The 111,011-nt window shown below is 45.1% G+C and overlaps 2 protein-coding genes across 4 annotated transcripts; both read left to right on the top strand.

The window, feature by feature from the left end:
* The first annotated feature begins 8,044 nt into the window (after positions 1–8,044).
* Positions 8,045–54,932, top strand: Ret (ret proto-oncogene). The gene is made up of 20 exons (XM_005066076.4): positions 8,045–8,667; positions 22,136–22,399; positions 24,016–24,303; positions 25,859–26,100; positions 26,796–26,991; positions 27,651–27,850; positions 29,651–29,909; positions 30,229–30,354; positions 31,005–31,115; positions 32,281–32,400; positions 32,977–33,233; positions 37,558–37,705; positions 39,162–39,269; positions 40,273–40,487; positions 40,582–40,704; positions 42,351–42,421; positions 43,526–43,663; positions 45,417–45,516; positions 51,195–51,342; positions 52,689–54,932. Exons 1-20 carry the CDS (start codon positions 8,595–8,597, stop codon positions 52,844–52,846), a joined length of 3,345 nt encoding a protein of 1,114 aa, XP_005066133.1. The 5' UTR covers positions 8,045–8,594; the 3' UTR covers positions 52,847–54,932.
* Positions 54,933–66,260: 11,328 nt separating this feature from the next.
* Positions 66,261–99,813, top strand: Csgalnact2 (chondroitin sulfate N-acetylgalactosaminyltransferase 2). Of its 3 annotated transcripts, none has more exons than XM_040739147.1 (8): positions 66,261–66,340; positions 75,405–76,326; positions 78,822–79,038; positions 80,709–80,810; positions 83,899–84,077; positions 85,483–85,577; positions 94,857–94,938; positions 97,877–99,813. In XM_040739147.1, the coding sequence occupies exons 2-8, from the start codon at positions 75,666–75,668 to the stop codon at positions 98,167–98,169; spliced, it is 1,629 nt and encodes a 542-aa protein (XP_040595081.1). In that variant the 5' UTR covers positions 66,261–66,340; positions 75,405–75,665; the 3' UTR covers positions 98,170–99,813. The 3 variants fall into 3 exon arrangements, with proteins under 3 accessions (XP_040595081.1, XP_040595080.1, XP_040595082.1); XM_040739146.1 differs by having other exon boundaries at positions 66,280–66,382; XM_040739148.1 differs by lacking the exons at positions 94,857–94,938; positions 97,877–99,813 and adding an exon at positions 87,075–87,374 and having other exon boundaries at positions 66,284–66,382.
* The last annotated feature ends 11,198 nt before the right edge of the window (positions 99,814–111,011 follow it).

Genomic DNA, 111,011 nt, shown 5'->3' with positions numbered 1-111,011 from the left:
CGGCCCCTGTCTGTCTTGGAGGGGACTCAGAGAGCAGAATGACTTGGGAAGGTATACTCAGTTCCACACATGTCTCACCTAAACTGAGCAGGAGGCAGCTCAGGACCTGACGGAGACCAGGATGGGCAGGTAGAGACCCATGTCTAAGCCACAAGAGCAACTTCCAGACATGATTGCATCTGACCTTCTCCTTGAGTCTCCTGTCTCTGGCACAGGGCCCGTGGTGAGCTCAGTTCCTTCATACTTCAGGCTTCATTGTAAAGAATTTTGTAAAGTGTCCAATACACAGAAAATTGCCAACCTCTGGAATCATCGGGAGTACCCACATCCTTGTACAGTGTCCTTTTTGTCCCTGATGACCACATGTCCAGCCTCCTCTCTTGGGGATGCAGTAGGCTGAGGAGGGGCGCTCCCCTGAGCCAGCAGGATACTTCCAGCCTTCTAACTCAGGTTTCCAAGAGCCCTCCCAGCCTAGCACGACTGGCCCGAAGCACTGAAGCCTCCAGAACCTTCCTGAACTTTCCTCAGTTGAGCAATTGCAGCCCAAGCCAAATCCCAAAGGAACCTGGAAAGGGTGGGGCCCCTCCCCTCTCTGGGGTGGCTCAGAAAGTTTAAAGGGCCAAGGGAAAAGCATTCCTGAGCTTTTTAGAGTCTCCACAAAACACTTCCTGATGTTTGCCTGACACTAAAAACCTATTAAAGTCGTAAACTTCTCCTGCTAAACGCTTCTCAAAAATGTATTTATCTAAAGGGCATCTGTGTTTGGTCTCTAACACAAATGCTCCAAATGTCGGGCCCCAGGTGATTTATTTGGGGTGCTTTGTTCTCTCCCTGTTCAAGCCCTTTCAGCAGCAGACCCTGGTTGCTTGGCCTCATTCTCCTTCTGCTGATGTTTATGGATGGCTTCGATCTACTCTGAGGGCCAGCCCCGAGGCAGAGGGGGACAGGGGAGCGTGTGAGAATCCAATGGGAACTGCAGAGGGTGGGACAGAGGTTGCTGCTACAGCAGATTCCCACAGAGCCCACCTGCCAGCATGGTGACATTCCTCCTGCCTAGAATGACAGTCATATTCAGATGTGGGACCATTAGCTATGAGTCCTTACAACTACATGAGATGCTGGACATTTACCATCAACAAGCTACTGTCCCTACAATGGGCAAATTTAGGTTAGGGGGTGTGTACAGCAATTAGCAATTGTGGCACATAAAACATTGAGAACTAGGTGCCGGTGGCCATTCCAAGACTACCCTCTGGGATTAGAGGTCAGCTCAGCACATTCAGAAAAAGCTGCTCAAGGGACCTCATGCAGTCTCCATAAGACATCTGAGCAGAGGCTGACTGCTGAACAATGAACAGTCGGGCATTGAGGGGTCCAAGAACAGACGAATGGGGGGGTCAGTGCTGGGGAGCCCCAGAAAGTCTGTTCATTGGGAAGATTGGCAGACTTTCCTCAGAGTGGAGAAGTGCTAAGATCCCAGCTTTGGTGAGCAGGCCCTTAGGCCCCGAGGCTGTAGCACAGAGTCTCTTGAGAATCCTTCATTATAGCATCTTAATATGCATGAACTCATCAGCCCCTCTGCAAAGAGGCCCTAGAGAGCAGGCCCTACTGGGGATGCACTGTTTGCTGGCAGTGGGAGAGGTTTCCGAAGGCCTGGGAGGCTGGGGACTCTGCCTGGAGGGGAATATAGGTCTCCATGGGTGGGTGGATGCCCAGAGTGTACTCCTACAATGCTATCCGTCTCTCTGGGAGCTTGGCACCTTCGAGCCTTCAGAAAGTGAGTCCACGGAGCAGCTGGGGCAGACTGCTGGAGCCATCACAGCCCTGCCCAGTGCCACGCCTCTGCTTCTCTGCCACTCTGGCAGAGATGAGGCCAGAAGCCCATCTTCCCCTCCAAGAAGAGGGAGAGGCTGAGAAGGTGTTTGGGGGGTTTGGTTTGGTTTTAGATCCACTCTGTCAGATAAGTATACTAGCCACATGTGACTCTTTAATTTGCCATTCTTTTCAGTTCAGCACAATTGAAGGCTCCGTTCTTCTGCTACACCGTCACAATGCAAATGCCCAGAAAGCACAGAATGGAAGATAACCAGCATGGCAATGCCATGTTTCATTGGTCAGTGCTCTTCTGGCTACAGGACAGGCTGCCCACTCCTGGTGAGCAGGAAAGGGCAGCATCTGGCCAATGGGAGGAATCGGTGGCATGGTCAGAAGCCCTGAGCACACGCCTCCTTGCCAGCAGAGTTGGTGCTGAGAGGAAAGCTGTGAAGTGGGAGCTCCTGCAGTGCGTCTGTGGCTGGCTTCTGGGCTGAGTGGTGTAGGAACCTAGGGGTTCCCCCAAGGCAGCCGCTGGTTTTGTTCAACAGGGGGCTGAGTCACAGGGGGCTATGAATTGCTTGGGCTACACCCCCTTGCTCTGCACTCATGACCAGCTCACAACACTCCTGCCCCCAGCTCATGGCTGCTACCACGTGTGCAGCAAGCAGGCAGTGACCATGTCAGTACCCTCAGGCCTGAGCTGACTGCGGACAACATACCCTACACCTAGAACTGCTGCCCACAGAGATCCTGGGTGAGGTCCGCCTGCAGAGGCCATTACTGGGCATTAAGTCAGTGGGCTTTCTATTTGTCAGGGTTCCAAAAGCACAGCAGGTGTTTTTGACTCTGAAGGTAGAAACTCTCCTAGAGACCAAAAAAGAATGCTGGAGACTCCAGAGAGTGGGGACAAAAGCTGCAGAGGGGGAGGGTTCGTGTGTTCCTGTCCTTTCTAGGCAGTGTGGGAATTCCAAGCCATTCATGTCACACCTCCGGATATCTATAGGGCAGCACTGTATGCCCATTTCCAGCCTCTTTGCCCAAAGTCAGCTACCCCAGGTCCCTTGGCCTGAATGCCACTCTTCGGTGTCCCTTTACATACCAATGGACATGAGTCTTCCAGCACAGGGAATGTCCATGAGAAATATCGTAAACGGAGAATCTTCATCTCCTTCATTGTAGTGTCTCCGTTTTCTGGCACCTCAAATATTGTAAGCACCAGATAAATAGATGTTTTTTTTTTTAAACGTGAAGTGGTATGCAGACAGACTGGGTAACAGGTAGCTCCACACTGCCTGCAGAATGAACTGAGACCCCTGCTCCTGTTCACCCTGACAGACCTAGTCAGTGTTTCCATGTCTGGGCTACACTCCTGGACTCCTGGCCCCTGAAGACCCTGAGGGTCAGGTTCCTATTTCTGAACTGAGTTTTCTTGACATCTCTAGATGCTCCCACACCATGATCCCAGAGCATCCCATAATACCAGGTCTCGACTTTATCCCCAGTTTATCATTGCAGAGTTCATGATGGGATAAGGCAGCACTGAGAACATTAGCAACCAGGGTGGAACAATAGGGTTCCTGAATCTTACTGAATGACCTCTTCTTCTGCCGTAACTTCCTGCCACAGAGTAAGCATCTCTGGGTCCCCTGGATGTCCCTGCCTGCGTGTAGAACAGTACTACCCAGTCTCTCTCTGTCTCCCTCTCTCTCACACCACACACACACACACACACACACACACACATACACACACACACACACACACACACACACAGTAGACCAAATCTAGCAGCATCATCCATCCTACCTGACAGTTTAGTTATTTTAGCCTGAAACTTGAGAAGTTGGATAGGTTTTGTGATGATAACGGTAAGCTTAATTTTTCATTTCCCCTAGCTAACACCTGACTGAAAATAGGACCTCCTTTGCTTCCAGAAGCCAAGGGAAAGGAAAATGCTTCCTGGTGACAGGATAATTTGTCAGGAGTTATGAGTGAGTTCAGCAGAGCTGTATAGGAAGTGTATATTGAACAGTATGACACACTGGCTTCTAATTGCTTCTGTCTTTCTGATCAATAATACATGTTTTCAAAAAGCCTTCTGTTTGCATTTACACAATGGACGGTAACTACTGCAAAGGTCCATTAAGACCTATTTTAAAAAGTGCATTCTTAAAAAAGTTGTCTAATTCTGCATTACAAGGCAGATTATGAAACTGCCTTGGGAGACGTTTTTCTAAAAGGCATTCAGGCCGTTTCTGCCGGACTTGCCAACTGTGCTCGCTGCCCTCTCCATGGCTCGCTTGTGAGCCAGGAAGCTTCCTCCACCGCTCCAGATGATACACTGAGACACAGTCAAGCCTGAGGCCTCCATAGCAGCCAGCTATGCCCTCTACCAGGACACAGAATGAGCAAATGGTCCAGGAGCCCAGGTAAGCGTAGTCATGAATTCACCTACCACTCTTGAAATTCAGCTAGAGTGTGGAGTGGCAAGGGGTGGGTTCTGGAGTTCTGGGGCCCTTTCCTTCCAACAGACCTGTGGGTCAGAAGGCCTGGCGTCATTGACCAAGCCAGGAGGGTGGAGGACAGGAGTTAGCCAGAGGGAAGCAGGCAGTTTGGAGAAGGGACCACCAGGCTCCATACGCTACCTTAGCAATAGCCTCTGATATCTTTGACTTTCCACTTCTGTAGCTGATGAGAACACTCATAATAATAATAATAACAAGGGCTACTCATCGGGACTGTGGTGGGCTCTGACTGAGGGCTCGCTCTCAGGAAACTGGGGAGAAGGGGCTGCTTCTTGTGAGGCCCCAGGCTTGAGACAGAGAAAAGCCCAAAAGATGCAGCAAAGCGCCTGCTATCCACTGAGCCCATCTGTATGTCATTGTTTAAGTGCATATTAACACTGCTAGGCAGTTGTCTTGTTAGACCAGGGTTAAAGAAGAATTCTCTGGGGGATACTGAAGGATGCTGTCAACCTGCTTCTTACGCTGGGTAAAGAGAATGGGATGGGATTCCTCCAAGGGAAGGGAGGGGCCTGGGGGAAGAAGGAGGAGGGCAAGGGGAAAGAAGACACTTGGAAGACCCAGCAGGAGGAACATAGGGGAAGAAGTGAAGACAGTCATATGGAGGCGGGCTCTGTCCAGTGCCCAAGGGCCTCAGCTAGGCCGGGTTGCTTGCCTCCACGAGGCAGGGGCTCAGGTCTCAGGTGTCTAGGCAGGCCCCAAGAAGGTATAAGAGGAATGTCTTCTCACAGAAAGATTGAAGTCCCATCTACGAGGGTCTTCAGTGGGCACCAAGGCAGGCTGCCAGGCAGGATGTCCAGGAGCCAGGCAAAGTATACCCTTTGGCTACGTTATGCCATCCCAAGCCAGCCATCCTCTGAATACATTGACGATATAGCATATTTGACTAGGTACACCTACTTGCCTCCACTGTGGTGTCCTCAGAGGTAGCTGTTGAGCATGTTTTTCTTCTTGTGGCCGCCAGGAGGGCAGCCAAGAGCAGGCAGCGAGGCAAACTATGGAGAAGCAATAGGCCCACCTCCATCCACCTCAGTACCACTGAGTGGTAGGGAAGTGGAGAAAAGATGCTAAGTAGTACCCCCAACAGGGTCGCAGAATCTGTGCTCCCAACTAAGGTGTCACACGACCTGCAGGAGAAGTGTCCACATCCACTCTGGGGGACCTACCTTCCAGGGCTTCCCTGTCTGGGCTGTACGTGTGGACTTGTGACCCCTCTAAAGACCCTGAGGGCCACACTCCTGTCCCTGCCTTGAGCTTTCTTGCTGCCTCTAGACCCTGTGCCTCCCTGCTCCTATGTCTCCATACTCCCAGAGCAGCCTTCCCTGTCTCCCATCCAGAAAGGGCTCTTTCCTACTGAGGAATCCTGTGCTGCTGGGATCTCTGTCCATGCTGAACCTGGCCTCCACCCTCTTGTCCTTGGGTTGGGTTTTGGGGATGAAGCCTAGCGGCTCCAAGTGGGCCTCACATACCCAGGAGCCATGGCTGGATGACCTCTACATTCCCACTTTCTGCAAGGACACCATCAATTCCTCATAGCCATCTGTCAGCTCCCGCTGAGCGGATGACACAATGGACTCAGAGAGGTAGAACTGCAGAAGTGCCAAGATCCAAACTCAAATTAAATCGCTCAAAGCAGCAGCCTGCACCACAACCTCTTAGGGATATTTCACTTGGAACATGCATGAGTAGTGGCTCAGTGGTAGAGCATTCGTCTAGCATGCTCAAGGTTTTGGGTTCAATCCCCAGTATCTTTTTGTTCTTGTAAGAAAGGAAGGAGGGAGGGAGGGAAGAAGTGTCTCTGTGGACGAAGTTTAGTACCTACCAAACCATGCCCAATTCTAGCTCCTAGAGCACTTGTGGGGGGAGGGCAATGTCAAGGTCAGATACTAGGAAAACCTAGGCAAGACAATGGTTATGACTTACATACTCCCTTTTTTAAAATAGTAAGTCCTTTTTCTGAGAAGATGTTTATAGTTGGGGAAACTGAGGCTCAGAGAAAGTAGATTAGAAAGAGTCAGAAAGGGAAGTAGAGCCTCATGAAGATCCTCCCCTTCCCCCAGAAGGAAAAGTACGGGAGTAGAGGGCGGGGCTTCCTAGGTGAAGCGCAGGCTAAGAGCTTTGCCTTCTATGACAGCCTGGCCACAGACCTGCACAGTTCCCTCCTACTACGCTCACATTCTGATACTGAGTTAATGTCTTGGATCCAGAGCTAAGTTTGGACCTTCCACATGGTTCCCAATGCCAGCAGGTCCAGTTCTTCCCTCTGATCCTGACGCTGCTGCCTCTGCTCAGCTCCCCGGGCATGCACAAGGGAGGGAGGGATATGCACTCAGGTGCATAGGTGCCCAAACATGCATGTGTGTGTTTAGAGTTCACACAAGAGTCCACTCAAGATCTTCTCAGGACGAAGAAATGTCCCCACCATGGTATCTGGACACTCAAGGATGCAAAGGCTTGAGGAACCGTTAGGAGTGTATTCTTGCATGGGCCCTTAAAATGGCCACGGTTTATCCCAGTGTCAGTGAAGGAGGCATATGGAGGCTGGTTGGAAGAGTGAACCAAACCTTTCTTATTTTTTCTGCATTCTGTTGGAAAGCAGCACCGGAAGCTGTTTGTAGCCAAAAGGTACCTCCCTTCCACCCTCCTATTCAGGTCCCTTCCTTAGGCTCAGGCCCAAGTGATAACTCCAGAGGTCAGGTGTATTGGCACCCTGTGACGAAGTCCAGCTCCATAAACCCAAGGACCAGTGATCTCAGGGTGCCTCTTCTGGGCTGGTGGTCTGGATCCCCGCCCACCAGCATGCAAACCCTGAATAACATCTCAGCTGGCCCCGTCCCAAGTCAGCCTATGTCTTGGCAGCTTCTGCTCCTGCCTGTAAGGGTGACTTCACTTTGACTTCATATCTGCAGAGTGATGTACAGATTGCTTATTCAGCCCTGAGCTCAGCCAGGCAGGAGGGTGGGGCTAGGCATACCGCAGGAGAGGAGCAGCTGAGCCCCTCCCCAGGCTCAGGTTCCGGGACCTGTTTGTTCACTCCAAGGTCCTCCAGGAGTCTGTTTTCCTTTCCTTCCACTACTAAATAGGTGCAAGCCAGGCTTCAAAAAGCTGGGAGTGGGGAGAGCTGGGCTTTCCCACACAGAGGTCTAAAGCTCACATCTGACTTTCCATTTCCTGTGTAGAAGCGCCCATTATCAAGGGTAAACATACTTAGGCATAATTTCTTTGGGGAGGGGTAGATTCTTCTGGCAAATTTCCGTTTTCATCCCCCCAACAGGCACCCTTGTATTAGCCGCGATAGTCTGTCAGTTGACATCCAAAGAGCTCTTCTATTTGGTGGGATAAGAGCGTACAATTCCAAGCATTAGACTACAGCAGCGGGTCTCTTTGAAAGGTGTGCTGTACGGCAGTTTCTTGATCCTATTGGTTGTACCAGTCCTGGAAATTACAAATAAGTCCATCAGGACCCCCACCCTCTCCACCACAGGATATACTGGACATTGGAAACAGGCTCTCTGGCCCTCTTTCTCTTGGTCAGGGCTCCTCCCCTCTTCCCGCCTCTAGCCCCAGAAAAGGCTGCAGGCTCCAAACGCACTTCCCACTCCCGCCCCCCTGATAAATGGCGGAGGATGCTCTCCGAGTCCAGAGACTGGAGGGATATCTGTCTAGTGCCTGGGTCTCTTTGAAGAGTATAGGTAACAAGTCGGCTCAGACTCTGAATCTTCTGTGTTGCTCTTTCTGGGAGGCGGGAAAGGACAAACGCAGAAACAGCAAGCAGACGTACAGGGTGAGAAAGTGGCTGTGCCAGCAGATGATCACGAATCCAGGCTACCTATAGTCGACCAACACCCGCACCACAACCCAAAAGCACCCAGCTCCAACCTGCCCTCCGCCAGGAAGGAAATTGCAGTTCCCGCAGCAGTCGGGTGCCGCCCCACCTTGCCTCACGTAGTACCTGGGGCCCCGCCCCGCCCTTACACACACCCGCACCCCCTGGTCCCGCCCCTCCTACTGCCCCTCCCTCTGCGTCCTGCCCTGCCCCACTCTGCTGCCCGGGAGCAGCCAGCGCAGGTCTGCAACTGGAACCGGGCACGCAGCAGCGGACAGCGGCTCCGAGTCCGCACCTGGGAGTCGCGCCCGGACGCAACGCGCCCGCAGTGTCCGCTGAGCCCGGGCTGGCATGGGGAGACCCGGCTGAGCGCCGCACCCCGCCGCCGAGACCCGCCCGCTCTTCAACCGCGGCCCTCGCGCGCTCGGGCGATGGCGAAAGCGACGTCCGGCGCCCCAGGGATGGGGATGAAGCTGTTTTTGCTGCTGCCGCTGCTGGGCGAAGGTGAGTAAGTCCTACGGGTGGCTGGGACGGTAGCGACCAGGGTGAAGTTAGCGCTGTGCACCGAGCTGGGGAGGTGACGCGCGCATAAACGCGCTTACATTGGCTGGCATCGGCCGGCTGCACGGCTGGTGGCCTCCGGGCCTGGGAACCGGTGACTGCGGCTAGCGGCTGCTCCGAGAGCGCTCGGGCCGCCGGCTGGGCGGGGTTCGTATCGGTGCGGGTCGCTGGCCGGCCGGACAGCGTGGTGGGTGCTCAGCCAAAGCCGCAGCTGCTAACCCTAGGCTGGTCGCGCCTCCAGCAGCGGCCGCGTGCCCGGGGGAAGCGGACAGATCTTGTCGCGGTTCGGAAGCAGCTGCGAGCGGACAGGGTAGGCGGCCCTGGGAAGCCCGCGACTTGCGCCAGCGCTTGAAGACTGGTTTTCTTTTCGCGTTTCACTCCCGCACTTTCGGTAGCTCTTCTCTTCTGGCGGAAGGGTGCTGAGGCTCTTTAGTGGCGGATATTTTTCTCTTGTATGTTTTTTTGCCTTCCTGGTCTTTAAAAACCTAAAAGCCTGTGATTTCTGGCGTATCTTCCCCCTCGAGTATGGCAAGGTCTTAGCCCTGCCCGGTATTCGGCTGGAGCACCTGAAAGTGTGACTTTCGTAGGTGTAATAGGGTCCAGGACTGACATTTACCCCGCGCTTTGCGACCGTCCACTCGGGAGTCGAGTGTGGTGATGTGCTCGGCATCATTTGCACATAGGAGTCCTTTATTAGGTGTGGCTTTCAAAGGCTGGTCGCTGTCCTCATTCCTATACCCTGACCAAACGAACTCTAAGGATGCAGGATGTTGACCCCCGTGGCTGCACCTGCTAGTGTCCTTCCGACCTACCCTAACTTGGTTCCTCTCCGGAAATCAAGTTTCTCTCTGATACCAGAACGGAGCCCAGACCACCCTCGTCCCCGTCCTTACAAAGGGCTTTCTCTTTGCAGTCTTTGGAAACAGAAAAGGCCTTGATCACCTTGTCTGTAGCCCGGTGTCTTGCAGAGACTGGATTCATGACCAGCTCAGGGTTGCATTTGTGGGCCTCCCAACACCGCAGAGATGGATGCTAAGAGGGATGGGATAAAGATTTTATCGTCTCTGGAAAAAACTAGATTGGAGAGTCTGCTCCTAGATCTCGGGGTACTGGGGCTCAGTGCTGCGGGGTGCGGGGGTGGGATGTATGGAGGCAGGAGGCCGTCTAGCGGAAATGGAGATACAGAAGGCAACACTGTGGACCTCCTTTCGTCTCTGGATTTAAACTTCATAGTTTCAGGTGTGTAGTCAGGAATGAATTTAGGAAGACGTGTGCCAGGTAGCTTCCTCCAAACCCACCTAGCCATGATTTTAGCAAGGTCTCCAGGGGTTGCAGTGACCCAGCTCAAGGGTCTGACATATGGCATTTGGCTGGGATATAGGGAGCTTTCTGGGTGAGACCCCTGCCCCATAGAACCAGGTGGCCACAGTATGTTGTGTGGACTTCAGGGACTATGAGCCCCGTCTTAAACCCACTCCTTTCTGGATTGCTGAGAAACCACCATGGAGATCAGCAGCCTCATATCCAGGAAGAAATTATTAGGCTTTTGGAGGAGCCCTGTAGGCTGGACCATTGAGCAGCGATTGTGAGTCACTGATCTGCTCTGATCTGCTCCTGCCTGCCACAAGAGAGGTCGGGTGCGGTTCCTCAGTGTATTATAGGGAGCAGCTTGGCCTCCTGCGCTCTCTAGTGGACACAGTGTTCTAGTTGCTGGTCCTGTCCCCCAGGGTTTGGAGTAGGTCTGTGGAGGAGAAGGAACCTTGCTTAGCTCACACTTAACCCTCATTTCGGGTCATCATCCAGACATCCCCCCACCCTTTCTCATGAACTCATGCTCAAGAGACGGGCGGGTACATATGTACTCCCACAGCATGGCCTGGCTCCCTTCCGTCGTCCTCCGGAGACCCCACATGCCCACAGTTCTGTGCCCCCCATCTTCTCATTACTGTCAGTCCCAGTGTCTGAGATGGCAACCCCGTTCTCTAAGATTTTAGAATTTTCTGGATTTTTTTCACTGCTCAGTACAGATACAACTTGACTGTATGGATGAGGATACTAAATCGAAGCTTCTCCAGCTCCCATACATGTCCCAGGGAATCTTGGCTCCCCCCGCCCCACTCCACCTACTTGGCAAGACTCTTGTCCCTCATCTTCCTTGGCTTGGTTAACATCTCTAGCTGTAAGAACCAAAGGATCTGGCACTGTGTCATGGGAAGGTCCCTTGCTGGACAGCCCTTCCGTAAGTGTGAGTGAGGGATGTCTATCTGTATTCACCGACAACCTTGTGAGTAAGCATCTGAGGTCTGGGGCACACAGATTCACTCTTTGTTTCTTTTTCCCTCTCTTCCCTTACTGAGCCGGGGATCCCGGGGGTCCGCCCTGATTCTCCCAGGTCCAGGCTCAGCTGGGCCCTGCCTTGTCTCTTGCTTCCAGCTGCGGAGCCCCAGTGCCCATTCTCTGGGCTGGGCCAGTCAGGGAGATCCTGAGGGCGGGGCCTGAGAGCAGACAGCAAGTGGGGGAGTTACTGAGCCCGTTCACTAAATTGCCTTTATTTTGTAGAATTGCCGTAGGAATGGGCTAAGTAAATCACTGTTTCCTTGGTGGTGTGAAGAAAATGGGATGCGTTCACCTAATGGGGTGCTAATGGCCTTTTAGCCAGGGGAGGGGAAAACTAATTAAAAATTATGGTATCTGTTGAAATGGAGTCTGGGATAGGAAGGGGAAGGGAAGCTGGAAGCTGCTACCTCCCTCGAGATCCCTTCCTCTGCAGCCTGGCAGAGGACTCTGTTGATCCCATTTCTCGCTAACACCAGCGACAGCTACCCCTCTTATCTGGTTGACAGCCCTGTGAGGTTTGTCGTCTTCTTTTCCCATTTTACAGGTGAACAAACTGAGGCTCTCCCAATCTGTAGACTCTAGAACCCATAGCTAAGAACTCCCCCACTCTTGGCCTCTTGTTTTTAGCAAGTCCTATATCTGGGCTGGTAGAGCTTGGTTCCAGGAGTAGAGGTGCAGAGGGACCTGGGAGAAGAAAGTGTCCCTGCCTGTCATACCATAGCAAGTCACTCATGTTTGACAGCAAGTGATCCAGAGAAAGACTAGACCAGGTCTAGAGGTGACATGTGACATACAGCACCACCCGCAGACACGAGGCCTGAGCCTCTCTGGTCTGAGCAGAGTTCTAAGTGACGTTTGCTGCTCTTACTGCCTGGCTGACAGTAGGAGTCCCATGGGCTAGAAATGAACATTTGGCCTGTCTCTGTCAGAGCTGTCTTGGGAAGGGAGCCTGTGTGCTCCAGGCATGGCAAGAAGGTGTGTTTGCATGTGGCCAGAGGGCTGGTGGGGACAAGCCACTCAAGCATTGTCCTTTGTACACTGTCTCCTGAGACACCTGGTGCCTTAACCGCGGCGCTGTGCTAGGGGAGTGCTGCAACTGTGTGCCGTCATCCGGGAGGAATCCACTTCCCTAAGGCACTGGGGAAACTGACACGGGAAAACACCCGCTGCATGCCCAGGAAACGAGGGCAGAGTTGGCCGGGAGTCCAGCCTCCACTCGCTCAGTAGCTCTTTCCTTCTAGATGAGTGGCCATAATTGCACTGTGGAGGGGGTGTGTTGTGGGTGGGCGGGGCCTGCCTGGCTGCAGACCTCTCACCGCGATCTTCTTCCATCAAGGCTGTCTTCCTCCTTTTCCTCCTTCCCCGTTATTTTTCTGTGTGGATGGCTTGATGGCACTAATCAAAAAGAGTCCTGAGTGGTGTTTCACAAGGAGGAACTAACAGCAAAACACACACCTAGTAGCTTGGGAGAGGTATGGCTCAGATAGAGGTGAACAGCTAGCAGCAAGACAAGGTACCAAGGATGCTGGGCAACCCGGCAGGGAGGGAGCTCTGGGCATGGGACCCAGAGGAGGTGATGACAGCGGGCCTCAGTGTGTGAGGACTGTCGTCTGGGCTCTGGTATGATGTGTTTCATCCCAGGAAGCAGTGGTGTTGGTACAGCTGCCTCAGAGCTGCCCCTGTTCAGAGCATCAGCCAGGGCTTGGTGTCCTGGGATTTAGGAGAGTCCCGGGCTGTGCTGCCTGCAATGGGGCTCCAACAACTCTCAGAGGACTCTGGCACAGGCTCCGGGACCTGAAGAGGTCTGTGGACTGCGCCTTCTTCCTCCCTCTTTCCTCCCCAGCTATTCTGCCCCCTATCACCCACCTCCTTGTTTTCTGACACCACAGGGATGCCCTGAGCAGGCGCCACAGCTTTGTGATTTATTGTAGGGGGCTTCAGGGACCACCCCCCTCAGCCTGAGATCAGGGACCATCCCCCTCAGCCTGAGATCAGGGACCATCCCCCTCAGCCTGAGATCAGGGACCGTCCCCCTCAGCTGAGACTGGGATCTGTCGAGCCGGTAGGTCCCTGAGCCATCTATGAAACTCAGGTGGGGTGAGGAGCACAGCAGAGTGCTGTTGTACTCTGGCAGCTCCTTCTCAGGCTGGTGCCCCTTCGAAGACTGGCTGGTGAGCGCTGCTTCTGAGGCACCACCTGGGCTCTGAGGAGAGCAGGTGGCCAGCCACAAGCAAACATTTGTGTTTGCTTTTGCCTCACAGGTAGCTCCACTCAGCAGAGCAGCCCAGATGCTACCTCAGGTTAACTGCACCTGAACAGGTGTGCCCCTGCCTGGTGAGCTGGCCGTGTGGTCTCTTCTCTGCAGCAAGAGGTACCAGTGGCCCTGTGGCCCAGATCTTAGCGGATGGAGTCCCTTCTTCCAGACTCGGGAGTATCCGATGCCCCTCACTGTGGTCCCAGGTCTTCTTCCTCTGTGACCTGGGCTGCTGGGGTCTGAATTCTTCAGAGCTGTCTAAGGGACAGTGTGACCCTAGAGCAGGAGACAAGTGATTCCACTCCCTCACATGAACTTCACACTTGAATTCCAGGAAGGAAGGGGGTGCTTCTTAATATCTTGAAACCTAAGAAACCAGAAAAGCCGTGAGTGCCAGGACATAACTGGGGGGTCCTAGTAGAGCTTTGGGGCACACTGTGAATGGTAGGGGATTCACTGACTTTCTTAGACATTTTTGCCAATGTGACAGGAGATGGTGGGACCTGATTATGGGTGACTCGGGGGCTTTGTCTTCTCCAGTCTTCCTTTATGGTCCTCTACCCTTACCTGGGACATGAGCCGCAAGCACATGGAAGTCAGGAATCCATTTCTGTCCACCTGCAATCCAAGCAGCAAATGATTCTGGGAACCACCCTCCTCCCTGGCAAGATGGGCTTACAGTGCTTAGGACATAGGGGTGTTTTCTTTGCCCTCATGAGTCCTCTGCCTGGCTGTGACTCAGCACAGGTGGTCAACGATCAGAAGATTGATCCGGCAGGCGAACACCTGCAGAGCCCTAGAAAAGCTGGCCTGAGGTACATTTCGAACGTGTTCTTCCCTAGTCACCCCAGCCTGTATCTACAGTACTGGGTAACAGACACCCAGTCTAGTCTCCGTGGCTTAACACAGGTGCCCTACCTGTGTGACAGCCGGCATGTCCTCCACATCTATGAACGGTCTCTCCCATGAGAAGCAGCACCCCAGGGCCATATGCAACAGAACGATCCAGAGCTTGGTGGATCCAGACTTAGAATGGCCTTGTGACACTTTGCCTGTATTGTAAAAGTCAGAATCACAGCAAGGAGCCCCATCTCAGTGCAAGGTAGCCTGAGAGTTCAGAGAGAAGTGTTGGGGGGGGCGGCAAGCTGGGGTAACTCTGGGGATGATGGGGTCTCCAGACTTTGGACCCTCTTTAGTTTGGTTTCGGTTGTGATAAACAACACCATGACTGAAAGCAATGAAGTTAAGCAAAGGACTTATTTTATCTTACAGCTTGTAGTCGGTAGTGAAGAAAGTCAGGGCAGGACCTGAAGCAGAGACCTGAGAAGAATGACACTCATTGCCTTGCTTTCTATGGCTCAGCGTGCTTTTATTCATACAAACCAGACCATCTCTCTAGAGATGGCACTGCCCACAGTGGAATGGGCCTTCTCTTGTCAATCAAGAAAATTCCATCATAGACTTGCCTACAAGCCAATCCAACGGTGGCATTTTCTTAGTTGGGTTTTTCTCTTCCCAGATGACCCTAGCTTGTGCCAAGTTTTGACAAGCAAACAAATCTAACTGGATCAGACCACCAGGTTCACTGGCCTCTCCAAGTGGACCCCTCTGCCCATTTTCCTGAGTGGTGCAGCAAGGGCCTGTGCTGGGCCCAACCTCTGTGGGTGAGAGGTGACAGTTCATTGAAATTATCTTTTAAAAAATATTTTAAGTGAAACAAATGTAGCATAAAGGTAACCATTTTTAAGAGAATAGTGCAATGGCACGTAGGCTGGCCTAGTGTCCAGGTGTCTGTAATTCCATCATACCCTCATTATCCCCAAAGAATGCCATATATGCATTAAATAGTTGTTCCCATCCTTCATGCCTGCTTCTGTCTCTAATTTGCCTGTATGGGGCATGTCATGTGAATGGTACAATGTTTATGCTAGTTTGTATTTGCATTTGTCTTCATTGTAGCATGAGTCAGTATGCCGTTCTTCAAGGGTGAATAACATTCCTTTTGTTTGTAGACAGCCACACTTATGTATCCATTATTTCCTGATCCAGGGAGGTGTTCTTTCTTTTGTGAACAATGTTTCTAAGAGCATCCTCTGAGCCCTCCGTTTAGACTTGTTTTCAACTTTTCTAGGAGTGAAGCTGCTTAAGGCTTTGGTGCTTAGTCTTTGAGCAGCTCCTGAGCTGCCCTTCCCCAGAGGCGGGTCATTTTCAGCAACTGTGTGCAAAAGTTACTCTGCACCCACATCCTCTCTGGCACTCACTAGTTGCTGCTGTTGTTTGCTGGTCCATACTGTTGTTTGGACATTCTGGCCTTCCTAGTGGGCTCAGAGTGGCGTTTCATTGTACTTTTGGTTTGAGTTTCCCTAAAGATGAGTGACCTGGTCCTAAGACTAAATGAACTTCTGTTTACACACTCAATTGGCTGGTTATGCATATTATTGGACAAGAGTCTCTTGAGATCCCTGGACCATTGTTTTTATTAATTTTTCTCTATAAGTTTCATGCATGTCTATAGTGCATTCTGTCCACTAACCCACCACCCTCTGTTGTCTCCCACCCACCCGTCATCACAGTCCTCCACAGGTCCCTTCCCCATATCCTTGTCTGATTTGTTTGTTTGTGCTGCACTGATTTTAACCAGGATGGTCTGTGAGTCCATGCGCTTAGAACTATCCCTTGGAGTCTGGGCTTACCTCAGCAACTCTCCTTCCCTAAGAGTCTATCAGTAGCAAATAATTAAACAAGGAGGGTCTAAGACCCCCTTGAGCCCCTTCTGTGATTGACTGTTGACATGTAGACTTCTACTGTCTTGTCATAGACATGTGCGGCTGCAGTGAGAACATGTTTGCAATGGCAGTGTCACGTCCTAAGGATAAAATTTTGGGGGCTGTTCTCCTCTTTCAGCCCTTACATTCTTTTCTGTTCCCTCTTCAACAGTTTTCCCTGAGCCTTAGAACTCATGGTATAAATATCTTACTCAGGGCTGAACACCTTTGGCCATTTTTTAGTTGAGTGCCTTTGACCTGTCATCTCTGCCAGGCATGACTGAGACGCTACTTCATTCAGCAGTATCTCAGTTATGAGAAGTCTCCTCAGAAGACATTGATGTCCTTGGATGGGCACTGAGTCTCCACTGCCCACTGAGTGTCTGAGTTTCTCAGGACACCAGGACTCTTGCCACATTGAGCAAAATGTTCCAGAAACAATGGCATTACAGCTAATGCAGGAGAAAGCAGATGCCCTGGAACCTCCCCGAGGTTCCTGGAAACCAGAGACCCACCCCACACCCAACCAGGGAACTAGCAGCCTGGGAAGCCAGGACTGCCCTCTCTGCCTCTATCTAGACTAAAAATAACTGGGTAGATTGGTCTAAGTTGATTACGGTAATTGCTGCTGTGATGTCATGCTGCCAGCCAGAGCTGTGTAGCAGGGACAGCAGCCTGTGCGGAGGCACTGGCCTCTCTTCTGCCTTCCCACTCAGGGTTTGCCACCACAAACAACAAGGTCTAGGTACCAGTAATGGGCCTTCAGCAGTGGCCTGCCCTGCCATACCAGGGACCCCCAGGATTCCAGTGCAGAGGCAGAAACTGCTCCTGTGTGATCCCCGGCTTCCATTCCCCCACTCTCCAGAGTAGAAGCTTGGGGCTTCATTATCTACCACCTCCTTCCCAAGAAGTCCACTGCTTCTTCCCCAGACACTGAAGTGGCTTCCTGCTGCTGCTGCTGCTGCTGCTGCACCTCAGTCTTTGGTCAGGACACCCTGTACTGCCCCTGACTCTCCAGCTCCCCCTTCGCGCTGAGCAGATTCCTGCTGTCTGAGCACATGGAGCCACACCATGGGACTGTCACATGTGGGTACATCTTCCTTAGGAGCTGGGCCTCTGCACAAGTTATAGATTGCAGGCACGATACCCACACAGAAACGGGAATGGCTCTGTATTGAGTACAGCATCCACCTTCTGACGTGGTCAGTGGTGCCAGGACCTTCCAGCCATTAAAGGGTAGGACTCCACAATACTCAGTTGGTTCTCCTGTGTCCAGTGAGTCGGGCACATGAGGGCCTAACACTGGGTTCTGTAACTGTGGGTGCTTCCTCCATGCAGGAGCCTCTGGTGGGATGGCACACCCAAGCAAACTCCACCTGGTCTCACATCCCTGAGCCCTCACTTTGTTGTGGGGCTCCTGCCCTGACTCAATCTCACTGAAATATCAAAGGGCCAGTTCATAAGCACCGAAGAAACTTCAAGGGGCAACAGCCTTTTTGAGGGGAACCCGGGAAGACGTGGATGAATCCCCACGGTGGCGTTTTCAGCCTGCTGCTGCAGGCATGTAAATGGGTGGCCTCTGGTTCTCGATCTCTGTGACCTGGTTTCTCAAAAGCACTATATGAACAGCTGTCACTGAACAAAGGGGCCGGAACAGACTGGCTAAGTCCTAAATCACTGTGTGGCCTGGAGCCATTCTCTGTCTTGGTTTATTGCTCAGTGAGATGGGAATCCTAAAATCCATCATGTATTTGATGTGCTTAAAACAGCACTGTAGAAATCTCATTGGTGAATATTGGAGGTGATGCAAAGGGTCCTGGGATGGAGCTGAGGTATGTGGGCTGGCCACTCGGCATGTGGGCGTGTCCTGAGTCACGGTGCTCTCTCCGCTGGGTATGTGGGGAACGGCTGCACAGTCCAGAGTCATCAGGGTCAAAGTTCCCAGTGTCTTGGCCCAGTTGTAGCAGCAGTAGTTAAGGCCATGAAGTGCTAGAGAGAGCCGTGGAGCTAAGGAGCCTGGTCTCCCACACGCCACCAGCTATGGACCACTTGGGTGGCCAGGCCTTGCCCTAGGAAAGAAATTAATTGTAACCTAATTGGCAGTTTCCTTTGTATAGAAGCCGGAAGAAACTGCCAGCAAGACCCACGATTAAGTCGGTAGCAGCTGGGAAATGGCATTTGGGTGGGAGCATCCTTCATCTCAGTGAGGCGACTGCAGCTGGTCTGGGTGGCTGTGGAAATGCAGGTGGTAGCTGCAGCACACACTGGATAAAGCCTGGTGCCCCTGCTCCTTGGAGAAGAAGGCTGGCTCTGTGTGGAGGACAGCTCTGGGGTCTGGCTATCCCAATGACCAATTAGTCCCTAACCCCAGCAGTGTGGTACATGCCCTCCCCACCTGCAGCAGAGAACTATATGATGAAGTGAGACTTTGGAGGGCTGAGCCCTGGGGGCAATACTAACACAATTGGGAGAGATGATGTCCTACAACACCAGCTTGGGGTGGGACACGCGAGGACCGTACCTGGGTGAGCAGGGAGAGCAGAGGCCCCCAAACCAGGAGCAACCAGGTCGTGTTTGTCCTGCAGTTACCAGCCACACTACTCTGGAAGCCTAGTAAGACAGGTGTCCACAGAGATAACGCACATGAGTCCTCTCTTCTATACTAGTGGGGGTCCAGACTTCAAGGGATGATGTGGGGAGGACTTTGGGAGCTCTACTGTGTGTGGACTTTGAAGATGGGTCTGGAGGTGATGCTAATAGTTGAAGGGAAGATGGAAGTGATGGTTATGGTTGTGCAAGTGATTATGGTGCTGATGGCAGATATGGTGCGGGGATGGAGATGATGGGCATGGATGATGGAGATGATAGAGGTGCGGGGATGGAGATGATGGGCGTGGATGATGGAGATGATAGAGGTGCGGGGATGGAGATGATGGGTGTGGCAGCAGCCACTGTCATTAGAACTTCACATCCATCAACTAGAATTTGCTCCCAACAACCCTCTGAAGAGGAAGGGCTCTTTGGGAGCAGAAGGGAAAATAGTAAGACACAGAATGTATAGCCCTTGCCCAAGCCAGTGCCCCAACTCTACCAAATATGGTGCACTTTGTCACCCCAGATTCAGTTCATGGTCTTTGCTGGAATCCACAATCTGATACAACTCTGTTTCTGATAGGACTTCTGAGGTCATGATCTCCTAGGCCTGAGAAGCTAGACTTCCTGTTAGCATCTGCCACTCCCAGCTCTCTCCTTCCTGAATTTACATCTTCTTTAGTCCTCTCTCCCCCTCAAGCCAGGCTACCCCTGTCTTGGCTGACACTGTCTCCTGTTTCATGCTTCCTAGGCGAGTCCTACCTCCCTGGCCTCAATCTGTAGCTCCAGCCAAGTGATTTGGAATGAGCAGCTTATGTCTGGAAAGTTACTTTCTTGTTTCTGTGTCCAAGTGACTGACAAGAAACGACTCTTAACTGTTGAGCCATGTCTCCAACCCCTTGGTTGAATTTTGCAAAATGGCATTTGTCCTGCTTAGGGTTACTATTGCTGTGATGAAACACTGTGAATGAGTTAACAAGTTGGGGAAGAATGGGTTTATTTGGCTGACCCTTGCACATCGTAGTCCATCATCAAAGGAAGTCAGAGCAGGAAACCTAATGAAGGTAGGTTATGATGCAGAGGCCGTGGAGAAGAGTGCAGCTTGCTGGTTCGCTCCCCATGATTTGCCTTGCCTGCTTTCATATAGAACCCAGGACCACTAGGCCAGGGGCGGCGTCACTTACCATGGGCCGGGCCATCCCCAATCAATCATTGACTAAGACAATGCTCTCTCTAGGCTTGCCTACAGACTGATCTTATGGAGGCATTTTCTCAATTGTGAGTCCCTCTTCACAGATGACTCTAGCTTGTTCGAGTTGACATAAAACTAGCCAGAACAGTATCGGAATGTGTTTCATTTAAAACCAAGGCCGAATGATATGTGTACTGTGTACATTGTGCACCTATCCATAGGCACTCGAGCCGCATCTACCTTTGGCTGTTGGGATTAATACTGCTATGAAATTGATGTGTAAATCTCTTTGGGATGATACTCAGATGGAGTTGCTGGATCCTATGGGGAGTCTGCATTAACATAATTTGGGGGACCCCCATGTTTCCTATAGTACCCCATCATTTCAAGTTCTGACCATCAGCATGCACAAGGCTTCTAAAGAGCTCTTACTATTTGAAAACACCATCTGAAAGTTATTGGACATAAACAAAATCAGCAGTACAACACGAACCATAGCCAAGGTCAACATCCACAGCTCTCTCTGATTAGTACTTAAGTGAATCTTGCATTGCCTTGTGTTAGTTTCCATAGCTGTGACCAAAACAAGGCCCAGAAACAACTTAAAAGAGATAAACATGTTTTGGCCCAGGTCTTTGTGAAACCAAAACAGGAGCTGTGTTGTTGTTAAGGAGCCACATTGTTACACATTGTTATTAAGTCCCCACACGGTACAGGAATGTGTGTTTGCTGAGCCGAATGTAGCCTACAACCCATGTTTTTCTGTCAACACTGAATTTGTATCCCTATGATCATCCCTTTGCCTTGCTAAACTCCTAAACCTGTGAGGTGTGATTGCCTTTTGCCTTACAAAGATGTGTCTTCCAAAATACCTTGATGACTCCTCTCCTACATGATGAATTCTTGCACTTACCTACCCCACAGGCAGCCTTGAGCCCTGAGGCCCCCACTCTTCTGTCCAGGTGTAAATAACTAATTATCTTGACAGATGTTTTCTATCAAACCTGACCCTTCCCCATACAAGAGACCTCAAAAGCTAGTGATGGGCTGCTCTCCGAGGAGCCAGCTGGCCAGTTCTAAATACAATTTGCTTTAATCAGACAGTCATGGAATTGGTTCCCCTCCCCAGGTCTAACAGTTTTAAGTCCATTTTGGCTAGAAGGGTATGGTGGAGCTGCTTCCTCAGTGAGTAGGAAGCAGAAACAGATTCCTGGCTGTTTTTTTCTCTTACACCATCCAAATTCTCAGCCTTGGGAACAGGCAGCCCGCTTTCAGGGCGGATTCACCCCCCCTCCCCGTAGTTGATCCTTTCTGAAGATGCCCCACAGACGCACCCAGAGTGTATGTGTGCCTCACTAAGCTCTGAGGTACTTGTTAATTGAATCAAGTTGGCAATCAAGATTAGCCATCCCAGATTGAAAGGCATGCATCTTAGCCATGCAGTGTTAGGAACTAGATGATGTCCATGTGACATTCTGCATCAGGACATACAATATTTACATTCTCCCCAAGCCCCCTGTCTGCCACTCCCAGGCTATCAACACTATACCCACCTAATAGCCCCAATGATCATCTGAAACCTGCTGAGACTCCAACCACATGTGTTCATGAACCTGACTGTTTCAACTGGACAGGATGTCTGTGAGACCCACCCAGGTGAACATGTATAGCAGTGGTCCATCCGTTTTCATTGCTGCCCTAGGATTCTATGGCATGGACGCTTGCTGCTCCGAATACCCACTGAAGGGCATCTGTGTTTCCAGTTCTTCGTTGCCATGAGTAATTCTGCCATGTAGTATTAGGATACTTGATGGAGTTCTGGGTAAATGGCGTGGGCTTGCCGGGTCATCTCTAAGAGCAAATGTTGATAAAGATCAATTGCTTTCCTATACAGTGCTCTCTTTGTTTCTGGTGACTAATGCCTGCCTTGCTTGTCTGGCAATGCCTCATATCTTTGAAATCTCTTCTGGCTCCAGGTGGTTTGTTAAGAAGCTTATTGGATTCCTGGATCATGTATGATCCTGAGGCTTATCACACTGGGGTAGCTGAGAATTAATCTTACAATTGTTTTATACTTTCTCCCCCTTCTCCTTTTCTTTCTTTGCTCTATTGTGGTGTGATTATCAGTCATGTTTAGCTGTGTTCATGTTCTTTGGACTACAGGTGAGAAGTTCTTGCTAAGGTTAGAATTTAAAATTAATCATGTTTTTTTTTTTGTCCACGAAGAAGCTGTTTCCCTCACCCCTACTCACACTCTCCTGTCTCCTGCAGCTCCACTGGGTCTCTACTTCTCAAGGGATGCTTACTGGGAGAGGCTGTATGTGGACCAGCCAGCTGGCACACCTCTGCTCTACGTCCATGCCCTACGGGATGCTCCTGAAGAAGTGCCCAGCTTCCGCCTGGGCCAGCACCTCTATAGTGCCTACCGTACACGGCTGCATGAGAATGACTGGATTCGCATCCACGAGGACACTGGCCTTCTCTACCTCAATCAGAGCCTAGACCACAGTTCCTGGGAACAGCTCAGCATTCGCAGTAAGGGAACGACCCGGCGCCCCATTCCCCACTCCACCCTGGCCTCGCCCTCAAGCTGCCCTCATCTCAGCTGCCAGTCTGGCTAGAGATGACTTCCCTAAGGCTGCTGTGGGCAAGGATGTACCGTGTGGGGTGAAGGCAGCTGCTTTGTATCCAGCCTAATGAGGGACCCGCATGACTTTGGGAGCAGTGATTGCTCCTGGGCTTCCTGAGGCTATTGGGAGTTGGGAGAGCCATTCAAATGACTTGGCACTCTATATGGAGCTGAAGCTATTTGCCGTGGGGTGTTAGGGGTGTACGGGTTATAAGAGAGATTCCAAGAAGCTGGTAAAACCCCAGAGGTTTAGTTTAGCTGGTGACTTGGAATTGGCTGAAGAATACCAGATCCCAGGAAGCGTGGCTTCCCGTCTGCAGCAGGCTGGCAGGGTGCTCAGGAAGGAGGGCAGAGCGGATGGAAACCCAGACAGCAACACAAAGCTGAGGCTTGAGCTGCAGTCAGGGCCACATAGGATTCTAGCCCAGGTAGGGAGGAGGCGGGATCTGAGTGGCTGTGTGGCATAGGTGGTGATGGTATGAACCGGGTAACTCACACCTCCTGGCACTTCCCTGAGACATGGCCTCATTCATCTTTAAGCTCCTGTCTACAAGAGGCGGGGTAGAATACTATGAATACAGAGTGCGCTACATCCCCCAGGATGTGTAGGGGAACTGGCCTATTTGACAAATGGAGCCAGTATCGTAAGAGTGGAGGGCACTGAGATGGGCAGTTCACTGCCAGCATACGCTATACAACCTGTGGGTCACAACCCCCGCAGGACCGCCTAGACGTATTGACATTCTGATTCATAACAGTAGCCACATTACATTAAGCAGCAACAAGATAATTTTATGGCTGGGGGTCACCGCAGCTTGAGGAACTGTATTAAAGGTTTGCAGCATTAGGAAGTTTGAGAACCACTGCTTTAGACATTTCCTGGAGGAAGTGCTCGGAGGCCTGCCTCCGTCTTCTCCCGAGCCATAGTGGGAAACTGGAGAATGAGAGGCCCTTGGTGGAGGCCAGGGTTGAATGTGCTGAGAATCTACAGCTCCCTGAGGACCGCGCCACTCATGTTTGACCACTACCTTGTCCAGTCAGGAAAGAAGCACAGCAATTGGACAGTTTGTTCAAAGAATATTAACTGCAGTGGGATCGTAGGAATGCAATATATGTTAAGAGGAAGCAAACGGAACCCTGTAGCCACCAGCCAGGCGTAAGGTGGTCCAGGGAGATGTCTGCCTTAGCCAAGGCCTAGACCTCAACGACTGGGATGTGGTGCCTCAGTGGTAGAAGTGGACTGGAGATTCTTCCTCTAGGTGTTGATGGAGTATGTCTGTGGGGTGTGTCTGTGGAACAAGCGCTTGAAATTAATGCCAGGGAGTGCAGCTGGCCAGTCCATGCTTTAGGAGCCTGTGTGTAAGGTCCCCCACCTGAAGGTACCAGGGCTTCAGGCCTCGGCACTGTGCAGCAGAGGCAGGGAGTTGGCAACTGAGGCTCGTGGACCGTAGTGAAGCCTGCATCCCTGCCCCTGCTCTCCATTCCTCAGCTGAAAAGAGGCTGTCTTCTGTTCTTCCTACAGATGGTGGCTTCCCCTTGCTCACCATCTTCCTCCAAGTCTTCCTGGGGTCCACAACCCAGCGAGAGGGTGAATGCCATTGGCCGGGCTGTGCCCGAGTCTACTTCTCCTTCATCAATGACTCCTTCCCAGAGTGTAGCTTCCTCAAACCCCAGGACCTCTGCATCCCGGAGACGGGCCTGTCCTTCCGCATCAGGGAGAACAGGCCTCCTGGCACCTTCTACCAATTTCAGCTGTTGCCTGTGCAGTCCCTTTGCCAGAACGTCAGTGTGGTCTACAGGCTCTTGGAAGGTGAGTGTCAGCCTCAGGGGGCTATTTTTGTCCTGTTGGACAGCAGGCATAGTGGCATAAACCCTTCAGGTGAGCCACCTATCATTTTTGCTAGTGTTTAATGTTCCAGCAATATCTCATGAGTGTCTGTCGTGGGTCAATACTGTTGAAGGAGGTTATGATAGAACTGTAAACAAACAGGCTGCCATCTTGCCTGCCTGAAGCCTCTAGAGGATAGAACCCAGGATGTGTTGAGGAAACCGAGTGGTTTCTGGAAGGAGGAGTGAGGAGGAAAGAAAAGCCGAGAGGGACCGGAAGTGGTGGAGACTACATTTAATTGCTCAGGGCCAGGGCCACTAAACAAGGTGGGTTGGTGCCAGTTGCACATCTCAGACACAAGAGGGTGCTAAAGTGGGATCTTTTGTGGCTGGAGTACAGTCAGCCCCTGGAGGAGCAGAAGCCAGGGACAGGCTGGTTCTGTCAGGGACCGTTCAGGGCTTTGTTCCCTGGAGCGTGGAGAACCATGAAGGGTGGGAGCAGGGGCAGGGGGTCTATGAGACGTTCTCATTTGCATTTGAAAGACTAATTTGGACTCCTGCATTGGGTGTGGTTCAGGGTAGTATATGGTGGGATTATGGAGACCAGAGGTGCCAGGAGTCTAATTCTGGACCTCCTACATTGGGTGTGGTTCACGGTCAAGGTAGTATATGGTGGGATTATGGAGACAAGGTGTTAGGAGAGATCCCTGAGTGGGAGGATGGGCTGGCTGGAATTGGTATGAGAATCGGGGAGCATCCTGGCATGCTCTTACTGAGATCCAGATGGATTCTTCCTGAGCTAGATCTGGGATGTCCAGCCCAGTTCCAAGGCTTCTGCCAGTGTCAGCAAGCACAGCAGGCCTGCTTGGTGAGTTGCCCCTTTGGGCCAAGTGGACCTGCACCCTTCAAATCCTATCTGGTGGAGAAGAAATGAAGCCCCCAAGAGTCCAATCTCAGGCCACACACCCAGGAGAAGTACACAGCAGGAATGCAAATCTTGCATCCAGGAATATCTGTGTTTAATGTCAGTCATGCCCCAGATGTCCGCTATTTGTTTTCAAGTCATGGAACTGTGATGTTGTCTCACATTGTCTAAGATGAGCAAATACTACTTCTGCAATTTAAAAAATGGCTGACATTATCCTTAAACTAGCTAGTACCTGGAAGTGGCTCTCTGCCTACCCTCTGCCCTCCTGGACCCCACTACAGAGGCAGGAGGCCCTCTCTGGTCATCAGGGGAGACCTGACCCTGTGTGAACACTTGTTTGCCCATCTGCGTGAGTGAAGGTTCCAGTCACATAAAAAGGTAGCAAACACACACTTCAAGCAGCCTACATTCGACACAGTGAGTGCCTTCCCTCTGAGCTACAAAGGGACAACACAGTGAGTGCATCCTCTCCGAGCTACAAAGGGACAGGCAGCCGCTAGGGTGCTGGGGTTCTCCATCCTGTCATCCGCCCTGGGTAGAACCATAAGGAAAGGAAGGCAGTCCACACCCACTCTGTGGTCATGCAGGATTCCCTTCTGCTTTGCAACAGGGGAGAATCTGCCCTTCCACTTCGACCCAGACAGCCTTGAGGTGAGCACTCGCTGGGCTCTGGACCGGGAGCTTCAGGAGAAGTATGTGCTGGAGGCCGAGTGCATAGTGGGCACTGGTGACAACCAAGAGAAGGTGACTGTGTCCTTCCCAGTGACAGTGTACGATGAGGACGACTCAGCACCCACCTTCTCCGGAGGTGTCGACACCGCCAGTGCCGTGGTGGAGTTTAAGCGGAAGGAGGTTTGTCCACAGTTGCATTTGCTTGTCTGTCCGTCTGTCTTGTCCTATGCCCCCGTTGGCAGTTTACACCTTGCTCTGTTTAGCTGTTCCACCAGCCATCCAGTAATGTGGCTCTCTACCTGTCTCCTTTGTCTTGTCTGTTTGGCTGACTGCCAGCCAGATAGCCTGAAGTAAACCTGGGGTGCTTAGTTTGTGTCTAATCAGGCCAAGGGCCCCAGGGAGAGCATTCTGGCTTGTCTGACCTTGTAAGAAGGAGAATACTTGCTTCTGACAGCAGCTGGACAACCTGTCACAAGAGCCTCTAAAGCAGTCAGGAGTCAGGGTAATGCTGACCAGCCTAGGAGGCGTACTGCTGCCACCTGCTGAGCATCAGGCCGCTTGGCAGCCTGCTCCTGGGCTCAGTACCAAGGGGGAAAGTTGCTTCTCTGGGGAACCAACCAGGTGCAGGATTCCTAGGGAATGAGAGTAGGTATGGGGATGGGAGAGAATGTCTGGTTGGACAAGCTTAGGGTGACCCCAGTGGCCCTGTGGCTTTGCTTACTACTCTTACTGAGGCCAGGAGGACAAACATTCAATTCTGACCATCTGCCCCTGGGACTAGTTCTACTAAACAGACTTGGTAAATTCTGGGCTGGGCTGGGTCATGTGGTCTCCTGGCTATGCCTGCTCTGACTGGCACTCTCTGCTACCTGCAGGGCACTGTCGTGGCCACTCTGCATGTGTTTGATGCAGATGTGGTGCCAGCATCTGGGGAGCTGGTGAGACGGTACACAAGCACACTACTCTCAGGGGACTCCTGGGTCCAGCAGAACTTCCGGGTGGAGCACTCGCCCAATGAGACCCTGGCCCAGGCCAACAACAACTCCGTGCGGGCAACCATGCATGATTACAGTAAGGAGCCAATGGTGTGATGTCTTTCTAGAGCTTCAGGACACTCTGTACACACCACACAAATAAGCACACACCACATGAAAACACATATACCAAACACACCAAAACCACAAGAGTACATCCCTCCAATGCCACACATAATCTGTTGGAACACATGTTCTGTGTATGCACACACTATGTAAACACCCTATACACAAACCCATTTACACATGTTACTTTTACACACACTTACCATTAAATAAACATGACACATTTCATACCCACATAACACACTACACTCCCCCCAAAATATACACTTATACATATCAAATTACAGGACATAATACACCTTGTATATATATGTATATATGTACATATATAAATAAACACACACCACACACATACCATGCATACCTTTTGTCTCTCTGAAACACACATACACACATACATGCATACACACACACATACATACACCCCAGAGATCCAGCTCAGTAGAATGTCCGGCTTTTAAATACCAGTACTGTTGCAAGGCTGCCCACCAGGCCTATAATCTGGGCACATAAGTGAAAGGAACACGCATGTGCAGGGCTGTGTATTGAAGAGAAAGTGTAGTGTGTGGCATAGGGCATGATCTTGAAGCACAGTAACTGATTTTTGTCTCATTGTGTCCCCACCTACAGAGCTGGTTCTCAACAGGAGTCTCCCCATCTCAGAGAGCCGTGTCCTGCAGCTGGTGGTCCTGGTCAATGACTCAGACTTCCAGGGGCCTGAGACAGGTGTCCTCTTCCTACATTTCAACGTGTCTGTGCTGCCTGTCACCCTGAACCTACCCAGTGCCTACTCCTTCCCAGTGAATAGGAGGGCCCACCGTTACGCCCAGGTGAGCCCATGGCCCACTGCAGGGCTTGAGATTAGAGATTCCTAAGACTGCAGTCGGGGCTGTGGGTAGATGGCACCCCTTCCCTAGCCTGCCAGTGCAGAGTCAGCATAGGTGGAGCTATGGAAGGTTCCATGTGGATCCTTGAGCCCTGTTTGTACCTTTTCACCACAGAGGGCACCTAACTCTTTCTCAGCTCCTGGGGTAAGCCCCTCCATTTTTAGCTTCTCACTTTTTGGTGTCTTTAAAACATATTGTGTGCCAATACAAAAGCATCTCCTAGTAACCCTACATAAGCCTGCTTGGAAAGATGGTCCAGGTGTGCCAATTTGTAGAAAAAGTGGTTTGAGGAGCCATTGGCCTCTGGTGATGCCATCAGTGCAAAAGCAAGTTTTTTTGTTTGTTTGTTTGTTTTGGTTTTTCGAGACAGGGTTTCTCTGTATTGTTTTGGAGGCTGTCGGTCCAGCCTGGCCTCGAACTCACAAAGATCCGCCTACCTCTGCCTCCAGAGTGCTGGGATTAAAGGTGTGCGCCACCACCACCCAGCTCAAAAGCAAGTTTTTATTGGGGAGGATTTGAGCATGCAGCAGACTGTGGTTGGCAGTCATGCCCTGTGGGAAGAAGGCTTTGATAAGTTTATGTGCTAGAGAAATTACAATTTAATGTTCGTGTTTGTCTTTGGAAAAGTAATAATTGACATGGAAAAGTAAAAGATCAGGGCCGTGGTTCAGTGGAAGCAGGTGCAAAGTTCTGTCCCGAGCACCCATAACATAGTGACCCCTGAAAGAGTGGAAAATAAGCCTTGAGTGTTCCTTAAAGAAGATGGGAAAGGCGGGCTTGTCCCTCTCCCACCCATAGCTACCAGTGACAAGCATTTATGTCCTAGCTTGGTTTTTCTCAAGCACACTTGTGGTTTGTTTACAGTTTGAGTGTGTATGATCCTGGTGGTCTTCCCAATTCTTACAGTCAGCTCCAGACCCCCGTTACTCCTGTCACCAGCACACAAGGTAGATAAAACCCTTGGGCCTTCAGGGTGTTAACATCAGGTCAGGAGTGGAGATGGCAAAACTCGGGGCCTAAGGAGGAGCTAGAGGCATCAGATAGATACACTTACATTTAACAGACTGTAGAGTCCTAGTTATTGTCCTTGCAACCTACTGTCTCCATAGTTTTTAAGACCAAATTAAGGCCAGGGACCCTGGATAGTTCTAAGGATCCTCTGAGAAGGTGGAAATGAATTCTCTTCGTAGGGGAAACTGAACTGACGAGGACACTAGTTTGTTAGGGAGTCAGTGTGGCTTGGAGGGCACCTATCCCTGCTCTGGGCCTTACGAGGCTGGCCTCTAGGCTGTTCTGCACCTGTAGATAGGGCCCCACATCTAGGACCACTTCTGCAGCTCCTAGCCACCACAGCTCCCTGGAGTGACTGAGAGGTAAAGGTTCAGTGGCTGGCCCCAGTGTCAGGCATCCCCAGAAAGGACTCTCTTTCCAGACCTCAAGTGGGACAAGTGACGACGTCACAGTCACACAGCTAGGGTACAGTGCTCTAACAGTCCGGAGACACAGGCAGGGATTACGAGCCTTGCATCTGATTCCCAATGGTGTGGGCTATGTGGAGAGTTGATGTCCTTAAGCAGAAGGCTGGCCAGGCAGGTGGGCCTGGAGCTCCTGAGACTGTCAGACACATCATATTGAGGAAGGCTGTCATCCAGGCGCAGTTGGGGACCATCCTGGGACTCAGTCTACCCAAGAACCTCCCCAGTGACTGGCTAAGGGGTACTGGTGCCACCCTCCTCCCCCCAGATTGGGAAAGTCTGTGTGGAGAACTGCCAGGAGTTCAGCGGCATCTACATCCAGTACAAGCTACAGCCTTCCAGCACCAACTGCAGCGCTCTGGGCGTGGTCACCTCAACTGAGGACACCTCGGGGACCCTATTTGTAAATGACACGGAGGCCCTGCAGCGATCTGAATGTACCGAGCTTCAGTACACAGTGGTAGCCACTGACCGGCAGACCCGCCAGCAGGCCCAGGCTTCGCTGCTCGTTACAATGGAGGGGACATGTGAGTGCCAGGCTCCATGGAGGGTGGGACATTGTGGATGATCACAGCGAGCCAGCATTCATTGTTTCTCTGAAGCTCTGTGTGTTCTTTGCTGAGTCTGGTCACCCTCACATCCTTCCTGCCCTCATCTGCTCTCCAGACAGGACGATAGCAAGTGCCTCCCTCTGGTCTGGCGCCCTCATCCCCTCACTGACACTCTAGTTACCCTGGAGCCTCACTGCAGAGGCAGTGCAACCATTGTTACACTCTGTCCACAGTGGGTGAGGTCTGGACTGGGCCCACACCAGCCCCGTGACCTTGTTTTGTCTGTCACTGCCAGCCGTTGTTGAAGAAGTGGACTGCCCCAAGTCCTGTGCAGTCAACAAGAGACGATCTGAGTGTGAGGAATGCGGTGGCCTGGGCTCTCCAACAGGCAGATGCGAGTGGCGTCAGGGAGATGGCAAAGGTAGGCCTGGGAGCTAGCGGGAAGGGGGGGGGCAGGGGTGTCTGTGCTGGCTGCCACCAGAAGCGACGATGGCCGCTTGATAAGGGTTCCCACAGGCTCTGCCAGTCCCTGCAGTGAGCTTCCCCAGTCCTTGTCTTCTGAGCCGTGTCCCTCATGTGGAACCAGTGTCAGCAGAGAAGGCAGGGTATGGGGTTGCAAGGGCTCTGACGCCTTGAAACCAGAAGGTTCTCAGTTGGATTCACTCTGGCCTTGGAAGGGTCCAGACCAAAGCTGGGATGCAGGGATGGAGGGACATGTATGATGACAGAGTGGTTCTTCCAGAAGGTCCCAGCCAAACAGTGTTGCCTGCTTCGCTGTGAGTGTGCCTGGTGCTGTCAGGCTCCCACTGGCAGTATAGCTTTGACAGATCTTTGCCTTTAGTGCCCCCTTTAAAGGAAGGCTATCTGCAGTCCTGGGATCGCCCAGCACATCAGCCTTTGGTGGACCCCTCTGCCCCATTGTTCCTCAGCTGGTATCTGAAGTGTGTGTGGTTGTCACTCTCCTTGTTCCTCTGTCTCCCTAAAGAGGCGGGGTTAGTCGGGATGATGACAGTCAGACCATGGAAGCATATGCCCACGTGGGGTGACAGCCTGCTGTGTGTTCCATCACAGGGATCACCAGGAACTTCTCCACCTGCTCCCCCAGCACTAGGACCTGCCCCGATGGCCACTGTGATGCTGTGGAGAGCCGGGATATCAACATCTGTCCCCAGGACTGTCTCCGTAAGCCCACACTAGGCCCATGGTGATACATTTCATCAGTTTACAAGGAAGGACAGGGAAGCTTGGAAACGCCAGCCCCTACGCCCACACAGTCCGGAGCCACATTTGTCTGTTTGAGGCATCAGGCTGAACTGGGGCATAGCATCGTGGCTGTGCACCTGCTTATGTAAGGTCGTAGGCTCGTCCTTGGCACCAAAGAACAGAAGAGTGCAATAGTAGGTTCAACCAGGCAGGATGTTCAAGCCAGTCCTCCTACCATCTCACTTAAATGATTGCTATGCTCCCCAAGACTGGGCTTCTGAAGCCTGACCAATCTGTCCTTGGCTGACTCATGAGCTGTAGTCCCCACTGTGCTGGCTCAGGGCCTGCTTTCCCTGTGGTCTGTTTCCTACATCTTTACTGTTACTCGGGGATAGCCATGGATGATGCTTCTGGGACCTCAGCAATGACTCTGAACAGCCTGGGTTCCCGTCCCTCCCTCCCTTCCTCCCTCACTCCCTCTCTCTTTAATATTAGCCACAGTAATGTGTTTTATAGACTGGATATATATATATATATATTATTTAGGAAACAATCTTACTTTACATATCAGTCCTGCTGTTCCCTCTCCTTCCTATCCTCCCATGCCTCCCTCACTGACCTCCCTCAACCGCTCCCACCCACTCCCCAAGGGTAGTAAGACCTTCCATAGGGGATCATCAAAGTCTGTCACATCATTTTGGGGAGGTTTGGGGGGGCCTAGGCCCTCCTCTGTGTATCTGGGCTGAAGTAGTATCCCTCCATAGGGAATGGGCTCCCAAAGTCCATTTGGGTCCTAGGGATAAAGATTTATTTGTTATACACACAGTATTCTGCTTGCATGTATACCTGCACACCAGAAGAGGGCATCAGATCTCATCATAGATGGTTGTGAACTCACTGTGTGGTTGCTGGGAATTGAACTCAGGACCTCTGGAAGAGAAGCCAGTGCTCTTAACTGCTGAGCCCTCTCTCTAGCCCCTCCCCCTACTTCCATAGTCAGTGTAGGGGGACATTGTGTTAAATCCCTTACCCAGGTGAAAGAGCTTCTGAGCCTTCACCAGGCCTGAGTTACTGACACCAGGTTGAGGAGGCTGTCACAATCTGAAGACTCTGAAGAGACTGAACAGGCTGCGTATGTCCTCAGGTGGCAGCATTGTTGGGGGGCACGAGCCAGGGGAGCGCCGGGGGATTAAAGCCGGCTATGGCACCTGCTACTGCTTCCCTGATGAGAAGAAGTGCTTCTGTGAGCCAGAGGACAGCCAAGGTAAGGAGCACCCCACAACCTGGGACCTCCCCAGACCCTGAAGAGAGCTCTGAGCAACACGTGTGAGCTCACCAAGGGAAGAGACTAGGAAGGCCATTAGACCCCAGGAGGCTCCCTCCTTCCCTCTGGGCCTCAGTTACCCTTTGAAACCATGAACAGGGGTCAGGGTCCCTATAAAGCATCTTCTAGCCACAAGTTCTCAGTGAAGGACGATCAGAAAAGCAGTTCTTCAAAGTAACTTGGTCAGACTCCCTGTATAGGGCCTTGCTTGGCCTCTGGTACTATGAAGCTCTCCTGGTATTGGAGTCGCTTCAGGAGCCTCTGTCCAGAGCCTTGGATCCTTTCTTCCCCACTTGCTGCCATCCTATTATGACCAGACATTTGTGATGGGAAAACAGTCCAGCTGGTGTGCCTGGCACACTGCCCCTGCTGCCTGACCGGGACAGTGTGCTCAGGCTGCCGTGTTTGCCGTGAGAGGGCGAACAGAGATCTGGGCGAGCCAGCAGTAGTGGCTTCTCAGACCTTCACGGTGAGGTCCTCACCAGGCTGCTGAAGCCTGTCACTGCCCTGTCACAGGCCCGCTGTGTGATGAGCTGTGCCGTACAGTGATCACGGCTGCTGTGCTCTTCTCCTTCATCATCTCCGTCCTGCTGTCCACGGTCTGCATCCACCGCTACCACAAGCATGCGCACAAGCCACCTATTGCTTCAGCAGAAATGACCTTCTGCCGACCGGCCCAGGGCTTCCCAATCAGCTATTCCTCCTCAGGCACCCGCCGGCCCTCACTGGATTCCATGGAGAACCAGGTCTCTGTGGACTCCTTCAAGATCCCGGTAAGGCCCCAACAGGTTAGGTGGGCAGTGTCGGAGGACACTTGGCCACAGGGGCTTTCTTTACTACCTGGGGCACCCACAAGTGGTTGAAGTGGCATTGTCCACATCTCCTGCCAACAGCAGGTGGACCCCTGCCCTCATACAGTCACCTGAGCTGTGATGGCAGCTGTCTAGGAAGGATGTGACAGATACTGATTTAGATGGGCCTGACTGGCATCCGAGATGTGGGCCTTGAGGTCCCAGGGAGTGTGGCTTGGCCCTAGCAAGGGAGGTATGAGTAGAAACCCCAATGGATGGGAGCGCGCGCACACATGCATGCAAACACACACACACACACACACACACACACACACACACACACACACACTCTTTCTCACTCCCCACCACCAGCACCAGCACCAAGTGTTTTAGCTCAGAGTAGGAACAGTGGAAGAGGCCCATGTTTTATAGCATTTCAATAGGCTACTCTTTTGAGAAGTAGGGGATGGGGGCAGAGACTGTGAGGTTCAGAGTTCCAGGGCAGCAGCATGCAGGGTAAATACCCAGATGTGGGGGGGGTCACAGAGGGGAGCCCTGGCCACTCTGGAGATGGTGGTACCTTTCCATGGGTGCTGCTCAGATGGCTACCGCTCAAGTCTCCTAGTCCTGATCATGTCTTCTGTGGACCTGACACATGTGACTTCTGCCCTGACTTCAGGTAGACCCTGCCCCTTCAGCATCCTGCCCTCACTTATCCAGAATCTGGAAGCCAGGGGTGCCCTGGGAGCAGGCAGAGACAGTGCTATGAGACAAGGGCTATGAACAGAGTAAGCCACAGGTTTGGGTGGAAGAGGCTGTGATGTGGATACCCATGGGAGTCCCCGGTGGCCATGGGCCCTTGGAAGTTTCTGTTTCAGGTTGTGAAGTGGTCTTAGGTGTGTAGGAGATCCTCCCCCACCCCCGCAGGGCCTGTGTGAGTGACAGCCAACCCTTGGTTGGGGTCAAAGAAGGCCTTTCATAGTGTGCTGCTTCTCTCTCATCCTAGTGTGTGATCCCCGTTCCTGGCAGTGGCTGAGATCTATAGTAGGCTTCTGGAATGAGCCACCAGAGGTCTCCATAACCCAGATAGCACAATGTGGCTGCATAGCAAGGCCATACTGCTATTCCCAAGGGTAAACACATACCACTCTCACAAATCTGTTCCAGAGCTAGCCTGGCACCCTTATCAGTTCCAGACATAAGCCCCATGAATAAACCACTCAGTACGTTTTCTCTGACATAAAACAGGGAGAATTAAGCTGGGCGTTGGTGGCGCATGTCTTTAATCCCAGCACTCGGGAGGCAGAGGCAGGTGGATCTCTGCGAGTTCGAGGTCAGCCTGGTCTACAGAATGAGTTCCAGGACAGCCTCCAAAACAATACAGAGAAACCCTGCCTCAAAAAAACAAAAAACAAGACAAAACAAAACCCAGGGAGAATTGGGTCCTGTGGCCCCTCCCTATCACCTCAGCTCTTGGGAAAATCAAGAAGACCACAAGTTCAAGACCAGGCTTCACTGAAACAGGCAAACAAAACAGTGAGGCGCTGCTGTAGGGCCAGCCTTCAGCAGCTGCGGGATCGAGGGAGAGCCATGGAGTCAGTGGACTACTCACTCGGTTTGACTTTCTATCTAAGGGAGCAAAACGTAACTCTGGGACCAGTGAAAAAAGGGAGCACACACACACACACACACACACACACACACACACACACCTTCATGTATTCTTAATTTTCCCATTCAGCTTATATGCTCCAGCAAAATCTTTCAAGCAGCGTAAAAATTACAATGTGATTACATTCTGTTCTTAAGCAAATGATTACAATGAATAAACATTCTGTGTTTTATAGTTGAAAACAAATTATCCCCAAGAACCCACATATACATTCATGTCCAACTTGTCATAGATTAACAAAGTATAAGTAAGTAAGGTATTTTTTCTCAGCCAATTCTTTTGCTGGCTGGCTGCATTTTGTGGTTTCAAAGAAAGGATCAATCACTTTATTATGTATTTCAAAAGGTAATCTTACAGAAAATACTACAAAGAATCACAGATCTGAACTTTTATATGTGAAAAACAGTCAGTTCTAGTTTAAATCCTCAGGGTGCATACCCATTCATCAACAGTTTTATTTTTTACATTATCAGGAAGCTGAGGGCAGAAATGAGTACAAGGAATTAATCATCACCTTTGATTACCAGCCCATCCTAGCAAGAAAGGCATGTCAGACAGCAATGGCCAAGCTGCCATTGTTCTTTGTTCCCAGACCACAATTATTAAAAATATGCCTTTCTAAACTTTTAATTGTTCCCCAAGATTTTCTGTCTCAAAGCCATTAACAAAAGCATCTTAACCCAACCTTAAGTCATTATTTAAATCTTTGTTTTAGCTATGGAGAACAGCAAAATCTGTGAACACATCTCCCATCTCCCAGCATTAGGATTAAAAGAACTTGAGCTAGCCTAGCTTCTGGGACTCAGAATCATTAACCTAAGCTACATTCCATATGGCTCCTCAAGAGAAACTTGTAGTCCTAGCTGCATGACACTTTCTTGTCTTATTTTCTGTCCTCTGCAGCTCCTGCTTTATCAGGGGTAGGGACAACACTATATCCTGCCTTTACCTATATTAAGTTTCCCCACTAAACTAACCTCTATCGTTATAGATGATAGTCAATGCTATGGGAAAATAATGTATTTATTTACCAGAGAGAGTCGCACAAGCTAGGAGTTAGAAGTGTGGCTAGCTTCCAAGAGAAAGAGAGGGTTCTTTTCCTTTCACTTCCTTTTATATCTACCTATGCTAATTTACTTGTCTCCGCTCTCATGGGCGGATAGCTTTGTGGGGTTCACTACTACATATCATAATCCCTTACTATATTTATTTAAAAAGTAAAGTTCTATTTGAACCAACACTATTGTGTAAAAAGCTTCAGCTAAACAGTACAGCTTAAGAGGAAATCACCTTCATAATAATCCGCAGGTGAAAATGCCCAGTAGAATCAGACATTTCCGTGAGACAATCGCTAAACTAAAGGCAGTGGGGATTCCCTCCACACCCATTCACACCATGCCAGAGAGAAAAATGGCAGCAGCAAACATGTGAAAGCACAGCAATTGTACATTCTGGAGCCGAAGCTGTTGGCCTTGCCTAGCCGAGATTCACCTATCAGTGCTTTGCTTCCTGGTGGGTGGATTTCCGGAAGCTGCTGCTCTGGCATGACCACCCTCAGGAAGGATAGTGATTTTTCTTAAGTTTTTAAAGGAGCTAGTTTATACTATTTTTGCATACTTAGCATAGTCTCTGGTATGGCCCACACAGGTTTCTAATGCCTGTAATTGAGGGGTGGCGGTAGGGCTGTGTGACACTGGTGACATCCATGTTTTGCTCATACTCAGGAGGCTTCAGGAGCTACCAGGATCACTTGGGACCTTACTAGAATGTGTGACTGTGTACTGACACCAGTCTCTCCCCATACACCGTGTAGATCTGTGTGTCCTTGTTGGGCCAGCTTTGTACACAGAAACCCGAGGCCCACACTCGAGGACACGGGAGATGATGGGCATGCAGTGTGGTGCCAGTGCCTGTCACAGGGTGGGATTGTACGTGGCTGGCGGGAGCCTAGGAATGAATCCAGAGTGGTCATGACTAGGCCTGATAGGTGGGTGGGACCTGAATGGAATGCTGGGAAGGCAGCCTGCCAGCCAGAACTGAGCCTGGGGTACAGCAGAGTGGGGTACATAGGACAGACAGACCATGGGAGGAGCAGCAGCTGCCTCATACCTCAGGGTGGGAGTTTCCCCAGGGGCTCAGTGGTTGTTTGGCAGGCACCCACACGGGGAGGTTGCTCTGAATGTTTCCACTGTGGGGAAATTCAGGGCCGAGATGTGTCCCGGGCCATGGGTACCCACTCATCCCTCTAGGGGCCTTGTGTGGGGGTGTCAGGGAAAAACTTGGGTCTGGGTTGCTGTCTAGTTAGCAACAAGCACCTCTGGACCCATCTGGCCTTGAGTATAAGAACTTCAGCCTAACTGGTCCTGGGGTATTTGATGGATTGGAGGCAGGGTGAGTTAAGACATTGAGTCCAGGCCCTTCCCCTGGAGACTTACGATGTGTGGCCTCCCTGGCCTGGCCATGGCACCCTCAGTGGATGAGTTGTGAAATGGTGATGACAAGCTCTCTGCATGCTGGCCTTCATCCAGGCAAGCTTAGGGGTTAGTGTTTGATGGCCTTGCCTTCTTACTCAACTTTGTCCATCATACTTTTCTCTCTTCTCTGCTAATGGCCCCTGTCTCCACCCTAATGTAGGAGGATCCAAAGTGGGAATTTCCTCGGAAGAATTTGGTTCTTGGGAAAACGCTGGGAGAAGGAGAGTTTGGAAAAGTGGTCAAGGCGACAGCCTTCCGTCTGAAAGGCCGGGCAGGATACACCACGGTGGCTGTGAAAATGCTAAAAGGTACCATTCAGGAGCTGTGCCTCCTTCCGTGTGAGACCCCCTGCAGAGCCCCCATTGTTGTTCTGTGGTAGCTGCCATCTGAGCACCCCATGGCTATGTACCAGTGTTCTAAAGAGGCGAGGTGAGGACCTTACTTTAGTAGAAGATGCTGCTGTACGTACAGTTTCTATACCATGTCAGGGGAGAGCCAGCATTTTAAAAGTCTTCAGGCCTTTTGGAATTAGACTGATAGTTGCCGGCACCCCAGTCTGCCCCATTTATTCCTCTCATCCAAGAGGCCACTGGGGTCGTAGTGAAGAGACCCTGTCTGTAAGGACTGTCCCCCTCCCAGTGACCCTGTGGGTCTTCTTTGTTCCTGTGACCAATCAAGCCCTGGGTCTGGCTTTCGCTGTGCACATGTACCTCTCTTACAAAGGGCGTGTGACTCTGACCAGAGGCTGTGACTGCCTGGGTGGGTAGCCCTGGCTGTGGTCAGGTCTTCAGCCCTGTGGCAGCAGACTGCAGGGAAGAACTCATGTGGTGGGTGCACAGCTGAGTTCTAGTGCAGTGGTCAGGGACTTCAGCACAGAGAGCTCTGCACTTCTCCAGACCGTCACACCAGGTTCAGCCCTCAGATTCCTGGCCTCCCTAGACCTGTGCAAGCTGTCCTGGCACCCTGTCTCCCAGCTGTGTCTGTCCTTCATCCCAGACCAGTCTCAATGCCAGAGGTGACAGTGTGTCACTGGCTAGCCAGCCAGGGAGAGTACTTGGTTACATGTCTGACATTTTGGGCACCTTTGGATTCAAGTGCCTAGTGAGAACCAGAGTCAAGCCTGGCTGCCCTCAGGACATGGGTTTCATATGATTTTGGTGAAAACTGATCATCTGCACAGTGTGCCTGATATAGTTCAAAAGAAGCATGGCACTCCATCTCATCAGGAAAATGCAAGCCAGATAGGTAGTATACTGCAAGATGCTAATGCTGCCTTCACTCTGGTGCATTCCTACAGGACCTCACAGTAGCTGAGTGCAGGCGCCAAGCACACAGTGACAGCCTTAGAGAGGGCCACAGGACTCCAAGCTGATGTCAGACGGATCATAGAATGGGGGATCTGGGATGAGTGTAGGGTCCTTACCTTTCTCCAGCACCTGTCCCTATAAGTAGGTGTGTGGAGACATAGGCAAGACTTCTCCCCTTCTGGGGAGACTGACAAAAGGAGAGGGGTGTTCTCTGCAGGCTTTTCTCTGCTGACGATGGCAGCTAAAGAGACATGCTGCCATATACATAGGCAGTGGCCCTGGAGACTTTGGTGGGAAGGTCCTGCTTATGTGGAAGTTAGCTTTGTGGGCTCTTACACAGGGGTGTGTGAAGCCACTGTTGGCTGACATGGAGGACTGCAAGGAGCCCTAACTCAACGTGGTTACAAGGGGATCCTAAGGGCTGTAGAAACCCAGGTTTCTATATGCTGTGTTTCAGAAAACGCCTCCCAGAGTGAGTTACGAGACCTGCTATCTGAGTTCAACCTCTTGAAGCAAGTCAACCATCCCCATGTCATCAAACTCTATGGGGCCTGCAGCCAGGACGGTAAGTCTGGCCAGACGATAGGGTGGATGGGCAACCACCAACAGGGCCTGGGACCCCTCTTCTGCCCTTTGCTGTACTTGCCCGCTCTGCTTAACTCTCCTTTCTAGGAGTCTGGGTGTCTGGCTCCCTCCTAGTCTGGATAGTTACCTGTGTCTACTAACAGACCAGGCATGTCTACCATGGGTTCATGGTATAAGCACTCTTTGGACCTGCTGTGGGCAGATCTATGACATTGGTACCCATTCTAGGGCGCTCTAAAAGTTAACAGTGTGTCCTGGCAACCTGCAGAATAACAAGCATGCTGTTCCCCACAGGTGACCCTAACCCCAGCCCTGCAGGGAAGGAGCATTGTCACCTCCTCAGATTGGGACAAGGGAGCTTGCAGTGATTGTTGGTTTTTTTCATGCCCATTCTTTTGCCAAGGGACTTTGTGTGTGTGTGTGTGTGTGTACACGTGCGTGTGCATGCGCGTGTGCGCGCACACACACACACATAAAATGTGAGGTGTGAAGAGGGCAAAGAACCAGATCTAGGCCTGACTGCACCCCTCGTTGTTAAGGGTAGGCAAGAGCAGGGAGATGAACTGAAACTGAGCTATTTGGGGCCAAATCTGAGCTGTCAGATTTGCATAAGCCTTACTGCCTTCATTAGTTTTCCCTTCCCAGTCTACAGAACCAAGGATAGAAAAAAGTATGAAGTTCTAGTAGCAGGGCAGGGTAGTTCCCAGGGTACGGCTAAGAACAGTGTTCACCCACTTGGGCACCATGATGACGGTCTTACTGTACCTTGAAAGGAGTGATGTCCACATGGTCGGTGTGGGCCAGAAGTGAGTTGGCCTTCCATAGATTCATGATGTAGAGCCTTGACTATTGGCTGCACAGAGCAGGTCTGTGCCTGTCCTCTTACTGGTAGGGTGACAGAGCCTGCTGCTTCCCCCACCATACTCCTTGAAGCCTGAGGCTGGCCTGACCCCATGCCCAGGGCTGCCTCTCTCTGTCCCCAGGGCCACTTCTTCTCATTGTGGAGTATGCGAAGTATGGCTCCCTTCGGGGATTCCTTCGTGACAGCCGCAAGATTGGGCCTGGCTATGTGGGCGGTGGAGGCAGCCGCAATTCCAGCTCCCTAGATCACCCAGATGAACGGGTACTGACCATGGGTGACCTCATCTCCTTTGCCTGGCAGATCTCAAGGGGTATGCAGTATTTGGCTGAAATGAAGGTGCGTGCCATAGACATTGTGCTGCTCCCGGTGCCCACCCCAGCCCCTGCCTGCCCTGACCAGTCTGAGGGTTCCTGCTCTTTTCTTTCTGCAGCTTGTACATCGGGACTTAGCTGCTAGGAACATCTTGGTGGCTGAAGGACGGAAGATGAAGATTTCTGACTTTGGGCTGTCCCGAGATGTTTACGAAGAAGATTCCTATGTGAAGAAAAGCAAGGTACCTTACCACAAATGTGTTAGCAAGTTTGAGGGTCAGGCAGTGGGCTCACAGCTATCCTGACAGGGTTGAGTGGCACCCTTGGAATGGCTGGAGAAGTAGAAATCTGTCCTAACCCTGGGTCCCCAGAACCCCAATCAGACTCTTCTTGCAAATGATCTTCCCAGGATCCCTGGTGTTTTTAGTCACTTTCCAAGACTTCCTGATACTGTAGAACTAGTCTCCTCTCCACAGTTCCTCAGTTCCTTAGAATAAGGCCACCGTTTGCTGTGTGACTGCTTTTTGGCTCCTAGGAGAATGAAGTAGAACAGACTGGCCCATGTTCATCCTTGTTTTGTTGTTTTACATAGGAGTCTCACTGGGAATCTCTGGGTAAAACTGGGTCCAGAAATGCACCTCAGGGGGCTTGAGAAATTCCTGCAAGTTCAAGTAGTGTGTGGACATCTGATTCACTGACCTCATTTTTTCCCATGGTAACTGCCTTGCCTTGTCACCTGGCATCTGCTCTCCCAAAGCTCCCATGTGACAACACAGGCATGAAAAGTTCATGGGCGTGCTCAGGGTCCTGATGACCAGGTTCTGAGGCAGCAAAGAGACACAGCTTTATCTGCTTCAGCCTTGCTGTAGGGTCTTAGGTTTTTTTGTGTTACCCTGGGTTATGAGGTCTGTATGTGTTTGTTATGGGGTTTCTGTGGTGACCACAGATCTCAAAACCACATAGAGGAAGTAGAAGGGGCAAACGGCAGAGAGTGTGGCAGAGCCTTCCTGTACACACGTATGCACACATGCATGCACACACACATCATACCTTCCAAGGAGGACTGTCATCACAGTGGAAGGGCACCTGTATATATGGCTTCCAGGCTGCAGGCTCCATAGGTAGCACTGTCAGAAGCACAGTCATACATCATTAAGGGTGTGTAACATGGTCAAGCAATAGAAGTGACGGTGGATGTGTACTTTCTGAAACAATAAGGTCTTAAGACTTCCTTATTGAACCATCCTGGGCAAATGGTGGGGCCAAAGGACAAGGCATGTGGATAAAGCAGTTCATTGTTTTTGAAAAGGATTTATTACATCAGATGCCCACACTGCTGCTGGGGACGGGGGGGGGGGTGCATTCTGAGATGTTGGAAGGTCCCTAAGAGAAGGGAAAAAAATCCAGTTTTAATACACAAGCATTTTCTTCCCCTCAGGGCTTCTCAGATGAGCCTTGGTGATGGCATCCCAAGTTTACAGATAGAAACTGGGAGTTGGTTTCCCAAACCCATGTGTTCATGGGATGCTAGGAAGGAACTTTCCCTGCAAGACAAGTTCTTGGCTCTGCACTTGGGAGAACTGTTCTGCTCCACGCGGTGCCCCAGAGCCACTGTAGGTGGTTTTCTTGGGTTTCTTCTTTGCAGAGCTGTGGCATGTGAAAAGGTGTCTTCTGTGACTGTGGGTGGTTGCCTTGGCTCCCAGTAGCATCTTAACAAAGCCAAAGGTTCAGGCTGGAGCTGTGGCTGCTTCAAGATTGTGCATAGCTGGTCTGTCCCCAGGACCTGGTACCCTGTGCTCCCTCCAGAACTGGGGCTGAAAGGGACATGGCCAACTACCTTGGTTATAGAGCTCAGAGCCATACTGATGCCTTCTCCCACTACTTCTAGGGCCGGATTCCCGTCAAATGGATGGCAATTGAGTCCCTTTTCGATCACATCTATACCACTCAAAGTGATGTGTAAGTGTGGACGTTGCCATTCCTGGGGTGGGGGTTTGGTCCATGATGCCTGTCTCTGCAACATGGCTAGGGGACACTGCTGGTTCCAGATACCCATCTGCAGTGTTAGTCATCCGCAGTGAGCCCAGGCTAAGAGGTCATCAGCTGTTTATTCAGCAAATGGCTGGGCACAGGCAGCGGTTCTACCAACCACGGCGGAATGCGTGGGAGTGGGGTGAGGTGGGGCAGTCATAGCCCACTTCCCCCATGTCTCCTCTGGGTACGATCTGCAAATCACCCCTCTCCCATGCTGGAAGGAATGTGACTCAGACAGTGATGCCCACTGCCCACAAATGGGGGTTGGGGACTCCACTACAGTTAGTCTTTTATGAATGTGTGGACTGGTGTATCCCAAACTGCTTAAGGATGTGAGCCCATACTTGTGGACAGATGACAAGACAGGATTTGTTTTTCTAAAGACAAAATACTAGCTTCAAAAAAAACCCACAAAAAAACCCAGCTTGCTTCTAAAGTGTTCTGCAATCTATAGGCATGCAGATGTTGAATAGAGAGAGCTATGAAAGTAGAGATCTTTCTTAAGCAATTTTAAACAACTGTTTTCTGATAACATAAAGTTGTCTTAGAAGAACTGGAAAATGCAAGAAAAATACAACCGGAGACTAACTGCCTTGAATCACACTAGGCCCCTCCCTCCTGATGCCCTTTGGATAGCTTTTATGGTGTGCACATACATACTTTATTGCCAGGTGATAACCCCTACCCCATAGTGTTTTCTTACTACTAAATATTTTCTATAAAATTACTCCAAGACTGTATAAAAATTTCATAGCTCATCCTGAGTTCTATTGCTAGGATCTCAACTAAGTGTCGCTACACCAATGACAGCATCATGGAAGGAACTTGAGCATCCCAGGGCCTGGTTCAGGTTGGCAGGTGGACCTTGCCCAGCTTTCATTAAGCACCTGCTTGTGCATCCAGAGCTAGGCTAAAATCCCTGTATGCCATCCAGTTAGGCATTGGAGGCTAACGATATAAACATCTGGTGTTCACCAAGGAGGCTTGAGGGGCCAGCAAGCTGCTCACTGGTTCCCTTGCTCACCACAGGTGGTCCTTTGGGGTACTGCTATGGGAGATTGTGACCCTGGGGGGCAACCCCTACCCTGGAATTCCTCCTGAACGACTCTTCAACCTTCTGAAGACAGGCCACAGGATGGAAAGGCCGGACAACTGCAGTGAGGAAATGTGAGTAGGCTTTCCTTGCCAGCTGCCCTCTGACACTCATGCCCTGGGTCCTGGGCCAAAAGTCATACAGTCGCTTGTTCTCTTCTCACTCACAAGAAGCCACGTGCCACCAATCCTGACTAAACTGGGTGATAGGAAGTGATAGGACACAGGTCAGACAGCCATCAACAGATAACAGATAGATATTGAGGCCACGACCGCATGAGGGCTGGTGGACTTCCTTGGAATTTCTGGAAGCTGATGGAACTGTCGGGAGCCCAAGGCCTCCTGCAAAATGTGTGAGAGGACATGTGTTAGGGAGGTAAGGTACAGAGGTGGGAAGAGCCAGTCTCGGTCTAGAAGACCCAGAGTCCCAGAGTCGTTGTGCTTTATACCAGGCAGTTAAATCAGATGAACTGGAGGCCAGGTTAAAGAGTGGGGTGATACCCGGAGAAAATGGGCTGGTACACTCATGGCACAGTCAGTGTCTCGCTGAGAGAAGGTATGCATGCCAGGGTTGGCAGATGTCTCGTTGAGCACCTGGGCTGGCAGCTAGCCACCAGCATTACACCTACATCACAGCTCCAGAGCCCTCAGCCACACCCAGCTGCTGAGGAAGCAGAGCCTCGGGACAGAGATAAAACTGAGAGCCAGGAACTTGGTTGTTAAAATTTAAAGTTCTTAAGAATACCACAGAAGTATATAATGTAATATAATCCCACCTACCCCTGTTTTCCTTCCCCAGCTCCCTCACATCCCTGCAATGTGCCCCTATCCCAATTTCATGTCATGTTTTTGGATAACTCCTGAAGACCAATTAGTGCTGCCCATGTTTGCATGAGTATGGGAGCTTCCACTGGAAAATGGGAATCTTAACTAGTGGCCACACCCTCCGAGGAGAAAGACTGTCTCTCTCAAGGCAGCTATCCACTGCCAATAGCCCCTCAGTAAGATAGGGCCTAGAGATCATCTACCCCATCTGTGCCAGAATTGTGCCAGCTTGCTCTTACACTGGCCGTGTACAGGTAACCACGGCTACTGTGAGTTCATGAGAGCAACAGCCACATCATGGCTAAAGGACGGCTTCTCATGGTGCCTCCTCCCTATCCCCTGGGCCTTTCATCCTTTCCGCCTCCTCTCCATGGTGCTCCCCGAGCCTTGCTTGGGAAGAATGGACAGTGATATGTGTGTCCTGTTGAGCGCCGAGCACTACCTGAGCAGAGATGCTTATTCTTGGCATTTTGACCAGTTGTGCGTGTCTCCATTCTGCATCTCACTGCAAAAAAGGTCTGTGGGTATAAATATGAATATTTTGAAAGCGAGTGGACAGCGTGACCGTTTAGCAAAGTAACAGCAGCAGGCTCTCCCCTAGGGCCGGGGACCTCTCCAGTCATGGGCTTTTGACTAAGATTACAGAACCAGGCTTGAAATTCCTTCCTGTGGAGCAAACCTCAAATCCACTCAGAAAGTTGTGGCAAACTGACATTGTTTATTTCCACCCCTCAGAGTCTTCAGTTGGTTCCTCCTCTGTACAAGTTTTAAGGACTTCGCTCCATACTCAGCCACCATAGTGGGTCCAGGGTCAAACACTGTTTACTTGGGCTGGTGTAAGGAAAGAACGGTGAACCCCTCTGGAGAGAAGGCTACCCGAGGGCTGTGCCCTTGGGCCCAGTGAAGCTCAGAGTTGCAAATGGCTCTGAAAGAGCCTGGAGAGTGCAGACTCTGGGTGTGGTGGCCCTGCCAGGTGTCACCCCCTGCCTGTACTTCCCTCTAGGTACCACCTGATGCTGCAGTGCTGGAAGCAGGAGCCAGACAAGAGGCCAGTGTTTGCTGACATCAGCAAGGATCTGGAGAAGATGATGGTCAAGAGCAGAGTGAGTCCCAGAGTCACTGCCGTAGACCCACCGTGGGATGGTAGTTTGAGGGCTCTCTGTCCCCACTCTAAGCCCAGGGGATAGCTGTGCTATCCCATAGGGCAGGCAGATGATGAAAACCTACCCTTCAAGCCAGTCCTCTTGGGCCTTCCAGTAATAACATCTTGAGTTATAGCTTGTCGTCAGGCAAGAGCTCTTCACAGGCAAGTACTAGAGAATATTTCAGAATTCTGGCACCCGGGAATGTGAGTGTCCCTTCAAGGACATCTTGCTATCACCACATGTGACCTCCTGGAATAGGAGTCCAGGCATGCCACATCTTCTGGGTTTTAAAAAGTTCGTGTTGTCCCACAGATTTTATTACTGGTCATGTAGATGTCTGAAGCCTGGTGGGAGCCAAACACAACATGTGGTAATAGTTGGTCTCTGTGCCATGGTGAGAAGGTTGGTTGGTTTTTGCCTAATATTTATTGAGCAACTGTTGGTACTGTTTTGTACTGGATGCTAGGGAGACAGGAAAACATGAATAAACAGCTGCCCTACTCAACTGCTTCCATGGAGACCTTGTCTTCATCTGTACTAAAAGCTATCCTTCCTCCAAATTCCAAAAGTAGAAGTTCGCAGTCCATGCTCGCAGAGAGATAGCTGGTAAGAGCACCTGCACAATCATGAAGACCTGAGCTTAAATCCCAGCTATTCTATTAAAAAACAAAAAGTCAAGTGTGACCAGTGCTATGGAGGACAAAGAGAGAAACAGGAGGATTGCTGGGACTTGCTGAGAACCAGCCCCAGGGGAAGCGAAAGACCCTATCTGAGAGAAGGGATTTGATGGAGACATCCCACTTAGTTGAGTGTTCCAAGGTCTCTCACACTCTGCACATTGTCTGGCTGTGGGTCTCCGTATTTATTCCGATGTGCTGCAGGAGGAAGCTTCTCTGACGATGGCTGAGTCAAGTGCTGATCTATGAGTACATAGCACAGTATCATTAGAGATCATTTTATTGCTAGGTTCCTTTAGTAGAACAGCAGTATTTGTTTTTATCCTCAGGCTCAAGTTCTTGGTCACCAAAGCAGTGCTGGCTGTGTGTTCTATCTCGTGGAGTGGGCCCTAAGCCAAATCGGGTATTGGTTGGCTACTCCCACAAGCTCTGTACCACAACTGCACTAGTGTGTCTTGCAGGCAGGACACCACTGTAACCAGGATTTGTAGTTGGGTTGCTGTTTACATTTCTCCTTTGATAGCATGCACGGTACCTTCCAGGACCAAGAACACTAGTAGTAGTGGTGAAGTCTCTCGGTAGGTACCAACTCAACTTCTCCATGTTCAATGAAGTTGTGTAGGTGCTGTCTTCAGCAACACAGCCTTGCTGACTCTTTGTGGAGACCATCCTAAGCCTTGGCAATGGCCTGGGTCATTTGGGGATTCCCATCAAACCCCTTTGGCTAACAACTCAATTAGATGTAACCCATTCCTGGTACTAGAACCTTCATTTGGTAACAAGAAATGTCCATATGGGGTCTGTCTCCCCTATTACTTGGCAATTTCATTTATATAGACTTCATATGTGTATGTTTTAGGAAGCTTCTACTGTATAGGCTTCCATACTATCCCTCTAATTGTCCTTAATTTTATTTGTCTCTCCCTGTATTCCCTCCCTCGCCCCCTCTTCCCTTGCCCTCCTCATTTGATCCTCCCATTCCAGCCTTTACCCCTGCCTATAACTATCCTATTTCCCCTTCCTAGGGAGATCTTTCCCTCCTCCAAGTCACTTACTCTATACCTAATCTCTGTGGTTCTATAGATTATAGCTTGGTTATCATTGACTTGACAGCTAAAAATCTACATATAAACAATATGTACCATATTTGTCTTTCTGTGTCTGGGTTCCCTAACTCCATATTTTTTTCTAGTTCAATCCATTTACATGCAAATTTCATGGTTTAATTTTTTAATGGCTGAGTAAAATTTCATTGTGCAAATATACCACATTTTCCTTATCAATTAGTCTGTGAGGGTCATCTAGATTGCTTACAATTTCTGTCTATTAATAATAGAGTAGCAATGAACATGACTGAGCAAGTGTTTTCAGTAGTAGGATGAAGCATCCTTTGGGTATATGACCCAAGAGGATATAGTTGGATCTTGGGGCGTGTATCAGTTCCCATCTTCCTGAGGAACTGGAACACCGATTTTCATAGTAACTGTACAAGTTTGTACTCACACCAATAATGGATAAGTGTTCTCTTATTCTACATCCTCACCAGCATGAGTTGTCATGTGTTATCTTAACCATTTTGACAGGTATAAGATAAATTCGCAAAGTAGTTTTGATTAGCATTTTCCTGTTGACTACAGATGTTGAACATTTTCTTTTGTTTGTTGTTGTTGTTGTTTTTCAAGACAGGGTTTCTCTATGTAACAGTCCTGGCTGTCCTGGAACTCACTTTGTAGACAAGGCTGGCCTCGAACTCACTGAGATCCACCTGCCTCCAGGATGTTTAACATTTCTTTAAGAGTGCTTCTCAGTCATTTGAGTTTCCTCTTTTGAAAATTTTCTGTTTAGATCTGTACCTCTTTTTTAAAAATTGAGTTATTTTGTTTTCTTAATGTACAGGGCTTTTTTTAGTTATTTACATTATTTTACCTTTGCTCTTTATCTGATATAGGCTCTCCCTTTCTGTCGGCTGCTGCTTTGTTTGTTTGAACAACAGTGTCCTTTGCTATGCAGAAGTTCCTCAGTTTCATGAGGTCCCATTTACTAGTTGTTGAACTTAGTATCTGTGCTACTGGTATTCTGTGATTTGCCAAATTAACTAAAAGGAGAAAGAGAACATTCAAATTAATGAAATTAGAGATGAAAAGAAGGCCATAACAACAAATACCAAGGAAACTAGAGAATTATGAGGACAAATTTAAAAACCTGTACTCAATCAAATTGGAAAATCTAAAATAGATGGGTACTCTTCTCAATATATACCATCTTCCAAAGTTAAATCAAGATCAGATAAGCAGTTTAAACAGACCTGTACCCCCTAATGAATAGAAGCAGTCATTAAAAGGCTCCCAACCAAAAAAGGACCCAGAAGAGTTAATGCCAATATTCCTCAAATTATTTCATAAAATAGAAACAGAATGAACATTGCTCAATTCATTTTATGAGGCCAAAATTAACCGTGATACCTAAACCATATAAAGACCCAACAAAGAAGATTACAGAGCAGCATCCCTTATAAATATAAGTGCAAAAATTCTCATTAAAATACTTGTAAACTGAATCCAAGAACACATCAAGAAGAACACCCACCATGATCAAGTATGTTTCATCCCAGAAAGCCAAGGATGGTTCAACAGGGGTAAGTCGGTAAATGTGATCCACCCCATAAACAAACTGAAAAGTTGGCAAATGTGATCCACCCTATAACAAACTGAAGGACAACAAGAACACTATTAATCATCTCATGAGATGCAGAAAAGGCCTTTGACAAAATCCAGCACCCCTTCATGATAAAAGTCCTGCAGAAATTAGGGATAGAAGGGGCATACCCCAACATAATACAGGCAGTTTAGAGCAAGCCCATTTCCAGCATCAACTTGAACAGAAACTCAAAGCATTTTCACTAAAATCAGGAACAAAAGTTATCCTTTCTCTCCATGTCTATTCAGCATAGCACTTGAAGTGTTAGCTACAGCAATAAGGAAATCAAGTGACACAAATGGAAAAGGAAGAAGTCATAGTATCTTCATTTGTGATGGTATGATAGTATACATAAGTGACCTGAAAAATCCCACTGAGAAACTCAACTCATACAGCTGATAAACAATTATAGTGAAGTGGCTGAACACAAAATTAACTCAGAAAAATCAGTATCTCTCCTATATACAAATGACAGACTGAGAAAGAAATCAGGGGGAAAAAACACCTTTCATAATAGTCTCATAATATAAACTATCTTGAGGTAGCTTTAGCCAAGCAAGTGAAAAACTTGTATGATAAAAAACTCCAAGAAAAAAATAAATTTAAGATTTCAGAAGATAGAAAGAGCTTCCATGCATATGAATTGGTAGGATTAATATAGTAAAAATGGCCATCCTACCAGAAGCAATCTGCAGATTCAGTGCTATCTCCACCAAAATTTCAACACAGTTCTTCACACATCTTGAAAGGACAATTTTTGACTTCATATGGAAACCCAAAAATCTATGTAGCTAAAACAGTCCTGATCAGTAAAAGAATTGCAGCAGTTATCACGATCCACTATTTCAAGTTGTACTACGGAGCTATAGTGATAAAAGCAGCATGGTATTGGCACAAAACCAGACAGGTTGATCAGTATACTCAAATTGAAGATTCAACTATAAATCCACATACCTATGGACATCTGGTTTTTTATAAAGAAGAAAGAAATACACACTGGAACAAAACAGCATCTTCAGCAAGTGGTACTGGCCAAAATGGATGGCTGCCTGTAGAAAAATCCGAACAGATCCATACTTATCACCCTGCACAAAACTCAACTCCAAATGGATCAAAGACCTCAACGGTGGTGATAACATTGTTTATGATCTAATAAAGCTTCCCTGAGGTACAGAAAGCAAAGCTAGCCACAAGCCATAGAGGTCAGGCAATGGTGATACACACCTTTAATCCCAGTAGCCACACTAGCAAACCATATAGCCAGGCAGTAGTGGCAAACACCTTTAATCCCAGGACTCGGGACAGGCAGATGGATCTCTCTGACCTAACACCTAAGAGTAACAGAAGTTACACCTTTTGATCCCAGCACTTGGGATCACACTGCTTTAATCCAAGTCCTAGAGAAATATGTAAAAGACAGGAGCCCAGTGTTTCAGGAAGCATTCTGAGATTTGGTCTCCGGTCATATTGAGGAGAGCATAGCAGTCTGAGGCTTGGAGGAGAGCTCATGGAGACAGGATCAACCCTTTAAATCTGAGGTAGAGGTAAGAACTAGTGGCTGGCTGCTTTGTTTTTCTGATCTTCAGCTTGAAGTTTGAACCCCAATATCTGTCTCTAGGTTTTTAATTATCATGTTACATTCAACATAAAATCAATAGAGAAAGTGGGGAACAGCCTTGAACTCACTGACACAGTTGTGTTGTTTCTTGAGAAAATCTTCCAGACCTATAGGTACAAAGTTGTCCTGAGCATAAGTAACAATAGATGCCCATGTCAGTGTTGAGAAACAGCCAGGATAACACTGGAACTGTCTATATAGCTAAACAGTGCCCCATAAGTAGCAGGTACCTAACACTCATTGTTCGTGGGAGTGGAAACCTGTACCTGTGCCCTGGCACAGTACTCTGTAGTACGGACTGCAGAGGTTCTGGGGGGGAAGCTGGAAAGTAGCCATTGGCTTGAACTAGTACTCGGCACACTGTGCTTTTACAGGAATAATGTGACCACAGCAAGTGCTTTCAGGCCCAAGAACATGCAAAGAAGCCACTTCCCTCGTCCTCTACCCTTGGCTGGATAAAGTGGATTAAGGAGCCTCAGTGTCATCCTCCCTGGTGGAGGGCTGTGGTCTTGCAGAGAGTGTGAGCCACTACAGAGTAGGAACACAGCTAGAGCCTCTGCCCCGTGAGCATTAAGGGGCCCTGAGTATGTTTAGGAATGATCCAGGGTTAAAGATGACTGGCCATCTCTCTCTCTCTCTTCCAGGACTACTTGGACCTGGCAGCATCCACCCCGTCTGACTCACTGCTTTACGATGATGGCCTCTCAGAAGAGGAGACGCCCCTGGTGGACTGTAACAGTGCTCCCCTCCCGCGCTCTCTCCCTTCCACATGGATTGAAAACAAACTCTATGGTAGAATTTCACATGCATTTACTAGATTCTAGCAACGCTGTCCCTTCTGCACCATCCCAACTCTCTGTAATGCTTTTTGAGAGTGTTTCTGATCCCAACGAAACCAAAGCCTCCTCCTCTGAACCCTTTTCTTTGTAAATATCTGACTTTGCATCCAGTTTACATTCAGGCATTTTGCAGCTATGTCTTTCTAAAAGGATGTGAAAATAAGTGTCATTACCACGCAGCCCAGCAATTTAAGATGACACGGGAGAAGCGGACTAGAGCAGAATTCTCAGGGGACACTGGGAAGCAACTCGCAGTACTTGTGACTTCGTTATTTAGATAAATTTACCTGATCTGGGGAGGGATTCAATTTAGCAAGAGGAAGTTGGCATCCCCAGCTTTCAGTGAGAACATAGCTAGAGGGCACCCAGGCTGCTCCTGGGCCGATGTGTGCCTCATGAAAGCCTTCCACTTTCCCGCTTTCAGCTACTTGTCCACCGCTACTTGTATTACAGAGTACGTGCAGGGAGGGGCAGCGGGAACTACGTGGGCCCTGGGCAGAAACCAGACTGCTGCTGTCACATCCTTCTACCCCACCCTGTTACAATGTTGTCACTTACTAAGCCAGTGCTAAATACTGAGCCAGTGCTTTCTGAAAGGACATAGTCTGTGGTGCTGTGGCCTTGCAATGGACAGTAAATACGGTTCTTGCCAAAACTCCTTCTTTGTCTTGGATTAAATACTTGAAATTTTTTCCGCTTCCTAACTTCATCCTTGTTCCTTTTTGAAGTCTTGGAGTCTCGAGCATTTTCAAGCTAAGGTAGGTTTCTTTCCACATGCTTCCTGAGGTGCTGGTCCTCACTGGCTTTGGGTGTAGTGCTAATACCATGAGTCCTGACGATGCTGCGGGCAGCCTGTGTGAGCCCTCTGTGGGAAGGGAAGCCTTCCTCCTCCTCCATTTTAGCTGGGATGACAGATGAATAGCCAGCCTCCTTTACCTTAGAACATTTTCTGGAGTGTTTACCACTACAGGAAGCTGTGGAGTCCAGCTGTTTGCTGATGACTTTATATTATCCTAGGAACACAGTTAGGCCGTTCACCAGATTTATTTCAGATTTGAGAGCCTAAACTCATAGACACTGAGATTGGTAGAATCTGCTAAATTATCTTTGCCAGGAGTGTGTGGTGTGGCCCAAAGCAAAACAGTGTTGTGGAAACCTGGGATATAAAATCATTAATGTAATTGGCACAGAACGCGCAAGTTGGTTTAACCGTCAAAGGGAGTTTTGCCAAGGCCTTACTGTCTGCACATGAAGTTTGAGTTCTTCAGTGCAGGACAAATTATCTGTTTTCATTTTTAGGCATGTCAGACCCGAACTGGCCTGGAGAGAGTCCTGTACCACTCACGAGAGCCGATGGCACTAGCACTGGGTTCCCAAGATATGCAAATGATAGTGTATATGCTAACTGGATGGTCTCACCCTCAGCGGCAAAATTAACGGACACATTTGACAGTTAGCATTTCTTTGTGAACGGTAATGGACTCCCAAGGGGGAAGAAACATGCCAAGAGCACCAAGCCCACCGGTGTACATCACACTGGCCAAGACCAGCTGCAGATGGCAGACTTGTTTCTGTAGTTTGTTTTAGCTGGTTTCCAAAGTGGTTTTCCTTCCAGTAGCCGGTGGTCCTCCCTCCTAACACACCTGCCCCATTGGTGGCTGTTCAAATCTCCGGTTAGATCCCCCTTTCCCTGTAGTGTCGGGTAACACCTCTGTTGGTCTGTTCATCAGAAGCCACCATGAGCTCTGCGTTCATGTGTGGGGTCTGCCATTCACAACTTGTATGAGAAATTTTGTACCTGAACTGTTGGATTTATCTGGTTGATAAAAACCTACCATGCAAAAAAAAGTTTCACCATGAAGCACACATACAAACAACATCAGTCGAAAAAAGGCCAGAATGACCTGTCCTTGTTTAGAACGAGAGCCCAGTAAGGGTCTGGGTGGCAACATCCAAGTCCACCAGGGCTGGAGGGAAGAAGGGGCCTCAGGGTGGTTATCAGCTCAGGATGTGACATCCTGAATATAGATTTTTGGTTTTTTTTCTTTTAATCATAAAACCTTTTCTTAGGAAAATGTTTTGTTTCTGTCATGGTTAAATGGCTCTTGGATTTAGCACAATGGGGAGATTTGGTGCTGCCCTTGCTATGTGCAAGGCAGCTTGAAAGAAGTGGTCCCACACGACACATTTTCCCTGTTAAGCCCTCTGCATCGTCCTCACACGTTCAGCCCTGAGTGACTACTACCAGCTGACCAGAACGGGTGAAGAAAGGAACACTTGGAGTGGAGCGTCCTTCAGGCCCAGACTCCCTGGCGGCAGAGGCCTTGAGCCACAAATGCTGCCCCAGCACACCATCCTGCACCACATCCCACCTCCAGAGTGCACTCATCTCTGTATCCGGGGCAGGTGGGTTTGTCTCGTTGTCATTGGTACCCGTAAGCTCATGCCCAAAGGGAAGAACAGTTCCGCTAGTTGTATTAGAAATTGCCCTGATAACGACTGAGGTGAGAGAATGAAGTTTTGGCTCTTATAGAGCTTCTGTGAAAGGCACAGGGGTCAGCTCTTCCTGTCCGTCGTTTATGCTGCTATGGCACGTGTTTTGGTTTCTTTGGTTCTGATCATGACCCGTGTGAGGTTCTTATCTTTCTGTACTGATGGTTTGTAGCCATGGACACTCCACCCTCCTCCAGGGTTTCAGGGGTGGCTTTCAGAAGTCTCCACAGCTCTTTGGCTGTCTCTGGGCTGTCACTTCCCAGGAAAAGGTCACATTACCAAAACACTGCCTGGTCTTCAGACTTAAAGCACTGTGATAGGACTTTTAAATAGTCATAGTAAAATACTATATTTTATGGGCATTTCACAAACAGTAAAATTATGACATTTTATGTGGCTGAGAATGCTCAGATAAGTGTACCAGATAGAGCCTTAGGAATGTGTGTAATAACTGTGTGCACACAGCCAGACCAGACAGAAAGATGAAAAAAATGCTTATTTAGGTACGTAATGTGGCTTTAGTTTGGGCCATCTTTTTTTTCAGATACACTGTGATAAGTTTTTTATATAAATATCTCTAGTCATGGGGACCCTTTTTGGTTTTCAGATGTGCTTAATGATAGTTTTATTAAATGCAAAAGTACGGATAAACTCAGATTATTCAACATGCCTACACAGTAAGTGCGAATTGCTACAGCAGTTTGGCTCTCATGGGCCTAGAGATCCAAATCTAAATAGCCAGCCCATCTGTGGGGAGTTAACACTTAACTAATAACCACTTGTCTGTCTGTTCCTAAGATAGAAAAGTACCCATACTTGTCAAAGTACCCATACTTGTTAGCAGTACCAGACAGATTTTCATCTACATATATGCAGAAATTATCACATATTAAATAATCCTGAGTATTAAGTAGCAATCTGTCAGCTATTAAAATTTGTAAGATCCATTTAAGAAAGGCTATTAAACCATACCATGTTGGTTTGTTTTTGTAATCAAGGTGACTAAGAAAATAATTTCAGTTGTGTAAATAAAACGATGAATCATAAAAATGCGTCAATTTTTCTCTCTTAAACTTTCTGGTTGCCAAAAAAATCAGGTTGCTGATGTTCAAGTTTCTGCACATAATTAAAATATCACAGAGATGCCGGGCATTGGTTGCGCACACCTTTAATCCCAGCACTCAGAAGGCAGAGGCAAGCAGATCTCTGTGAGTTCGAGACCAGTCTGGTCTACAAGACCTAGTTCCAGGACAGCCTCCAAAGCCACAGAGAAACCCTGTTTCGAAAAACCAAACAAACAAAATATCACAGAGAATCTATTGGAGTACCCACGGAAAAGCAACAGCAATGAAGGAAGGAAGGATGTGGTGTTACTGATAGGTCTTGTACATACTCAAGTGGTAAGTTGCCTAAACCTGCGATTCTAGGATTTCCTTCCTGAAGGCTACCTTTCTTAGAACAAAGCAGGGGCTAGGGTTGACACTCACTGTTCTCTGGAATTTTTAGCTGCTTGTTTCCTGAAACTTCAGTAACCATGTTTCAGTAATTAAAATTTAAAATCTGCATGGCTGTGAGCAAAGTAAAGATGGAGGAAAACTGTCAGTCACTAATGAAGCTTACCACACCAGCTACTTCTGTGTTAGCCTTGGTGTTTGGGCTCCCACAAACTCCTCACACCCCACAAGCTCTATCCAGGGCAAAGTAGTTGTGAGTAACAGCAGTCTTGTCTGTGACCACGTTGGATGCTGGGAGCCTGAGTCATTTGCAGTGTGTACTCAACGGACCTTGAGCATATTAACCAGAAACCTCCTTACCCTTGAAGGCCAAACTCCAGGCTATCCTGTCAACCTTTGCTTTCTCCTAATTCAGTATGAACCACAAAATCTGGGAAGAAATAGAATGCTGAAGCTTCAGAAGTACCTTGGACAACATTTTACATTAGTAGACTGGAAACTGTTAGTTTCTTTTCAACAGCATAGACTCCATGAGGGTCATGTGCCTCTGTATGTCTGTTATTTACCCTAAACATCATAGCAACTCCCTTGAAGGATTCCTTTCTCTCATGTCCTGTCATGTGGCCAGCTTATTTGGGTGGAGAAGTAGCTGAGAGCAGGTCTTAAATAAGTGTTTCATACATAAAAGAATTGATGGGAAAGCATACTTCCACTGTATAAAGAAAGCATTTCCCCTAGACAGAGTGGAGGGCCACCATCCCTCTCTTCAAGCACATTTGCATAGCATATTTAGCTTCCCCTGCCTATAGAGGGCTGGTCAGGAAGGCTGAGGACTTCTCTACCTCTGGCTATAAGACACAGAGTACATGAGGAGCAGGGATTCTGTGCCCACTCTTAGCTGGTCTGGTGTCTTCTCCCAGCCCACACATTAAGTCCCTCTTGTGTCTTTGATTGCAGCAGCTTAGCTGAGCTTCATAGGATTTCCCATTTAGTGGTCTCTAAGATTCATAGGATGGATCATCTAGGTAAGATCATGAGAAACCAGATTTTGTATATAGAGAATGGTTCACATTGCCATAGTCTATAGCAAGGCCAGTGACACTTGTCCCATTGCCATGACCTGTAGCCAGGCCAGTGACTATTGTCACATTGTCATGACCTGTGGCAAGACCAATGACACTCTTGAGGATAAGCTTCATTCACTTCCAGTGTTATGGAAACAAACATGGTGAACATTAAAAAAATCAGTTTATCTTTGTGACTATGGCATTGTGTATTGTGGCAAGTGGCAAGGTGTTTTTGCAGCTATGGAGACATGTTAAATGATAAGACTTGGCCAATAAGATCTCTCAGCTGAAGCCCAGATACAGGAGAGTTGACAGGGACACATCTTGCTGTGGTGGCATATAACGATAATCGAGGCTATATAGGGAAAAACAATATATTTATTTATCAGGGAGAGAGAGAGTCGCACATACCAGGAGTTAGAAGCGTGGCTGGCTTCCAGGAGAAAAGAGGGAGGCCCCTTTTTCCTTTCACTACCTTTTATCTCTACCTTGACCCCGCCCTGTTGGGCGGGTAGCTTTGTGGGGTTCACTCCTACAGTGGCATTGCAAGGAGTGGGGTTGGGCAGTAAGGAGGGAGCCCATAGCCTGAGAGCATTTGAGCCACCATGACCTCACCAGGTCCCTCCTATACCAGATTACCCATGTCGGTGACAAAATAATAATTCAAGTTAAAATAAGTGTTGGTAAGAAAGATAAGGTGGAGTGAATCCTACAGCATAAATACAACAACCAGTTTTCAGTTTGGGGGTAGAAACATTTTGCTATTTCATAATAGAGATACTTATATTGCAAACTGTCAACTTCATGAATAAAGATATTCTGGTCACTTTAAGTGTCTGAGTGTTTAATTTTTGCCACTAGTCCAGATTTAGGACTGGAGCAACTGTCTCTTTTGGCTGTTTTAATCTCACCTGCACTCTGATCCTTTCATGGGTTTAGAAATGTCTAGTCCATGTTTAGGTCATACATAGGGTTGCTTATGCTGCCTGAGGCCAGAGACTAGTAGATAGAAGATGCTACATCACAGCCCGATTGCGAGACCTCCATCCCCATCAAGGCTATAGCTTTCATATTTTGGGTCATCCCTGAAAGTTGTAGAGGACTTGGGAATTTTCCTGATGACTGGCCATGAGGTGTGGTTAGAGTTACATTCCTGGATTCCTGAAAGCCATAGGGTGAAGGCTCAGACCTAAGGTTTGAGGCATGCTTCCAGTTTATAGATCAAAAAGTGGGCTTAGAGACAGTGATTTCCAAGAATAGAAATAAATACCCAGCAGGGGAGATACCAGGAGCACAAAAAACAAGAGTAGTACTCTCCACAGGCTGGGAGGCTGAGACAGGAAGGTCACTACTACAATGGGAAACCCTGTCCCCTCCCCAAAACGATGACATGGAAGAATTCTGGTTTCCTAGAAAATACTCAGTGAAGGAAGTACTATAGCAGTTTGCATTTTTAAAGATTTATTACAGGAATCACATACATTATGATTGCCTGTAAGCTGCAAAGGGTACCACATTTCTTAGCTGCTAAGGAGAGGGCTTTTGCTGATGCAGCTGCCATTGAGTCAGATATGCTCTTCTAAGTGACCCAAAGAAACCCATCAGGTCTCTAGGTCATACTCTGGTGCTATCACAACTTTTGTCTGCTCCTGGTTCCCTATCATGTCACTCAGGAATAGTGTCACAACAGATATGAATTAATCTTCTGAATCTATGAGAATGTTTTGCAGCCAAAGGCTCAAGGCTTTCAGGTGAAGGCTGGAAAACGTTATCTGTGGGTTATTTGAAATGCTTGGTACCTGTGTTAAGTGTTTACTCCAAGGAAAAGATACAATAAGGAAGCAAGGGTTAAAGCAGTAAGACGGGTGCTGGTGTGTACCAGAGACCCGGAAGCTTGATCTCTGGCTTGGGAAGAGTTGTATTCTTCAGAAGATGCGTTTGACCTTCTTTGGAAGTAGGAAGCTTCGATTTATGGAAGCAAATTAAAACGAGGTTATACTGGATTAGGGTGGGTCTGACTCCAGTGACTGGTGTCATGGGATGCAGAGGGGTACATGGTCATAAAGAAAAGACAATGAGAAAGGCAATTTGAAGACAGAGGTGTGGTTGGAGTGATGCAGATCCACGGCATACCAAGGGAAGCCAGGGGAAGTTGGAAACCACTAGAGGAAGTGTCAGGAAGGCTTCTCCACAGAGCCCTGGACTCAGACTGTGACACAGACTGTTGGCCTTCAGCCTCCAGAACTGTGAGAATCAAATGGCTGTTATCCTTGTGTCAACCTAGAAAACGACCTCCCACCGGAGTCTTTAGTTAATTTCCCTTGAGTATTCAGGGCCATGGTAAGTTACCAGCAATTTCCCTGTCTCTGGAGACTTCATCAACCTTAGGGAGTTTTCTTGTTTGGGCTCCTTTTGTAAGGTATTTTGTAAGCTATCTCTATGCCCTAGTGCCCCTCCTATTTGCAGTACTAACAACCTCACTCATTGAACAGATAAGAGATGGGAATCAGCTGTGGAGTTGTTAGATGTGCAAAGCCACAAGTTTACTTTGGTTTCTCTCTTGGTTTTTGTTTTGTTTTGTTTTTCCTTTCAAAATACTCATCTGGTGTTGCAGCTCAGACAAGGGGCTATCTCTTCACTCCACTGCCATTTTAGAATCACACCTCCAGTTTCAAGTCCACAGAGAAAGTTATTTGAAAGGGCTGCTTTTTTAAATTTCCAAATGTAACCATGTACTTTCTAGTTTATTCCCAGATCTCTGTGGTGGTGTGAATGAGAATGCCTCCCTAGGCTCATATGTTTGAATGTTTGGTCCCCGGTGGGCAGAATCAGGGCCTTGTAGGAGGAGGTGTGACTTTGTTGGATGAGGTGTGTCACTGGGAGTGGGCAGTAGGTTTCAAAAGCCCAAGGGAGGCCTAGTCTCTCACGCTCTCTGCCTGCAAAATGTAATTCGGATATAGCCTCTCTATTTATACTCTCTGCCCGCCAGCCCTGCCTATGCTTTCTCTTGCTTCACTATTGGCCATTCAGCTCTTTATTAAACCATCAGTTGTTTTAGACAGGCAAAGAACCTTAGCTTTACAGAGTTAAATACAGCATAAATAAAAGCAACACATCTTTACATCATTAAACAAATGCTCTACAACACAAACAAATGTAACATGCCTTAAAATAATATTCCACAATAGAAAAATCATTAATTATAGTTTGTTTCTAGCATTTTCATTTTTTACGTTTTTATTATATTTATTCACCGTGTGTCTGCACACAGAGTCACATGCCACAGTGTGTGTGGAGGTCAGAGGATATACATTATCAAGAGTCTCTTCTCTCTTCCATCATGTAGATCCCAGGGATCAAACTCTGGCCATTAAACTTTGCAGCAAGCACCTCTATCCATGGAGTCACCCCTCAGGCCCTGTCCAAGGGTCACATTCTACAGTTGCCTGCATGTGTGACTTGTGGGAGGTATGAGACATTAAAGAGACGACTGTCATTTTCAGGGGCCTAGGCAGGGATCCAAACAAAAAGAAGGAGTTTTTGGTGGAAGGAGACAGGCTCGAGCAATTTGAGGGATTCATGGATTCAGGGAGATGATGAGAAAATGAATCTACTGGGAAAACAAACTAGTATTTTGCTATTAATATTTCTCAATTTGGATTCATTTTCATCAAAGAACATTTTAGGGAAGCGATTTTTGAATTGGACTTTCACTTGGAGACTTCTGTTTAGTGCATCAGGCCTGGGCAGCATTCTTGCCTTTGGTCTGTGAGTTGTCTCTAAGCTGAGTGCTTGTGTCCAGTTTCGTTTCCAAATCCTCCTTGGTAAAGTGAATGCTTTTCCGAGAGGGTGCAACAGCTGCAATTGTAAACACGGTGCTGGCGCTCCTTCACTTGAAACAAGGAAGGCGACATCCTGCTAAACTTAATGTAAGCTGAAAATGCCAGATGTTGTCATGTATTTATTCCGCCTTGCCAACCGAACTTCAACGCTCAGCAATATGACCTACTGTAGAGCGCTGGCTGTTCACTCTTAGGATTGTGTGGCTAACTGAGGGCTGCGGCTCAGCATGAGAGCCCACTGTTGCAGATTGCCACTGAGGGAAACAGAAGAGGGGACAATCACAAAATGGGGAACCTGAATTTAATTTGTTATCACGACAGGAAGAGGAGCCCTCGGAGACAACTGTGCAAAATGACAAGCTGAAAGTGCGTGTGGCGGGAGTCTGGAGTCAGGCAATGAAGTGCTGACAGAATGTCGCCCCACCTCTGCTTATGGGGCAGAGCTCATCTACTAAGATTAAGCTTGGTGCTTGTAGTCTAGAGCTAACACTCGGAGTGGGACAACCTCTGATTCTGCCTGTGTGCCACTCCCCACTGTGAAGCCTGAATCTTCAGTGCTCTGCTTGACACTGCAGCTGCCGCCCTCCAGCAGAGTGACTGATGCTCAGGAGATCTTGTAAGTAGGAGACAGAGCCTCCCCAGACACCAGCTATCGGTGCTGGGGTTGCTTCTACCCCCAGCCACTGAGAGACACAGCCTAGCTAAAACAGCCACCTCTGAAGTATGCGCTTCGAAAACTTGGAAGGGCAAACCTACCTAGCCCACAGACTGCCAAGCTCAAGTGGGCTTGAGTGGCCCCGATACACAGGCAAGGAAATCAACTAAAATGAAGGCAGACATGGCAGACATGGCATTGTCCAGTATAGGCTCAAACCAGCTTTAGCCACAGGAAAGACAAGAGTCCAGGGAGTTCAACTGAGCCTCCCCCGCAGGCAGCCACGCTCTCTCCAATTTTCAAGGACCAGAATGCACAAAAACTTCATCCAAATTTATCCCACCTCGCCCTTGCCAATTTGTTTCTTTTGTCACCTCAGCAATAGTTTAATTTGTTTCTTCCTTATTCATCTTCACATGTTCTTTAACTTTGTTCACACATCTTTTTCTTATCCTTTTGTGTCCCATGTTTCTCTCCCCGCCTCCCCCACCACTACCTTTTTACTGTTAAAAAACAAAAAGCCAGGGCTCGGTGGTTAAGAGTACTGGCTGCTCTTCCAGAGGATCCAGGTTGATTCCAGCTCCCACATGGCAACTCACAACTGTCTGTAACTCCAAACAAAACAACAATGGAAAAAGTCACAAACTGATTGATTGATAAGAAGTAAGAACATCCAAGATGGAGGACAAACGTGAGGAACCACTACATTCAAACTGCCATGCACCCCACCATATGGACCAAACCCCTGAAACTATAAACAAGCCCCCCCAGTTAAATGCTTTCCTTGTAAGAGTTGCCGTGGTCATGGTGCCTCTTATAGCAATAGAAACCCTAAGACACTTGCTGTGCTGACCTTTGCTGTGGTTCACAGGCATCACATCTTGGTAAGACTATGGAATCCTTTCCTCTCTTGGTAGCTTACATAGCACCTTCTGGTATTATGAAAGCTAGCCATCAGGCCTTTGACTCAAATCTGATTCTTCCAAGCCCTGTGTCTAAAAGAGGAACTTGCCTTCAACTTCTGAGAGACAACTAAGGGGAATAGCCTCTATTGTTTTGGGATTCTCTTGGAATCCTTTGACCAAAAACTCAAAAGGAGGTTTCTCATGACTTGAACTGGAACTGATCTCCCTCACCCTCCACAATTAAAGCACTTGTGGGGATTTGAATTAAAATGGCCCCCACAGGACCATAGGGAGTGGCACTATTGGGGGTGTGTGGCCTTGTTGGAGCAAGGGTGTCACTGAGGGTAGGCTTTGAGATTTCAGATGCTCAAGCCTGGCCAGTGTGACTGTCTCTTCCTGCTGCCGCCTGATCCAGATGTAGCACTCCCAGCTGCCTCTCCAGAGTCAGGTCTCCCTGCATGCTGCTGCAATGCTTCCTACTATGACAATGGACTGAACCTCTGAACTGTAAGCCAGCCCCAATTAAATGTTTTCCTTTATAAGAACTGCTGTGGTCATGGTCTCTTCACAGTAATAAAATCCTAGCTGACAGCACTCCCCCTCCACTTTCCCATTTTTCTCTCATTTCACCTCTATCCTGCTATTCCTTTCTCTGTTGTTCCTCCTGTCCCCTCCTAACAAAGTCCCTTTTATTTTCCTAGTTTCTGCATTTACTCCATGTTGTATACTCACATCTGAGGATCTGGACCCAAGAATGTTAGATGAGAGAGAACATGCAGCATTCGTCTTTCTAGTTCTGAGTTACCTCACCCAGTATAATCTTTTCTAGTTCCATCATTTTACCTGCAAATTTCAGGATTTCATTTCATCTGAATAGTATTAGTATTCCTGTGTGTGTGTGTGTGTGTGTGTGTGTGTGTGTGTGTGTGTGTGTGTGTGTGTGAAGAGACTGATTGGGAGGAAGTTATCTTTAGGAAAGGAGCCAATTCTATTGTGGTGTTGTGTGGCACTCCTCTTGAACAAACATCTACTTACTCCAGAAAGGGAACTGGCAACAGATCAGAGCAGTAAAGATACCAACAAAATCCAACTTGGAGAGCCAATGAATTTTAACTGAGTTATTTACTGGGGCAAAAATGACTCAAAGACAGCTGCATCACTAGAAGCCTGCCCCAACATTGGCGACAGCTTGTGAAAGCTGGAAACCTGGAGCTCACTGCACAACCTGAAGGCAGATCAATATGTTGGGGATGATGTCTTTCTGATAGTTCAGGTGGCCTCATCCATGCAGCTTAGTTTGTCTGAGAGCATCTTTTAGCAGTCTTCACTGATTATATCTGCTTAGGAAGGGAGGCGGATGATGTACCTAGTCAGTTTCAGGGACTTCCTGAAGCTTTTGAGTTGTTTCCTGAGCTTAACTAGCTTCCCTGAAGGATGGACTGATGCACCTTTAAAACATTCTGTGTCTTAAGGAACTTCACTCCAAGATGGAAGTCTTTATCTTGAAGGAAGTTGCTACTTAACGCCCATGTAGTGGTTCCCTTCTGCTGCTATGATAAAACACTGACCAAAACCGACTTGACAAGAAAAGGGTTTGCTTTCCTTTCACTTCCACACCACAGTCCACCACTGAGGGAAGTCAGAGAAGTAACCAAGACAGGAACCTGGATTCTGGAACTGAAACTGAGGCCACAGAGGAAGCTGCTTACTCACTGTCTTTCCATGCTCACTCAATTTACATTCTTGTACACCCCTAAACCATTTGTTCAAGGGTGGCACCACCCACGGTGGTCTGGGAATTCTCACATCAATGATTAATAAAAAAATGCCCTCACAAATTTGCCCACAGACCCATCTGATGGATGCAACTCTTCAGTTGAGGTTCCCTCTTGGAGAACGACTCTACTTGTGTCAAGTTGACAAACCAGCACAACCTAGAGCATCTTCAGTATTTTCTTCTCTACAGTTCCTGTTCCCTCTGGAAACTAGTGAGCCTAACCACAGATTTGGGGAGGATCCAAAGGTTCAGATGAAGGGGTGTAAGACACACCCATTGCCCAGCATGTGCACCACAGAGAAAGTAGGCACATGGCTCTGCCTGTGGTGTGGTCAGGAAGGAAGGAAGATAAAGAGAAGACAGTGAACACAAGTGAGACAGAAACCCAGCATCTGTGGGGCTAGCAAAGAAGCGGGGAAGGAAAATGCTTGAAGTAGCTAGGAATGAACTGCAGTGTGCTAGAGGTGGGGTGGTTCTGGGTTTGCTTAATGGGGACACGGAGTTCTCGTCATGAAGACTTTGCAAGAATTCATCCATTCACAAATCCACTTAGACCCTGTGTTTGGCACTGAGATGCCAGAAACTGTAGATGAAGTCTCCTTCTTTCCATCATAGTCCCCATCATCCAATTTAAAGTGTCCATAGGAAAATCCAAGCCCAGGCATGTCCAGTCTAGAGGGCACATTGCAAAAGCCCCCATGTCTGTGAGCTTCCTTTTTGTCTGAGACAGGGTCTCAGTATGTAGCCCAGGCTGACCTGGAACTTACTATGCAGTCCAGGCAGGCCTCGAGATTATTATTCTTCTGCCTCAGCTTCCTGAGTGCTAGAACTATAGGCAGATGCCATACATGGCTTCTAGGGACTTCTCAGTAACCATTGATGAAATGTCAAGTATAGTGTGGGCACACAGTAGACAATGGGCTTGAACTAACAGTGCCGAAGGGGCCGACTTGGCACCATGGTTCTCTAACATTTTAATGAGATGCCCATTTATGCTTATTGGTCCCTTGAAGAACTTTTGTCTTATCTTGGAAATTTAGCCGTGCCATGCATGCTACCATTTGCTAGAGGCTCCCATGCCTCAAGGCTCCTAGGAGAGACTCTGTTGCATCTTTATACTCACACTCCTAAGTGGGGGTGCTCACACTTGTGTGACAAGTAGCATGACAAGCCCATGCACTAGGGATACTTTAACCAGATTCCCAAGTGTTTACCTTGCTACTGGGAAGAGAGTTGACTAGTGGGAGGCTGCTGACACAGCCAACATGCCTTCTGCTCAAGGATGTTTGGTGCTGAACACAGAAAGATCCCCACATGTTTTCATTTTACACAGTTCCGTTTGGTGGGTATAAAGTATGAGGGAGTGACAAGGCCGGCCTTGATGCACTCAGAATGGCCATTCTGAAGCTGTGGGGCTTTGCTTGGGATCTTAGTTTCACAAGAAATCGTTTTTTTCTTTCCCTCTTCTTGTGGTTCTTGCTGTTTCAATATGCAGAAGTTGAATTTACGTATCCATCATAAAAGGGCAAAAAAAACAGCTATGATGGAGTTGAAACTAAAAAAGGGGGGTGTTGGGGTGCTTTAGATGTTCTTTTCTGTGTCATGTGTCCCTTTACCTACACTCCATTTTTCTATTTCTGGATTAATTCGAATAAAGTGACTTTTTAAAATTGCATTTAATCCTCACAATTGTAGGAAACATATTGCTATTGGCTGCTAAATAGATTAAAAAAAAAAAAAAGCTCAGAGTCAGAGGAGCTAAGTCCAGGTAGTCTGCCAAAACAACCCTGCAAAGAAAAAAGAACCAGGAACACACACCAGAGCTGCCTCTTGGCACCATCACATTCTACCCAGACACACGACGGCCCGTGCAGGAAGCCTCTCACCTGCTTATGCTAGTATTCGTGGTGGACACTGCCTTGAGAATATTTCCAGAGCAATCATTTGCACAGGAACAAGAGTGGGAGAGGTTTGTTTTTGTTTTTCTACTCACTAAAACCATACAATTTCAGGCCTTAAAACCCTTTGTCTACTGGACTGCCTAGTTAAATGCCCTAATTTGACATATAAGGAACCTTTGGTCCAGTGACATGGAATGGCTCTCCCGGGTGCCATTGGCAGACTAGGTGGTTTGTTGACTATGGCCCAGCTCGCCTGAGAGTGCTCAGACAGCTCTGGAGACCTATGGGTCCCTAACATAGCACCCCAGAATAGACAGTAACCTCTTAGGGTTCCTAGGACCGGGTCCAAGTCTTCTGGCAGGGATCTACAAAGCCAATCTATCATTTGGTCTGATACTTCAAGTCCCTACAGGAGCTTGTTTTTCTTCCTCCATCCTTTTTTTGGAGGTCCACAGGCACTCGATTTTTGTTTGGTTTTAGATGAATCAACACTGTCAACTGTGGAGCTTTCTGGACCAGGCATAGGACAGAAGGAGGGATGGGCGTGTCCTGGCTGTAACTTGCAAGGCCTGGCCGTGGAAGGCGGGACTTGGCAGTGGAAGGCGGGGCGTGGATGTAGAGGGCGGGGCCTCGCTTTGGAGGGCAGGACCGGGTCCTAGAGGGCGAAGCCTGAATATGGGGGCGGGACCTAGTCATGGGAGGCGGGACCTGGTCGTGGAGGGCGGGGCCTGGCTGTAGAGGACAGGCGCGCGCGGCGGCGCCACACCCTCATTTCCCTCATTTCCTCGCGCGCGCCGGAAGTGGCGGTGCTCGGCGGCGGCGGCGCGCCGGGCCGGCCAGCCCAGGGCGCTGGCCAGGTGAGCAGTTCCCCGGGGCGGCGGCGCTGAGCGGCGGGCGCGGTGAGTACCGCCCTCGCCTGCCGCGCCTCTGGGCGGTGGCCGGTCCCCTCGGACGAGCCCTCCGGGACGGGACGCAGCCGGGCGCAGCGCTTCACTGACGCGCCCTCCCTGAGTCTGGTCCGGTTTCAGGAGACCGCTGCTGCCAGAGACTGTTGGTTTGCGTGTCAGTTGTGGGGTTTTTTTTTTTTTAACCTGCTTGCCATCGCCTCTGCCGAGTGGCTAAACTTTTTACTGTGGGGTTAAAAGCGTCCTCTGGCAGCAGCCCTCCTGGCTCTGACAAAACGGCCTCCTTTAAAAGATGCTCTTGGTGTAGGAATCGGTGACTTCCCAGAGCCTGGGAAAACGGGGGATTGTCAGAATGAGCAGCTAGTTTGGAAAATTCCTGCATTTCTGAGCAAGTGGCTGTGTAATTTGTCGAACACCACAGCGACGCTTGTGTTTGTAGTGATGGGATTGGCAGCATGACAGTTAACTTGGTTGCAAGCCTAAAGCTTTCCCTCCTAAGTCCTCCAGCCTTTAGCCAGCTTTTGAAATGTGTGTGCAGTGTCTTGACAGTGCGTGTCATTGAAGGCCCCTGGGCCTTTAAGTCCTTGCAGATTAATGCTGTCTTTTAAAGGTGTATTAAAATAGCACCTTCGTTTTGGCAAGTGAGAAAAAGTGTTTTATGGCAGGAACATTTTGTATTATCGTCTGAAAGAATGCAAAAAGGATGTTGGATTTCTGGTATATGTGGCTTAGAGGACTTGAAGCAGCTTTAGTTTCAAATAATTTAGAGATTACCTTTTTTCCTTTTTCACTTTTGTGGAGATATAAGATACACATGGAGTCAACAAGTGCATAGACATTAACTGTATATAGGTCAGTGGTTTCACATGCTTATTACAGTGGTTACTACTACATACATCAGAGTGTAGCTAGGACATTTCCAGCGTGCTCTGCTTCTTCCAAATCGGTTATACCCCTGCTTCCCCATCTGTATTCTGTCTTCTCTCCTCAGCCTTAGTTTGGTTATTTTGAACTTAACATTAATGGAGTTAATATATAGTATTCTCAGAATATTGCTTGTGGAAGTCACCCTTCATGGTTTTTTTTTGTTTCTGGTATGGTGTCATTCATATCATGGTGTGGTTGTTGGTAGTTCTTTTGTGGTGTTATATTGTGTGCTGTGGCTGTTCTGCTCATCCCCACTTTGTGTATTAGGTGTTTTAGGTATTAAGACTGTTGTGACATTCTTGTAAATGTCTTAGTGAGTATGTGAATACATTCTGCCAGATGTAGAATAACTGAGACATAACTAACACAATGGACTCTTTCTTTAAAAAAAAAGTAACAGAATCTCCTAACTAATTACAACAGTAAAGGCTGGTTCTAAAAGTATAACTATTATGAGTTAAGGCATGGTTGTGCACACCTTTAATCCCAGCTCTTAGGAGGCAGAGGAAGGCAGATCTCTATGAGTTCCAGGCCAATATATACATAATGAATATATATATTCATTATAGTTACTATTTACACTTTGTATTTCCACCAGTGACAATCTTCTGAAAGACTCATTACATTCATTATCTCTTACCCACAAGTCAGTTAGAGCAGGCCATGATAAGACTGTTCAGTTTGATAACAGTTAGGTAATTATATTACTCAAGTTAGTGGTTGTTAAGGGAAATGTGGTAGCTGTGAGAGGAAATGAAGCACCAAAGAATATAACTAAAAATAGATTGGAGAATCATGAGATTCAAGAAAAAAAATGTAGTTAGTTACTGCCATGCCACACAAGTACTAGGTGTAAGTATAAAACGGAATTAAATTAATTATAAAGTTAGTTTAGGATGTGAATTTATTACACTAGTATAGTTATTTCCGTAACAGAACGAAAATCACTAAACGTTTGTAGGAAGTTAGATCATGTAATCTGGGCAAATACAAGTTGAAGATTTTTAAATATTAGTACCCTCAAGTTTGGAAAGGTGCTTTGCCTAGTGAACACACACACACACACACACACACACACACACATACACACACACGGAAGGTGGGAAGGGGCAGAGAGGGGGAGGGAAGAGAGGGAGAGGGAGAAAGAGAGATCAATCCATCAGGAGACAAAATATTGACAAACATAAATCAACCCTTCTCTGTCTAATTTCTGCTTTTTTTCCCCTGTGGAGAAGAGGATCTGCAATATGACCTTTCAAAGGGCTCATGGAAAGATAGTTACCTGTGATAGCAGATCCTGATCGCCACTCTCCTACCAACTCAAGAAGATACCAAAAATGTATCAAGAAAATAAGGATATTTCTCAAAGCAGAAGTGTATGAGTTTATGAGTGAATTGATACACCAAAACTCTTAATATTGTTGAAGACACACTTAGATACTGTCTAATAAAATTTATGAACTGTGGAGATAAATATATAATTTTATAAGCTTCTAAAAACAATGTTTTGTGTATTTACAAAGGAATAGAAATCAAGGTTTTCCAACATTGTAGGACAGTAGTGTAGTGTTCTAAAGAGCCCATGGTAACAAGGCATGGTCATGTATGTGTATAATCCCAGCACATGGTAAATTTTGAAGATTATTAATTCAAGGCCAGACTTGGCTACATTAGGAGATTCTGTCCCAGAAATGAAATCAAAACAAACAAAAATGCCCACAGGAATATTTTGAGCTTGGAACCTTATCTTTAAACAAAATCATTTCACCTACATTCAGTAGAATATACAAGATAAAACTGTATCAAATTAAAAATTTAGGAAAAAATATGGAATTCAAAGAAAACGGAAACATTTTTTAGCTCCAATTGTAAATGAATTTACCTAAGAAATTTAAATGTAATGTTAAGCATTTTTTAAGTCTTTATTTATTTGCTTGTTTTGTTTGGGGTTTTTGTTTGTTTGTTTTTGCTTTTCAAGACAGGGTTTCTTCGTGTAGCCTTGTCTGTCCTGGAACTTGAGTCCAGGCTAGCCTCAAACTCAGAGATCTACCTGCCTCTGCCTCCCAAGTGCTGAGATTTAAGGAGTGCACCACCATACCCAGCCTGAATCTTTAATAAACTGAAGAAAAAATTAATGTGGCAGTTAGCTTTCCATTATTGTGATAAAATATTTGAAATAAAAGGGAAAGGGCTTTTTCTCGAAGTTTCAGCTTGTGTTCACTTGGCCCTGTTGCTCTGGGTCTGTGGTAGTATTGTCAACATGGTCGCAGGAGTGTGTGGCTTACCTTGGGGCCAAAAAACAAAAAGTGAGGAATTACACAAACTTCAGTGTTCCCTCCAAGAGCACACTCCTTAAGCGGTTAGTAATGATTGTGCTACCATCCAGTAGCACCGTAGGCTTAAAGCCAAGGCTTTAATACATGGAGTTTGGTGGGACACTCCAGATCTAAGAGAGCAATTGGAAAGTGGAAAATAGTTAAAGGCATATTGGAAGCTTGTCCTGGGCAAGAGACATTATAGAAACTGATCACATAGAGATCTGCCTTCTTCTGCCTCCTGAGTGCTAGGATTAAAGGCGTGTGCCACCACGCCTGGCTGTTTAACCTTTTTTTATCCTGTTCATTTACTTTATGATGTTTTGTAGAGCACCCCTTTAATCCCAGCACTAGGGAGGCAAAGGTAGGTGGATCTCTGTGCCTGGTCTGCAGAGTGAGTTCCAAGACAGCCAGCCAGGGCTGTTACACAGAGAAACCTGTCTCAAAAAACAAAACAAAACAAACAAAAAACTGGACGTGGTGATGTACAACTGTAGTTGAGCTCTCTAGGAGGCTGAGGCAGGGTGATCATTTGAGTTCAGGAGTTAAAGCCCACCGTGAGTTGATTCTTAGGGGAAAACTGAGACATATAAAAAAAATGAAGTTTTAGAATAGTAGTTGCTGTATTCGACTGGTTACCTATACTAATGTGATCTATGGCCTAAGTTTTTACATTTTTAAATACTATAAAAGGTAATACATTATGACATGAAGATTATATAAAGTTCAGACTTCCATGGCCCTTGAAACTCAACTCTTTCTGTAATTTCTGTATTGTCGGTGGCTGCTACCAAGGGAGAAGTGATTGCTTACCTCTGGTTTAGAGACCAGATACAGCACTCTCTACACAAAGGCACTTTGTATATGATGAAACAGACATTTCAAAAGGATTGTAAAAAGAGTAATGAAACTTGCTTATCTACTTGAGAAATGAGGTGCTAATTTTGTATTAGGATTACTTCTGGTAGAGAAGCTAAAACTGAAATGTCATATAGGAAAGTTTTGATAGATTTGACTGTTAAAAAATTACATAATGGAAAATAATACCTGACAGTTATTGTTCTTAATGCTTGTTGGATTTTGCTTTACTGTTATAGTAGTGTTCAAAGATAAGTTCTATAATTATCCCCACTTAGATGAGAAAACTAAAACTCATAGAAATGAAGAAACTTGTAGTGTAGATCAGATATTGGAATTTTGGCTATCCAGCTTTGAAGCCATTTGTACAAAAAGAACTGAGGAAAAATAATTTGCAATATATTAATGCCATTTTATAGGTATTACATGTATTAGAAAGATCTGCTTCATTTAAATACTCTAGTGTATAAATGTCTATAGTTTATTTCATCTTTCCTATTCTTTGTTTTTCAATAAATTACTTTTATTTCATTTTTTTAAATTATTTTATTTTAAGGATATGGTATTTTGCCTGCATGCATGTCCTCAGGTGGTAGTGTGTGACCTTTTTTTTTGAGTATTTAAAATCTTTAGATTTATTTATTGTTTTATATGCATGAGTATTTTGCCCGCATGTAGGTCTGTGCACCGTGTGTGTGTGTGTGTGTGTGTGTGTGTGTGTGAGAGAGAGAGAGAGAGAGAGAGAGAGAGAGAGAGAGAGAGAGAGAGAGAGAGAGAGAGAGAGAGAGAGAGAGAGAGAGAGAGAGAGATGCCCTCAGAGGTTAGAAAAGGGCTTGGGTCTCCTGGGTCTGGACTTATGGGTGGTTGTGACCCATAAAGTAGGTGCTGGGAACAGAACCTAGGTCCTCTGATCCTAACTGCTGAGTCGTCTCCCTATCTCCTCCGGTATTTACAAGATCGCTCTACTGTTTTCTCACTTGTATTGTTTCCAAGAGTTCATTTTGTTTCATTAACTTTTTGAGATTTCATTCATTTTTATTTTCATGCTGTGTCTGCATATATGTCTGTGCACTATGTGTGCCGTACCTGAAAGGAAAGGTATCAGCTCAGGAAAATGGCAGTTTATAAAGGCAAAAGGGGAAGCCTGTGTTAGAATGAGGCATTCAGTTTTAATATGGCAAGCCAAAGGGGGCTTTTGATGGCTGGATTTCAGTACTTTGATAGATGGACCGTGGTAGTCAGCATTAGGAGGAGGAAGTGACCAAAAAAGACATTGGGGCCTAGCTTTAGGAATGTATTCAAATAGTTTTTTAACTAGGCAAAGGGAATGGGGAGAAGGGCAAGGCCTGCCAGAGTTATGCTCTCCAGAGGCCTAGTACCCCTTCAGTACCAGAGGAGGCCAGAAAGGGTGGCAGATCCTCTAGGATGGGCAGTTCCATGCAGGTGCTATGAACAGAACCTGGCCTCTCTAGCTGAGCAAACAGCCAGTGCTCTTAACCACTGAGCCATCTCTCCAGTCCCACAACACTGTTGCTCCTATCTTTGTTCCTTATATAGAATGCATTTTTTTGGGTAGCCACTTTTAAGGTAGATTAATTTTATGTGTCAGATATTGTAAATTCTATTTTGTTGTATATTTTATATTCCTATAAATATTCTTGAACATTATGGTATCACAATTTAATTCTTTCAGGGTTTGCTTTTAATATTTGTTGGCAGGAGTTAGATGAATGTTTATAGTTAATTATTTCCTACTACTGAGGCAAGACTTTTTTGACTACCCAAAGCCCCATGAAGTTCAAGCTTTCCAGTCTATCTGCTAGGAGCATATACTAGTCCTGGTTCTATTTAAGTGTTGGGGTTGTGTCCTTTAGGTTTTTATAGTCGTTTCCTTGGCTTGTTTCTTCATAAGCCTAGACTAATGAGCAAGCATTCTGCTGAATATCCAGAGGATACCCTCTTTAGTCTCTGGAGTTGTATTCCTTAAACCCTTATTGCCTTGGACTTTTCACACTATCAGGTCAGTCCTGTCAACTCAGGAAATCTGCTGGGCTTTGCTTAGGCTTGCCTTCCTGAATTATACACAGATATATATTTAATATCAGAAACAATTTCAGTAAGAAACAAGTAATCACTTGTTTCTCATTTCTCCCAAGGATCACTACTCTTTATTACCTGATGTTCAATATCTGGAGAACTGTTATTTCATATTTTACAGTGTTTGCAGGAGGTGGGCTGTGTGATTTTGGTTGTTTCAAACATAAAGGTAAATCTGGTCCCTGTTATTCTGTCTTGAGATGAAGTCTCTTAGTCTCTTTTTGAGTTAGAATTGATTACTTTGAAAAATTCTTTTAACTATCTCTAAAAATATTTTTATTTTATCTTATATACCTATAATATCTCATTTTCCTGTCACTACAATAGTCTTTCTCACTTAAGAGGCTGGTTGATTTACCTCCGAGCTGAGAGTTAACATCATATGTGTGTGTGTGTGTGTGTGTGTGTGTGTGTGTATAACATATAGACAGTAACACTGAAGATGGAATCAAGATGTAATAGCAGAAAGGGGTGGGTGCATGCATGCATGTGTGCATGCGTGGGTAGACGGGCGTTGAACCTAGGACCTCAAGCATACTTGTAAATACTCTACCACTGAATTGTAACTCTAGCCCTTCCAAGATTCTTAGTTGCTTAGTACTGTTATAATCTGGCCTTGTGGGATGTAGCCAGAGTTCCTTTTACAAACTGAGCAAGTAAGATTTAACAACTACCATAGAGCTGTGTAAGTACACTCTCATTAATTACAGCAGTCTTTCTGTTGTTTCATTGGAAAACAGTCAACTGCAATATTAAATCACACATAGGTATTATAAAACCTATAGTTTTATTAAAATGGAGAAAGAATAACTTAGTTTTAATGCTTCCATTTAGTGGTTATATAACCTTATTTAAATCTGCTTATTTCTGAACAATTTTTCTTCTAATAAAATGAGGCTAATACTAGCACTATCCTGAAAGGATTGTATGGAATATGTGAAAAATGGGTCTTAAAGTAGGGTCTTTTAGGATTTTTTGATCACAACCCAATTATTAATATATTATACATGAAAGTCTCATCTATATATCTATGTACACACATTTAATCACAATGTAAAACTTACTGCTACACATATTTTCTCTTTCACTGAAAAGTAAACCTTTAGTAGTGACCCATTATGAATTATAGGTCATTGTATAAAATATATTGTATACATAAAGGAAAAAACTGAGGTGACTTATTACTAAAAGGTTAATGGAGCCTATGTTGCTTTATGATCAAGTTAAACCTCAAAAATCATTTGAGCATATTGTATGGTTAAGTATATCAATCTTTATTAACAGTTTTTGTTGTTGATGTTATTTTTTTCAAGGTAGAATCTTACTATATAGCCCTGGTTATCCTGGAACTCACTGTGTAGACCAGGCTGGACCTGAACTCACAAAGATCCAGCTGCCTCTGAGTCCTGGGATTAATTATGTATGCCACTACCCCTAGGTTTATTAACTGTTATGAAAGATTATATTTCTACACTTTTAAATGTAACCTTTCTTTTCCCTAACAAGTAGGCTAGTAATAACTTATGCACAAATATTTTTTCAATAATGGCATTCAAGTGGTTCTTTTGTTAAAGATTATGTTTCTAAGGAATGATAAATTCTTAGAACAAGTTTTAGCTTTGCATTATCATTTAATTAGTTTGTTAAAACTTAAAATTTCCCCTGTTTTTCCCCAACATTTAAAGAAAATTTACAATTATCTTGTAAATGTTGTCATAGTAAAAGACAGTGAATTAAATTTTTCAGGACAGTTGCTTGTCATTTGGTTTACTAAGGTAACAAATGGCTTAGGGAAATTAAGCCTATTATTTGTGCCTACATTTTGATGCAAATCACCACAAAATAAAATATAATGCAGACTTTTCTGCAGCAGGCACTCAGGTTTCCAGGGTTGTGCTGCACTGGAGAAAACATCACCGTGGAATGAATGTTCCCTGTCCTGTCACATTATTCTGCTCAGAAACCCTGGGTTGGATGGAAGTTCTATTTGCAACAGAGGCCTTCTTGCCTAAGTTTAATCTCCTCTATTTCTAGAGTCAGTAATCCTTAGTTTAGAATTAGACTGCAAGAGCTCACACAACTGGTTGCAGCATGAAAGGTAGCATGTGCTTTTATAAATTTACCAGTTTTCTCAAGGCAGGCAAACCATAAATCATTTGTGGTTTTTCTTTATATCAGCTCCAAATCTTCCAGAATTATAAGGAATCTTTTGCTTTGTTATCCAGCGGAAAATGATCTAATGCTCAAGTAATCTACCAGAGGACTTTTGGACATAAAAATGTTTTTAATGTGTTTCCCAGACGTCTGTGACCTTTTGAAATTGTACCCACCCCATTTGATTTTTTTAGTCTCCCTAGATTGGTTGAGTTGAGTAATAGAAATTAATGAGCTAGAATAAGAATAACCAGAGGAACTTTCTCTTGCAGTAAATCATTATTGCTATAATAAAAACTACTTACAGAAATCCAGTTCCCATATATTACATGCTCTAGTTGGAAAGTGGTGTTAATAAAGAGTTACAAGGAGCATTATTTTATAATGATTTCATTAGAATCTGTGTAAAAAAACCGAACATAATTTTGATGTTTCTTTGATCCAGGTGGTAATGAGTGAATAAACAAATGGGCATAAAGTTTTATGTACATTATTTTAGTATTTTATATGGTATTTTTCTGACTATTTTCTCCCAGTGCTTACCAACTAATTTAAACTGTACCAACACCTCCCTGGACCTCTGCATAGAGTAGTAACATAGCTGCCAGTGATTTGACATACTTAAAGAAACAAAATTCTGATTGACTCTGATCTGTTTCTTTCAGAAAAGTCACCACCCATATAATGGATTTTATAGATCAGATTGCTTAGTGTGGATATCATGTAACAATACAGGAAATATACTTAATTTCTCACTTCTGCAAGTAGTCATGACAGCTGAAGAAAGAATCCTTTTAAACTACAGCAGAATTCATTTGGGTACTTTTATGGAAATCCTAATTTTGTTTTTAACTCTTGGTAATTTTTTACTAAAGTTATGAATAAACCAAGAGCTTGTCTTGTTAGGCAAACACACAGTAGTAAGGATGTCTAGAAGAGGACCGATTCTTCACAACCGGACCCAGTGGCTGCTGTTGGGCCTTGCTTTGCTCTTCAGTTTAGTGTTATTTATGTACCTCCTGGAATGTGCCCCCCAGACCGATGGAAATGCATCTCTTCCTGGTGTTGTTAGAGAAAATTATGGCAAAGAATATTACCAGGCTCTCCTGCAGGAGCAAGAAGAACATTACCAATCCAGGGCAACCAGTCTGAAACGCCAGATTGCCCAGCTAAAACAAGAATTACAAGAAATGAGTGAGAAGATGAGATCATTGCAAGAGAAAAAGAATATAGGGGCTAATGGCATAGGCTATCAAGGCAACAGAGAGCAGACACCTAGTGATCTCTTAGAGTTTCTTCATTCCCAGATCGACAGAGCTGAAGTTAGCATAGGAGCCAAACTACCCAGTGAGTATGGAGTCGTTCCCTTTGAAAGTTTTACTTTAATGAAAGTATTTCAGTTGGAAATGGGTCTCACTCGCCATCCTGAAGAAAAGCCAGTTAGAAAAGACAAACGAGATGAATTGGTAGAAGTTATTGAAGCTGGCTTGGAGGTCATTAATAATCCTGATGAAGATGATGAACAGGAAGATGAGGAGGGCCCTCTTGGAGAGAAACTGATATTTAATGAAAATGACTTCATAGAAGGTAATATGAAAAATGTGTTGGTAAGATCCATGCAAGTTGTCGTCTGTCCACCACCCACATGCTGTGGCATGTGTGCATGTGACACAGACACACACAAATATAAAAACAATTTCTATATCTTGATAAATTCTTATGTTAGTATGACAGAATGCTAGTAACATATGCTAATATATCAATTATTACTATAGTACTAAAGCATTTACATTTTTATCCATTTAATTTCACCAAAAATTTGAAATGACTTTTGGAAAAAGTTAAAATGAGATTATAATAAAAACAAGAATAAGAGTTGGGAAAACAGAATAAATATAAGCCTAAAAATAAGAATTTTAAGTTGGAGGACTCTTGTGGGCCATGTGATTTGCGTTCCTTTCTTATCTGGTGTTGACGTTCCTCTTATGTTTTTAAAAATGTATGAAGGTAAGGTTCAAAATTTGAAAACCATTTGATAAGGAAAGAAAAAAATTAATGCAGTAGGTTAATGGTATTTTTCCATTCTGAGAGAAGCAAATGGTCACAGCATCAAAGGAAATCCGTACTTTTACATTTGGAAACATAAGGAAATAGCAGATTCTCATAATACAGACTACAAAGAGGATTTCGGGTCTTTCCTTTATTTTTATGTGTATGGATGTTTTGTCTGCATGTGTAGTGCACCTCATGCTCGCAGTGCTTGCAGAGACCAGAAGGTGTCGGATCCCTTGGGACTGGAGTTACAGTTATTTGTCATACAAGGACTGGGACTCAAACTCAGGTCCTCTAGGAAAGCAGTCAGTGATCGTAACCTCTCTAGCCCCAGGATATGTTTTTAAAGATGGTATAAAACCTAAAGGTTATGTAAATTTTAGATATTTGTTAATTGTTCTAAAAAGAAATAATTGTACATCCCTACCTGTGTCCAAAATTAATACCCACTGCTAAATATTTAACTGCAAAGAAACCCCTTTTGGATGTATGTGTTTTTAAAAGTCTTTTTGCTTTATTATGTAAACATCCTACCACACAAACCATTTTGTTTGACTCCAGTTCATCATAGCTGTCACCTGTATGGCTTCTGAAGTCTATCAGGCAAGGCATTGTGCTTTGCTGGGGCATTTAGTTACCTTCTTCCTATGGCCTCCTCTTTTCCTGCTGTTAAGTCATGCTAACTTTTTGTTTGTTTGTTTGTTTGTTTTTGAGACAGGGTTTCTCTGTGGCTTTGGAGGCTATACTGGAACTCGCTCTTGTAGACCAGGCTGGTCTTGAACTCACAGAGATCCGCCTACCTCTGCCTCCCGAGTGTTGGGATTAAAGGCGTGCGCCACCAATGCCAGCCATGCTAACTTTTTTTACTAGTTGTTTCTCTCAAAATTTTTCCAACTTACTGGAAAGCTTGTTTTTGTTTTTGTTTCGTATTTCATGGTAGAATTGAAAGTGCAGAGGAAATAGGATAGTTAAGTGACATGACATGTCCTCATACCTGCTCTGAACTGTGACAATTGTATGTTCTGCAGCTTCTACTTACAGTTTTCCTTAGCTCCTGTCCCTTTAAGGACTTCTCTTTGCCTGGAATATAGTCTGTCTTTGACTTTTCCTGCACTGTGCCAGGACTGTCTCTCTCCTGGCAACCACTAAGCAACTTCTGTTCCTCTTCCAGGCCTTGGTGTTAATGTCATTCCTTCCAGGAAGTGGCCTCTAACCTCAAGCCTAGAATAGTGATGCTTTCTGTGTGCTCTTGTCACCTCTATAATGTGTCCTCTGTCACAGGATTTGCTGCATTATATGGTGTTGCCCATATCCTGGTTGGTTTTTTTTTTTTAAGACTGCAAGCCTTAAAGGGTTAGGGTTAGTCTAACCTTTTCGCTCATGAGTGTTACACTTAAAACTCATATTGCCCAGTCAACCTTCATACTTTCTTCCTAAACACACCTCAGATCATTGTATTGAAATCTATACTAATATTTCTTTGACTTATATATGTGTGTGTGTGTCTTTCTATATGTATATATACATGTATGTATATATACATATATGCATACACATAATACACAGTATATTGTCACTGTTTATTTTTCTGTCTTCCTCACTAGACTGGCCCTTCCTCATAACTGAGACCACATGGTCTCTGTGTCATCAATAACTAACACGAAGGTACTTGATTCATGTTTGTTAAGTTGAACCAAGTTTGGGCTTAGAATTTAATATTACAGAAGTAATTTATTTGGCACTATGGCAATAGGGTCTCGTATTAAGGGGAAAAGTCATATGTAAAAAGGAATAATTACGATTAGATGTTATTTTGTGGATTGAATAATATACCAGAGCAAAAAGCTTCTTTTGTAAACCTTTTCTTACAAAGAATGGTTGTTTTCGGCTGTACCTAGGAATAAGTATTTTCACAACTAGTTAAAGTCACTACAGTCTGGTTTAATTGGATCCTTGCCTGAGTGAAGTCTGTGTTACTATTGAATTTAAATTTTGACATAACTTGTTTTTGTTCTATACTCTTTCTTTAGGCTATTATCGCACTGAGAGAGATAAAGGCACACAGTATGAACTCTTTTTTAAGAAAGCAGACCTTATGGAATACAGACATGTGACCCTCTTCCGCCCTTTTGGACCACTCATGAAAGTGAAGAATGAGATGATTGACATTACAAGATTAGTTATTAATGTCATTGTGCCACTTGCTGAAAGGACTGAAGCATTTTCACAGTTTATGCAAAACTTCAGGTAACTCCGAACTTGCATATGTGGCTAGGTTCTTTAAATACCATATTTTGTCCAGGTTTGCTTAATCTTCATCAAGTATGGTTACTTAGAATTATAGAATAATTTCATAGGCTTTAAGGGATATTTTTTAGATTTCTTTTTCTTAAAGCACATATAGTGCATTATATTTCTTGACAGTTTGAGCTATGAAATAAATTTGAAGGTGCAACGACTTAGAAACAATTTGATGACTTTTTGTTTGAATTTAAAATAAGCTGGACTTTTTAAAAGATTTATTTTATATCTAGAAGTGTTTACCTTCATGTATATATGTGCACCACATGTGTACAGTGCCCATGGAGACCAGAAAAGGGAATCAGGTCCCCTGGAACTGGAGTTCTAGATGGTTGTGAACCTCCATGTGGTCGTTGGGAACCAAATCTGGATCCTGTAATAGAGTAACCAGGGATCTTACCCACTGAACCATCTGTCTAAACCCAGTATGAACTTTTAAAAGCAATTATATTGAAGCCAAATTTATGTACAATAAAAATCCATATAGTCTAGCTAGGCAGTGGTGGTGCATCCCTTTAATCCCAGCATTCCGGAGGTAGAAGCAGACGGATCTCTGTGAATTGGGGTCAGCCTAGTCTACAAAGCTACACAGAGAAACCTTGTCTCAAAAAAAACCATAAAAAAAGAAAAAAATCCATATCATCTAAAGATAATGTAAAGGATATTTTAAGATTAAGTCATATTTTCATGACTTTTGAGGAATGTGTAAATTCACAAACCATGACAATGAAAATCCAGAACATTTCCCTCTTCCAGTAAAATTTCTTGAGAACAATTTGAATTTTAAGATTGAAATAAGCTTAAAAATTCAAATATTCAACTAAAAGTGGAACATTCCAAATTAGTAAGCAGAGTGCTTATTGTGCTATTTTAAAATGCTAAGTGTTAAAGTGAATGGAAAATGCTTTTTTGTTTCAATTTAACAATTGTCATGTTTTAATATACCAGTTTTAGTTCTTTATGAGCCTAACCTTTATTTTTATATATAAAAGTTAGTTAACTCTGTTCTAAGATAGAATTTCCAGGAGTCATACTTCCAACTGAGTTTTGCCTGTTTGAAAAAGCTCCTGTGAGGTATGATTCCCTACAACTTTTTTAAATTGCCTTTCTTGGCATTGCTTTAAGAGGCTACATCATCCTCTTTACTAAGTAACCTACATCATGGCAGCGATTCCTGGCAGCAGGTGTAGTCACCACTCTTCCGGCAGCTGGCTAATCTTCTGAATTGTTCCATTTGAGAACAGTCTCTTGATCTGAGGCATTTATTTGTTTGGTTCTGAACTGATTGGACATACTTCCTTAAATAGTTTTTAATTTGCTACTGAGAAAAATCCCACTGCAAGTTTTCCAAAAATGTTTTGAAATATGGAAGTAAAGTAGCCATGGCCCCCAGAAATGTTGTCCTCACTGACACATAGACCATGTGCCTTTGCTGTAAATATCTTTAACAATAGGGCAGGATCATCATTTTTACATTTATTTAATGCTATATGTGATTTCATTCAGCATTGATAGTGTCTTATTCATTTTCTTGCCAGAATGTCATGAGATTGCTTTCTGAATGAATTGTGCCTTGTATGTTTTCTTGAACAAATGCTATCTTTCAATTCTCTTAGAGATGTTTGTATTCATCAAGACAAGAGGATTCATCTCACAGTTGTGTACTTTGGGAAAGAAGGACTATCTAAAGTCAAGTCTATCCTAGAATCTATCGCAAGGTTGGTGAGCCACAAGCATGCTAAGTGTTAGCGTGTGTAAAAAGGATGAGAATTAAGGTACTCAGTGTTAGTGATTTTTAAATAACTATGTTAGTAGAACCCAGTCAGTAAAGTACTGTTGAACAAGCCTGAGGACCTGAGCTTCAGTTCACAGAGCCCATGTGGAGCTGAGCTTGGCAGCATGTATCTGTAATACAGTGGTTCCTATGCAAGATGGGAGGTGGAGGCAGGAGGATATCCAGAAGTTCACAGACCAGCTGACGTGTGCAGTGACAATACAGAGACCCTGTCTTAATATGGAAGACAAAGTAACGCCCAAGATGGTTCTCTGACATTCGCTTGTACACACACGCAAATGTGCACACACATGTATACACATCATACGTATATACACATACATCACACACACAAAGTTGTCTGAGTGGGTGTATATGAGTGGGTGGTAATGATAGTAAATTCTTCATTTCACATGCAACTCTAAAAATTCATCTTCCCTTAATTGCATAGCAGGCAATCCAAGATGATCAGGACTTCCTATGATCTATCCACTTGCTGTATCTTGCAGATTCTGTCTCCTTTTCTGCTTTAATGCTATCTGAACTTACCTCACCTTTCTTCCCTCCTATACCCATGCTTCCGCTCTCTCCTCAAAACGGTGCTTAGTTCTCGTATATCTTTACAACCCCTACCTGATTCTGCAGTGCACAGTACATACTGCTTTGTTTCTGTTCTTTTACAGCCAAACTTGATGGGAAAGTAATTCTGTAACTAAGTAACTCATGTAGTACCTGGCACATAGCAGATGCTCAAAGATTTGAATGAATGAACTAGTAATTCCTTAATAATTTTCCGCTCTTTAAAATGAAAAATTTTCTCTCCAAATTGTGGGCCCAAATGTAAAACTTAATTGCCAAATTCAGCCTTTTTCTCTTATACCCCCTTTGATGATTCTTTTACATGTGGTAGCCAGTCATTCCTTCTTTAAAAATGTTTTTATGCGTGTAGATTTTTATATGCTGTAAACTATTAGGTTAGTTGTTTTTATTGTATCATAAACTACATATCTTTCATGGCTTTTTTTTTTAACCTGCTAGTTGTGAGCAGCCATTTTTCTCGAATCATTCAGCTCACATCTGTTGAGTCCCACCAACAGGTATACTGCTTGGAATTCTAACTCAGGCAGTTGGAAGAATGGGCATAAAAAAAGAGTGTAAAACCCTGTCCCTGTCCTGCAACCTTGATGTACAAAGTATGACTCATCTTTCCCTCTCCACATCATGGTAGCCCTCTTTCAGCTCAGAATCAGACCATTTCATAGGCCCTGCCTGGGCCTCGTATCTGAGAGCCAGACAGAGTCTTTTACTCTACTTCTGATTGTCTCTGCTGAGTTACTTTCTATTTGGGGCCTTTTCTATGTCCCTTCCCTACCACTTCCTTCATGTCCTACTTCCCTCTTTACTGCTCTCAATCACCTACCAAGTACCAGTCATTTACCCTGGTGTATTGCTAAATCACCTCCCTGAGTTGTCAAGAATCCTCTGTAGAAATTGTAGAAACCTTGAGCCTGCTTAAGGAGATTATAAGCAACACAGAAGAATCCCAGAAATGAAAGGATTATTGCAAATACATTTGGAGAAGAAAGTAATCAAAATAACATTGGGACCTGAAGTATTGGAATCAGACACTTAAATACCATGAAGATTTTCTTGTAGTCTTTGTGTTCTGCATGTTGACTTCATTCTCCTGCTGCAGATTGGGTTTTTCCACAGGGTGAGGGATGTGGCTGTTGGTGGCTATGGGATTACATCTTCTCAGTTTTGTCATCAGAGAGTTTCAGTGGAGAAAAATCCCAGGGAAGAATGCTTTACCCACCCTTGAGCTACTCAGTTATTGTGGCTGAGTGGAGTGGAGGCCTCACAGTTGACCACACATGATTAGGAAATTACTATTATTGGGTTAGTAGAGTGAGGGATATTCTGTGATGAGGGCATCCAGGCCGGCAGTGGGCAGTTTCTCAAAGAGAAAGGAGAAATTTATAGACCACAAGACGGAGAGAAGAGCCTGGGTCCCCAGAACTCTTGGAGTCACTGTATGCATGGTATGAGCCTGCTTGTTTTTCTCCATTACCCATGCTGTACTGTTGTGAGAGCAGGCATCCCTGTTCAGTGGTTCTCTAGCATTAGTGCCAGCGACACCTAGTGGACTCACTAAAGCATAGACGTTAACTCCACCCCTTGCTTCTGAGCCAGCCACTCTGAGGTGTAGCTCTAGAATTTACCATATGATTGATGACTTACCAGAAGGCATCAGACTTGAGGGCTTCACTATAAGAAACACTGTGCTAGCAGAAAACCCTGCTGACTCCTCCTTCCTTTGACGATACTAACAAAGTTGTGTGCCCTGGGAAGGATGGGCCTCCTCAATAGTGCTTTCCTCTCATTCTCCCTCTGTCACAGTTCATTGGTGTGACCCTCTCCTCATTGTTTCCATTTTCGTAATCTGACCCAGCTACGTTCTTTGCTTCTGAGGGTTATTTGAAATGACCTTGTAACTTGCTACTTACTTTGGGATCCTACCAAGGTGTAATTCAAGTTCCCCATCTGACATTCAGTTACTATAGACACAAGCAATCTCTTCCCAGAACCACTGTTCATTCATTCAGCAAGTACATATTGAACTATTACTCTCTGAGGGGCACTGTGTCATAGTAATGAAAACAATCTATTTTGATGGTGTGGGGAGATACCCAAACAAACATGTCCCATGATTCTAAGGGAAACAGCTGAAGAAGAGGATAGAGATTACATGTTTCTTTCCCAGTACTTTTTTAAGATCTCAAAAGGCTATGTGTGCCTTTTAAAATATCATACCATTAGCTTGTTACTTTAAATGTGGGCATTTGGTGAATATCTCTTCCTAATAATGAACAAACACATGAAGCTTAAGATTTCCTTACCCTGTGTGAATATATAACCAACATAATAAGTTATTTGAAATATAAAATATATTTTGTAAGTTCCATTGAAGGAAGGACATTGGAAAACTTTTAAATAGAACTTATTGGCTCTTGTATGTGCTTTCCTTATAGTGAGTCTGATTTCCACAATTATACCTTGATCTCACTGAATGAAGAATTTAATCGTGGACGAGGACTAAATGTGGGTGCCCAAGCTTGGGACAAAGGAGAAGTCTTGATGTTTTTCTGCGATGTTGATATATATTTCTCAGCCGAGTTCCTTAACAGCTGCCGGTTAAATGCTGAGCCAGGTGAGTAAAACTTAACAGATGAGTGTGGAGTTCAAGGAGTATCCACGCATTCCAGTGTTGAGTCACATTGACTTGAGGGAAACAAGTTCTTATTAACCCTTAGGATGCTTTTAAAAGTTATATTAGGCCTGACTTAAATGTTGAGCCTCTGATGTTCAAATCCTGGGTTTTCTTGGAGTCAAATTCCAGTGGTTCTTTTGAAGGGAAGTAAAGACATGCAGAGTGCTGGGTGGGGATGGTGGAATGCTTGCCTAGTTGGAGTAGAACCCAAAAGTGGTTGTGGAAGCATGAGTGAAGGGTACAAAAGAATGTAAGTGGAAATTGATGACAGGGGAGCGGCTCAAGTCAGAGTCACACGCAGAGGCGGTATAGAGGGAGAGTTACAAGTTCTTAGTCTCAGGGTGATAATGTGTGCCCCCCACATGTCTCACACACACACTGCCATGCACACACCTTACACAGACATGCAGAGGTCTGTGTACAAGTAGTATTTGGTCTCCAGATTATGCATTTTAAAGTGATTTATGGTTCATTGCTTTACATAGTAGATATAAAAGAAGTTTGTAAATGTATAAGTATACCAAAATAGAGAGGCTGCTTGACCACTACTGGATGTTTGATGCTAGCATACCTGTCTGAAGCAGTCATAGCAAGGGTTCCTCTGCTTAGGTAAAATGGCCTAGTTAGCTGGTAAGGTCCTGGAATATCATAAGTTTGAATGACAGGGCCTTTTCAACTTTCCCAAATTTTGATTTAAATCTGTCTGCAGATCTGTTTTATTATTCTTTATATATCTGTGGATTGCACAATATTCTAAGTATGTTCTGTTTTATTGACTGTTTGAAGAGTGAAGAACAGAAATGTCTGAATTCCTTGGTGTTTGTCAGAGGTTAATTTATATGTTACTCCTGAATTAGTGAAAACAAAGAGTAATGAAATGGCTCACCTACTGAGTACCTGTGAGAACACTTTTTTTTTTTTTTTTTTTTTTTTTTTTTTTGGTTTTTCGAGACAGGGTTTCTCTGTGGCTTTGGAGGCTGTCCTGGAACTCGCTTGGTAGTCCAGGCTGGTCTCGAACTCACAGAGATCCGCCTGCCTCTGCCTCCCGAGTGTTGGGATTAAAGGCGTGCGCCACCAACACCTGGCTGAGAACACTTTTATGTTCCTCCACGTAGTTGAAATGAATAAAGCGTGCAACACCTGTTAGTATGTCTTTTCCTGTTATTTTGCAGCTCCAGTTTCATAGTTTAACCTGTTATATGTTATAAACTAGACAATGATATTATTTAACTAATATTATCAGTATTGATAAAATTATCACAGTGATAAAAGATAAAAATATAGTAATACAAACTTTTCATTTGTAACCTCTTCGCATGAAATAAGCATATATTTTTATTTATAGGTAAAAAGGTGTTTTATCCTGTGGTGTTCAGTCTTTACAATCCTGCCATTGTTTATGCCAACCAGGATGTGCCACCCCCCGTGGAGCAGCAGCTGGTAAGACTTTATGTCTTTGGTTATGAAAGCTGGATGATTTCTTCTACTTTCCTTTATGTTTGTTATACAGTAGAAATGAAGTTTCAATTAAAAAAATTAGCTATTTCAAGCACAGTTCCATAGCCTCTTTTGCATTCCCACCTCCATCAAAAGGCTTTCATTTCGGTTACTTTAGAAGTAAGTGATATTGGCTAGAGAAAACATTTAGCCACAAGAAAACCCCTCATGTTCCAGAAGATAGTGATTGTATAGTCACATTTCTGCCAAATTATTTTAGTAATACTAAAACTAAAATTAAGTTTTAAATTCTGCTAACTAGAAATTAAAACTGCTTTGCTGAACAGCTTTGAGGGAATAGTGCACTATTAGAAATGATGTAGAAAGTCATGAAAGGCGAATGCCATGCATCAAGGCCTACATAAGCTTATTGTTTGAAATGATGTGGTTTACAGACACGTTATGAAGCTAGGACATAGTCTTCCTATGCTTCATTCACCTGGTTTCCGGGACCAAAGCAAATGTGAACACACACACAATTCCCTGTATCTTATGTTATGTATAGGTCAGTATTGCTTAGGAGTGTATATTCAAATAGGACCAAAGTGGCAAATAGATTGCTCACATCTACCTAATCTCATACGCCAAATCTTTTAAAATTGAATAACTAAGCCGGGCGGTGGTGGCACACGCCTTTAATCCCAGCACTCGGGAGGCAGAGGCAGGCGGATCTCTGTGAGTTCGAGGCCAGGCTGGACCGACAGCCTCCAGAACAATACAGAGAAACCCTGTCTCATAAAACCAAAAAAAAAAAAAAAAAAATTGAATAACTAGCCAGGCATTGGTGGCACACGCCTTTAATCTCAGCACTCGGGAGGCAGAGGCAGGTGGATCTCTGTGAGTTCAAGGCTAGCCTGGTCTACAGAGCAAGTTCCAGGACAGACTCCAAAGCAATACAGAGAAACCCTGTCTCCAAAACAAACAAACAAACAAAAAGAATAACTAGGGAAGGACTGACACGTTCTTCAGTAGTACAGCCACTGATGGAGAGCCAATGCTCCTGTAAATCACTCTCATATAGAGTCTATAAGCAACCCTAGTGAAACTTACTGGATTACAGAGAAAGAAGAGGATGAACAGATGTGGAGGGGGCAAAAGGGTAATGGGGGTGAATATGATCAAAACAAATTATATGTGAGAAAATGTAATATTGAAACCTGTTATTGTATATAATTAATATATCATGAATAAAAATGAAAAATTAATTTCAATTAATAATTAAAATGGACATATGAGTGTTGCAAAATGAGATAAAGTTAGCAGACATACGCTTTAAGATGTTTACGTAAGGGCTGGAGAGATGGCTCAGAGGTTAAGAGCACTGACTGCTCTTCCAGAGGTCTTGAGTTCAATTCCCAGCAACCACATGGTGGCTGACAACCATCTACAATTCAATCTGGTGTATATGTAATACATAAATAAAATCTTTTTAAAAAAAAGATGTTACACAAGGGAAGTGGCCGTCGTGGGAGCAGTATCCTCCGACCCCGGACCACCGCACCATGCCGTCCGAGAAGACTTTCAAGCAGCGTCGCAGCTTCGAACAAAGAGTGGAAGATGTCCGGCTCATCCGGGAGCAACACCCCACCAAGATCCCAGTGATAATAGAGCGATACAAGGGTGAGAAGCAACTGCCTGTCTTGGACAAAACCAAGTTCCTTGTACCCGATCATGTGAACATGAGTGAGCTCATCAAGATAATTAGAAGGCGCTTACAGCTTAACGCCAATCAAGCTTTCTTCCTCCTGGTGAACGGGCACAGCATGGTGAGCGTGTCCACGCCCATCTCTGAAGTGTACGAGAGTGAGAAGGACGAAGATGGCTTTCTGTACATGGTGTACGCCTCCCAGGAGACATTCGGAACAGCACTGGCTGTGTAAGACTAGAACAGTGCCTAATGTTTGTTAAGCCCTTATCAAGGAAAAAAGGGATGTTACCAGCAGACGCTGGGCAGCTTACCATTCACAGATCAGAACATAGGCGCCCACCTAGGGTGTTAGGAACTGTTTGTCAGCAAGAAACTGAGCTCCATGCAAGCGCATTCAGCTTTGAAACTCATCTAAATTAGGCTCTCTTGTGTTCAAACTTTAGAAGTTTAAAAATAAAATACTTTGCATCCTGAGTTGCCAATAAAACAGACCACGTTATTTTGACATTTTTCTCCTGTAGGGATTTAAATGGAATAGCAGCATCAGGGGCAGTCTTTTCCTGGGATCTGCTGCCTTCTCTAAAAGGGCTTCCACTCAGTAGAGAAGTCTGCCTAAGCAGTCCCTCGGCCCAGGTTGTCTAGCAGAGGCCCCAGAGGGCTCTAGCTTTGCCCAAAACAAGTTAGATGTGTAGGATATGGCTTTAAGTAGCCTGGTCCTGACCCCCAGCTACACTACCATTGCTCACCCTCAACAGTGCAGGGGAGCTTACCTGCTGCTGTCTAGATGCTACCAGATATTCCTCACTGCTCAGAGACCAGTTCCAGCCTTGAACAGGGGGTCTCTTGGTTCAGCATCTAAGGAGGCTGCAAGATTGGATTTGGATTCTGTTTGGCCCATACCTGCTTCAGGGAAGGGGAACAATCAGGTATGCAGTGCTGGCATTAGGATGCAGCTGTCAAATGGTAGACTCAACTCTGAAGTTCAAATGCACTCCATCTGCATTTATCTTAAAGCTATAAATAATTTGTTAGGGTATAACTGTCTTTGTAATGGTAGTTATATCAGACAGCTGTTGAGATTCTCCCACTCCATGTCAGTACATTAGATGTCAGCTGTGATGACGCCTGGCAGCAGGAGACACACCTGCTCTTGACAGAGATCCATGGCCAGTTCCAGCTAAAGCAAACCACTGCTTCCTACTACCTGCATGTGGTCCACTGTGACACTCAGACCATCTTTGGTCATTTATGTTTGTGATCTGAGAATCTCAGTGAGAACTGCCTGCTGTCATGGAGGGAAGCCAACATAGCCACGTAGTATCCTAGCTCCTTACAGGCACCTCCCCCTCCCTGCATGCAACTGTCCACTTGCTGACTTTCAATGTTATTTTATTTACATCATTATATCTGACTACCCTGTCTTGTGTAGGTTGTGTATGTCATTATGTCCCCGGTTTTTATAACTACGGTGCGATCAATAAGGATTCCTGTAATACTGCTTTAAAAACGCTGCTCAGAGTGGCGGCCTTCATTTATAGGACACCTGTATACTTCGATGCACTAAGTGAATAAAGGCACAATTGAACCTGTAAAAAAAAAAAAAAAAAAAAAAAAAAAAGATGTTTACATAAAATGACATAAGATTGCTGCTGGACAGTGGATGAGCTTACTCAGTAGGTAAAAGCACTTGCTGTGTAAGCCTGACAACTCATATTCCATTCCTGGAACATATAATAGAAGGAGAAATGTTGAAGGATAGCATTACCAACAATCTCATATATCCCTGATGTGTGTCATACAAGAGACAGGGCCCTTCATTTACAATCTCAGTATAATCACTAGAAAAGTTTCAGACAAATTTACCCTGAGAGGCATCCTGCAAAATACCTGATCATAACTTCTTAAAATTCAGTGTCATTAAAAACTCTAAATTCAGTCTCTTTGTTTAAGACAGAAACTTGATCTATTTAATATTTAAAGTGATACTAAAAAACAATAACCACACATAATAGAAAAATGAATTAAAAAGTTGACTGTAATTCACAAATACAATCAGTCAACTTTTACTAGGAATAAAAGAGCTTTATGAAATTACTTCTTTTAAAAAATCACAGCCATGCCAAATGAAAGGAACTAGAAGAAACCATCCTGAGTGAGGTAACCCAGTCACAAAAAGACAAACATGGTATATACTCACTCACATATGAATTTTAGACATAGAGCCAAGAATTATCAGCCTACAATCCACACTGCCAGAGAAGCTAGGAAACAAGGAGAACCCTAAGAGAGTCTCCCAGAGAAGGGGAAAGGAACAAGATCTTCTGAGCAAATTGGGAACATGGGGAGAGGGGAGATGGAGCTAGGAGAAAGAAGGACATGATGGAGCAAGAAGGTTGAGTCAGGGGAAGACTAGAGGAGAGCAAGATAAGAGATACCATAATAGAGGGAGCCATTATAGATTTAAAGAGAAATCTGGCACTAGAGAAATGTCCAGAGATCTACAAGGATGACACCAACTAACAATCTAAGCAGTAGTGGAGAGGCTACCTTAAATGCCCTTCCCCAGTAATGAGAATGATGACTACTGCCATCCTAGAACCTTCATCCAGTAGCTGATGGAAGCAGAAGCAGACACCCACAGCTAAACACTGAACTGAACTCCTGGAATCCACTTGCAGAGAGGGAGGAGTAATGAACAAAGGGGTCCAGACAAGTCTGGGGAAACCCACAGAAACAGCTGACCTGGAGGAGCACATGGACCCCAGACTGATGGCTGGGGAACAAGCATAGAACTGATCCAGACCCCCTGAACGTAGGTGTCAGTGAGGAGGTCTCGACAATCTGTGGGGCCTCTGGTAGTGAATCAGTATTTATCCCTAGCATACAAATGGATTTTGGGAGTCCATACCACATAGAGGGATACTCTCTCAACCTAGACACACGGGGGAGGGCCTAGGCCCTGCTCCAAATGACATGACAGACTTTGAAGATCCCCTATGGAAGGCCTCACCCTCCCTGGGGAGAAGAAAGGGGATAGGATGGGGGTTAGTGGGGGACAGGGGAGGAGGGGAGGGAGAGGGAACTGGTATTGATATGTAAAATAAGCTTGATTCTAATTTTTAAAAATCCTGGCAATTTTATATATATATATATATATATATATATATATATATATATATATATATATAAAATCACAGCCATGGGAGTGAATGGGAGCATAGGCCAGCTCTCAGATCCATCTCTGCTCTCAGGAATCTCTCCCCTGGGGTCTCTGCTGAGCAGAGATTCAGAGCCTAGAACAGCAGTATGCATAAATGGACAACATTAAACACAAGCAAAATGCTAGTAAGAAATTTAATAGTGGTCACTGTAGTATTATATACAAGAGGAGGGCACAGAATGTAAATAAATACAAAGTATAAGTATAGACGAAATGGAACATTAAATACTGAGACATGTAGCCAGGCAGTGGCGATGCACACCTTTAATCCCAGAGCTTGGGAGACAGAGGCAGGTGAATCTCTGTGAGTTCAAGGCCAGAATGGTCTGCAAAACAAGTTCCAGTACAGTTAGGGCAGTTACACAGAGAAACCCTATTTCAAATAAATAAATAAATAAATAAATAAATAAATAAATAAATACAAACAAAAAACCAAGACATGTGATGTGGGTATATTTCCAGATGACTTTTGTTTTTGTTGTTTCAGAATTTTTCTATTTTTGTCCTTCCTTCCTTCCTTCCTTCCTTCCTTCCTTCCTTCCTTTTTGAGACAGCATCTGACTCTGTAACCTAAGGCTGGCCTTTAACTTATTGTTTAACCCAGGTTGGTCTCAGACTTAAGCCTCAGTCTTCCAAGTGCTGGGCATCACAAGTCTGTATCACTGTGCCCGAAGAAGTAATAACAACTAATGTTTGTGTGCCCTTTACTGTGTGCATGGTACTGTTCTATGTGGCCTATGTGTTACTCCTTTAGTCCTCCTGACCTCTATGATGGATACTTGCATAACACCCTTGAACAGATGAGAGCACAGCTGTGCCACTGTGACTGTACTGGGGCTCAGGCAGTGTGCTCCATGGTTACTCTGAGGCACCGCACAGACTCCCTCTGTTGTATGAATTCGTCTGATATTATGGAACTGCTCTGTGCCAAGCACTGTCTTTCACTGAGAGTCCCAACACCTACCTTGCTCACAAGGATCTTTATTCTGGGAGAAGACAAAAATAAAGTAAGATAATAAACACAATTAAAACAAACCAAGTTGTGAAAACTGATGAGGTGATTTCTGTGCTGTGTTCAGTCAAAGGAGCATTTCAGGGATGGGGCTGTGACGGTCATGGAATGCTTAGCTGGAAGGGGGTGGGTGATTGAAGCACAGCTGGCACAGTGGAGGCACAGTGCTGCGCCAGGTCACACAGAATGTGTGGAACCCCTAGAAGGAATCCGCAATGTATGGCACATGTGCCAGCATTTAGAGAGAAGAAAGACTGTAACTCTGACAAGAAGCAGCCAGTAGGACTTTTGCAGTAGATGGAAGTGGGGAGAGCTTATAGCTGTGCCAAAGGTGTTAATTGCACAGATGTTTAGATATTAGTTAGGCACAGAATTGATACGTTGTTGTTGGACCAGATGTAGAAACTGAGAAAAAGAAAGAAATGAAAATAGGAAAGGTCATGGCTTAGCTATCCATGGTAGATGTGTGATACCATACAGTCAAGGAGGGTTCCATGTTGCTAGTTCCCTTTGTGAACCTAGCATTCCTGGGTTGAGACTATGGGGGCTAGATATTTAGGTTATGGTTAGCCTGCCTGGTTCATATAGCAATATAGCAATACAGTAAGTATTAACAACTAGAATTAAAAATCCAAATAACTTTAAAGATGAAACAAAACTAGTTAAACCTTTTCTCTAGACTGATAGCATTTGAGCTCTGTTTCTCTTTTAGACAGATTCAATTGTGTAGCCCAGGGTGGCCTCAAACTCACAGAGATCCATCTGCCTCTGTCTCCTGAGTGCTGGGATTAAAGGTGTGCACCACCACTTTCTGGTCTCTGTAGCTAACTAGTGGCTTAGCTCTGGACTCTGATCTTTAGGCAAGCTTTATTTGTTATAGCATAAACAAAATACCACCACATATCACTATGAAGTTCAGGCCAGGCCCTGGAACCCACTATGCAGACCAGGCTGGCCTTAAACTCATAGAGATCCACCTGCCTGTGCCTCCTGAGTACTGGGATTAAAGGTGTGCACCACCATGCCTGGTGTCTTCCTTAATTTATATACCCTGCAAATTGAGGATTATATTTACAATGTTAATGGTTTTAAAATTAGTATTTTATCACATGAAAATTATATGAAGTTGAAATTCTAGTGTCCATAATAGAGTTTACTAGAACACACCCTACTCATTTGATTATTATTGTCAATGACTGTTTTCACAATACAAGATCTATGACAGACTGTATGTTCTTTAGACCCTAAAAAATTTATTCCACAGCTTTCTACAAGATATGTTTGTAGACTGTTGGCTACAATACCTCTCCTTGAGTCTTACTCCCTAATCTCTTCTTACCTGCAGGCCTTTGTGAACTGTCATTTTATCTGAACTCTTTCCCCCCAGGACATCTTTACCTTGGTTACCTTGTTGGTCAGATCTCAACTTCTAGTTTCATTTCTGTGGGAAGCTGTCTCAATGCTCTGCAGTTTGGATGAGGTTCCTTGCTTTAACTCTCCTTACCCAGGCCGGCTTTAGTGGGCCTGAGAAGCCATAGGTACTTTCTGTGTTCACTCCTCCTTTGACTGCTGTTCTGTACAGTGTTATCTTACAGAATCTCAACCTTGCTACAGATGACTGCCACCAGGCCCTGGGGACTGACTGCATTCCTACTCCACACACACATTCTGCCTTAGATGACTGAGTCCAAGCCTCGGCTCCTGGGCTGTCAGGTCACCTTTGTTTCCTATTTCACTTGGAAAACATATGCATCCAGTTCTCCATTCTCTCACAAGCTCTGGTTGCCTAACTCTAATCCTAGCATTTTGCCTCTTCTGCATCACCCTAGGACCTCGCTTACTGTATTCTTACCACAGTCATCCCTTTCTTTGTTGAACTCTCTTCAACTAAAGCTCTATGGATGCTGTCTGCCTGGTTTGCAGTGATGTCTTCTTATTTCTTCCAGGTTCCTGCTCAAAGTTTACCTCCTTGAAGTATTTTATAAGAAACTATTACACAGAATAGGCTTTCCTCTGTCATGCTTTCCTCTTGTCTTGGCATGTGGCATGGCCTTTTTGAAATTAATATGTATTGGTTTGCTATTTTCCTTCAAATCCCTAATTTTGTGTTTCTCTACTTGGACTTCAACAGCAACAACTTTGTTTTAATATTGGTTTTCCTCATGGCAGGAAAGGATTGGGTAGGGCCAAGCCTCTATTTGTACCCTTCACCAGTTTTTGGCACACTCTGTAAAAAGTCGATGGGAGCCGGGCGGTGATGGTGCACGCCTTTAATCCCAGCACTCAGGAGGCAGAGGCAGGCGGATCTCTGTGAGTTCGAGGCCGGGCTGGACTGATAGTCTCCAAAACAATACAGAGAAACCCTGTCTCGTAAAAACCAAAAAAAAAAAAGTCGATGGGAGATACTTCAGCTTTCCAAGCCAAATGATTCAGTTGTAACTACGCATCTCTCTCTCTCTCTCTCTCTCTCTCTCTCTCTCTCTCTCTCTCTCTCTCTCTCTCTCTCTCTCTCTCTCTCTCTTTCTCTCTGTCTCTGTCTCTCTCTGTCTCTGTGTCTCTCTCTGTCTCTGTCTCTCTCCTCTCTCTCTCTGTCTCTCTCTCTCCTCTGTCTCTGTCTCTGTCTCTCTCTTCTCTCTTTCCTCTCTCTCCCCTGTCATGATAAAGTTGTTTATAAAGTAGGTGGCAGGCAGGAGTTATTAGCCCAGACCTGTAGTTTGTTGACCACTTGCTTATGCCACCTAAAAAGAACTAAGTGTCTTTTCTACAAATTCCTAAGAGTAAGTAAGAGGATCTAATGTGCCCAACAACCCTCCCTTTTTAGCTTGTTGGTTTCAATTCTGTCTTAATACCTATTAGCAGTGGGGTGGGGTGAAACTGTCTCACAGGTACAAAGTGTTTAAGTCCTGTTGAGAAACTAAAACTTACAGGTTGTATAGGACCAAATAATTACCAAAACAAAACTATACCAAAGAAGCTGGGGAAATGGGTGCCGGTAAACACCCAAATAAGGTGTGTGTGTAGAGGTGATCATGTTACATTTAACTCTTGTCCTATCATGAGTCCCTTGAAGTCAGGGACTGTGCTGTTTTGTTATTAGTAACCTTGGCCTGAACTCTGCACAGGACTTGAGTTCAGTTAAATTGCAAGAGATAAAAATCCTGGGCTCATGCAAATTGGAATATTTATTTGTTTGGTATAGTTTTTAACAGAATAAGTACATATGACCCTTTGTCAGTCACATAAACGACAGAAAAAATATCTTTTGTAAATGGCTTGTTTAATTATTGATTAAAACTTCTAGTTATTAAAGATTAATTTGATTTTTTTCTTCTTTAACATAAGGTTCATAAAAAGGACTCTGGTTTTTGGAGAGATTTTGGCTTTGGGATGACTTGTCAATATCAATCAGATTTCCTGGCCGTTGGTAGGTATACATTACATGTAAGGATGGAACTTGATGTCTTTATTCTAGGCCTTACAGCATTTTCCCAAAAGGTATCAGATTTGAGTACTGTTGGTTAAATTATAAGGTTATATCTGAAATATGAAAGGTAAAGTGAAGTTTGTAATTAATGTCTTGGATTAGTAAAAGTGTGGTTATAAAGGTAAAAACTAAATTTACTAGTTTCTTTAAAAACAGAACACACATGTTAAGAAAATACTTGACTGCATGTTACTGTGTTTGTTGTTTGGCGAGCTCTTCCAGAGCTCTCTAGCTTTCCCGTTGTGTCAATAGGTATCATAGCCACATGTAATCGTGGACTACCTAGTTAAAGGGCTTCCCGTTTTTCATTTAGAGATGAAGCCCTGTTTATTTTTCTGTTTAAGTTCTATGCAGAATCCCAGTATTAAGATGAAGGGGAAGGGCGCATCTCTGAAGTGGAAGCTGGAGAACTTGTCTGCCCCTAGCCCAAAGACGTGGTAAATGGTCCGGCTTAATCTCCTTCTCCCACTCAGTTTCAGTCATATTCACAGAAAAGTGTCAAAGACTAGTTTGTTAAAGAAAAGTAAAGTGAATCCTATTACTACAGATTATTTAGTGTCTTCATTTCCATAATGTAGTGGAAGCCATAGGATATATCTTGAGATATTCTTAATCCATAATAAATTTACTTTTATAATTAGCTATTTGTTTTTTTTAAAGTCCTTCCACTTTATCTCTTTATCATTATAATACTTGAATAATGGAAAAACAAGAAGCAGTGATAAAACAAATGCTATTTCCCTGATTTTTTTTACATAATAAAATAGTAAACATTCACTATCATTCAAAAAACAGATTTTTGTACACTATAGCAATATTGTGAATGGCTTGAGAACTGTATTGATTTATAGATCACATGTGAAATTTACCAACTTAAAATGTACAGTTACCTAAGTTGCATAGTTATCACCAATCAATTTAGACTTTTATCACCCTTAAAAGAAACCTTACACCCATTAGTAATTATTCTCCATTTCCCATCAATTCCCTCATTCCCAAGCCCATTAATCTACTTCTATTGATTTGCCTCTTCTAAGCACTTAACATAATTGCAGTTGCACATTCCATAGTCTTTTATTCTTTCACTCATCATGATGTATTCAAGGTTTAGCTGTGAGAATGTGAAATTAAATCATAGATCTCATTTAGAAGTCTGGGTCTTAAAGAATTTTGTTTTTAGGAATGTTTTCTAACTGTTCAAATAACTTCATGTACTTTTTGTTTTCCTTGCTTCTTTAAAAAGTCAGTTGTTGGGCCTGGAGAGATGACTCAGTGACTGCTCTTCCAGAGATCCTAAGTTCCATTCCCAACCCCCACAATATGACCCACAACCATCTGGTGGGATCTGATGTCCTCTTCTGGCCTGCAAGCATGCATGCATGCAGAGTACTCATTAATTAATTAATTTTTAAAAAGTCAGTTGTTTAGCTTGAACCCAATTTTAAAAGTATCTCCATCTCATTGTTGCCCACTACAGTTAGCCTCTACTTTTGCTACTTCATCAGAATTTTGTTAATAAGATTGTAACATTTATGCTACCAGGTCTACTGACACTCTTTTCTCTTTAATTAATTCAGTAAGGAGATTGAACCTGGCTCCACCCCATGCACAACCTTTATCTTTTTGAGACAGGTTCTTGTAGCTCAGACTGGCCTCAAACTTAAGACCCCCCTGCCTCTGCCTCATGAGTGTTGGTATTATAGGTGAGTGCTACCATGCCCAGTGTTTCTTTGAATATTTTTGTTTCTTTTTTCTTTCATTGTTTAAGGCCCTAATTGAGTAACATGCACCTGGCAACTTCTTCCTTGAATACGTTCTTCAACTGGCTATTATCTTGGCACCTTTTCCAGAGTTTTCTCCCTTACCTAAATTCACTTCTCAGCCTCTTGCTGATTTACCTTCCTCTGCTTATGCTTAATCTCTAAAACTTGGCATTTCTTAGTGTTTAAACCTAGGTCTTATTTTTCTTCTGAACTCTTTCAGCAATCTCAGTTGGTTCCTATAGCTTCAAACCATCTGTTGCTAAAATTCCTTCCCTAAAAAACTTGTAAGTAATGTTTACTCGTCCTCCACAGACCTCAAGGATAAACTGAGGTACAATCCACCACTGCACACCATTGAATTCATTAGGCTTACTTACAGACCAATGGGGTTACAGCCAGAGCACAGGCGACATCACAGCAGCCACACAGGAAAGTCTGCAAAGCATAGATAAAGACTCCCCCATGACCAAGTCCTCCCTATACCATGTACTTCTGTGCCCTCCCAGAGGCCACTTGCAGTTAGGGCAGAATTGTATATCCCTGGTTGGCATAGGGAGCTGTGTACTGCAGTGAGGGTCCCACAACCATTTCTACTCCACCTATGAGGGGAGGTCAGTAGCCAGCAAGTTGAGCTGTGGTGATCTTTTGCAAACAGGCTCAGCTGAATTCATGAAAATGGTGGCAGTGTGACCCAGAGAACAGTCCTATATAACACCATCTGTGCACCTAGTCTTAAACTTCTGTCTCCAAGTTCATCCATTTCTTCTGTTTTTCCCTATGGGAAGTTTTCTGTAACAAAGAAAACCCTGTTTCTTGAAGGATAGAAAAAGTATATTAATGGTGGGGATGTGTTTATATTGCCTTCTCCTTTGACTTTCTGTAGAACTTAGTGTTCTTAAATATTTATTGTGATGGCAGTGTTCTCAGCAGCTGATGTTAACTTGGGTAGTCTAAATGTCAGCTGTTACTGGGATTTCCAAACAGGAAGTTATCCTACTATGCTGTCATCTTCGTGCTGTACCATGCCATCTCATCTGAAGTGGAACATTTAATACTAAGATGCTTGTCTGTGCTCTGTCTGTCAGACACTTGAAGTGTCAGCTTTGTTCCTGCAGGTGGATTCGACTTGGAAGTAAAAGGTTGGGGTGGAGAAGATGTTCATCTTTACCGGAAATACTTACATGGTGATCTCATTGTGATTCGGACTCCAGTCCCTGGTCTTTTCCACCTCTGGCACGAGAAACACTGTGCAGATGAGCTGACGCCTGAGCAGTACCGCATGTGCATCCAATCCAAAGCCATGAACGAGGCTTCTCACTCCCACCTGGGAATGATGGTCTTCAGGGAAGAAATAGAGATGCATCTTCGCAAACAGGCGTACAGAACAAACAGTGACATCGCTGGGTGACAGCCTTCAAGACATGAAAGTCTGAACCACAAACCAGCACTGTTTATTCAGCCTTAATTCAAATTCCAGATTCTGTGCCTCTTCCAGTGGAGGAAAAAACTGTTTATTTTTCATGTTCTTTCTGACTTTTTTTTGTAGTTCAGCTTGATGTAAGAAGAAAACACAAGGTGTTTTGATGCAAAGCCAGTTTTGTGAGAGTAATGTAGTAGAAACAGTCTACAAAATGAAATTTGGTATTTGTTTCCAAAATAGTTTGAAGTAGAGTTTGCCTGGTACCTGTGTTCTGATTGGTCCAGGTGTGCTAGGGTGACGTTGGGTTGCTTGGCACATCTATAGGAAATAGAACATTGGTTCATCATGCTGTACAGGCAGATATCACCTGCTAACTATTAAGTTGATCATTCAACTTCAGTTTTTAAATGAGAGCTTTTGTTAATCACATGTAGAATATTTTTCACAGAGAATAAATGGCACATCTGGAATCTCCAGTCCACCAAGAAGGCAGAAATCAAAGCCCCTTAACTTCTTGTTGCTTTACCTCTAAATATCTTCTTTAAGCCAATGGATATAGTAGACATAGTTTAGAATCTACTGTTTGATGATAAAGAAAATACATCATGTTATCATGTTCAAAATGTATAGTCAAAACTGCAGTAGATTGTTTTGAACAAACAAGTAAATATGGAAGCATTTGAACAAAGCATTTTATTACAATACAGGAAAATAGCTAAGCCAGATACATCAGACCTTCCTGAGGAGGCATAGAAGATATGAACATTATTGTGGGTTTTGTATGGCGTCTGTTTTGCATTGTCTTATTTAGCATGGATACATATATATTTATTTTCTAGTATGTTAATATTTGCCACAACTGTATTTGCATTTGTACTATACTTTCAGTTGAAGGAGTTTCATTGAAAAAAATGGTTTAATGTGTTATACAATAAGATTACTCTGACTTGAGAAAAGGGAAGGAAAGTAATCATAGAAATTTGAATTATGGAGTACTTTAAAAATTATGTACAGATTGAATGTTATTTTAATTGAAGTGTAAATTATATTAATGAGGTAAGAGGAATAAGAAATTATATTCTAGTAAGACTGTACTATAATATTTATCACATTGAGATTTTATTATTGGGCCATTTACTAGACAAAGTAAAAGGCATGCGTAATTTTTTTTAACCCTTGACTTTTAAAAGGGACCTACTATTTGTATATAACCCATGAAAACTCAGAAAAAGTCATTTTTGTTCAGTAAGTCATACACTTTCAAATGTTACAAATGCCAAACTTCTAGGTGCTAAAGTGAATCCAATTTCATAATAACTAATTGTTGAAGGTTCTAGCTGGGATTATGTTTAGGTGGTTTTTTAAGATGTATAATGTGCAGAATAGGAAAAGCCAGCGTCTCCTTTGTACACATTTATTGTGAAGACCATGAACATGGTATTTGAAATTAGGGAACTTAATTATTTGCAAAGGTGGATTTTGGCTTGGTTTTAAGATAATCAAATGATTTTTACTTTAACTCCTATTTTTTAAAACTAGCTTTTATCTGAAGATGGAAGCTAGGCAATGAGAGCATTACTATATTTTTTACATTAAATAGTACCAATAAAGTATTTTGTTACCAAAGTTAAATGAAACTGTGGCAAATTAATGTCTTTCTCATTTAAGATATCCTTAGTTCAAAAAGGTACGCAGTATGCAGTTGTGACATTAAGAATAATAAAGCAAGCACCCATGCACAGCCTGGTGGGCAAGCACCAGTGACTAGACCCTTTTGTGACTTTTCTAGTACTGTACACATCCTCATTCTTTCTGTCATGGTCACAATCTGATTTTTGTGATAATTGTCAGTTGTTTTTCTTCATAGGTTTCCCAACTCTGTGTATCTCTACTGTTTAACTTTTGAATTCATATGATTTTATTATATGTTTTCCAACTTTCATAAGGTATTATATTCTTAAAGTTCACCCATGTTAATATACAAAATGATTCATTTTTATTATTGAGTAGCATTTTATGAATATACTATGTTATTGATAATATTTGTGGTGCTTCCAGGTTTTTATACTGTTGGTAGCTTTTGGTTGTTCATATTTTTTACTGTTTTCTTTTGCTGTTACAGACAGCAGTATCATGAGAATGACCAAACATAGCTCTTGTAAGTGTGTCAGAATTTCTAGAGGAGTAAATCCCTGTATCATTAGTTGTATGTGTATTGAACTTAACTTTCCAAAGTAGACCAACTTACAGCACTGGGGGAGTTTACTTTGTTTCCTTGGTAGTACTTAATTGTATCAGACATGAAATTATTCTGTAAAATAGAAAAGGAAGAATCTTTTTGGAATTCTTTTTACAAAGCCTTGTTACCTTGATACCCAGGACAGACAAAGACTCTTTTAAAAAAAGGAAAAAGAAGAGAATTAATTATAGGACAATCTCCTAGATCAGCAGTTCTCACTTGTGAATCTCAATGTCTTTGGGGTCAAACGGCCCTTTAATAAGGGTTGCCTTAAGACCATCCCCTTGCATATCAAATATTTACATTATGATTCATAGCAGTAGCAAATTTACAGAAATGAAGTAGCAATGAAAATACTTTTATGATTGGGGTCACCACAACGTGAGGAACTATATTAAAAGTCACAGCATTAGGAAGGTTAAGAACCATTGCCCTAGGTCAACTTAGGAGCAAATTTTCTTATTAAAGACTTGCAAACTAATTTGAAAGATCATTCAAAATGGTCATCAGCTTCATCCTAGAGATGCAGTGGTGGTTCAACACACACAAATCAATAAATGTAATTCACCGCATAAATACACTCAAAGATGGAAACCAAATGATCGTCTCATTAGATGCAGAAAAGGCCTCGGCAGAATTCACTATCCCCTCATGGCAAAAGTACAGAAGAATCTAGAAACACAGGAAACATACCTCAACCCAATAAAGGCAACAGCAATATACATCAAGCCCACAGTTAATATTATAATAAATGGAGAAAAACTTGAACTATTTCCATTAAAATTAAGAACAAGACAAAGATATTCATTCTCTGCACTCTTGTTCAACAGTAGGCCTTGAAGTCTTAGCTACAGTAATAAGACAACAGAATGAGTTAAAGGGGATACAAATAGAAAAGGAAAGTATCCTTATTTGCATAAGGTAAGATTTTATACATAAAACCACCTGAAGATGCCACCAAAAACACCATGATAAACATTCATGGAAGAAGCAGGATACAAAGGTACAACAAAAAACAGTAGACTTCCTGTATACCAACAACAAACATACAGAGGAAAAAGAAAACAATTCCATTCACAATAGACTCAAAAACATTTTGGAATTAGTTCAACCAAGGATGTGAAAGGCTTTTACCATGAAGACTTTAAGACACTGAAGAAATGGAAGATACCAGAAGGCAGAAATACCCTAATGCTCATAGACTGGCAGGATAATAATGGAGATAGTTGTCTATAGCATGAATAATAAAAACCTAGAGACAGATATTAGGGGGGAAAGCTGAAAGATCAGAGAAGCAAAGCAGCCAAGCCACTAGAGAGTTCTGACCTCTACCAAGGCCCAGACCAAAAAGGGCAATCCTGTCCTCAGTGTGACTGCAAACTGAATACCCTGCTCTCCTATTGCCACCCACCTTAAATTCCTCTCTAGTGCTGGGCTTAAAGGCATGCACCACCACTGCCCAGCTTCTGTGACTAACTAGTGTGCCTGCTGGGATTAAAGGTGAGTGCCACCACTGTATGGCCTCTATGGTTGTGACTAGCTTTGCACTCTGATCTTCAGGCAAGCTTTATTAGATCATAAGATATCACCACATTTCCCCTTTTTATATAAAATGTTTAAAAAGTTACAACTAATACAAGAAAACTATATAAAATAAGTACAATAACTACATACAATATATACAGGCAAAAAGTTCATCAACAATGTCTAGTCCATCAACAATTGACAAATTCAGAGAAAATACTCACTCCATATCTATTCTAACTTGGTGAGTCCAAAAGCTTGTACTTAATTCACTTTCTATTTTAACTTGCATTACCAAAACTTATCTTTTTATGTCTCTCAGCCTTATATACTGTATATTTCTTTAGTGAATTTCTCTTCTGAATCTAGTAACAAGGAAAACTGTTTAACTATAGAGTCTTCATCTCCATCCTTCTACTTCAAATGTCTCATTTGTGCAGTGGTCTTCAGATTCCTTAGCTGGATGCCTTTATTCTCCTGAAAAGGCAAAAACAAAACCCTTCCTCAACCCTAATTTTGAGTAGGCTCTCTTTTGATGAAATGAAAAGAATTTGTTAGTTTTATAGGTTAGTTTATATTAAATGGCCATGCTACTTGATGAACTATCATCTCTTCTAACCAAGAAGTCTCTCTTGTTCAAATCAAATCTTTATCAATTTTGATGGTATCCATAGCACTTCTTCAGGAGACAGGCAGGTGCTCAGTCTCTTTTCAGCTGAGAAGTTGAGTAGGTAAGGTGACTGTGGTTTTGCTCCTTCATATCTCTGATCTCTCAGCATTTTCCCCTATATCTGACTCTAGGCTTTTATTATTAAACCTATTAGAACTCATGTTACAGCTATCTAGTGAAAGCAATCCACAGATTCAATACCATACCGATCAAAATTCCAATACAATATCCATAGAAACTGAGAGAAGAACTTTAAAGTTCATTAGAAATCACAAAAAAACCCAAATAGTCAAAACCATCCTGAAAAATAAAATAATGTAAGTTATCACCGAATCTGATATTTTATAATTTATTTTTTACATTCCAACCTCAGTTCTCCCTCCCACCTCCCTCCATTAAAGCCAGCAAAGTCATGACACAAAACTTCCAGGAAATCTGGGACAATATCCAGGAAATCTTAGACCAAATCTAAGAATAATATGGATAGAAGGAAAAGAATACCAGGTCAAAGGCATAGAAAATATATTCAACAAAATCATAGAAGAAAACTTTCCCAACATAAATGCCTATGAAGATACAAGAAGCTTACAGAATACCAAATAGATTAGACCAAAAACAAGTCCCTTGCCACATAATAATCAAAACACAAAGTATACAGAATAAAGGAATATTAATAGCTGCAAAGGAAAACTTCCAAGTAATATATAAAGGCAGACCCATCAGAATAATACCCCCACTTCTCAATAGAGACTCTGAAAGCCAGAATGTCCTGGACAGACGTTATGCAGACACTAAGAAACCATGGATGCCAACTCAGACTACTGTACCCAGTAAAACTCTATCACCATGGATGGAGAAAACACAATATTCCATGATAAAACAAGATTTAAACAATAGCTATCCACAAATCCAGCCCAGCACTAAAAGAAAAACTCCAACCCAAGGATATTAGTGGTACCCACAAAAACACAGGCAGTAGATAATCCCACACCAGCAAATCCTAAAAAAGGGAAACACACCACCACCACCACAGGAATCAACATTATTAATATCCCTTAATATCAATGAACTCAACTCACCTATAAAAAGACACAGGTTAGCATAATGGATATGAAAACAGGATCCATCTTTCTGCTGCATACAAGAAACCCACGTCAACTTCAAAGGTAGATTTTACCTCACAGCAAAGGGTTGGGAAAAGACTTTCCAGTCAAATGAACCTAAGAAGCAAGCTGGTATAGTTATCCTAATATCTAACAAAATAGCCATCAAACTAAAGGTAATCAAGAGATAATGAAGGACATTTCATATTCATCACAGGAAAATCCATCAAGATGAAGTCTTAGTCCTGAATATATATGCCCCAAATATAAGGACACCCAAATTCTTAAAAGAAACATTACTAAATGTGAGTTCAAGTTATGCCACAGATACCTAGTAATAAAAACCTGATGGCTCTAGCACATGATAATCACTGAGGAATGGAAAACAGAAGACCCAGCTATAAGGTTATGCCTAAAGCCACCTGATTTTTGACAAGGATGATAGAATACACAGTGCTGAGAAAAGTCATTATCTTTAGGGATGATAGAATACACAGTGCTGAGAAAAGTCATCATCTTTAGGTGTTGCAGGGAAACTGGATATCTATGTGTAGAAGAATGAAACTTGATCTTATATTCTCTTACCCTTCACACTAACCAGTTCCAAATGGGTCAAATGTTAGACCTGAAACTGAAGAAAGAGTAGAGGGTCCACTTCAGAATGTAGGCTTGGGTAAGGACTTCCTGAGTAGGACTTCGGAAATCCAAGAAATAAGACCAACAATCAACAAGTATGAGTTCATGGAATTAAAAGGCCTCTATTGCAAAGGAAGCAATGGCTTGACAAGACAGTCAACAGAATGGGGAAGATATATACCTAACAGTATTAGTGTCTATAATATACAGGGAACTCAAAAAACCTGTAGAGTCCATAAAACTAGAAGGGGATCACTGGTGGAGAGGGGAAAGAAAGATCTTAAGCAATATAGCAAGTAATATGAAGAAAACAATGGAAATACTGGGGTGGGAGCTTTAAGTGGGAAGGGGAACGGAGGGTAGGACAGATGAGGGGGTTGAGGAAAGGAGAAGTAATTCCTAATAGTATTTGAAAAAGCCATGTGGAAACCTATTTTATAAGCTTCCTCAACAGCTACCAGCATAGCAAGACATGCCCATGGGCACTGTGATGGCTAATTGTGGTTGTCAATTTTATTCTTTAGGTCAATGTAGTCCAATGGACTGAAGACTGGTGGCTTTCAGGAGTCTTTCAAGCTTTCAGCATCTGATTATGACTGCTGAGACATCTAGCTTCATGGACTGAACAACAACCATATTCTTCCCCTCTCCAGTGTGAGATAGCCATTACTGTACTATCTGTACCATATAATATAATCTAAGAAATCCCCATTTAATATATTCATATCTACTCTATCAGTTCTGTCCCGTTAGAAAACTGACTAATATAGGCACAATAGTGGCATAAATGTTATGTGGGTAACCAATCACTTTCCAGTTGAGTTAAAGGCTTGCTCCACAGGAAGAAACACATGCCTAGTACTGAAAATCTTGCCAAGAACCCTTGTTGGGGAGCTCACACACCTCAAGAGTGAAACTAATACTATTACTTTGCTAAATAGATATATTGTCAAATTGCCCTAAAAGTCCGTATCTCTTTGCACATAGATTAGTACAAATTCCATCGAGACATTTCTTCATACTGTGAATGGTGGTTAATGCAGAAACTCACAACTGGCCCAAGGAGAAAGAAAAAGTGACTATGGATACTCAACCATACCCTTCCCCAAGGAACCATCATGAAAGAAGGGACAGGAAGGTTGTATGAGCAAGATGTTAGGGGTGACTAGAGCAAAAACATTCTTATGGGCATGACAGGACCTCTACATCTGTGAACTGAGACAGTTGAAGTTGCCTTTACAAGGGCAAGCCAGTCAACACTCTAGCATGGAATGGGAAGGAATTCATGAGCCCCACCCTAGTTAAGGAGCCTTGAACTTTGATGGTTTTTGGGGAAGGGATAGTTTTCTTTAAGGCTGTGGCTCCTAGTATGTTGGTCATACTCCATCGGATGACTCCAATGTCTAGAATTATATGGACAGAACCACTGAAATCAATGGGTTATTAAACTTAAAAAATAGAAGATAGAAATTTAAAATGGAGCAGGAAGGAAAGCAGGGTGCAAACCTGATAGTGGCCGACGGAGGCCTCTGGTATGCAAAGAAAAGGAGCTGTAAATAAATGAAGAAGTCAGAAAGGCCTTAAATCACCCAATGAAACACTTCAAAGGCCTAGAAGAAGAAAGGAAGGAGAGACGGAAAGAAGGAAGGAGGGAGAGAGAGAGGGAAGGTAAGTCAAAGAAGAAATTAATGACATGGAGCCTAAAAGAACAATACATATACTCAATCTCAAAAGTCCTAAAAACTCTACCAGAAACATCCTAGAACTGATCATTTTTCTTTTTTATTGAAAAAATTCATACAATATATTCTGATCAGTTTTTCTCCCTCAAGTCCTTGAAGATCCTCCCCATCTCCCTAACTATCCAACTCCATGCCCCCTCTCTAGAAAACAAAAAACAGATGTTTTAAGTGAAGAATTAACACACAAAACCCATAGAAACACAAAATGATTATTATTTTCAGCAAAGTGGTAAAATACAAAATTTTCCTACAAAGATCCATAGCTTAAGCAGGGCAGTGGTGGCACACGCCTTTAATCCCAGCACTCGGGAGGCAGAGGCAGGCAGATCTCTGTGAGTTCGAGACCAGCCTGGTCTTCAAGAGCTAGTTCCAGGACAGCATCCAAAGACACAGAGAAACCCTGTCTCAAAAAAAAAAAAAAAACAAAAAACAAAACAAAAAGATGCATAGCTTTTCTTTTTTTAGCATTTTTTTATTTTAAAACAATCTTCTCATTTTGCTTAGCAATCCCTCCCCCCCTCTTGCTCTCCCCACCTTCCCCCCTACCACACCCGCATCCACTCCTCAGAGAGGTTATAAGGCTTCCAATGGGGAGTCAACGAAGTCTGGCGCTTCACTTTGAGACGGTCCCGCCCACTCGATCCATAACTTTTCTATATGACAATAAAAAACTTTCAGAAAAAGAATTTGGTGATGGGGGAATCCTATTCAAATAGTTAAAAAGAAAAACCTAGGAATGACTCTAATAAAAGGGTGAAAGTCTTCTAAAGGAAAACTGGAAGATACTGAAGAAAGAAACTGGAAAGGACACAGCAGTCAGCATCCCTCCCATGTAGGAGAAACTGCAGGCCACACTACCCAAGCCACAGTCGCCCTGCCCAGGTGCCTAGACCAGCCCGCATGAGCATGCACCGCGGGCACTTCCTCCCTGAGCCAAGCCTTCCTCTGTGCTCAGACACTGCTGAAGACACCTGACCAGAGACACCGATGAGAAAAGGAGAGCTCAGCAGAGCCAGCGCCTGAGCCAATGGGACCTTCGGAGGCCCAGCTTCCTCAATAAATGAGTCTGTAGCACGCTGTGCTCCTCGCTTACTCCTAGTCCCTGTGTCCTTGGTGCTGCTTCTTCTCACCCCCTCCCCCAAGGGGTGTCTGAGCAGGGTCACCAGCAACATCTGGCGCCTAGAAATGAGGCTTGTGGATCCCATGCTGGCGTGGGCCTCGACCCCGCTTGAATCAGGGTGTATTCTTTTCTTTTTTACCATCACCGTGACTGTGTTTTGGGACCCTGATCTTTGGCGGATCTTATGACGGTGCACTTTCGCTTCATCTATCCGCACCCTTTCGGACGCCCCCTCTTCCGTGACTTGTTCGGTGAGTTGGCCCTTGCGTGTTTCATGTCCTTGGTCCTCTCGAAGCTGAGCATGGGGACCCTCCTTCTTCTCTCTTTTCCTTTGTCTGGTACCCCCTGGTGCATTAGGTAGGAATGACACACTTCCTGTTTCTCTTCGAGTCTGTCTTTGTCTGTTTTAGACTTTGTTCTTATCTGTGTCTCCTGCCATTAAGAGAATGGGGAGCTTACCCTCCACTCTAAGGAGCCTCACGTGAGGGCATTAAAAATCAATATTGGTCACCAGGAGCCTTAAGGTTAAGACTGCTGATCTGGAGGATTTGGGGGATGAGGCCATGATGTTCCCTGGATTTCTCCTGAAAACATGTGGGAACCTGAACTCTTTCTTGCCTGAAAGCGTGAGGTCGGCTCAAGGGTGACCCCGTTTTTCCTATGCTTAGATTGGGGTATTGTCTTACAACTAATCATTCTCTTTAAGTGTTTCCTACAGTGTGTTTCCACACTCCAGGTTCTCCTGGCATTCCCACACCCAGAACGTGGCCCTCCTTGGGAGGGCGCTTGGGCCTGGCTCACAGAAATTCCTGTGACATCAATTTGACAGGCTCTCCTCACACCTGGTGTGCTTCCCAGAGACATCATCCTTCAAGGGCAGGCAGGCAGTGACAGCTGGTGTCTGATCCTTTAGCTGGTACAGTCTTTCCAACACGTCTTTTGTGATTTTCCTGAGAGTTAGAAGTAGGGGTTGCATTGTAGATGTGTCTGTTGGGGCTGGTCTCCCCATGACCATTTATTCTCTGCATTTTGACCAGCCGTGGGTCTCTGCAGTTGTGGAAGTCAGCTACAGAGAAGCAGAGGCTTTGGTGAGGAATGAGAGCTACACTTCTCTGTGGGGAGAAGGGTGAGCATTTAGAATGCAGTTAGAAACTATATTGCTGTAGGAAAACGACAATAGTAGGTTCTCCTCTAGGGTCAATGACTTCTCCAGCCACGGGTAGTTGGCTGGATTTATAGTGCACAAATTCCCACCTGTTGAGTAGGCCTTAAGTCCAATTAGATAACTGTTGGTTACCCCAAGATATAAGTGCCCCTAATAAACCACTGGGGATCTTGCCAGGCTAGTCATTGTCATGGCTTACAGTCTTTACAGCTAAGTAAGACTGTTAATTGCTTTTCTCCATCCACAGCTACACAGCACCTTCAGATTCTGGTAGAGCTAGTTCTCAAGGAGGAGGTTTCCAGGGCAGTTGTGGCTCAGTTCCTCTAAGTCCTGTATCCAAAGTATGTAGTGTCTTCAACAGCAGGGTCTTACATTCAAGTTCTGCGAGACAACCAAAGGCAGTGGCAACAGCCTGTAGTGTTTCAGCAGTTCCTTGGACCCCCTGACCAACAGCTGGAAGGGAGGTCTCCTTTGCCTGGTAGTGGGGTTTTTACTAATCTATGGCTTTTTAAATTTTTACTTTATTATTTTACATGTGTAAGTGTTTTGGTTTCATGAATGTCTGTGCACATCATGCATATAGCGTCTGCAGAGGCCAGAGGAGGACATAGGATCCCCTGGAAAAGGAGTCACAAAGGGTTGTGAGCCACCATGTGGGTTCCGGAATAAAACCCTGGTCCTGCAAGAGCTGCCAGTGCTTTTAACTGCTGAGCCATCTCTCCAGCCCTAGTCTGTAACTCTTAGAAGTATTGTCACCTAGCGTGGTGTGACTCCATTGAAAGGGGGATGGTGCGCACGCTCGCGCGCGTGCACACACACACACACACACACACACACGCATGCACATTCTATGTTTATTTTAAAGATTATGAAATCATAGTTATTAAGCCATGTTTTCCTGTGGCTTTTTCAAACTTCCCTAGTGACATTTGCTTCTCCTTCCTCCTCCTCCTTTTGTGTTACTCTCCCTTCTCCCCAGTTAAGCCCCTCCCCATGTTCCTCTTCCATCCTTCCCAGCACCTATGCCCTAGTCTGATCCCCTCTAAAGCTGCTGCCTCTCATCACTTCCTACTTTCCTGTAGACGTAAGTTTCTGTCCTGCCCAGTCCCGCAGTCATCCAGTCCCAAATAAACACACAGAGACTTATATTAATTATAAACTGTTTGACCTATTGCTCAGGTTTATTACTAACAAACTCTTACAACTTAAATTACAACTTAATTAATTCTTATCTGTGTTTAGCCACATGGCTCGGTACCTTTTCTCAGTAAGGCATTCTCGTCTTGCTTCCTCTGCATTTGGCTGCGACTGTCTCTGCCTTCCTCTTCCCAGAATTCTCCCAGTCTGTTAGTGCTGCCTATACTTCCTGCCTGGCTACTAGACAATCAGCATTTTATTAAACCAATAGGAGTGACAAATCTTTACAGTGTACAAGAGCATTATCCCACATCATTTTCCTGACTTCCTTGTTTGCTTCCAGTCATGTATTTCAAGCTAAAACTTCAGAACTAGAGCCCACAAGAAAGAGACAAGGTGTGACATTTGTCTCTTTGAGCCTGGGTTACTTGGTTCAGTAAAGTATTTCCCAGTTGCATTCATTTACCTGCACATTTCATGATTTTGCTTTTCTTTACTTCATAGAATCCCACTGCATATATGTACCACTCTTGTGCCCAAATTCTGAACCACCAAATCACCAGGAGACCCATCCCAATGCAAAGAGTCCTTTATTGTGTAATGAGTTAACTGTCTGAACTTGGGCCCTCCATCTGTCCATCATGGCAGGTGCTGTGAGAAGGACTGGGGGGGAGCAATGAGGCAGGGGAATTTATTGGGGTGTGTAAGGGGAGTGTCTAGGATTGGTGCACTTCAAGGCTTGGATGACCTGTCTTGTGTTGACGGGCCAATCTTCCCAGGGCAGTTGCTATGCTCTGCATGACACTGCTACACCGCTTTTACTGTAAAGCAGATCCAGAGCCCACCAGCTAACTTCTGATTGGTTCCTTGTCACATGGAGGGTATCCAACTTCCCACTGACTAGGAGGTTAGGTAAGGTCAGCTGTCTTGCTGGGTCTTTTCTGCAGCCTGTCAAGGAGGGAGCTGAGTGAGGGTCTGGTTCTTTTAAGTTGTTTCCATTTCCTAGCTAATGTGAACAGAGCAACAGTGAGCACAGCCAAACAAGTAACTGTGCAGTAAGTCTGTCCTTTGGACATATGCCAAGAAGTGATCCATATGGGTCATATGTTAAGCTGTATTTATGTTCAGTATTTGGTTAATTCTCCACACTGATTTTCATAGTGCCCACACCAGTTTTCAATTCCACCAGTGGTTCCCCTTTGCCTACAACCTCACCAACATTTGTTGTCAGGTATTTTCTTAATCTTAGCCATTCCAACTAGGGCAAAATAAAACTTCAAAGTAGTTTTAATTTGCATTTCCCTGATTGCTAAGGATGCTAAATGCTTTTTAAGGTATTTCTTGGCCATTTTTATTTCCTCTTTTAAGTACTCTCTGTTCATATCCGTTACGCATTTTTTGATTAGAACATTTGTTTACATGGTTCCTTGTTTTTGAGCCTTTGCATATTTCAGGATTTTGTATTTAGTGTTTTGCATATACGGTTACTAATCT

The sequence above is a fragment of the Mesocricetus auratus genome, unplaced genomic scaffold (assembly GCF_017639785.1).
Source record: "Mesocricetus auratus isolate SY011 unplaced genomic scaffold, BCM_Maur_2.0 Super-Scaffold_100676, whole genome shotgun sequence".
In the NCBI taxonomy this organism is placed as follows: domain Eukaryota; kingdom Metazoa; phylum Chordata; class Mammalia; order Rodentia; family Cricetidae; genus Mesocricetus; species Mesocricetus auratus.
This window is presented reverse-complemented; position numbering and strand designations above follow the sequence as displayed.

Excerpts from the sequence above, each read along its gene's own strand:
- Ret (XM_005066076.4), top strand. The coding sequence starts at position 8,595 with ATGGCGAAAGCGACGTCCGGCGCCCCAGGGATGGGGATGAAGCTGTTT. Across the intron at positions 24,304-25,858 it reads GGTCTACAGGCTCTTGGAAG|GGGAGAATCTGCCCTTCCAC; the intron begins GTGAGTGTCAGC and ends GCTTTGCAACAG. Across the intron at positions 30,355-31,004 it reads GCGTCAGGGAGATGGCAAAG|GGATCACCAGGAACTTCTCC; the intron begins GTAGGCCTGGGA and ends GTTCCATCACAG.
- Csgalnact2 (XM_040739147.1), top strand. The coding sequence starts at position 75,666 with ATGTCTAGAAGAGGACCGATTCTTCACAACCGGACCCAGTGGCTGCTG. Across the intron at positions 80,811-83,898 it reads ATCCTAGAATCTATCGCAAG|TGAGTCTGATTTCCACAATT; the intron begins GTTGGTGAGCCA and ends CTTTCCTTATAG. Across the intron at positions 94,939-97,876 it reads ATCAGATTTCCTGGCCGTTG|GTGGATTCGACTTGGAAGTA; the intron begins GTAGGTATACAT and ends TTGTTCCTGCAG.